Source organism: Danio rerio, chromosome 3, assembly GCF_052040795.2.
Source record: "Danio rerio strain M-AB ecotype USA chromosome 3, GRCz13ab, whole genome shotgun sequence".
Taxonomy (NCBI): domain Eukaryota; kingdom Metazoa; phylum Chordata; class Actinopteri; order Cypriniformes; family Danionidae; genus Danio; species Danio rerio.
Genome location: NC_141023.1, coordinates 55,297,365 through 55,426,984, shown reverse-complemented (window position 1 = coordinate 55,426,984; position 129,620 = coordinate 55,297,365). Strand labels below are relative to the sequence as shown.

General features: G+C 37.0%; 3 protein-coding genes across 5 annotated transcripts; all 3 read right to left on the bottom strand.

Moving 5' to 3' along the window:
• Positions 1-9,370: 9,370 nt before the first annotated feature.
• Positions 9,371-83,801, bottom strand: adgre14 (adhesion G protein-coupled receptor E14). Of its 2 annotated transcripts, XM_087245196.1 has the most exons (18): positions 83,711-83,801; positions 82,716-82,827; positions 55,426-55,474; positions 46,506-46,586; positions 46,205-46,360; positions 44,272-44,424; positions 30,441-30,472; positions 20,838-20,915; positions 20,520-20,709; positions 19,941-20,060; positions 18,059-18,240; positions 17,812-17,976; positions 16,528-16,734; positions 11,081-11,313; positions 10,924-10,990; positions 10,751-10,842; positions 10,510-10,672; positions 9,371-9,622 (listed from the first exon to the last, which is right to left on the bottom strand). In XM_087245196.1, the coding sequence occupies exons 3-18, from the start codon at positions 55,451-55,453 to the stop codon at positions 9,503-9,505; spliced, it is 2,067 nt and encodes a 688-aa protein (XP_087101322.1). In that variant the 5' UTR covers positions 55,454-55,474; positions 82,716-82,827; positions 83,711-83,801; the 3' UTR covers positions 9,371-9,502. The 2 variants fall into 2 exon arrangements, with proteins under 2 accessions (XP_087101322.1, XP_087101323.1); XM_087245197.1 differs by lacking the exons at positions 9,371-9,622; positions 10,510-10,672; positions 10,751-10,842; ... (2 more) ...; positions 82,716-82,827; positions 83,711-83,801 and adding an exon at positions 62,520-62,611 and having other exon boundaries at positions 15,700-16,734; positions 55,426-55,563.
• On the bottom strand, positions 63,402-83,801 carry zgc:165582. 2 transcript variants are annotated; one of them, XM_087241882.1, is made up of 3 exons: positions 83,711-83,801; positions 82,716-82,798; positions 63,402-67,411 (listed from the first exon to the last, which is right to left on the bottom strand). In XM_087241882.1, the coding sequence occupies exons 2-3, from the start codon at positions 82,720-82,722 to the stop codon at positions 66,324-66,326; spliced, it is 1,095 nt and encodes a 364-aa protein (XP_087098008.1). In that variant the 5' UTR covers positions 82,723-82,798; positions 83,711-83,801; the 3' UTR covers positions 63,402-66,323.
• Positions 83,802-85,536: 1,735 nt separating this feature from the next.
• On the bottom strand, positions 85,537-97,558 carry LOC100150142 (4-galactosyl-N-acetylglucosaminide 3-alpha-L-fucosyltransferase 9-like). Its single transcript, XM_087245205.1, has 2 exons — positions 97,464-97,558; positions 85,537-87,226 (listed from the first exon to the last, which is right to left on the bottom strand). The coding sequence occupies exons 1-2, from the start codon at positions 97,468-97,470 to the stop codon at positions 86,145-86,147; spliced, it is 1,089 nt and encodes a 362-aa protein (XP_087101331.1). The 5' UTR covers positions 97,471-97,558; the 3' UTR covers positions 85,537-86,144.
• Positions 97,559-129,620: the final 32,062 nt, after the last annotated feature.

The following is a 129,620-nucleotide window of genomic DNA, read 5'->3' as shown; positions in this document are numbered from 1 at the left end:
CTTCTAAAGGAGGTCAAGTCAAGACAACAACACCTCCTGGGTCAGCTAGTGGAGCATTAGAGGCAGTACCGCTGCTCCCTATACTCAGGTTGCGTAGGGCCTCGTTTCCGAAGGGGTGTACCATCTCTGGTGCTCAAAAAAAAAATCCATCCTTCCTCGTATATTATTATTAACAAAATAATGAATACAAATAAAACAATAATAATATTCTGTCATTCGTTTTCTTTTCAGCTTAGTCCCTTTATTTATCCAACAACCAACTTATCATATATATTTATAACCCTCAATTTTGATTTTATATCATGCAATTGCGAATTTATTCCTCAGAATTGTGAGATGTAAAGTCTAACTTATAATTGTTACTTTATAATTCAGAGTTGTGACTTTTTATCTCAGATTTCTGACGTTATAACTTAAAATCACTCATTAATTCTTAGAAATACAAAAGTCTTAGATTTATACTGACACTGAAAGTATTTTTGTCATAGATTATAGTGCAAAATAAATTCACATTTTGGTTGGAGTTAAGGAGCATTATGAAGAGTGTTTCACTAGCCCACAGCATTGAAAATTAGTCTGAGTTTTTGTATTGTTTTTTTTTTTAAGTTCTTCTGCATCGTATATGCAGGTACAATGCTGAAATATGTCAAAAAAGATGACGAGGTGGCATCATCCAACACTAATCCAGAGTCACCCAGTAGTTGCACAGATGCAGGAACAGAATGTAGCACTGGTGACTGTCCATCTACCAGCTATGCAGGTAAAGGTGCAGTAGCAACAACTGTCTTGTCTACACTCTGGCAGAAGTTCTGTGAACACAGAGAGATCACCAGCGCATAAAGAAGTTGAAACTAATGTGTTGTCCCCTACAAGTGCTCTTTCAGCTGATCCTTCTCTTTGGCCATCTCACCTTACAGGTTTAGATTGTCTTGAAATTGTACAGAGAGGATCATGTAAAGTGGATTCAGATTTTTCTTTCCCAAAAGACAAAGATGGATGAGGATTTAATCATATGCAATTCACCGTGTACTCTCAAATGGAGAAAAGTTTTTAAGAAGCTGGCTCATGTATTCAAAGAACAAAAAGTGTGTTTTTGTTTGCCTGTAAACTCTTCAGTTCAAAAGACACAAATCTGTCAAGGGAGGGTTTCAGTGATTGGTCCAACCTCAGCAAGACTCTCAGGAGTCACGACAATAGCATAGACTACACACAATCCATGCTGAAATGGAGGGAACATGAGAACCACTTAAAAAGTAAGAAGACACTAGATCATAAAGAACTGACTCTTTTAGAGGCAGAGAGGAAAAGATGTGAGATGTCCTCACACGGTTAGTCAGCATCACAATATCTTTGGCATCACGAAATCTTGCTTTTAAGGGCTCTTCAGAACATCATTATGATTCAAACAATGGGAATTTTTCTTAAGGAGGTTGAGCTTCTTGCACTATTTGATCCTGTGATGGAAAGTCATTTGTCAAGAATCAAGGAAAAAGCACATGCACACATTATCTTGGAGAGCAAAACCAAAAATGAACTGATAGAGCTCATAAGCAAAACAATACTGAAGACCATTGTGTTAAATTTTAACCTGGAAAAATACTACTCCAATATTCTTGACTGCATAACAGATGCAAGTCACAAAGAACCAATATCAGTAATATTGCGTTCTCTGATTTTAGAACCAAAACCAGAGATTAATGAATACTTTTTATGCTATATGGATGTCTTGGAAACCACTGCATGGCATCTGTCAAATGTGATATTTGACAGGCTTTGGGAACTTTAGATTCCTTTTGAAAAATGCAGGGGACAGGCCTATGACAATGGTGTTAATATAAAAGGGAAAAGTCAAAGGGTGCAAGCCAAGCTATTAAAGAAAAATCCAAGAGCTTTGTTTATACCTTGCGGAGCACATTCAATGAATCCTATTATAGTAGATGCAGCAAAGGCATCAAAGGGTGCTGTTGGATATTTTTGTTATGTTCAGAAACTGTTCACATATTTTTCAGGATCTACCTGCAATGGAACATCTTGTTAAAGCATGTCAATCTTACATTGATGTCCTGGAGTGACATAAGGTGGGAAAGCAGGTTGCTAAGCATTACAGCTGTCAGATACCAAGTGAAGGAGATCAGAAATGCTCTCATTGAAGTACAGCAAACCATGAATGATCCCGTTGCCAAAAAAGAGGCTCAGGGCCTGGCAGAAGTAGTGGCTTCATTCAGGTTTTTGATATGCATGAATGTATGGTTTGACATTTTAACAAATATTAACCAGGTGAACAAGATGCTGCAGTCTAAATCAATGCAAATGGATTTTGATGTTGATTCTCTTTCAAAATACAGAACGTCTGGATTTGCAGATGCTCAGTCAGTTGCAAAGGAACTCTGTAAGACCCTAAACATAGAACCTGAGCTTAAAGAGAAGTGGCTGAGGAGCACAAAAAGACATTTTGCAGACCATCAATATATATATATATATATATATATATATATATATATATATATATATATATATATATATATATATATATATATATATATTTATTATTATTATTATTTTTTACAACATTTATTACAGCCAAAAAAAAATAAATAAATAAAACTTCATCCAGAAGACATAAAGCATTAGTGGAAAGTACTTTCTCTTAAACTTTACTCAGGAAATATATATTTTTAAAATAATAATAAATAAAAATCACAAGAGGGCTAATCATTTTGCCCTCAACTATACATATGTACATTATGTCTACACCAATAAAAAGCTGACAGACAGCAGATTGATGCGAAGCACAATATGTGTAAAATCTAGCTGTGGCGATAAGTTATGAACTGACTAACCCTGACTAACAACCTCTAGAAGTCTCCAGCAGTTGGTGCAGAAAACAAACTTAAGCAACAGGGATGGACTGCACGCAGTTTGTACATATATTTAAAAAAGGCAATTTTAAATTAAGGCAATTTGCCGATTTCGATAAAACAGTAGTCATACTCATCAGTGACAATTTAAACAGTCTCTCGTTTGTAGCATGTTAGTTAATGTTAATAAATGTTAATGTTAATGATTTTATCTTGAAAGGGCTCCCACATTATACATTTGCAGTATTTATAAAGCGTCCATGCGTTTACGTATTTCGGCCCTGGAGGTTTACATTTATTGTAGCATTTACATAACATACTCATACTCAACATTACATACTCAACATACTCAAAAATTACCTCTATGTGTTTCTTCAAATTAGTTGTAGAATTCTTGAAGGCTGAGATTTCAACTTGTCTGGGCAGACAAAGTTGACACGACATGATGACACAATTGCCGTTCTTTTCCTTAACTTTAAAAAGCTTCTTCAGGTACAGCCAGGGATGCTGAATAACTGTATTTGTGCTGTCGCATGGTAACGCTTCCACAACAGTCTCTCCATCCTCCATGATTGATCTACAAATGTGGCGCTAGCAGGTGTCTTGAGGTCAGTCTGTGCGTGTTTTTTTATGCGCAATTTGATTGGACGGGAATTACAGACTAAGCCCATCACCATAGAGAAATAAAAAAAAAGTTATAACAAAAATAAAGTAGCGATGGCAGGTTGAATAAAAATAGCGCCGTTAATTTACCAATACTGCACTAAAAATGTACTCAATTAAAAGTAAAAGTACAAATTTTTTAAACTATTCATTAAATTACAATAATAAAAAAACTACTCAATTACAGTAATTTGAGTATTTGTAATTTGTTACTTTACACCACTGGCCATACCATCTCCTGCCCAAACTCGATGACCTGGATGACTTTTCAAATAGTGACAACAACTTTAAATTATAACCCAACTGGTCATGCACAATGCACAACTTGTAAATCCAGGAGAACTTGCAGGATTTTATTCCAAGTTACGCATGGTGGCATGAAGACATCCTTGTAATCCTGGATTATGCCACTCGTTACCCCGAAGCAATTTCTCTAAAGAAAGCCATGTCCGCTGCAATCGCAAAAATAATTATTCTTGCTTTTTAGTAGAGTGGGACTCCCGGAGGAAATACTGACCTACCAGGGCACCCCCTTTATGTCCCATCTGATGGCTGACCTCTGCCACCTCCTAAATGTTAAAAAACTGAAAACATCTGTATATCATCCTTAAACTTATGGCCTTGTCAAACAGTTTAACCAAACCTTGAAACAGATGCTCTGCCGAGTGGTATCAGAGGATGGGTGCAACTGGGACATTATGATCTCGTACATGTTGTTCAGAATCAGAGAGGTACCCCAGACTTCCACAGGGTTCACTCCATTTAAACTGTTATTTGGCCGTCAACCCTGCGTCTTGTTAGATGTGGCCCGGCAGGCCTGGGAATTGGAGCCAGCACCCCATTGCTCAGTAACTGAACATGTACGGGACATGAGGGAACAAATAGACAAAGTCATGCCTATTGTCTGAGACCATCTTTGTGGAGTCTTGCGTGCCCAGCAACGATTATATAAGCAGCCCGCCCAACCAAGGGAATTTCAACCTGGTGACCGAGTGATGATTCTTGTAGTCATGGAAGGGTCCGAACACTGAGGTTGAGAAGGTGGGGATGGTAAATTATCGAGTACATCAGCTGGGACGTAGTCGTAAAGAACAGCTCTACCACTTTAATCTAATGAAGTGCTGGATAGCATCCCCTGCCCCTCTGGTGGCCTTTATGGAAGAGAATACACCAGTGGTCCATATAGAATAACAGCTCTTAGCTGCCCAGAAGATGGAGCTCCAAGCCCTAGCTGGTCTGTTCAAGGATATATTCTGTGAAAAACTGGGCCGAACGTCAATCCCCCAACATGACATTATCACTCCACCTGGCACCACAGTCCGGCAAAAGCCCCATCGAGTGCCAGAAATTCGCCAGTTGGCTATCAACGGAGAAATCGAAAAGATGTAGAAGTTGGGCATCATCGAGCCTTCACTTTGCCCGTGGTCCATCCTCGTTTGGATAGACGGCATCAAACATTCCTAAAGAATAATTTTAAGGGCACATAGTTTACCCCTTTTTTATGATTTAATATTAATGTCATGATTCTTCTGAGTGTGTTAATTTAGGTTCAGTTCAACACACAGTTCAGATTTTTTTATTATACAGGTTTAAAAGTGTCATGTTGTGGGCGTTTACACAGTTTGCTGTTTTAGGGGTGTGTTGCTTTACAGTTTCGGCTTCCCGCCCAACGTAACAAGGGGGCGGAGCCAAGAGCTCCTTCCCTATGTTTGCAACAGACAGGCTGACAGACAGAGAGAGAGCTAAGCTAAGCTAAGCTAGGCTGAGCATTCAGCCGTTCATGTACGAGTAGGACACAGACCAAGCAGAGAGTACAAAATCATTTGTGTCTTTGTATAGTCTCGGTGTACAAGTGCTGAGCTTGTACACCAAGGCTAATAACCACACACACTGAATTAATTTTGACTGATGCACCGAATACGGCAGAAACATGAAGTGTCCCGAATTGTCGCGCCACGCATTCCAGAAGTCCAAACACAAGCCTCCACCAGGGCAAACACAACGGCGCAGCCCCAAGTCGCTGACAGAAGCTCCGCCGCGTGCACCCCGACAGAAACCCACACTGCGCCGAGCTGCTGACCCGAAGCTCCGCTGCGTGCACCCCGACAGAAAGCCACGCCGAGCCGCAGACCAGAAGCTCTGCCGCGTGTGCCCCGACAGAAACCCACGCCAAAAATGGCAGACATGCAACAAGAAACTGAGGATATGATTGTGACGTGTGGCTGTCAATCATTATTGGTGGGCGGGGGGACCGCACTCCTACGTAAAGTTGCGGTCGGTCTGAAAACCCCTCTAATTGGTCCACCGTTTTTTTTTGTTGTAAAATTGAAAACAAAGAACTGTGTGTGTTTATATCACCCCAATATGACGGTCTATACACAATACTTCCACACATGTCTGTCCAAACAGCTTGTAAAGTAGATTTTTCACCATATGTCCCCTTTAAAGATGTTGCATAATATTCCGTTATCTTAAGGAAAAGAAACCATTTCAGGAAAAGGAAAAGTGTTTCAAGACATAAGAGCAAGTAATAAAATATAGGCTAACCTATATTGATGCGCCCAGAAGCCATCCAAAATCTATATTAGTTTTAAGAAAAAAAATATCATTTGATAAATGGATTGTTTAAAATTGTAGAATGGCATATCTAAACTGTTCTCTCCAAAGCAAAACAATTACATTAATAATAATAATTAAAAAATACATAGAATATTTAAAATATTAAATATCCTTCTAAACCTTTTTAATTTATTTCAATATTTCATAATTTTATCACATAATATAAAAACATAAACATTTGTTTGAGGCCATATAACATTTTCTTCATGCAATTTTTCCCAATCTGTTTTTAAAGCAAAGCTGCAAGACTGGATTACAGAAAATAAGGCAGTTTCTGATGGTTATACTAACCCAAAAATACTCTGCTTGCACAATTTGATTAATATCCTGGTATCCAAATACCTAATCAATAACATTCAAAATTTCTCTGTTGTTTATTATTTTTAGAAATTATCTAATATATATATATATATATTTTTTTTTTAGATAGGCCTTTGTAAAATCAAAGTTAAAAATGGCTTAAAACGGTTTAATTTATTTGTATTGTATATACGTAAATTGTTATATTTTTTTAATTGTATTGTTTGTTCTATATTGGTATATTTATTTATTGTGATTTTATTATATCTGATATTTGTAGTTCTTTAAATAATTTCAGTAAAGCTTAGACTGTTTTATCTAGATATGACACTGTTGTGTTGAGCCTACAAAAGTGGACACATAATTTGTAAAGTTTTATGTCTTTCTGTTGTATTTATATTATCTCCAAAATAATAGAAAGAAAGAAAGAAACCCTGCCACTCGTGGCATCGACGGAGCTGTGAATCTAGCGCTCTTTCACTTGGTTTCTCACACACAAATACATGCATCTAAACGTGCACAAACACATCATTTAAACTTGACAAAAACTCGACAACTGAAACTTACTGGCTGCTATGTCTCTTTATTGTGGTGTAAAGATTATTATGCATTATTAAAACATCAAGCAGGGCGCAGCAAAGAAACATCACTTATTAAATTAAAACTACCTTATTATTTTATGGAGTACCTTTAAATTTAAAAGGGAAACCTAACCTTTTATTAAACAAAAATACCTTTAATGTGTTTTACGGAATACCTTAAACTGACCAGTAGCTATGTTTCTTTTCCCCCTTTATATTAAATTATTACAAAGATGGAAATTGGGACTTTAGGCTCGCACTGGCCCGACAATGGAAAAGCGGTTGTTCCTTGTGCTACCTGGTGGATATTGTGTGAAGTACAAGTGTTTTTCTTTTTAAATAAAAAGGCAGCCTTTGCTGCTGCAGCACAGTGCGATACTGCGCTTGAAGAAATGTGTGTTCTTAGTAGCCACATCGGTATGTACCAACCAATCTGCAAGACAGAATTTGTCAGCTAACCCACAACCTTCCCAGCACAGGTCATCCTGGTATCAATGCCACACTCTAAATCATTGCTAACAAATACTGGTGGCTTTCTCTATGCTCTGGTGTAATCCAGCATGTAAACAATTCTGAAGTCTGCACCAATTCAGAAGCTTCAAAACAATTAGTGTCGTAGTTACCGGCCTTTTCATTAATCAACGATCATGATTAGACCAGTTTTGGATACCAGAAAATTGACTTTATTCAACATAATAAAGCTGTGAAAGTGCAGAGCAGACCTCAGAGCAATTTGAAGTCTCTCCTGGACATTTCTGATGTATTTTGTGTTCTGTGCACATTTTATAGTTTCTCTGTCCCACCTCTTGGTGTTCTTGTTTCAACTATACTGGCCATCCTTGAAAAGTTTTTACTTTAAAGTCAAGTATATGTTTAGGTGGTCCTGTTATTCTCGGGTCTAAATCCTGCTAGCTCAGGTCTACATAAGCAACTGTTTTCACACCAGAGATGTCACTTCATAGATGCAACTTCTTCTAAGTGTTTACATACATTGTAATGATAGCACATTACTTTATATGTTACTCACTCTCCTGAATGCCACTTACAAATATACTGTAGCTTCTTATTAGCGTATATTCAAAGGGCCCATACATTTAGGGGGGCCCCAGAGACACCCCTTTTCCCCCATATATATATTGGTCAAAATTTTAGGGTCAATAGGATTTGTAAATATTTTAAAATAAGCTTATCCTGGTCACTAAGGCTGCATTTATTTAATCACAAATACAGTAGAAACTGTAAAATCGTAAAATGTTATTGTACTATAAAATAACTGTTCAAAAGTAGTTTAGAACTTAATTTAATCATTTATTCCAGTTATTTTAAAGATGAATTTTTAGCTTCATTCCTCCAGTCTTCAGAGACACAGGATGCATGTTGCATATCTTGTTGTTACCCCCTTATTACCCAACCATTACAGTTTGTTCCCTCACACCTACGCATAGGATCTTTATACTTATACTATACTATAGAAAAGTGTGCTGTTATCTCACTGCACTTACACAGAACTTTGCGGGTTGAAATCCAAAGCGTTACCAAAGTTTCTTCAAAGGCAGCGGTGTGAAAAACACTTTTTTGCACCTTCATCTTACACCTGATTGCAACATACGGCTTATGAAAATGGATTTCATAAGTTTATCGCTTTTACTTTCCTTCAGCTTCTTTGCTCAGGGTTATGAAAACATGCGATGACACACACACACACACACACACACACACACACACACATATATATATATATATTAAATTAAAATGTAACTTTCTTTAGCAATAAAGAACTGAACCTGGATGAAAACGCAGCAATACTATTGGTTATGAAAAGAGACTTTATGCTTTATGTTAGTCACATACTTATTTTTCATGTTGAAATTAAGTAATACTGTTTGCATGTACAATGTAATAGGGCCTGGACAGGGTTTGGGATACTTGCGACAAAGCAGTCATACAAGTTTCATCAATATTAAAAATTTTCTATAATTTTAAAAACTGCTTTAAATTTACAGTAAGAGAAAGAGTTACATATATAGCCACACACACACACACACACACACACACACACACACATATATATATATATATATATATATATATATATATATATATATATATATATATATATATATATATATATGTAGCCAAAGCAAAGTCATTTTCAGTATAATTCTGTTTAAATAATTCTACAATCCAGAACATTTAAAAACTGTTGTTACAGCAAAAAAGGAAAAAAAAGAAAGAAAGTATATATTATAAAAAACACTGTATTTTTTTTTCCATAAGTCAATAGCAAAGTTTGGATTGTGTGATGCTATGTTAAGATATGGGCTATTTTTGATGTTTTTAAGAAAAAAATTTGATTCAATAAGATGATTTGATATCACAACAATGCTTTCTATAAAATCAACAATATATTATATGTGTTAAAAAATGCTATATAGGGAAAGTCATAGCTGTCACGCTTAATATGCAAATAATGATAGAACGTCACTTCATTTGCAGACCGTGAATTGTACTGTCCTCAGTGTTTTCTGAGGACCAGTTGAAGTTCTTGGGTTTTAGTCCAGAGTAAAGAGATGTGAAGAGCTTCCTGTACTCTTGCCTGATCTGGAAAAAAACGAGAGATTATTTAAACCTCTAGCTAAACATACTCATGTTTTATTTTTCAACTGATTACTTTCTGTAGATAAATTTACAAACACGGCAAAATAGCAAAATCCCTGATAGCACATGTACAACATGGAAATGTCTATTTGATGTTTGTTTTTATATCCAGAAGATGTATTGAACAGAGCATTTGCTCATAAGCAAAATGTCTATTTGATGCCCATTTCTTTTTTTTTTTTACATTAAATATATGTTTAGAACGTCTTTAAAAATTGAAATATTCATACTGTCATTGAGTAAATAAATAAGATTATTTAAACCTCTGGCTTAACATATTTATATATTATGGTCACACTTTACAATAAGGTTCATTAGTTAATCTTAATTAATGCATTTACTAACATGATCAAACAATGAACAATGCATTTAACACCGTATTTGTTCATATTAGTTAATGTTAGTTAATGAAAATACAGTAGTTCATTGTTAGTTCATGTTAACTCATGGTGCATTAACTAATGTTAACAAGCATGGACTTGGTTGTTAATAATGCATTAGTAAATGTTCGATTATGATTAATAAATGTGTGTTGTTCATGATTATTTCATTTTAGTAAATGCATTAACCAATGAACCTTATTGTAAAGTGTTACCTATATTATTTATTATTCTGAAAGACTTATCAGAGTACTTGCTCATCTGCAAAAGACATTTTGAATTTTTAATATTTACACAGGAGACCTTTTACAGATGTTTATTAGCCATTTGAGCACAGCAGATATCCAGACCAAATTATCCTTAAAATTCATCTTGCAGACATACTTGTGCTACCTGGCATAGGTTTAATATAATGTGAGAGATAACTCTGTTGTGAGAGTGATTTCTGACCCCTTTATTGAGGACGCAGTAGATGAGGAAGATGAAGGTTCCCTGCTGGGAGTTCAAGATCAGAAATAGGATCTCCAGCACTTTACTGCTATTAGTGAAGAAACCCAGAATCCAGGAGCAACCGAGAACCACAAACTGAGCCAGGGTTTTAAACATTACAATCCTACAGAGGAATCAAGAGTTAATATATATTGTCCACATCATATTAACTATAGAATGATCAAATCATAATGTTTGTTACTTGGTTTGATTCAGCTGTGAAACGTCAGCGTTCAGTTTTTTGAAGGCTGACTTTAAACTGAACCCGATGCTGATGAAGAGTATTACGTTTAACTGCAGAGTAAAACAAAACTGTATTAATCACATTGTTTTCCTTATAAATAAAAGTCATGTTACAAAAATAAAGAGGTTTACAGCTATTATGATGGTAACAGGTCCCAAAAAACTCCAGATGAAGCCTTTATGCATTTGAATCCAGCATCTGTTTGGAGAAGGATGCAGTCAAATGAACACTGAACACAAACATGGATGATGAAGATGTTGGGAATTAAATCAGTCGAAGTAAACTCACTTTTCACTGCCGTAGCCGTTGGGAACCACTGCAGCAGAAATGCTCACCACAACCAGAGCAACTGCATATCCAATCACACACAGCAATTTATTGCGAAGCACATTCTTCATTTGAGAGCTGATCTGGGAGAGGTTCTTTACACAGATAAAGAGCAGCACAGCTTCAATGAACATCCACACAAACCCGGAGAGAAAGAGGAAGTGCAGAAGGCCGGATATCAGCATGCACAACACCTGAAGAACAAGAGAGATGATTTTTATTAAAGTCAGCATGAAATCAAACTTTATAGTGTTTATTTTGCTAGCTCATATTGATATTCATAAGGTGAATAATTAATTCATGCAAGTTAATCCACTGAAAAAACAAAACAAAAAAAAGTTGTTTTGATCTTCAAAGTTTGACCATTTGCTTCTGCATTTGGAGTGTTGGTCCTTCTCTGTTGACATCAAATAGAAGATTTCCATAGCAACTTATTCTCCTATGGGGTATGTTTTCCCCTCTTTTTTTTTATATCAGATACTAATGATTGTAGAAGTATATTTGACAACAGGTTTGTACTGAAATTTGTAGATGACACGGTCATTGTGAGTCTCCTGGTAAATGAGGAGAATCTTTTTTTGCTGTGCAAATTAAAGTCCTAATTTAAATATTCCATAGACCAAAGATATGATAACAGACTTTTGAAAAGCCATTACCAAAATGCCATTACTGTTTTACCTATTATCAATAATTAGAGGGACACTGAACACGTGAATGGCGAGTACAGATATTTGGGTATGGTAATTGATTGTACTGAAGTACATTCTGAAGTTAACAATGAAGACATTTGCAAAGAGATCAAACATCGCTTGTTTTTGTTAAGGAAAATTAACTATTTTCATGTATGCTTGGTGTTGATGAGGAACACATGACATAAGAATAATGGTAACAATGATTTATTATGAAAATAGACAAATAGAATAGAATAAAAACAATACCAATAAAAGGCCCAAACCCAATTCTAATTTTGTACCCCTACCCCTTCCCCTTGGCCCTTAAAACTAAATGTGTAGGGGAAGGACAGCACTACAGCACCTGCTCATGTCATCAAAATCTCTTGCTTCATACGAGATCAGACAATCGCGACTGCTGTAGTTATTCCAGTTGTTTTATTTTTTGGTATTTATCTTCAAAAAATTACTGAAGGCAACGATATCATGTTATTATAAAGATTAAATGTGACAATATAATCATAATACTGTGCATTTAACACAGATGCCATATTCATCTATGTAAACACACCAAAAACAACATTAACATTATAGCAGACACTGTAAAAAGCCCATTCTCAGCCACTTTTCTGACAGGCTATTCGAGTGTCAGAATGCTATGGGTCTGCTATACAGGAGTTTATATCGCACAATTTATCGTTTTTTATTTTAGCGTTTTTTTTTTAAGCATGAAGGTAAAACATGAAAAATACTAATTTGTGGATCTCCTTCTTTCCGGGTGTAACTCCTGCCGTTGTGGCTGGTGTATCCTGTGAAATTTTCTTACCCCCCTTGGTTTTGAGTGTGGTCTTGAAAAATCTTTGTTCGAAGGGCTATAGAGAATCGGGACACCCCTGCCTCTTCACAGAAATGCACAAAACGAGGGGTAAGGGGAAGAGCTAAGGGGTAGAATTGGGATTGGGCCAAAGTTTCAATATAATATGTAGTGCAAAAATACGAGAGTGGTGCAATGAAGCGTAAAAAAAATAGCATCAACCATTTTTAAGTCAGTGCTCAAATGTCCAGTTTTTGGTTAATCATGCTGGGTTACTGCTACTACTCAGCACCTGCACCAGCTGGCCGAGTGTGCTGAGGAAGGCCTGATTGACGCTTGATGTCTGCTCCATGTGTAGACCAGGTAATTCAGCCTCATGTCGTCTTGCCTCACAGGATCCTCCAGCATCATTTCAAATCACTGGTCAAGGCAGTCCTCCATCCTCTCCAGCTATTCCTGATGCCTTTCATTAGATGCCTGTAATTCTGCCAGAGCTGCAGCAACATCCTTTCACCCTTCCTCTTGCCTTCAATGCAAAAAAGACAGGAATGTTGGCTGTTAAAAAAAAAACAGTTTTACCTTTGCAATGTGACTATTAGTGCAGTTATATACGGAAGATTATACGGATAGTTTTTAAGTCTTACCAAATGGTACACAAAGACGTTCATTTTGAGGTGAAGCTGGTTGTAAAGGTGTCGGTGTTGAGGTCCTGGAGGCCGAACTGGAACTCTCAGTCGTACACACGGACAACCTCTCATCAATTCCATCTGTGCTTTTCAGCAGGCTGCAAGGGTCTTCAGCTGAATAGATACATGATCATGTTAATTTCATAATACAGGCACACACACAGCTCTTACAACATAGCGCATGTCTTTGGACTTGTGGGGGAAACCGGAGCCCCCGGAGGAAACCCATGCTTACATGGGAAGAACATGCAAACTCCACACAGAAATGCCAACTGACACAGCCGAGGCTCGAACCAGTGCACTTTTTGCAGTAAGGCAATTGTGCTACCCAATGCGCCACCGTGAGGCCCTAGAAAGTACTTAATAAGTACTTATTGGTTTTAAAGCCTATCCAACGAGGCGGACTACAAATTAGCTTTATAATAATATTACACACAAAATGGGCGATAACTGGCTGGTTAGCAAACAATCAACAGATAATATGCTTGCTCTTAAGTTAAACATAGAAAGTGAATATTCCTAAGAGCTTTTGTTTGATTTATCAACTTACCAGAAGAGTCCATCAAAGACTCCAACAGAGCGGTGGCCGTATCGATGCCGTTGCTTCTCCTCAAACTTGCTGGTCTGTGTCCATAGATTGTATCCAGGGTTTCGAACCACTTCCAGTTATTACGGTTCACACCACTTCTGTGGTTACGACCTTATATTTGATGGTAGACACATAGCAGCTTCTTGCATTCTAAACAAAACTGAACGGCCGTCCGCTGGAACCCTTCGAAAAACATTTTCATTTCTCACCATGCCATCAAGTTCCAATTGCACTCTCTCTTCGCCTATTATGGCCTGGAAGGTTTGCACCTCCCGGGTCGATTGCAGTGCGCAGACATTGTTTGTTCTATTGTTTCTGCTGTGTTTTTAAAAATGGCGATGCTTCCTGTGTTGTTTCTTGTCTTTGTCGCACGCACAAGTGACGAATCTCTGTAACCAATCAGCAATCAGCTGTGCGTGTAGCTCCACCTTTTGGTACCCTTTTCTTGTGCTAGGTACCCTTTCAAAAGGGTGCCAAAAGGTTCGCTTTTAAGTACCCTTTGACAGTTGAAACAGCCACAAATGCGTACTGAGCCAAACCCTACCATTTCGTACCACTCAGTGGAAACGGGCCATTTGTTCCACTTTGCAGACTCATGGGTGTACCGGTCTAGAAAGGAGATGTGTTAAATGCAATGTTGGTGCATTGCTATTTTAAGGAATTGAAAAAGACTGCACCATTGACCAAACAAAGGCTGCTTTAATGTCCAGCACTGAGCGCGTTAGTTATGCACTTATGCAGGTCCAAGCGCTTACACATTGCTTAATACACAGGACGTACAGCAATACACAAATATCTTTACATACGAAAAAAAAAAAAAAAAACTATTATTTTCTACATGGATATAATGCCTATCTATGCCTTCGTCATGCCGGGGGGCTTTTTCCGTTTATTCATGACAATTTGCAATTGTATAATGTTATTATTAGCAGTATTGTTTATTATATGCATATTTATATTTGTTTTGATAAAAACAAGTTTAGATTTGTCCACCTGTCGGGTTTTGGAAACGTCTGCATCACCATAAGGGGCATAAGAATAGGATGTGAGTTTGGATATAACTCGTTTTTTTTTTTACCACACTTTGTTAATATTGTTCATTTATTTGTTTGCTGGAAATTAGAACTGAATTTAGAAATAGTTTTAAAACTAATATTTGCACTTAACAAACAAAATGATGTGGGCTAATGGTAGAGGTGTGAACCTATACTGGTCTCACAGTTCGGTTCGGTTACGATTATCATGCCATCGATTCGGTTCAATTTGATATTTTGGTGCATCACGGTGCATTGACGATGCTTTCCATATATAGTGTTATATTTTAGGGGGGAGGCTATAACATGTTGTCTGTATAAATGTCGAGCGAAAAAAAGAAAGACAGCTGTGAAACATAACCAGCTTTGTCTTTCTGTAGGAAACACACTTTAGATCCTTTTAGGGTAAGAGGTTTTTGAGTTATTGCCGTCTATAACTGAATGTGTGTCAGGAAAATCGAAAACAAAACCAACTGAAGCACGCTCATTTGTGGCACCCCCCTGGATGTACAGTGCCCTTAGCATTTGCCTATGGTGCCTATGCCACAGGCCGGCCCTGAGTTGGCTGAGTGTTGTAAATACCAGCGCTCACCTCCCTCACAACAGAGCGCATATGAGATAAATGACGTCAGTACATTATAACCGGTTATGATTATTACTGAATCGATACCGAATTGTCCGCGTCTGCATCGCAGTGCACCATAGAAACAATTAATTTTGACACCCCTAGCTAATGGATAGGGAGTAAAGAGTAAAAGTAAAGAGAAAGTAAAGAAGCCAAATGGAGGAGGTTCATTCTTTATTCTCACACTGCAGAAGGATTGTTTCACTTTTCACGTTTTCTCGCAGTTTTTCCACTTACAAAGTCTGTCATTTGCGTTTCACTTTTAGCAAATTGCTTATCACCTTGCATACTTGTAAATGGTAAATTAATACTTTATTTTACAAGACAGTATTCTTTATTCCCTAATCATATTCTACACCCTAAAAAATGTTTTAAACTTAAAAAAAGCGAGTAACTTTGTTGTCTTAAAAGTCACAAGTTGACTTTACTTTAAAAAAAGAAAAAAAAAAGAGTACATTTTTTGTAACTTGTAACTTTTATGCTTAACTTAATTTGTATAATTATTCACTCACACATGTAAATAACAAATGCGCCATGGAATGGCGATGCAATTGACTCTTAAAGTGATTGTGAGATGAGACTCTGATTGGTTTAATACATGTTATGCTCAAAACACACCCATAACTCATTAAGAGAACAAGCACAACCCTGTCAGACCATGCGCCAGGCCACAGAGCATATTTTTCTGTCCTTAAAACAGCAAATGTGGATTTGGACATGCCCTTAATGCTTTTGCGCTATGTGCTTTAGATCGTTAAAATATAGCCCAACGACTGCATCCAATAACTTAACCTAACTGTATATGTATCTCCTTAACCATGCCCCTTTAGTTTGCAATGAGGGAAGGATGTGCAAATGAAAGCCCTCCTCCCAATATTTTGTTTCAATTGGAAGTATATCAACACACTGAAATAAAAGTCTCAGCATCTTTTGGTTCACACAGACTTTAAAGTTTCTGCTGAGCTGAAGGGTTTCTTCTTCATTCTCACCTTTTGACGGCGAATGAGGCTAAGGAACTGTTGTGTGAGCAGAAACAGAAGGTGAGCCAACAGCAGACTGATGCAGATGTTGATTCGGGCCACATTATTCACTCCAGGACTCCACTGACAACGAGTAAAGGTCAACAAGGCCAAACTGAAGAACAGCAGCCCCACGATCACACACACCACATTCAGCACATTCAGCAAAGAGTCGCTCTGAGAAAACACGTCAGAGAACACAAGTGCCAAATTCAATTAATTTCAATTCCAAAACCTTATTGTCTATCCTAAATGGGGTTAGAAAATTATCTTAAGGCAAAGACTCACACACAGCAATACATGTACAACAGAAAAATAAAATAAAATATAAAACAACCAAAAAAAAACATTTACAAATGTATTTTTAAAACCCTATTCAAAATCAACAGTGGCGGTTAGAAAAAAAAAAAAAAAACTTATGCTTGGCCTTTTTCATCTAAGTGACTTTATATATTTAACCTGATTGGAGTAACAGAAAGGAACTATGTAGCAGAGTCTTCTGCAATTATGGAGGCTTTTTCAATAGTATTTGGACTTGGATTTGCAAGCTGACACTGCATATCACAGACATGTATTGTCAGAAACAATGCAGAGACGTCACTGTGAGGGGTAGGGTTAGGGGTGGGATTAGGTGTGTGCATTAAAAGCATTGTTTATTAATTCAGCTCAGCTTGCAACTGCACCCAGTCAGCGTCCAGAAACCTCTCGGCTTAAAAAAAAATCTCTACAGTAAGGTATTTGTCTCTCAGCAATTATTTTACTCACTACATTTACAGCTCTTAGAGAGAGAGAGAGAGAGAGAGAGAGAGAGAGAGAGACTGAGAGAGAGAGGAGAGAGAAAGAGCGAGAGAGAGAGAGGAGAAAGAGAAGAGAGAGAGAGTTAAACATGGCTACAATAGTAAGGTTTAATTTAGTTTTTTTTTTTTTGTTCATTTATTTCACAACAAGGGGCAGTGTACATTAATTAACATTCCTCAAGAAAGTAAATGTATCCAAATTAGCCCAAAAGCTATTATTTTTTTATTATTATTATTGGTCTTCTGCTTGCCTAATCTTATAAGCCTATGAACCAATAAAAAGAGAAATTAAAATAAGAACGTAAACGAAATGAGTGATTTGTATGCAACAATCAAAATGTCCTTCTTACTATTAAAACTCCTCAGATTTTTCAACAAACGTAAATGTTGCTGAGCCTTTTTAAAAACCTGTGCTTTTTCAAATCTGTACTGCTCTTCAGCCCTCATGTTCTCATACCTCTGGTGGATGACTGCGGGTTTGCATGATGAGAGCGAATGTGGACAGATGAACACAGGAACACACAGTGAAGCTTCTGTTGGTGTTTAACACAGAACAACCATCTACAATCCACTTGCTGATATTCCAGTAAACACAGGAAAAAGAACCGCTGGGGTCAAACTCCTGAAAGAAGAACCATCAAGAAAATATTATGAGTTAATATTAGATGTTTTCAGATGCTAAGAAACACACTTCTGTCTCTCACTCTGATGTGTCTGAAGGTGAAGTTGACTGGTTTGCTGAGTGCAGTGTTGGTTGTTTTGGGAAGAGTCACTGAGATCACAGAGGACATCATGGTGTTAACTGTATCATTTGTTGCGTTGAAGAAGTCGGCCTTTAGTAGATTCTCCATTGTGTTGTAGCCCAAAAAAATCACAGCAGCTGATCCTGTGGGATAGAATTAGATGCATAAATGCAAACAACAACAACAAAAAAAAGCTGTAAAGCAGGGATGCCCAATCCTGTTCATGGAGATCTATCTTTCAGCAGAGATCAGCTGCAACCTTGATCAAGCACACCTGTCTTTATTTACCAAGTGCTCCTTCAGATCCTACTTAGGCCTTGTCCACACATACATAGGTATTTTTAAAACCACTGTTTCTCAAAGGACTAACCCTCACCCACAAAATGTAAATACCTCGAAATGAAACTATTAAAAAACAAATACTTTGTTATTTACCTACTGCATAAGAGCAAAAAAAAAAAAAAAAAAGACTAAAATAATATAAAACCTATTTACAGGCAATTTTAAGGCCTATATTTTTTCTTATTTAATTCATTCATTTTCTTTTCAGCTTAGTCCCTTTAATAATCTGGGCTCCCCATTGCGCCACCGTGCTGCCTTAGTCAGGTCAGTTTGCTTTTATTTATTTAGCTAAATATAAAAAAACTGGTATTTTTTTTTTATAAAAAATAAGTATAATTTATCTTCAATCTTTGGAAAAAAAGCTACCACACTGTCATGATCACCAGCGATCTAGCCTGTGCAGATCTCTGGAGAACTATATATCTTCACTGAACTGGAGTACAAATATTATTATGCACCTCACAGACAGTTCCTGGTTCCCTCTGATTACTCACACACAGCCTGAACCTCACGATGAATTAATTTCCACACGTGAACTGTGTCCCAAATAGCACAGTATACACTATGTACTTCTGCATTTACACACTCAACAGCATAATATATGAATGTAGTGTCATCCCAAATGAAACATGAGAATTTCAAACCGTTTCCCTGATCGTGTTTGACGGTCGACAGATTAGTAAAATAAATGACCAGACTACCAAATAATAGCTGCCACGCGTATAACCACATTCACCATCGGAAGGCTGTATAATCACTCTTAAAGGAAAATTTTGTTGTCTCAATCCAAAATAAATAAAGTAATTCAACATCAGTGCCCGAAAGCTCGGCCCCTTCTGCTACGTGAGCGAAGTAGTGGCTGTTGAGTGCATGAAGTGTCAGACAGTCCACACCATATCACCGGTTGAATAAATGCGTCATGTAAATATTTGAAGTGCACTTTTTAGAGTTTTCAGTGCGAATAGAGCATAAGATTGCAATTTGGGATGCACCTATACACTTTGCTGAGTCTTGTTTCTTTTTGAACTATCACGTAAGCATTATCCTTGTCTTGTATTCCCATGTTTTTGACCTTTGTTTTGTTTATCCTTCTGGTTGTTTCGCCGCCTGACCTGACCATTTGATTTCCTTTTTGCTCCTGTTTGCCCCTATTTTAACCATTGCCTGTCTGACTAAGCTCTTCAATAAACTGCACGTTGATCCTCACCTCTGTTGTCCCAGACCCTTATGTGACACACACATTCTGGAGCAGTGTTAGGCCAAATGCTTTTCTGTTTGACCACATGAGAAATCATTCAATAATTTTTCTTTGGCTTAGTTCATTATTTATTAGAGGTCCACCAGGGTAAACTCTCTTTATAGAATCCATGTAGATGTGGATATGGCCTTAATTGGTTTAGGTTTGTTTGATCAGGGGTAGAGCAAGATTTCAAGCATCCCTGCTGCATTTGTATTTAATACATATTTATTCACATTTTAATTCATACAGAACTTCACATACGTGTTCCATTGTTGTTATTGGCGATGCCAATGAGATCGATGTCAATAGAGCAATTTCTTGTGTGTAGTCGAGGGATTTCATCTAAAGTGACATGTGGTCCAACCATGAAGACTCGTCCCTCTGATTAAAAACAAACAAGAAGTCATGAGCCACTTTACTATAATTGTGCTTGTCTATTAATAAATAAAAATGTCTATTTTCTATAAATAAGCATTTTACACTATATAGAAAAATAAACTTTCAGATCTCAGAACATCAAAAGACCAATGCTTTACATTGGACATTGAAAAACTGAAGCACTGCGACATTTTTTTAAAGGAAAAATTTATATACTTATCTAATTATAACAATAATAAATATTTTTTAAGAAGTATGAGTCATGTTTTCATTTTCCATGGTTTTTGAGGTTGAATTCATCACTGACCACCTTGACATTTGTCTAATTTGATGTGATAGACAATTATCTAGTTGTTGAAGATTAATTTGAAGTTGTTTATCACCTTCGATCCAACATTGATCAGGAAATAATGTATGACCTCGTACTCATCTTGTAAAATAAATAACAGTGTCTTCACTTACCTACATCAGCAAGAGTAAAACTGACATTGGCACTTGTGTCTGTCTGCTTCACTAATGTAGACATGAGTTCCTCGTTGTTTATCAACACACGGTTTCCATATGAGGTCAGTTCATTTGGGTTGGCTGATGATGATGACATATGAATATTTACTGCAGCATCGAGGACCATACTTAAAAGGCTGGTCACCGTCTAAATTATTAATCAAATAAATAAAGTTACATGTAAATGTCAAGAGAACCAATAAGACAAAGATTTGCAAGTCATTATATAATTGACACATGTTTGATTGTTTTCTTATTTGTCTTCTGAAGACTTACATCTAAAGAAAGCTCTTCATCTTTAATGTTCTCAGTCTGCTCAAGAAGATTTTCAAGACATACTTTAGCAGTATGATTCTGAAATCACAATAGGAAATGCAGAATTTGATGATTTTGATCATGTTTATATATAAAATTAAGGTAATTTAATCATTGGTTAAATAGTGGGCACAATAAGTATTAAAAAACTTCACCATTTTTCTTAGAAAACACATTTCTGAAGGTTCTGTTGAAATGAAATTTACCCTGGATGTTGGCAACAACTAAAGAACCCATAAATGCAAAAAATAAAGCTAAAAACTTAGAGGGAAAATGTGCTTAATGCATTATAAAGCTTAAAGAATTGACAAGAAATCGGTACTCAATATCAGCTGCAAAAATCCTGATCGGAGCATCGATAGCTTTGACCCAACTTGGCTGTCAGAGCAGCAATACTTCCCCTGGCTGTACAAGACTGATCTTGGTAAGTAAGTAAATTCACCCTTAGGAAAAAGAAGTATACTTATACTTTATTTACAAAGTAGTTAAGCCTAAGATACCCAGCAAAGACAAAAGCTGCATACTTTGTGAAAAAAAAGATATAAAAATACCATTAATTTTTAGCTTGTGCAGTTAAAATAATCGTTCAGTTTTTTTTACGGCTTTCATTAAAAGAAACAAATTAACACCATGACTCATTGTGTCGGTGTCAGTCTGAAACGTCCAGGTTACGTACGTAACCCATGTTCCCCGAATAGGGAACGGAGATGTGTATCTGTATTAACAGACTTTAGGAGTGCTTTAGATGACCAATCATTTCTGAAGATATAAAAACGGGTCAATGAAATGCCAATTGAATTGGCGGAGCTTAGCTCCACAGCTGAAACTGATGAGACAATTAGGGCTATATCAATCAGCTGTGTGAGTTAGCGCGTCAGAGTTTTGCCTGCTGAAGACCTGATCGCTCAGCTCCCAGCTGGAGACTCAGGTGCTGTGGCAGTGAAGACACATGTCTCCGTTCCCTATTCGTGGAACGTGGGTTACGTACGTAACCTGGACGTTCCCCTTCATATGGGAACTTTGACGTGTGTCTGTATAAACAGACTTTGGGAGACTGTATGGAAAGCGCCACAGCAACCAAGCCCGTCACGCTCCTGATGTGTAGTTTGCCAAACCAAAGCATGAGCGCACTGACATCACCAAGAGCGCAACCTTCCAACATCCCCTTGGCCCAACATATTACCATTACATGGGAATATTGTTTAATGTTAACCGGAGGTCGTAAGCGTGCTTTTACCTAGCTAATATAGACTAGGGATTTTTGGAAATACGACAGTATGTTGGGAAAGCATCAGTCCCCGCAGGGGGAGGACGCGGCGGAGACCACCTGCTACCCAGAAGGGGAGACCTGATGGTAAGGAGGCATATGGACTAGCCCTAATGAGGGGGAGTGCTACATATGATAAGCTGGTTAGTGGTTAGGGAAGACACAGGACCGCCGAATAAGGGGGATCACACCGTGGTAATAATGCATATGGCATCACCAAGTGGGGATGCACATAGCTGGCACCGATCCTCAATATGCGTGTAGACCAATGGATGTACCAATTGCACACCGAGCCATGCATTCAACACCGCTGCTGAGTCTATGATGGGGACCTCTGAGGAACTCCCTAGGGTTCGCCTGAGAAGGGAAACTTACTGGCAGAGTAGAATAAAGCGCACGCATCTTCGGGTTAGGGAGCATGGCGCAGCAAGCATTTGTGACACCGAGCTTGATCCCCCCCCCCCCCCCCACCCAAATGACTGGGGTTACCCAATAACCGGGAGGAAACTGGCTCCACTCAAAGATTATAGAACCTCGCGAATGTGTTAGGTGTCGCCAAACCCGCAGCTCTGCAGATATCTGTGAGAGGGGCGCCGCGTAATAATGCCCATGAAGAAGTGACACCTCTTGTAGAGTGCGCTCTCACGTTAGGAGGGCGCGGCTTGCCCTGGCATTGATAAGCGCGGGCGATGGTATCAACTAACCAGTGGGCCAACCTCTGTTTTGATACGGCACTTCCCTTCTGCCTACCACCATAACAGATAAAGAGCTGTCCTCTAGCCTGAGAGATGGTGTTAAGTATTGCGGGCGGTAAGTCACCAAAGTCTTCCGCGCTCTGCCTATGGACCACACGTGGAGGTTCCAGAGATCTGGGCATGGGTGCCAGATGGTGCCCTGTCCCTGAGAGAGGAGGTCCTCGCTTATGGGAATCCGCCAAGAAGGGGCCGCGACAAGGAGTGTGAGCTCCGAAACTCAGGTCCGGTTGGGCCAGAGGGGCACAACAAACAAGACCTGCTCCTTGTCCTCCCTGACTTTGCACAAAGTTTGTGCAATTAGGCTCAAGGGGGAAACATTATTTGCGCGTGCCCGATGGCCAGCTGTGAGTCAGTGTATCCGTGTCGAGGAGGGCTTCGGTAAGGGACGGTTAAGCTCGCCCGGAATGTAGATGGCACGCAGCAATTTCAGCTGCTTGTAACTCCAAAGGAGCAGACGGCGAGCAAGTTGAGACATAGGGCGAGAGCGTATACCCCCATACGGTTGATATAGGCCACAGTCACCATGTTGTCCATCCTGACCAGTATGTGTTTCCGCTCCAGCACCGGTAAAAAGCGGCAGAGAGCCAGATACACTGCCAACGCAGTTGATATGTCAATGCAGTTGGGGTCTGAACCACGAACCTGCAGCTCCATGCTCATTGTAAAAGGCCCCCCAGCCCGTGCTGGAGGCATCTGTCGTTTTGACAACATGCCTGGACACTAGCCCTAGGGGCACTCCGGCCCGTAGAAAAACCAGATCCATCCAGGGGCTGGGGGTGCGGAGACACAGCAGAGTGATGCTCACCCGGTGCGTGCCCCTTCACCATGCCCGTCTGGGGACTCGATCGCAAAGCCAACGCCAACGCCAACATAGATTTACAATATATGAATATATGTGCAAACCAATACTTTGGACGGATGCTCTGATTTAAGCGTTTCTGCCTGAGAATTCTGAAAGGCATTTTGTATAAATGACAGTTCAGTCTGAGCAGATTTAGGATTGGCCTTAACCCCCAGCTCTTTTTGGGCACAATGAAATACGGGCTGTAAAACCCGGACCTCATCTCGGCTGGAGGGACCTGTTCGACAGCAATCTCCTCTCGCAAGACATTTACATTTATTCATTTAGCAGAAGCTTTTATCCAAAGGGACTTACAAATGAGGACAAGGAAGCAATTTACACAACTATAAGAGCAACAATGAATAAGTGCTATAGGCAAGTTTCAGGTGTGTAAAGTCTAAGAAGGAAAGCATTAGTATTTTTTTTTAAGTACAGTTAGTGGTATAGCCAGAAAGGCAATTTCAGATTAGGAAGTGAAGTGGAGACTAAATAGTTGAGTTTTTAGTCGTTTCTTGAAAACAGCGAGTGACTCTGCCATTCTGATGCAGTTAGGGAGTTCATTCCACCAACTGGGCAGATTGAATGCGAGAGTTCGGGAAAGTGATTTCTTCTCTCTTTGGGATGGAACCACAAGGCGATGTACATTCACTGAACACAAGTTTCTGGAGGGCACATAAATCTGCAGAAGTGAGACCAGATAAGAAAGAGCAAAGCCAGAGGTCGTTTTGTAGGCAAACATCAGAGCTTTGAAGTTGATGCGAGCAGCAACTGGCAGCCAGTGCAAACAGATGAGCAGCGGAGTGATATGTGCTGTTTTAGGTTCATTAAGCACCACTCGTGCTGCTGCGTTCTGGAGCAGCTGAAGAGGCTTGATAGAGTTAGCTGGAAGCCCCGCTAGTAGAGAGTTGCAGTAATCCAGTCTGGAGAGAACAAGAGCTTAAACAAGGAGGATAGGATTAGATTAGATTCAACTTTATTGTCATTACACATATACAAGTACAATGCAACGAAATGCAGTTTAGGTCTAACCAGCAGTGCAATAGCAGCAAGTGCAGGATACAGAAATAAGTTATAAAGTGCAGTTATAGAAAAACTATGGTGATATTTACAGATGGATGTACTATCAAAATTATATACAGGTTGGATAAGCTATGAGCAGATTTACAATATATGAATATATGTGCAAGTTGCTATTAATAATCAGTAGTGTGCAGATAAATAAACATGATTACAAGTGTATATGTTACAATATATGAATATGAATATATGTACAGGGATAGATAAACATGATTACAAGTGTATATGTTACAATATATGAATATATGTACAGGTTGCTATTATTAATCAGTAGTATGCAGATAAGTAAGTATGCAGTAGTATGCAGATAAGTAAGCATGATTACAAGTGTATATGTAGTGGGTGTGTACATAATTACAAATGTCCATATGCAGTTGGTATGTACAGTTCAATAAGTAAACAGTTCAATGTTGTGCAGTTAATGTGCAAATTTTAAATGTGCAAATGTTAAAACAGTGCAGTTACTGCGAGGAGTTTAAGTTAGAGGAGAGTGGGGGGTGTATTGGGGGGGCAAAAGAGTCAGTGGGGGGCAGAGTTCAGGAGGGAGACAGCTCTGGGGAAAAAGCTGTTCCTCAGTCTGCTGGTTTTTGTCCGGGGGAGCCTGAAGCACCTGCCGGAGGGCAGGAGAGAAAACTATCTGTGAGCGGGGTGAAAGGTGTCCTTCAGAATACTGCATGCTCGGCACAAACAGTGTTTCTTCTGGATGTCCTCTATGGCTGGCAGTGTGGTCCCTGTGATGCGTTGGGCAGTTTTCACCACCCGCTGCAGTGCCTTACGCTTAGCAACAATGCAGCTTCCATACCAGACTGTGACACAGTTTGTCAGGATGTTCTCTATTGTGCAGCGGTAGAAGTTCACCAAGACGGCTGATAAAAGCTGGTTCTTCTTCAGTTGCCTTAAGAAGAATAGGCGCTGGTGAGCCTTCTTGATCAGGCTGGAGGTGTTGGTGGTCCAGGAAAGGTCCTTTAAGATGTGGGTCCCCAGGAACTTAAAGGATGAGACAGGCTCAACGGCTATCCCATTGATGTGGATGGGATCATGTGAGCCTGTTCGTCCCTTTCTGAAGTTCACAATGAGCTCCTTGGTCCTGTTGGTGTTAAGGAGCAGATTATTGTTGGTGCTCAAGTGGCCAGATGCTGTATCTCCTCCCTGTCTCATCATTGTTGCTGATTAGACCAATCACTGTGGTTTCATCTGCAAATTTGATGATGGTGTTGGATCTATTAACAGGCCTACAGTCAACTGTAAAAAGGGAGTAGAGGAAGGGGCTCAGCACTGGTACACCAGTGTTGAGTGTGACGGTGGTGGAGCAGATGTGACCTGATCTAACATTCTGAGGTCTGTTAGTCAGAAAGTCCATAATCCAGTTGCAGAGTGATGTGTCGATATCCAGGTTCCTTAGTTTGATCAGTAACTTGGAGGTTATGACAGTGTTGAATGCTGAGCTGAAGTCCACAAACAGCATTCGTGCATAAGTGTTTTTATTGTCCAGGTGTGTGAGTACAGAGTGCAGTGCTATAGAGACTGCATCATCTGTGCTCCTGTTGCCACGGTAGGCAAACTGATGTGGGTCCAGTGTTGATGGCAGAGAGTCTTTTAGATGTGCCAGGACCAACCGCTCGAAACACTTCATGATGATGGGTGTGAGTGCTACAGGCCGGTAGTCATTCAGGCATGTTGGACTGGAGTGTTTGGGCACTGGCGCAATAGAGGTGGTTTTAAAGCATGTTGGCACAGCTGCTAGGTTGAGCGACAGGTTGGAAATGTCTGTGAATACCCCAGCGAGCTGTTCTGCACATACTTTGAGGACACGCCCAGGAATACCGTCTGGTCCAGCAGCCTTACGCCCATTGATGTTATACAGCTTCTGATGTTATAGAGTGCGAATCTGCATGATTGAGCAGTTCTACAAATGTGGTCAGACAAGTTTAGTTGGTCATCAATCGTTACTCCAAGGCTTTTCACCATTTTGGATGCAGTTATGGTTGCCCCATCCATCTGGATTGAAAAGTTATGGTGTAGAGTCGGGTTGGCAGAAACTACAAGCATTTCCGTTTTTGCGAGGTTAAGCTGAAGATGACTCTTTTATCCAGTGTGAAATGTCAGACAGGCAGGCTGAGAAGCGAGCTGGAACCGAGGGATCATCAGGATAAAAAGAGAGGTATAGCTGGGTATCATCAGCATAGCAGTGGTAGGAGAATCCATGTTTCTGGTTGACTGGTCCTAGAGATGTCATGTATATGGAGAAGAGAAGTAGCCCAAGAACAGAGCCTTGAGGTACCCCAGTGTTTAGATGCTGTAGGTTGGACACCTCTTCCCTCCAAGACACCCTGAATGACCTGTCAGTGAGGTAAGATCTGAACCATTGTATAACAGTGCCCGCAAGCCCAGTGACTCAAGCGTAGATTTCAGGATCTGGTGGTTTACAGTGTCAAAAGCAGCTGACAAATCCAGCAAGATGAGGACTGATGATTTAGAGTCTTCTTTAGCCAGTCTGAGATCCTCCATGACCGAGAGCAGGGCAGTCTCAGTTGAATGGCCTTTTTTAAAGCTAGATTGCTTGTAGTCCATGAGGTTGTTTTGAGTAAGAAAGTCCAGGACTTGATTAAACACTACTTTCTCCAGAATCTTGGCCATGAATGAAAGCAGGGATACCGGTCTGTAGTTTTCAAGTAGCGTTTGGTCCAGGTTGGGTTTCTTTAGCAGTGGGGTTAACCTAGCCTGCTTAAATGAAGTGGGGAATAAACCAGAGTCAAGAGATGTGTTAATTATGTGAGTCAGTGTTGGTATGACTGCAGGAGAGATGGCTTGCAAGAGATGAGAGGGAATGGGATCAAGTGGACAGGTGGTTGCATGGCCAGATAGCACGAGTTTGGACACCTCAGACTCAGAGAGCTGAGAAAAAGAGGTGAGTGTGTGTGGTGTTGGTGGTGTATCTTGCGTGTTTGTTGTAGGTTCGCTCAGACAGAGGCGCTCTCGGGTATCACCCTCGTGAAAAGGACACCCGTGAACTTGGGAGGGCGAATAGTGAACTAAATCGCATAGCCGAGTCAGACCGTCCGTACGAGCCACCGCAACGCGCTGAGCGGCGCTAACCAAGCCAGCAGAGCGCGCACTAATGGCACCATCGGAGTTGATGTGCCAGCGGAGAGGCAGCTCGGGATGGGAGTGCAGAGCAGTGCGTCCCGAGGAAGAGCTGAAAATAAGAGAATTTCTCTTACCTTCCTCCCTGTATCCCGCGGTGAGGCCGGGGGAAGAGAAAGGTGTCCGTTCTGCTGCACTCTGAGGGCCTGAGGCGAGGGGTCCCGGCGATGCGAGCTGAAAGGCGGAGCATCCCAGACTGGCAGTGCTCGGGTTTGCGCATCCAGAGAGAGAGGAAACTGCTCTTTTGGAAATTTGGTTTCCGCTGGCCCGGAGGCCGGCAGCGATGAGTTTAGACTGTGGACTAATGTAATAATCCTCGCCCCCCCACCGAGGAAAGAGCAGGTCCCCTCTTCTCCGAATGGCCCGTCCCAGGAATGCTTCGCGGTCCGTTTACTGGACTTAACGGCGCCCTGGAGCGGTGGTGTCGCAGTCCCGCGGGAGGCTCGCTGTTGCCGCTTGGCCGGTGGGCAGTGAGAGGAGCAGTTTTCCAAACCTGCTGATTGATGACTTCATCCATCGCCTTGGACTGCTCTTTCACCGCGGAGAATTCCTGGGTGAACTCCCCAACGGTATCGCCGAACAGGCCAGCCTGGGATATGGGAGCGTTAAGAAAGCAAGCTTTGTCAACGTCACTTATATCAGCCAAGCAAGGCCAAGGGCGGCATTTCAGGACCACTAATGTGGCCATTGTCTTCCCCAGGGCACGAACAGCCAATTTGGTGGTCATGAGAGCATAATCGGTTGCCGTGCGGAGCTCCTGCAGCAAGCCCGGGGGAGAGCCTCCCTTCTGCATCTTGGCCAGCTTCTCGGCTTGGTAGCGTTGATAGGTGGCCATAGCGTGCAAAGCGGAGGCGGACTGACCCGCAGCAGTGTAGGCTCTGGCCATGAGAGACTCAGATAACCTGCACGCCTTGGAAGGGAATTTGGGCGAATCTCCAGGAGAGGAACGGCTAGCACGCTCCCCCCGGGGAATCGCCTCATATGCCCTGGCCGCTCCATCATAGAGAGAAGTGAGAGCAGGAGCGCACAACGACCGGGCAGAAAAAGGTGCCCTCCATGCCTGCGTGAGCTCTTTGTGTACCTCCGGGAAGGGACGGGGGGTCTAGAAGGCTTCACCTTCACCCCCACGTATCACCCGTCCAAGCGGTCCGGCCGCGGTTCTGGGGGACAAGCCCTCTCCAGCCCCACGGCCGAAGCAGCCCGGGATAACATGGCTAACATGTCCAATTCCAGATCCGTAACCATACTGACAACCCCTGAGGGTGGCAGGGGGTCCGGATCTTCCTTGGAGCATGTCAACCCGCCCTCCGATGTCGAATCGACATCTTTAAAAAGACCCGCTGTATGACCATGTGCTCTCTTAGGGAATTATGCTCTTTCAGTAAACTGCTCTTCCAGATCACCAGCGAAATGCCAAGGGGACGGGAAACCTAGCTCGACCGCTGCTTACACGTCTTCTCCCACGCTGGTGAAGATAAGGCTTTCTTCAATGTTGGAAGTCAGCTCAGCAGAAGGGTTCTTCAGTCTCAGATCGGGTCTAAAGCAACAATTCTGACATGCTAACTCACACAGCCAACCGATATAGCCCTAATTATCTCATCAGTTTCAGCTGTGGAGCTAAGCTCCGCCAATTCAATTGGCATTTCATTGGCCCGTTTTTATATCTTCAGAAATGATTGGTCATCTAAAGCACTTCCAAAGTCTGTTTATACAGACACACTTCAAAGTTCCCATATGAAGGGGAACTGTGTTTTACTAAAATCTGGTTCAATTCTGGTGATGTGGTGGTGCAGTAGGTAGTGCTGGGTCAGTTGGCATTTCTATGTGGAGATTGCATGTTTTCCCGTTGTTTACGTGTTTTTTTTTTTCTAGGTGCTCCGGTTTCCCCCACAAGTCCAAAGACATGGCCTACAGGTGAATTGGGTAAGTTAAAATTGTCCATAGTGTATGTGTGAATGAGTGTATGGGTGTTTCTCAGTGATGGGTTGCGGCTGGAAGGGCATCCGCTACTTAAAACATATGCTGGATAAGTTGGTGGTTCATTCCGCTGTGGTGACGCCAGATTAATAAAGGGACTGAGCCGAAAATAAAATAAATAAATGAATGGTTCAATTCCATGTCAACAGCTTTTTTTACAAATATTATTTCCTTTTAAAAAAAAAAAATAAATAAATAAAAACATGACATGTTTATTTATTTTCCTTAAATAGATATTAAGGAAATGTACAATGTTTTCTGAGCTAAACCTGAATCTAATCCTGTTATAGGGGACTCTGACACAATATTAGGACACTTTAAAATACCATATGACTCTATTATGCTCTATAATAAAAACAGAGAATAATGCAAAAAGAATAAATAGAAAAGCAGAGTCATATTTACCATAATCAAACATGCTTATATTGAATATATTTTGCACAGCCCTTGCACTCCTTTTGATAAGAGGTTATTTCCAGCTTAATTTTAGTAACTCGACTTACCGTGCATCCTTCCTGCAGTGCTCCTTTTAAATCTGCAATTAGAGAAATCAACAAGACAATAACAAAATAAAGCAATATTGACATTAAATAACTGGTCTAAATGTGCCAACCAAAACAATGTCAAAATCTTGAATAAATTTGGCTATAACAACTATTTTCAGCATGAGATTAACATTATATTTTCACTTTATTACCACTGACATTGCTGTCCAATAAATATAAAGAACAAGTCAGAACAAATACAATAGTCATGCAACTTTGGTGCTTGGACCCCTAAAATTGACTACAAAAATGGTGTTAAAAAAAGTAGTTTAGTAAGATTATGATTCAAAGCGTACTTTCACAAACCACCATACCACCCACTAATGGACCATGGTTATTTATATACAAAAACAGGTTTTTGAAGTCTGCAAATACAAATTTTAACGTAATACAATTTTTAAAAGCAGGTATCTGAGAAGATCATCAGACAAACACACACTCCAACATTACAATGAGAAAATCATTCGGTCAGTGTTTCCAGATACACTTGAATGTTTTCAGCCCAAACTGTGCAAATACAAAATGTACAAAAAAAAAATGGCTAAAAACAAGTAGGCACACACACTTGGTTTTAGTTAAATATTTAACATAAAATGGATGTTCAAAACAAATTTTGTTAACCAGCTTAAGCTATTTATTACCACCACAATCAAATTCTAAACCCGCAGAAATATACCTGCAACAAGTCTGGACATAGGAGGACCTGGAGTACTGCAGGAAGCCGGCAGGGCTGGAGGCTTGTGGGGAGCCGGCAGGGCATGTGGGGAGCCGGCAGGGGTGTGGCCGCGCTCCTCGCCTTGCCATGCCCCAGCCCGGCTCCTCGCCCTGCTGACGCCACCCAGACAGCTCGCCCTGCCGGCTCCCCACAAGCCTCTGGCCCTGCCGGCTTCCTGCAGTACTCCAGGTCCTCCTATGTCTCATGATCCAGGGCCACTGCAGCTCCACGCTTCAGGCCCTCTGCAGCTCTATGCTCCAGGCCCTCCGCAGTTCCACGCTCTGGGTCCACTGCAGCTCCACGCTCCAGGCCCTCCGCAGCTCCACTCTCCAGGCCTTCCGCAGCTCCACGCTCCAGGCCCTCCGCAGGTCCACACTCCAGCCCCTCCGCAGCTCCACGCTCCAGGCCCTCCGCAGCTCCACGCTCCAGGCCCTCCGCAGCTTCACGCTCCAGGCCCTCCGCAGCTCCACGCTACAGGCACACCTCAGCTGCATGGTCCTGGCCCTCCATCCCTCCCCCTGTTCCGCCTCTGCTCCACCTCTCGCCTAAACAGAATTTGGAGTGTCTGGAACCCACTCTTTAGAGGGGGGGCTATGTCACGATAACCAGCGATCATTTTCCACTAGATCACTGGTTCTACCTCACAACAAACCCACTCATTTGCAATGCCAAGTCTATGTAAAACCTTATTGTCCAGTGGGGCTCATGTAGTGGCATACATGAATAAAGGGGTTCGGATAGACCACCACGGAAAAATATCATAAGGCATAAATCATCCATAGATGTTAAATGAGCCAAACAAATAAAATCCTCTACATACTCTTCAATTGGCCTTGTCCCCTGACGCAGGCACATGATTTTTATTCCCGCTGGTTCCATGTTATGGCTGAGTTTTCTGTAACGACGGGGAGTGACACTCACAACAAAAGGTAGGATCCAAATATGCAGGTTTAATCGTCGTTAGGCAAGCAAAGGTCAACAGGTACAAACAGATATGTGCAGGCAGTCCAGAATCATAATCAGTACACAAGCAAGAGGTCAAAAAGGTAGGCGGCAGGCAGGGAGAACAAGAATACAAAACTAAGTCGAAAACACAGGAAAACAAGACAGGATTAACGCGTTGTAATGTCATCTAAAAAGCTAACAAGACTCGACAAACTGAAAGGTGAATGAGTGGCTTATGTAGTGAATGCAATTAGTCTCTGATAGTCCACAGGTGTTGCGAGTGTAATCAATCTAGATGAGTGAGCATGGGTGTAGACGAAGTGCATGTCTGAATATGTAGTCCAGGAAAAGGCGGAAGTGTAGTCCATGGTTTGTTGTGAGGTAGAACCAGCGATCTAGTGGAATATGATTCCCAGTGTATGCTGTCCTATTAATGCTTATTGAATTACAATAATAAACAAATTGCACAAAACAAACATTGATGTTTAAAAGTACAATAAAAAAAACACAAATCAAGTGGAAAATATAGCTATTTAGCTTATTGATCGGTTGGTGTCAAAAAATAAAGAGATTTGAGGCTAAATAAACCCTGAAACTGACCAATGTGAGGAGAGTTTGCATGATTTGTTTAAGCTATTTTGGTCCGTTTAGAAATGGCCATGTTAAAAGTGAACTGCACCAAGAACAAAGTGCAACACTGTAATAATTTTAATCCCTATTTCAGAACAAAATAATCAATCTACTGATGTCAAAGCACCCTAAGTGAATGTAAATGGATTAATTCCAGACTCGATTCCACTGACTCCAAAATTAGGAGTTGGAATTAGAGTCGACAAAAAACCCAAAACCAAACATCTCTACTTTGAACTGTGTATTCTCTTCATAAATTTGTCTTTTTCGTGATACCAACATCTTCATCCATTCAAATGATCACTTCGCTGTGGTGTGAAAGCAGGCGCACGCGCGATTAGCCCACTCAATCACGTGAAGCCTCATATGATCACTGGATGTCATGACAACATTGTCACACAGAAAAACTTTGAATATTTTGCCTTCAATTTTATATCAGCCCGCAATATTTTTTTATTTTTTTTACAAAAATGCAACCAACTGAACAGTTGATTTACAAGTGTTATGCATTTATCAATGAAGGAAATCAATTTGAATCTTTTACGCATGGTCTTGCAATACAAAATTGCAATACAGCTCCAGATTGAATACCCTCACGATCCAGACCGGCATCCGGACTTTGAGATTCCCTAGAGTAGGGCCTCTCACACAGGGCTGAAGAACAACAAAGACTGACCAACCTTATACCTGCAACAAGTCTGGACAGGAAGTTACAGTTTGCCAGTTTGCTGTTGTGCACTGAGCGCTCGCAGTTGAAAAATAATCAACTTTTAGCAGAAAAAGTGTGTTTTGTCAGTCATGTTTATTTCATTCTCCAATCAAATGAAAGAAGAGGCGGGGTTTCCATTGAGGTGCCTGCAGTGTTTGTGTTTTCAAGACAACTACGAAGACTTTTGAAGATGGAGAAGACACTTATGGTTGCTGTTTTGAGTTGTTGATATGCTGTGCTGTATGACTCACAAATCTTGACTATCACAATAATATTAAATATTAAAATTATACCAATATTAACAGCAACACTCGCGCACAATTTGCAGCTGATTCAGTTGTTGCCTTCAAAAAGGCAGTGTGGGGCGCCTCGTGTTTTTAGAACGGAAAAGTGCATTCAGTGTGATCGGCTCTTAAGAGGTCTTTTAACATTCAAAATTTGCCACAGGTTTCATGTGAGGTAGGGGTGGGTTAGGGCCGTATAAGAAGTGTTTTTACTGTTATATACATTTAGCCTATATGAAGTGTCCATAAACCACCAAAACTAACATGTGTGTGCATCATACTTCCTTAGCAGCTTCTCATGTACTTTAATTTTAACTCAAAGGAAGCCACAAGACCAATGTGTCTCCACATCACACATTATGTGGGTGTTAGTGTTGTGAAGGCAGAAGTGTGATGGACAAACTAAGCATGATGTGATCCCACAATCTGATGTTTATATCAATATATATATATATATATATATATATATATATATATATATATATATATATATATATATATATATATATATATATATATATATATATATATAAGGCTAGGGAAGGGGGATGGAGGATTTGGGGAGGGGGATTGCACAGACCCCATTTCCTTTAAGTCGCAGGGACCATAAATTGCCAGGGTCCTATGCACTCTGTCCCCCCTTTCCCCCCCACTTGTGATGCCCTTGCTTCTGGTTATGACTGCATGGCATTACTAGGATCTGTTATTCAGAAATTTTGCTGTTCATATCACTGCTGTGATGCTCTCATTTTGGCCTGCTGATCCGATTATAGCTAATCAAATCTCAGCATGTTAAATGGGTGAAAACCCATCATCTTCAACAAAAAAATTCAGTTCAGATTTTCTTGAGATTTCATAAGTGGTTCAATCATTTAGTAAAGTGCATCAACCATAATCAGCCAATAAGTCAGCTTTTAAAAGTTCTTTACAGAGGAAAAAGTTCACTTACATTTTTAAGTGTAAACTGGTTATGAAAAGGTAATTGGAGAAATCAGAAATAGCTATTTATTATTATGTAAAGAGCTTTGCTAATAGGAGTATATAACGTTTATTTAAGATGATGCTTTAGATAAATTAAAACAAAACACCATCATAATTATTAATTATTATTATTAAGAAATGTAGAACCACGATCAAACATTGACAATGGGCAAAATCTTTTTTAATGATCTTTTTAAGTAATTATTATATACACATTACTCGAATGCATTTCTTTTCAAATTTGATGTTTCACATTGGAAGTGACAGTGGTTAAATTACATCTGTTAAGTCTAACATGAAAGAAACTTCCCATATATTGTCAAAAAAAGCCTCTATTAACAGTTTAATCTATTAAGAAAATATTTTGTGACCATCGGTTCAGATTTGTGAGAAATTAAATAATCATAAAATTCTAAAATTAAACTGTGTATATAACTGCATGCATTGCAATCTGTGTCTAAACCACGAGGCCAGAGATTGCATACTTTGTTTTTACCATTTAACAACATATGCAATAACAGCAATAAACAACATAAAATAATAAGTTTGACTAATTAAAACATTTATGTTTCTTTTTCATTACAGTACACATGTCACTTTTGCAAGTCACTTTGGACTTTTATGATAACTTCAAGTACAGTTAAATGTATATTTCGAGTGTAAAAATCACTAGATGAGCAGAAATATGGTGGGATAATTAAGGTAAAAAAACTTAGTTTAAAAGTAAACTACAGGGATAATATAAAGTTTGCTTTAGAAAACATTCAAGTGTACTAGCAGTATAAAAGCTAAGAAACAGATGGTTTACTGGCAGAACACTTTCCTTCATTTAGAACATCATAGTGTCTGCAGAAGCAGTTTTTAGAGGAGACAAGCAGACATCACAGTACATCACTGTGTTTGCCCTGGCTCAGTCCCGCGCGTGTCACCAAGGTACGAAACGTGACACACACATACACGAACATATGTTATGAAAAGGATAGTTTGTTGTACAGTTGGCGGTTCACTTCCGTTATTTGGTACGATTGCATTCACATCAGAAGTGAACCGTACCAGAATTCGAATGAACCGTACCCCAGACCACCTCTTTCAGGTGGACTCAGGTACGGTTCACAGGTGCGTGAGTTCAGGGGACACGTTCACACTAGCTAAACGTACTGTACTATGACATCAAACGGACCCGGGTGCGGACCAAAAGTGCTAGTGTGAAAGCACCCTTAATCAGCCTTTAGCATTTAATCATATTTGATTACTTAAAATTCTCATTCATGCAGACTAACATATCTTTTGTTTAGAGTTTTGCCATTTACTTCATTTACATTTGGTTTGACAATTAAAATATTTGTGCTGACAAAAATCATTTTGACTGAAATATTGTATTTGTATGAAATGTTGAATGACTGGTTTAGTTCAGGGGTGTCAAACGTATGATGAGACCCGCAAACAGGTTTAATCCGGCCCGCGAGATTATTCTGTAAAGTATAAAAATGAGTTCAAATAAAGAAACTACTGTGTCAACTGGATAGCGCAAAAGCAATTGCAAACTGTTAATTTTATCCAATCTAGAAGCCTGAATCAGCATCAGTTTGACAGCCTTCTCAAAGAGAAAGACCACATCTATGCCCTGCCATACCACACTGAGGTGTTCTCTCGAGGAACTGTAACTATTTTACATTTTGTCAGTTTAGTGGCTAATTTGTTCCAAACCCAACTACACCCCTAAACCCAACCATCATTGGTAGTATTATGACACCATGTTCTTTTAAGTTGAAGTTATCATTCTGTGGTGATGCAGCTCACATCACATGTACAGAAGTATTCACAGCCTTTGCCGTGAGGCTCTAAAATGAGCTCAGGTACATTCTGTTTTCAGTGGAAACAGAATGTTTCCACATTCTTGAGATGTTTCAGCAGCTTAATTGGAGTTTGCCTGTAGGTAAATTCAGTTGATTGGACGTGTATTGAAAAGGCATACACCTGTCTATATGAGGCCCCAGGGTTGACAGTGCATCAAAGCACAAACCAAGCATGAAGACAAAGAAATTGTCTGTAGACCTCTGAGTCGGAATTGTCTCGGGGTACAAGGTTGAGGAAGGTTACAGAAAAAAATTATGTTGCTTTGAAGTATCCAATGAGTACAGTGGCCTCCATCATCCTTCAGTGAAAGATGTTTGGAACCACCAGGACACTTCTTAGTGCTGGCCTGCCATATAAGCTGAGTGATGGGGGAGAAGGGCCTTAGTCAGGGAGGTGATCAATAACCCGAGCATTCACTTTGAGCATTCTTCTGTAGAGAGAGGAAAACCTTACAGAAGGACAACCATCTGTGCAGCAATCCACCAATCAGGCCTATATGGTAGGGTGGCTAGACGGAAGCCACTCACTGCCTGGAATTTGGCAAAAGGCATCTGAAGGACTCTAAGACCATGAAAAACTAAATTCTCTGGTCTGATGAGACAGAAATTACACTCTTTGGACTGAATGCAAGGCGTTACGCTTGGACATAACCAGGTACCCATCACCAGGCTAATACTATCTCTACAGTGAAGCATGGTGGTGGCAACATCAGGCTAAGGGGATGTTTTTCAGCAGCAGGAACTGCAACAATGTACAGAGACATCCTGAATGAAAACCTGCTTCAGAGTGCTCTTGACCTCAGACTGGGGTGACGATTCATCTTCCAGCAGGACAATGACCCAAAGCACACTGCCAAAATGTCAATGGAGTGGCTTCACAACAACTTGGAGAATGTCCTTGAGTGGCCCTTCCAGAGCCCAGACCTAATTCCTATTGAATATCTCTGGAGAGATCTGAAAATGGCTGTACACCATTGCTTTCCATCCAACCTGATAGAGCTTGAGAGGTACTGCAAAGAGAAATGGGCAAACATTCCCAAAGACAGGTGTGCCAAGCTGGAGGCATCATATTCAAAAAGGCGTGAGGCTGTAACTGCTGCCTAAGGTGCATCAACAAAATATTGAGCAAAGGAAATTTTGGAATAATGCTGTAACAATTTTTTTTTTTTAAAAAGTGAAGCACTATGAATACTTTCCAGATACACGGGTGAAGAATGTAAAGGTGAAGAATCCCCAAATGCAGTTGGACAGAGATCGCATGACTCAGCAATTAACTTTGCTCTGAACAGAGGCTCAAGGCTAACTAGACAGCGGCATTCTGCTCCGATCGCAACAGAGATAAGAATATTGATTGTTGGAGACTTAATAATCAAAAATTTTAGGAGCAGAGATAACATGACATACTGCTTTTCTCATGCTACAGTTTCTGATATAAATAAAGAACTTGAGAACATATTATGGAAACATAAGACTGCAAAACGGATTATCATCCATGTGGGGAAGAATGATATTCGAAAGGAACAGTCAGAACTGCTCAAGAAAGATTTCTGTGAGCTTTTAGAAACAGTTGAAAGATTGAAAATTCAGCCGTTCATCAGTGGACCACTCCCTGCAAGAGGGACAAATATGTTTTCAAGGCTCCTTGGTCTAAATGCATGGCTGCAGAAAACATGTAACATGAAAAGACTAAACACTGAGCTCAACACAGGCAGATTGTGATGCATCAGAACAGCATCGAGTCTCAGCAGTCTCAGGACTCATGGATGATCCCCAGGAAAACAGCCAGGTAAACATATCTCAGCAGCCAGAAACCCCAGACCCACAGCCTCTGTCACCGGACACGTTCTCATTGTCACCTTGCTCGCCTCTCTTGGATTTTTCAAAAAAGATGGAGGAACTGGTGTGTGCTGGAATTAAACTCTCACACTCCATTGCTGCTAGCCCCCAGTTAGCAACCAAAAATCAGCAAGCCTCACGCCCATCTCTAAGCCCACCTCGCCCTACACCTAGGAGAGGCCTCAAAAAGGTCCCAAAAAACACCTCATCTTTAGCTGGTTAACTTAAAAACTGCCATTGATGTGTCTTGGGTGCCTGCTTAGATAACAGTGTCTTTATCAGATGTTTACAGATCTCTACGCAGATATGTGTCTTATCACGTGACAGAAAACCAAAGACTCTTTCAGACCGTATAGCAAATCATTCAAATCTGGTGTCTTTTAGTCAATGATTTTATCAACACAAATTGCCTTGATTTTATGCTTTTAAATGAAACTTGGCTGGATGACAGTTGTAGCGCAGCTGTTCTGAATGAAACAGCTCCTTTAAACTTTGACTTTTTACATTTACATTTTTACATTTAGTCATTTAGCAGACGCTTTTATCCAAAGCGACTTACAAATGAGGACAAGGAAGCAATTTACACAACTAAGAGCAACAATGAATAAGTGCTATAGGCAAGTTTCAGGTCTGTAAAGTCTAAGAAGGAAAGTATTAGTAGTATTAGTTTTTTTTTTTTTTTTGGGTACAGTTAGTGTGATATTCAGAGAGGCAATTGCAGATTAGAAAGTGAAGTGGAGACTTTTTGAGCGTTTGCAGAGTTAATAGAAGAGGTGGAGGCATCGCTGCCCTGTTTAAAGATGTATATGAGTGTAAACAAGTGTCATTTGGTGACTATTTGTCTTTTGAATATCTGAGTATAGCACTGAAAGGTGCTCCACGCATCTTACTGATCATTATCTACAGACCTCCAAAATATTCTCCAGGTTTTATTGATGATTTCACAGAACTGTTATCAATAGTAACCTCTCAATTTGATTATATTAGTATTGCTGGGGATTTTAATATTCACATTGATAATCCAGAAGTCAATGCTGTAAAATAACTGATGACTGTTTTTAACACTTTTGATCTGACTCAGCATGTTCAAGGACCCACACACAATCGTGGACACACTCTTGATCTACCTATAACTAAGGGTTTACACATTTCATCAACTGTTGCTAAGGATGTTGCACTATCTGATCATTTCTGTATTTTCTTTGATATATTGATCACTCCAGCTATTAAAGACAGATCTGTCTCTGTCAGAAAGAGATGCATAAATGAGAACACCAGTGAGCAGTTTATGAAGGCCATCTCGCTAGCACCAAGTATATCTGCAGATTCTGTTGATTCTCTTCTTGATTTGTTTAATTCTAAAATTGAGAATGTCTTAAATGACATTGCTCCGGTTAAAGTTAGAAAGAGAACTGGCAAAGAGAGAGTCCCTTGGAGAAACTCAAGAGCAGTCCAAATGAAGAAAAGACAATGCAGGAAAGCTGAGCGAATGTGGAGAAAGACGAAACTAGTAATCCATTATAATATCTATAAAGACAGTCTTTATGCTTTTAATGTGGAACTAAAAACTGCTAGACAGGCTTTCCTTTTAAATCTTATAAACAACAATGTAAGTAATGCTTGCACACTCTTTGCAACAGTAGAGAGACTCACAATCCCCCCCAGTCGGATTCCCAGTGAGCTCCCCTCTGAAAGTAAATGTAATAAGTTTGCTCATTTCTTTACTGATAAGATCAATAATATCAGAAAGGCAATCAGCTCATCCAATCAGCCAAGTTGTGTTGATGTCAAACAAGCTCAACCACAACTTAAGAAATCAGACATTATGTCTGATTTCATGGCAATTAACGGTAAAATCTTAGAAGAGATCGTGCAAATTATAAAAACATCAACCTGCAGTCTTGACACGCTCCCCACATCATTCTTTAAAACGGTGTTTACCTGTTTTGAAATGGATCTCCTAAAATTGGTAAATGCTTCACTTCTCTCAGGGATTTTTCCAAACTTAAAACTGCAGTTGTTAAACCCCTCTTGAAGAAGAACAACCTGGATAACACCCTATTGAGCAATTACAGACCAATCTCAAATCTCCTTTTCATTGGCAAAATTATTGAAAAAGTTGTTTTCAACCAGGTCAACAAGTTCTTAAACTTCAGGGGGTGTTTAGACAATTTTCAATCTGGTTTCAGAGCACATCACAGTACAGAGAGCGCTCTTATAAAGATAATTAATGATATACGTCTAAATAACAGTGCTGGTATTGCTCGATCTCAGTGCTGCATTTGACACTGTCGATCACAGCATACTTCTGGATAGCCTGGAAAACTGGGTTGGGCTGTCTGGCACGGTCCTCAAATGGTTCAGATCTTACCTTGAAGGGAGAGGTTACTATGTCTGTAAAGGTGATCATAGGTCTAGGTGGACACCCATGACATGTGGAGTCCCACAAGGTTCGATTCTGGCACCTCTCCTGTTCAACCTTTACATGCTCCCCCTGAGCCAAATAATGAGAAAGAACCAAATCTCCTACCACAGCTATGCTGATGACACTCAGATCTACCTAGCCTTAATGCCTAATAACTACAGCCCCATTGACACCCTCTGCCAATGCATTAATAAAATTAACAATTGGATGTGACAACATTTTCTTCAGTTAAACAAAGAGAAAACTGAAGTCATTGCATTCGGGAACAGAAATGAGGTTCTCAAGGTGAATGCGTACCTTGGCTCTAAAGGTCAAACGACAAAAAATAAGGTCAAGAATCTTGGTGTGACTCTGGAGTCAGATCTGAGTTTCAACAGTCATGCCAAAGCAGTTAGTAAATCAGCATACTATCATCTCAAAACATAGCAAGAATCAGATGCTTTGTTTCCAGTAAAGACTTAAAGAAACTTGTTCATGCTTTTATCAGCAGCAGGGTGGATTACTGTAACGGCCTCCTCACTGGCCTTCCCAAAAAGACAGTCAGACACTTGCAGCTCATCCAGAATGCTGCGGCCAGGATTCTGACCAGAAGCAGGAAATCAGAGCACATCACACCTGTCCTCAGGTCTTTACACTGGCTGCCAGTTACATTCAGAATAGATTTTAAAGTATTATTGCTGGTCTATAAATCACTAAATGGCCAAGGACCTAAATACATCACAGATATGCTCACTAAATACAAACCCAACAGATCACTCAGATCTTTAGGATCATATAAACTAGAAATTCCAAGGGTTCAGTCAAAGCAGGGTAAATCAGCCTTCAGCCATTACGCTCCTCGCTGCTGGAATCAGCTTCCAGAAATGATCAGATGTGCTCCAACATTAGGCACATTCAAATCAAGACTGAAAACACATCTGTTTAGCTGTGCCTTTACTGAATGAGCACTGTGCTGCGTCCGACAGATCGCACTATTATGTTTTTCGTTTTCTTTTTTATTCTTTTATAACCTATTTTAACTCATTTTAATTTGTTTTTATCTGTTTTTAATCATTTTTATAGTCTGCATTTTATGTTCCTAAACTTGTCTTTTTTATTCCTGTTTATGTAAAGCACTTTGAATTGCCAATGTGTATGAAATGTGCTATACAAATAAACTTGCCTTGCCTTACAACTAATTTTTTAGTTTTCCCCCACACATTCATTGATTCATATAAAATGTATTGATCAAAATTTCTTGACATTTACACTAAATACTATACATCCCATAGTTTGTGTAAAATTAACCGTTTGTGACGAGCGTCCCAAAGGATCATCAGCGTCGCCCAGGAAACAAAGGAGAAACACCTGCATGCCATCAACTCAGACTGATTGGCCCCAGCTGCAGACCATCAGCCAGCTTGCATTTAAACTGCAGCAACACAGCAGAACAGGGAGAAGTCTCTCCATGAGAACAAGCACTAACTCGCTCACTCTCTCTCTATTTTCCCAGAAAGCAGCTGAGAACCTGCTGGAATCACAGAGGCACTTCACTAATCCACTGTCACACTGGGAAAGGAGCACAAAGAGCACACAAGCCACCAACCTGAATTCACCACTGGGAAAACCTCTTGTAAATAAACCACCCTCCGGGGCATTTATATGAGCTCTCACTTGTCGTGTGATTCTTCTCCCTGTGACACTGTTGTTAGTATTAGTAGTTTTTATTATTATTATTAGTAGTAGTAGTAGTAGTTCTTCTACAGTGGTGGAAAGAGTACTGAAAAATCATACTCCAGTAAAAGTACCATTACTTGCCTAAAAATGTAGTGCAAGTAGAGTAAAAGTATCTGTTGTGAATATTACTCTAAGTATGAGTAAAAAGTAGCCCTTTTAAAAGTACTCATGAGTAGTGTTTATTACGCTGTGAAAAGCTGATTCATTTACATGTATTTGTGGATGTGTGTAAACGTAACATTCTGTAATGCATGTATTTATTGCCCAGCAGGCACATAGGACGTTAATATTAAGTTAGATTTAGGTTATTTTGATGTCCAATAACAACGTTAAATGACGTAGTTATTTGGTCGATTTTAGGTTGTGTTAGTAAGTGACCAATATCCAACTTCAAGCCAACATCTTAAACCAACATCATATTGATGTCAAAGACTGATATTTATTCATCAGGTATGGCAACCAAAATCCAACATCTGATAGACGTCATAGTGGTAACGTTCACACAACTTCAAGTTGTGGCATCATTAGACGTTGATATTTGGTTGGTTTTCGGTTGGACATTGACGTTGGTCTGACATTGAGTTCTGACGTCAACCCGATTTTCCTTTCAATTTAATTCACCTTTATTTGTATAGTGCTTTTACAATGAAAAGTGTGTCAAAGCAGCTTTACATAGAAGATCATAGTAAATACCAAACAAAATGCAACGTCCCCACGACATTGGGTTCAACGTCAATCTGACGTCATGTTGATGTCTTGTACTTGTTGGGTGTTTAAGGCCATTTCAGTCCCCATACATAAACATCTGTCATCTTCTCATCAGTCACATGCATCTAAACAGTCTCTGGGTCAATGGGTGTAAAGATTTTGGACATCGTCTTAGACCCTTTTAATGCTTCTAGACAGTTTGCTGCATTTATAAATCGCCCATGTCTTGAGGTAATTCATTTGAGGCAATTTACCTTCTATGTGCGATTTAATTGGGCGGGAATTACAGGACTGATTTTTCTAATCCCCATAGACAGGAAAAAAAAAAAGTAGTGGAGTAAAAGTATCGATACTGCACTAAAAATGTACTCAAGTGAGAGTAAAAGTACACATTTTTTAAACTACTCAGTAAATTACAATTCATGAGAAAAAGTAGCTAATTACAGTAATTTGAGTATTTGTAATTAGTTACTTTACGCCACTGTTCTTCTACCACAACTACTACTACTATTAAGCATAATAATGTTTCTTGTAATTTTGGTGCTTGGTCCACAAAACTACCACAAAAGTTAATTTAAAGAAATTTGAAACATTACTGAGATTACATGTCAAAGTGTACTTTCACAATTTACAAAATAAGAAATCTTAAGCAGTTTAAGAGCTTTTGTAAAATAATTTAATAAGATTAGTGCACTTTTACAAAGTACACAATGTGTCACACGATTAAAATCTATTACCTATCAGCAAACCATTATGTTCACTTGTAGTAAATGAAAATGTAGTTATAAACAAGTTCCACTTAAACTTAAACTACAAATAAAATGTTTTAATTTTTAATGGCAGAATCTTTATTTTGCACGTTGGATGTGTTAATTTTGTTCTACAGTATCAAACACAATTTCATAGTGCACTAACTGCATGAAGTATAAAAACTTGAATTTAATCATGTACTAAAAAAGGCCAACAAAAATATGAGTTTCTTACCATCACACTGAACTCCTTGTCCTACAAAAAATGTCTGCTTTCCATTGTTGGGAGTGTAGCCAGTTCTACATATGCAGGCATAACCTCCTTCATTATTGACACATTCTGCATTTGGACCACAATTAATGCTGGTATTCAAACATTCATTGAAGTCTGAAATGAGATGAAAAGAGATTCAGATGCTGTTTCTGAAAAACAGCTGTCACATGAAATACACCTGACAATTATTACATATGTTTGTTTAAAATTGCTAGTCATGTTGAAAAACATGCAACATCAATTACAAAAAAGTTAGAACATTTTGTAAAATGCAATAAAATCAAGAATATGTCATTTGCTGTTTTTCTTTAACCTTTATTTATTCGACAGATGTACAAAAGGTTTCCAGTTTCGAGTAAATTGTATTTTGTAAACATGGACATTTTTCACCAGACTGTTAAGGCAGGTTTAACGGTCATCGTAATCTTAAATCCATGAATGTTTTTAATATTTAGATTTTTTTTAAGTATAAACATATTTGCGCATTTATATCATCTTTGCATTAAATCACACACACACAAAAATAATAATTAGAGCATATGTGAGGTGTTTCTTATGTGTGAGTTGTTTTTTATGTTTCTTATGTATGTAAAACTATGGGATTTGACACTATTCTCTACTCTGGCTGCAGTCACCAGTCTCACACTATTTTTATTTTTATTTTTTTCTGATTGGGAGTCTGATTGGGAAGTATTGGGAACACCATCGCAGAGTTTTTCTTTTATTATTTCAGGAAATAGAATTGTAAGAAATATATATTTGTTGTATTCTCCCATTCACTATGCTTTAAGTTTACCTAACTATGACGAATTCTGCTGCTGAGAAACCCGGAAATGTGGAAAGGGTGTATTAACACAATTTTATTTTGATGGCTGCAACATGCTCCAAAACAGTTGGGACAGAGGGATCCCTAACAAAGTTTTTTAAAGTCTAATATTATTTTACTTATTTTAAACAATACAAAAAAAAGTATGGGGGGTGGGGGGGTGCTATATAGTTGATTTAATCCATGTATGGAATGTGTGCAGTCCCGATAATCACAAAATCACATTCTTGAATTTTGTGCAGTAAAAGTGTTTCCATCGTAGTTTATGTGCATCTTTTCCTATTGAATAAAAAGTTTATCCTACTCAGTTATGCGCATATGTTTTTCAAAATGTATGCGCATCATGACATTTCCATTATCAGTTTTTTTTTTATGCGCATATGCAAAATGTGCATAAAAATAGGTGGATGTAAACATAGCTTTTGTTTTCCTCCACATATTCATTGATGTCTAAAATGAGACAAAATGAGTTTCTGCTGCTGATTATGTGAAATATTTGTAAAGTGATGACAGATAATTATCCTGAAATAATTAAGGTTTTCCTATTATTTTGTATAATTTTACATTATTTTGAAACAGCTGAATAAATGATTCAGTGATTCTCATAACAGTTGGTTGTCACCAACGCAATGCAAATTTAACTGCAACTAAAATCTCCAGCACTAATGCACAGACTGACAGTACTGAGGAGAGTTTTGTGCTGTGAATTTATTAAAAAAAAGTTTAATAAACATATTAAATTCAATAGACATTAAGAGTCCAGCAACTGCTCGTAGTTTAAAAAGGGGTCTTGGTTTGATTCCCGTCCCAATATAAAGCCATGAATCAATAACTTACCAAAACATTGAACTCCTAGTCCTACTAAAATATATATAGTTTCTACTTCTGGAAAAGAAGCCAGATTTACATGGGCAATAAAAACCTCCTCTAGTATTCACACATTATGCATTGAAGCCACAATCAGTGTTTTCATCTACACATTCATTGATGTATCAAATGAGAATAACAGATTCAGATGCTGTTTCTGCTTCTGGTTATGCGAAATGTAGCATGTCAAGCTTTCTTTACCTTTGCACTGAATCCCATCTGCTCGTGTGAAATTAACAGTTGGTTTAGTACCCTCTGGTATGAACCCTGTGTGACACTGACAGTAATAGCTGCCAACAGTGTTGTAACAGTTTGAATTTTCTCCACAAATGAGTTCTTGCTCACACTCATCTTCATCTACCGAAATGACAAAAATTGTGAATAATCATTATATCAGCAAGTGCATGTTGCTCAAAGTAGAGAGTTGTTGTCAAAAGAGTAATGATGAACATTTTCTTATATATTATCTTCTTTATTTTCTTTATATTTTCTTTAGTCATACCTACACACTTTCCTCTTTGTTTTTTATAACCATCTGAGCAGTCTTGCATGATGCTGTGCTCTATTAGTGCAAACAGGAGACCTGTAAGCACAAATAAATGAAACCCACATGAATACAGAGAGAAGATGCAAACTTCACACAGAAATGTTTCCTGGTCCAGCCGGAACCAGCAACCAACAAAGATAACATGCTAACCACTGACACTGTGCCGCCCATTTTCGCAAGTAAGGCCCATACATTCGCAAGTAAGCAGAGATGAAGGGTTGCATTTCAATTTTTGTTTAAATGAAATGTTCAATCCAATTAAACAACAGAACTTCCACAATTACCACAACTTTCTCCATTTGAAAAAGTTCTTAATACTTAAGGAGCATGTAGGTCCGTGTATCATCCGTTCTTTTGATTATTCCTCTTATTACGGAAAACGAAACATCAGAAAAACGATTAATATTTCGTTTTTCTGTTTATTCTGTAGGCAGAAAAAACGGAAACTCATCTGTTATTCTGCTTATTAACTTAAAACGAAATATTAAAACAAACACAAAACCAAAACGAAATAATGAGTCAAAAAATGGTGTACTTATTTGTTTATTCGTTTGATCAAAAAATTTAACACAGTGTGGCCGTGCATCATTTATTTTCTGGTTTTAAACGGAATAAAGGAAAGGAAGAAAACGGCAGTTTTTCGGTTTTTCTTTTGCTAACAAAAAAACGAGATTTTGGCTGGATTTTCGTTTTTTGATTTAGGGTAGGAAAACGAATAAATGAGTTTAAAGTTCATTATACACATGTAGGCGGCGCTGAAACGCCAACTTTCCTCTCATTGGTCAACCAAATCTGAGCTTGTGACGTCGCCCTCAAAATAAAAGCCCTGCACGCAGGCTTTTTATTATTATTATTTAATTATAAATAAACGAAGTTTATATTCTATCATTTGAACCACACACAGTTAGCACGTTTACACTCATTGCGTATGTATAAATTAAATAAAAACGTAAATTAGTAGTATTATTAAACATTAGCTATTCAAATAAATTCATAGTTCGGTGCCAAACTTGCTGCTGTGCACCTGATGCTGAGCAAAGATAGCCATTTCTGATGCGCTGTAGGCCTAAATAATAGTAATAACTAATAATAATAATAATAAAATTATTATTATAATTATTTACTTAGTTTTTTAATAGTTGTAAGGACTAGAATAAAAAAACGGCCCATCATGGGGCTATAACAAATGGTACCATTTCTATTAAATTTTTCTTACATTTTTTTAAACCTATTTTAATTATATGCTATTGGCTATTTTAATTATTTATTTGATAATTAATATTATTTTATTGCACAGCAAAGCCTACCTATCTTATTATTATTTTTTGTTATTATTTTGTTGTGGTTGCTGTTGTTATTGTAGCAGGGGCATAGCCACGGTTGTGCCAGCATGTGCTGTGGTGCCACCCAAATTGTCATCTTGCATAGCCTATATAAGCGCCGGCATAGGCTTAGCCTATTCGGCGCTCAAGCGGGCGCATGAAACTTGCGCTGGCAAGAGTAATGATTATGAATGTGTTGGGGGAAAAGAAAACGTGTAAACTATTGTAGCTACGTGTAACTAGTGCAGCATTATTCTCAGTCAGTGTTGGCTTAACATTTTAAGATAACCAACGCTGCATATAAGGGTTTCTATTGTTTAATTTTCAGCTCATTGCTGTGACGCGCCATATTTCACGGAGGCTGCAGAAAGTGCATCTTGCTTATTTTCTCTATTTTACAAAAGCACAACTTTAATGTTAATGTAAGTGTACATATATTTCCATTCCATGGATATAGGCTTATACAGCCTAGGTAATATAAGTGGAGCATTTCTTGGCGAATTAATTATGATTTACCTTGTTTAGTAACTAATTGTCATAAATACATTTAAAGAATATGTTAACACGTTCAACTATTCTGGCTTATTTATTGCACCAAAAGTAATTTAAAGGAATTTGCCTGTAAACGTTTAAACTGCGTGATGAAAAGTGATGCAAAAAGCTTATTTAGGTCAGTAGGCCTATAATGCAATACAACGTATGTAAAATTATGACTTAAAATGACCTAAAATGACCTAAATTGCGTAAAAACTTAAATAATATTAATAAAATTGGCAGATGTGTGTCGTGAAAAATGTAAGAGTCAGGTGTATGTGGCTTTCAATTTGCGCATGCATGGTGCTTTTAAAGTTTCGGAAAATTACTCATAAAAAGACAAGGACATAAATGCTTTTTACAAGTCGCAAATCGATAGGCTATACGCGCAGGTATCGTGATCACCACTTATTCATCAGGTGGCTTTGACCACTTCTAAATCCCCTCTGATGAGCATTACTCAGTGTCCTGCAAAAGCCAAAATCATGACAGTTCACCACATCCAGTCATGCAGTCAATACAGAGGCGCCGGCTTGCGTTGAATAGCCTATATTCGATGATTGCACCTGATTAGCCCGCTCCGTCTCCCATGCAGTAATTTGAATCAGTAATAACGAAAACAATACCTTAAAAACAAAAAGAAGCAGGCTTTAAGATCTTCAAGATTTTATTGCAACGCCAAAGTGCGCCCGTCTTATTATTATTATTTTATATGTTGTTGTTGCTGTTAGTAGCATTGGGCCTATCTGGTATTTCATTTTGTGGTATATATATATATATATATATATATATATATATATATATATATATATATATATATATATATATATATATATATATATATATATAAGGTGAGCCAAGGTGATATAAGGTGAGCCGCAATATATTTCTCGCGTATTCTTCACTCAACAAGACTTTCGAGAAATTCTAAAACGCTGGATTAATGAATAAATTTTTAAAGGAACTAAATAAAGACATACTTATTTGACAATAAATAATGGCTTGTAGTTCAGACTAACTGACGAGCTAGCTGTCTGTGCGTTGCGCTAATAACTTGACATTGGCTCTTCTCGGTGCTGCTAACTGTTTGCATTTTATTTTATGGTTTTACTATTGCATTAAATAATAAAAAAGGGAAGTGCATTAGCGCACTACAGGCCTATGGCGAATTAAGTTTTCTTTAATCTAATTCTTCCTAAATTGTAGAAAATCTTTAAAACGACAGGACTTTAATCAAAACTTTTCCATTCGAAGACTTACATTTATTAACAGCTTAGTCCTTATAAACGATCATTTTTTAAAATACAGAATTTACGGATCTATTTAAAATAGCCAGGCCTTAGATCAATGCGCAAAAATGCATGATCAGATTCAGAGCGAAGCGTTTATATAACTATATATTTTTATATAAGCCATAAATAAATAAAAAATACATTTAGAGTAATGGAACATAATATGTAAAAAATCTAAACTAAGCTACAGGCTAAAGGCGCCTATTCAGAGCTTTACTGCGCGTCCATCAAAGAACAGTAAGAGGACACAATCTCAATAAAAACTTGTTGCTTATTCACATTGGGATATAAACAAATCTAGCATGCATCTCCATTCTCAAAGAGTTTCTCTTTCACAGACCGAGTTATAATTTCTCGGTCTTACATAGAGTCTGTAAAGGCTGTTCTGGCTCATTCAAATTAAAGATTACTATTTAAGATTAAGATTAAAGATTATAATTGATTAAAGGTGAAACTGACTGGCGCAAAGGAAGATTTCATCATTTACAGTGAATAAAGTTTGGCTATAGCTACTACAGTCTATGAAACTGTGAATATTTTACTTTAATTTTTTTAAATAATTTTATTTAACATACTGGGTTTTGGTGCTGCAGCCTATAGCGGATCTTATTTTGAAGCACCTTAAATGTTATTCTTCCTGTTTATTTTTATTGTATTAATTATACCAAACAAAATTCCTTTCAAAAAGATTTTCCAACAAAAATAGGCCATGGATTGTATATTGTTCACACAAGTCCTACACAACTGCGGATGGATGATTTGTTTCTCTGTGAAAAATAAGGATTTCACTAACTCAGTGTTTAATAAGTAACAGGCCAAAATGTTACTTACATTGTGTCAAACTGGAAGGACAATTTACAAATATATCAAATACAAAGGCTGTGGTTATTTTACCGCATGAAGGACAACTAGGCCTACATTTAAGAAAATAACTTCATATTAAAAAGAAAAAGTACAACAACAGATCCAAGGATTGTCTTTGGATAATGTAAATAAGCATCAAGTTTTGTTTGAAAATTATGTAGTCTGACTCTGTTCTTTAGAGGCACGCGCCAACAGACAAGGCGCCTTCATTTATCTGCAGCCTATAATAGTTTATATTTTTATAGTTTATATAAAATATATAGTTTATAAACTAAAAAAATATTATAGTTATATAAATGCTTCGATCTGCTCATGCAAGGATCGTAATCACACATTTGTCTTATTCTTCAGTAGAGAACTATGAATTTATTTTTATGGCAAATGTCTAATAATTTACGTTTTTAGAAATAGCCTAATTTATAGATACGCAATGAATGTAAGCCTGCTAACTGTGTGTGGTTCAAATAGATAGAATGTGTTAACTTAGTTTATATAATTGCATAATAATAATAATAATAATAATAATAATAATAATTAAAAGCCTACGTGCAGGTAAATGGGTGCATTATGAATTTGCCAAGAAATGCTCCACTTTACCACTGTAAAATAATGCCCCCCACTTACGCAATACTACAACCTGGGCTGTATAGGCCTATATTCATGGAATGGAAATATGTGTACACTCACATTAAAATTAAAGTTGTGCTTTTAATAAAATAGAGAAAATAAGCAAGACGCGCTTTCTGCAGCCTCTGTGAAATATGGCGCGTCACAGCAATGAGCTGAAAATTAAACAAAATCCTTGAAATGTATGCAGCATTGGTAATCTTGATTTTTTTTCAGCCAACACTGACTGAGAATAATGCTTCACTATTTTATTAACAAATTAATTTAAACGTTTTCTTTTCCCCCAAAACATTCATAATCGCTGTTCTTGCTAGCGCAAGTTTTATGCGCCCGCTGGAGCGCGGAATAGACTAAGCCTTCTGGCCCCCCTAAATTTGGACGCGCATTTTTGTCAAAATGCCTCTGAGAAGCGAGATCAGCCATCCGTGGCAGACAGCGGAGATTGCACGCGCTCGGTGTCGCGTGCGCTCGGTCTCTCTTCTTTGGTGCGCTCTCGGTGTTGCGCCCACTCGCTTTCTCCTTTTTTGCACACTCGCGCTCTGTTTCCCGCATTCGTCAGAATCGTGAAAACTATCATAATGTCCACTTTTGATTGTATTAAAATTTTGTTTTTAATAGCGATTTAAAGCATTTAATATAGGAAGTCCTCGGCTATATTATTATTAATCAGACGATGAGTGTACATAGTTTTTTACGTTAGGAAATGCAGTCTTAAATGTACATACAGTCTCTAAGTCCCGGAGAACAGATTAATGAAACACATTGATCAATGTAGTTTTCAGTCACGCTCATGTAAACGTCATATTAAACTCATTTAGTTTTGCCTTCATTCATTTGTGTTCTCAGTCGTGACATAACCTAACGCACGAATCTTCAACACATTTACAGCACGCTTTTAACATTATAGTTTAACTAACTAAGTTCTAATAACTAGCCTACTTTTTTATCTTTCCCATAGTCATGGTTAGTGTATAAGATTTAGTTATTTTGCAGACAAATCCCTTTTAGTCCCCTCTACAGTCTTTGATTCAGATTCAGATGTAATTTAGGACTTATGTTATGGTAACTTTAGGAGAGTTGGAAGTCAAGTTATTGTATAACTGGTTTGTGGTGTAGACAATTAAACAAATACACAGTAAATAAGCAAGCTAATAATACTGATTTTAAAAATGTTTTTTATTGTTATTAAAAACTGCTTTTATTCAATACAAACTGTAAGAAATAAGACTCACTATGACTTCAGAAGAAATATTTTTGTTTTATAGTGTGAAAATCTCCTTGGTTTGTTAAAGATCACTCGGAAAACATTATTTTATATAAATGGGAGGGCAAAAAATGACTTCAAGTGCATCTGTTAAAGTTTACAGATGTAAAAATGTGCCTTGATGTACTTGAATGTTAGAAAAGTGTTATACTACAATACAAAGATACTTGTCAAATAAATTAACATGGCAGATTATTTTAAGTTATTTAATTATCTTGATTATTGAGACTGCAGAGTGATGCTTGAAAAAAATGACAGAATAATTGTTGAAGCAGTTTTTGATGTATGTTAAAGTGTGCACCCTAATAGTGCAAGTGGCCCCTGCCCGGACCCACCAGTGGTCTAGAACCGCCACTGCCTAGTACATGCAAACCAGGTGCTGCTCGGAAATGGCTATCTTTGCTCAGCATCAGGTGCACAGCAGCAAGTTTGGCTCCGAACTATGAATTTATTTTAATGGCAAATGTTTAATAATACTACTAATTTATGTTTTTATTTAATTTATACATACGCAATGAGTGTAAACCTGCTAACTGTGTGTGGTTCAAATGATAGAATATAAACTTCGTTTATTTATAATTAAATAATAATAATAAAAAGCCTGGGTGCAGGGCTTTTATTTTGAGGGCGACATCACAAGCTCAGATTTGGTTGACCAATGAGAGGAAAGTTGGCGTTTCAGCGCCGCCTACATTTGTATAATGAACTTTAAACTCATTTATTTGTTTTCCTACCCTAAATCAAAAAACGAAAATCCAGCCAAAATCTCGTTTTTTTGTTAGCAAAAGAAAAAACGAAAAACTGCCGTTTTCTTCCTTTCCTTTATTCAGTTTAAAACCAGAAAATAAAAGATGCACGGCCACGCTGTGTTAAATTTTTTGATCAAACGAATAAACAAATAAGTACACCATTTTTTGACTCATTATTTCGTTTTGGTTTTGTGTTTGTTTTAATATTTCGTTTTAAGTTAATAAGCAGAATAACAGATGAGTTTCCATTTTTTCTGCCTACAGAATAAACAGAAAAACAAAATATTCATCGTTTTTCTGATGTTTCGTTTTCCGTAATAAAAGGAATAATCAAAAGAACGGATGATACAAGGACCCATGTAACACTCAAAATGTCAATTCTGAAAGTTTCTTTTGTTTTGAAGCTCTTTATATACTAACGCATAGCTTAAGTCGCAATTATTAGCCATTCTGTAAAATTTTTAATTATTTTATTTTTCCTCAAGTTTTGTTAAACAGAGATTTTTTTTTTCACAATACATTTCTAAACATACTTTAATAAATTCCTAATAACTCATTTTGTCTGTGCCATGATGACAACACATAATATTTAACTACATATTTTCAAGATACAGTATTTAACTTAAAGTGAAATCGTAAGGCTTAACTGGGTTAATTAGCTAGGTAAGTTAGGTTAATTAGGTTTATTCAATAGACAATTGGGAAACATATCGCTTAAGAGGGCTAATAATATTGATCTTAAAGTGGTTTAAAAAATAAAAACTGATTTTATTCCATAAAACAAACAAAAACATTTATAATATTACAATAATAAATAATATTAATATTCATTTTACTTATAATAATACCATTATTTGGAACTACTGTGAAAATGTCCTTGCTCCATTAAACATCATTTGAGAAATATTTGAAAAAGAATAAATATTTCACAGGAGGGCTAATAATTTACCCCTTAACTGTATATGCTAATATAAATTATGAAGTCATTAGAAATGTTAAATTTGAACATATATTTTCATATATGTTAACTGGCATTTAATACATACACATGTTCACACCATGATCACCATATGGGTTGAAGTAAAAAGACAATGATGAAAATTAGTTCAGCACACTTCCAAAGGCTGCAGCAATCATGATTGCCTTAAGCTAAGGACACATAAACACAAACTTGTGATAAAAATGAAAAAGTGAATTTGATAACTTTAAATGTACCCAGAGCTGTGTGTTGTTTGCTTATATGGGAAGGTTATGGAGCATCATTCAGCTGCACTCTGAGATTCATATACAATGCATTATCACCAAAACAGTGGAAACAACATAACAGAGACAAAACATATTTTGCGAAACATGTTTTACAGTTTACTATTCATCATAAAAGAAGAACAGGTATAATATACCCTTATTATCCTGTGTTGCATAAGCAACTTATGCCTCATGGATCAGATTAATATCATATCTGACTTTTAGTTGCTCGGCTAAAAGCAGCCGCTTAATGTCTTGGGTTGAAATTTGCCACCAAAATGACCATGAGATATTCAACATAGTTGCTGATTTGACACTCTATAAAAGAAATGATCAGCGCTATCACACACCAGTTCATAATATTTTGATGTAGTGTAACTTTTAGCGTTATCTCACTTGTACAATTTAGTACAATTTGCTCATCCCACTGACAGTTTGGTTTAGAGGTTAGATTTAGTGCCATGACTCCTTTTAAAAATCGTACATTTTCTTACAACTGAACTTTTATGAATTTGTATAAATTAGCCACTAAACGGACAAAGTGTAAAATAGTAACATTTCCTTCATTTTAGAAGTAAACTCCTCCATGTAATATATATATATATATATATATATATATATATATATATATATATATATATATATATATATATATATATATATATATATATATACCACCATATATATATATACCACCATATATATATATATATATATATATATATATATATATATATATATATATATATATATATATATGTACCACCATATATATATGTATATAATAACTATAGTACATATATTGTCCAAACTGCATGAATTGCTCATTTTAGTGAACGCTAAAATGCTGCCTGCGCAACCAAAACATTGAGCCAAGCTCAAGATCACCTGAATTTTGTTTCCAACCTACTATACTTAGTCTAGTACTTTCAAAAAATTTCTACAAACATCTGTTCATTGATAAAAAGTGAGACTTACCCAGACTCAGCAGGTAGATGTGCATCATGCTCAGAGAGTGGAAACAGAGCTGCAGATGAAGAAAAATGAACAGCTTATACAGACTGTCTGCCTGTCTCTCTGATTCTGCAGGAGTTTGTCAGTGCAATCCAGCCCCCACTTTAAATGTCATGAATAATGTAAGAGAGAAAAAAAAAAAAAAACAGGTTTCATGGTGGCATGGAGTGTAGCAGTAAAGACTTTGAGGTGTACTTAAAATATTAAATGTACACTTTTACCCTAATTTAGCACACTAATATTTATGTACAGGCCTTTTTTTATTACTTAAATGCAAATTGTCAGCTGTCAATTTTTATTTCATATTTAAACAATTTATATATCTGTGCAACAGAAAGAAGTACACAACGTGTATTGAAATCATATTTGCCACTTTATAAGGTACACCTTTTCAAACTTTTCAGCACATCACACACCCGCTTGTAGGTGGAGTGGAAACAGAGTGATGAAGTCAACTATGATATGGGGATGGTAAAAAGGGCCAGTGGGAAAATGTGACCAGGAATACTGAGGACACACCCCTACTATTTTTAAAGGATATCCTGAACCTCAGTCTGAAACTCTGTAATAATGCCTCATTCAAAAGACAAGCTCAAACAAGTCAAGTGTAATCAAATGATGCGCATAATTATATAAATAATTAAGTCTACTTAACCTAACAGGGTTTACTCACTTATTTTAAAGTAACTAAATGCTTTTAGTGTGGTAAAAATGTCTTGTTAACTGCATCTGAAGTCTGCTTTCATCAAGACATTGCACAATGTCTCAAAACTCACCTCATTCTAGAATGTGACAGTGAGTTCCTTAGACGCTAATGGATTCCATAGTCAGCAGATCTCAATAGAGCATCTTTCTATTGTCAACAGACCAATTTTAGAGGAACGTCTCCAGCACATTATTAAACCTGATCTGAAGGCAAGGTGTACCTAATAAAGTGACAGTTGTTGTGTGTATACAGTATGTGTGTGTCTGTAGCTCTGTTCTACATAATGATTCATCATGTTAGGAAACATATATGCACTTGAGAACCCTTGACTTCATGCATACTCTTTTAAATAGTTTGCAATGCATCATGCTCCTGTTCATCTGAACTTACATTTCCTGTGTTTCTTCCTGTTTGGTTGTTGCAGTTTACTGTATCTCTTTGCTTTTCTTTGAAACACTCCCTGACCCATAAGGCTAGTTATTTATATATTTTTTTTTACCACAATATGTTTTCAGAAATTTAAGAAACATGTTAAGTGGACATATTTGTTTATCTGAAAAAAAATGCTAAAGTCAGTTATTCTCCTTTGAAAATGTGCGTTCATGTCAGAATGCCTGTCTTTGTTTTGGTCTCTATAACCTGCCTACTGCCAGTTTAGCCAATCCTATTTCAGCACTCTGGGTTGCCTTGGTGGAAAACAGCTAATTTCATTTGTCATGCGGTTGAGACTGAAAACGCAACCTTTGCAAGACAACAGCAGCTTCTGAAATGAGATGCACATTCGCAGTTAAATCCAAATTAGGTTGGTTATTGATTAGCAAATTTTTTAAATATTATAAGCGTAAACATTAGTTGAGCAGGTTACATTGTGGCCCCATTTCAGAAAGGAGGTTAAGTGAAAACTCTGAGTATGTTAACCTTGAAATGAGAGAAACTCTGGGTTTTCCATTTCAAAAATGGCAGGGTAAGTCAAGTCTGTTTCTGAAAGAGAGGTAACTTTAACTCAGAGTCAGTTACTGTGGTAACTTACTCTGTGAACCTAACCTGGTCAGGAGCAGGTTTTAACCTAGGTATGAAAATAGGCATAAAAACATTTGTGGAAAACTCATTCATTCATTTTATGGCTTCTTATGGCTTCAAACGCCACCACTAGTTCCTTGTCATCTATTAAAAAAGAAAAGATTCATGCAGCTTCTTCTATCGAAGTTAATTCAGTTTTTACTGTTGATATTTGGCCCCAGTTAATCAGGAAGTGACGATTTTGTTCTCTTTGATTGGTTGGATGGAAACGCTGCTTTAAATCACACGTCTTTTATGCAATATTTCAGTTTTGCACATACATTTAATTAGCATTTTTGGATGTAAACATTGCCTACATTTCAGTCGCAAGAACAACAAAGTAACGAGAAAGGCTTGTCCTTTTTTAATGAATAATTAGCTTAAAGTCTCTGACCTTTGACAGGACATGTACTCTAACTAGATTAATAGAATTATTAATCGTTCTAAAAACTATTTTTTAGTACTGCTTACATTCTAAATCTCATATCAACCTCGACCATTTGATCAACAATAAATGCAGACACAAGTGCACTTATAAATCTATTAAAAACTCAGCTATTACTGTTAAGTACTGTTATCTTAAATAGATCAATGTGTAAAAGTGGAAGCCTTAAATTAAACATCTCCGCTGAATGTTAAGTTGAGGTTATATGCAGTCTTGTTTTGTCAAATTTGTTTAAGAAACTATGCAGCATCCTGTTATGTAATTTAATGCAATTACATTTGAAATAGCTTTCAAATTATGGCCAATTCCCCACTTTTTCAAGAGAAAAGTCAATAAATGTCACACATTTTATTACTTTTTTAATATACCTAAATATTTAAACACTTTAAATGTAAACTCGTGCATTAACTTGCAAAGCTATGCTTTCCCATTCTAACTGTCTCTGCTTCACTGTTGCAGTGGTGTTACTTTTTAAATATTTGCTCATATTAGCTATAACTTTGCATGAGCACATCAAGTTCAACTGGACAAAGAAATGCTCATCTGTTTTTTTTTTTCAGATGTTGCCATGGTCACTCGTAATATCTGAGCTCCATTGATAATGCCTTTTTATAGTCGCGGCGTATGTCCTCTCTGAGTTGGTCTACTCATATTGATTGACCTAACTCAGATCGGCTGTTCTGAAAACATGGGTCTAAAGTGACCCGTCTAAGGTTAATTTACTATATCTATTTTATAGCTTGTGCATAAAGGGTTAATCTCTTTTAATCTCTCAGTAAAGCAGCTCAGAATTCAAGTTCAAACTCAGAGTAGGTTGAACCTCTTTACTGAAACAGGTCCTGTAACACCATATCCTGACAACACGAGACTGAACCCGATTCTAGCAACAAGCAATTTGACTGTCTGCACCAGAAGCAACACGACAGAAACTTAAATACAGTCATTCAGATGCACAGAACAGTGCACTTACTGCACTTCATTGAAATCATAATCTAATTATTCTAACTTTATACCTTAACTTAAAATATACTTAAACTTTATTAAAAGTACATGATAAGTGTCTGGTACAGTATTTGTTATTAGTGTTGTTAATTTTTTTACAGTAAATATTATTTTATTATTTCATAAACTGTTATATCTGCTGCTTTCAATATGGCAAGAAATATCACGTAAAATGGCATTTAAACTTACATTGGTAGCATTTAATACTAAAGAAGCACAATCAGTACCTGGGGTGACAACAGTCTCAGAGCAATTCATAACTTTTTGATTTAGTGGCTAATTCGTATGAATTCGTACGATCTAATTCGTTCAATTTAGTACAATTTGCTCATCACCCAATGACTGTTGGCTTTAGGGGTAGGGTTAGGTGCCACACCTCCTTTTTAAAATCGTACAATTTCGTACGACTGAACTTGTACGAATTCAAATGAATTAGCTGCTAAACTGCCAAAACGTAAAATCATTTTCTCGTGAGATCAGGCTGGAGGTGACTGTTGTCAAGTACAGTACTTTATGCTGTTGTTCAGCCAAAAGAAATAGAAATATCAGGTGACAGTTTGAACAAAAACTCCTTCAACATAGAAAATATTCCTACCTACACCTATTATATTTGATTTTGTTTTGATTTTGAATACCTAGTACAACAACAATTGGCTGTCAATCTTACATACTACACTTAAAACTAAAACATGTTCAGTTCATGTTCATTTGGGATAACTGCTTTTGTTATCAGATATTCAACCCAGATTTTAACCCTGAACCTGCATTTACTCATCTTATTCTTATTCTATCATATTCTAAGTCTTATCTATTGTCATAAGCCAGTCCTACATCAAATTCAAGTGCCTATAATGTTCTTGTCCTCCAGGTAAATGTTTAAGTTAAAGGGCTCTATTTTAACAATCTAGGCGCAAAGTCTGAAGCGCTAGGGCGCAAAAGCATTAAGGGCGTATTGAATCTACTTTTGCTTCACACTCTGCGCTGCAGTGCACGGTCTAACAGGACTATACTTATATTCTCTTAATGAGTTATGGGTGTGTTTTGAGATTAAACCAATCAGAGTCTCATCTCCCATAACCTTAGAACTGCAAGAGTCAGTTGCGTCACATCATGGCACATTTGCTGTTTATATGGCGGACTTTATGGGCTCTATTTTGACGGTCCATGCACAAAACGGAAAGCGCAGGGCGCAAACGCATTCAGGGCGTGTCATAATCTATACTTGCTAATTTAAGGACGGGAAAATCCGCTTTGCGCCGTGGCACATGGTCTAAAAGTGTTGAGTTTATTTTCTTAATGAGTTAGAGTTGTGTTTTGAGAATAAACTAATGAGTCTCATCTCCCATTCCATTTAAGAGCCAGTTGTGTCACACTGGCACGTGCACACATAGGGCTCAACCTGTGCAGTGCACATGCCCTTTTTAGTCTTGGATAGAAAGTGCCCTTCCAAAATGATCAAAAGTGCCCCCACGACGCGACACACCCTCTGTCCCGCCCTTCAGTAGGCGCACGACAACACTAATCTTGAGTACGCGCGATCAACCCCCCTCCCCCGCTTTACAGTGCGTGCGCGACAACACCGAACCCAGGGTGAGGATAATGCAGGTGAGGATAATGTAAGGATAATGAACGAGCCTTCTCTAATCTGCCTTTCACTTTCTCTCTTTCGTGGATAAGGAAACGTGTTGTACGCACAGATATCCATTAGCCTACATAATTAATTTCATTTGTTAAGCACAAATTTGTTTCAAAACTTATTTTATTTATTTCTAAATTCAGTTCTAATTTCCAGCAAATTAATAAATGAGCAATAATAACAAAGTGTGCTAAAAAAAAATATCCTAATACACATGCTGACCCCATATGATCCAAAACCAGACAAGTGGACAAATCTAAGCTTGTTTTTAATAAAGCAAACATAAACATGCATATAATAAATTTTACTGTTAATAATAACATTATACTAAAGCAAATTGTCCTGAATAAACTAAAAAAGTCTACCGAGATGAAAAAGGCATAGAGGCAGTGTTTTTTATATTTATGTAGAAAATAAAATATTTTTTTGTATTTTATTTCTTTAATTATTTTTAATTTGTAAAAATATTTGAGTATTGCTGTACATCCTGCGTGTGTAAGCAATGTGTAAGCAAGGCGCACAACTAATGTGCTCTTCACTGGACTTTAGACCTGCTTTCAGCTGGTAAATTGCTCAGTCTAATTAGCTTCTTAAAATAGCATTGCGCCAACAATGCGCCCTAACACACCTCTTTTTTAGATCAAAATACCCTTGAGTCCACAAAGTAGCACAACTGCATTTGCAATTAAAAAAAAAACATAGTGGAAAACAGGAAAATTAAGGTTGCATTAGTCTGAAAATAGCAACACATCGTGGAAGCACGACTTGCACCTTATTGTGTCGGGTGTATGATAGGGCCCAAAATGTTTGAAGTTTTCTGTCCTCAGCAAGATGAATGAAATCATTCACATCAATAGCACAAACACTGCTAATTTTGTGAGCAATAGCAGTGATGCACAAGCAGAATTCATTTGGCAAAATTAACACAGTTAATGTCAATGTATGTTTGTGTATTTGTGCTGTTTACTCATAACAAAATATTTAATGTTTTCATTCAGGTTATTGACCTTTTATATATTATCTGTGGAGGAAAGAAAACTTTAATAATTAACTCTTAAAAGTATTATTTGAAATTTAATAATTCCTTAACAATTCACACAAAAAGGCCTATCTCTCATTTCTCTGTTCAAGTGGTTGGGTATATTTATATCAGAAGGTGTCTAACAGGCAAGTAGCTAATTAACATGTAGAACTTCACCAAAAAAAAAAAAAAAAAAGCAATCTAAAGTAAGATAAGGTAAAAAGAAGCAAAAACATTCTTATAATCTCACGTATATGACAACATCGCCCCCTTGAGGCATTAAACTGTCAGTAAAAGTAGATGTTTTACAACGCCTCTGCTTTGACAATATTTCCAGACCACTTTTCATTCATTGCCTTGCTGTAAGCACAACCACTATCCACCTAGATCCTGTAGTTTGCTTGCATTGACTGATATGTTTATGTCTGAGAATTATATGTAGCAAGGTCTTGATCTTAATGTACACTCCTGAAAATAAACTATCATTATTGGCATCAATGGTACCACGAAGAACCCTTAACATCAATGAAAACGTTTCATTAAAAAGGTCTGTACAGTGGGGAAAAGTGTTCTTTCATTTATTAAATTGTTTTGCACACTATAAAAAAGTCCTCCCTTTCTCTTTATGTTATTTGGGCCATATATAACCCCAGACCTAACCCTGTGTATCTCAGCTTGCATATGCAAGTCTGCATCCAGATACTACTGTTTTTTCCTGGTACTTTTGTTTTCACAATCTTTAGTCTTCCATTCAAATATATTTACAACAAACTGATCATTACAAAAATATCCAATTACGAACAAACATTTATATATAAAAAAATAATTTAAAAAAGACAGCGTTAGATCCCATGCTGGGCCTATGTTTTGTTTAATTTGTGATTTGCAGGTAGTCTGGTTGGTGATTTGTGGATAGGGTGTATCCTTTTTGAGATGTAGGAATTGGTCTGGAGGACTTGCTGCCTTGTTCTTAAGAGTTTAGTTTATCCCTCACACCATTACACCACCTGAACTAGCCTGAACTGTTGATATAAAGCAGGATGGATCCATGCTTTCATGTTGGTGAGGCCAAATTCTGACCCTACTATCCAAATATTGCGACAGAAATCAAGACTCATCAGACCAGGCAACGTTTTTCCAATATTCTGTGTAGCCTGTGCGAATTGTACCCTCAGTTTCCTATTCTTACCTGACAGGAGTGGCACCCATTGTGGTCTTCTGCTGCTGTAGACCATCCGTCTAAAGCTTGGACATGTTGTGCGTTCAGAGAAGCTCTTCTGCACACCTCGGTTGTAGCAAGTGGTTATTTGAGTTACTGTTGCCTTTCTATCAGCTCAAACTAGTCTGGTCATTCTCCTCTGACCTCTGGCATCGACAAGGCACTATTTTCTCTTTTTCTGATCATTCTCTGTAAATCCTAGAGATGGGCATGCCTGAAAATCCCATAGATCAGCTGTTTCTAAAATACTCAGACCAACCTGTCTGGCACCAACAACCATGCCACATGCAAAGTCACTTAAATCACCTTTCTTCCCCATTGTGGTGCTCGGTTTGAACTGCAGCAGATCATCTTGACATACATATATATACGATTTCTTTACTATCAACCCAGTCCATTAATTCTCATAACAATTTTAAGCTGGTTGTAAAAGATTAATCAAATAAAACTTGAACTGCAGCAGATCATCTTGACCATAACTACATGGCTAAATGCATTGAGTTGCTGCCATGTGATTGGCTGATTTAAAATTTGCATTAAGCAGTTGGACAGGTGTACCTAATAAAGTGGCCAGTATACATATATACCATTTCTTTACTATCGACCCAGTCCATTGATTCTCGTAACAATTTTGAGCCAGCTGTAAAAGACTAATCAAATAACACTTCCACCACTACTTGCATGTCTGTTTATGGGAGTACTTATCACAAAGTACACACCTTTATCATATTTGCTTAGACTTTGCAAACTCAGAAGATAGTCAATGCAAAAAAAGAGAAGTGTTTTAGCGGAATGAAAAAAATTCAAAAAGAGGTACAGTATCTGACATTACATAAACCCAAGGACCCGGTATGGTGAACAAAAACCAGGAGTCAGAGATCCATTTATTTCAAGAAAATGTTAATAAAGTTTTGTCAGCAGAAGCCAGCTTCAGCGCTCACAATGAGTTCATAGAGTCTCATAACAGTAACGATTTACTCTAACAGAAGGTCGCTCATTACAAGGTTGCTATGCCCTAGAAAATTTCAGGCTGGATGAAACAGATGACCATATACAATCTACACCTACTGCCATAGGATTTACAGTCATATCTATGATGATTATTTATTTAACAAGTGAATAAACGTCAGACATAAGACCAACCCCTATGAGAAGCTTTAAAATAATAAAATTACAAATGACAAAAGAATTAAATACATTTCTAACATGAAGTAATATCAGCATTGCTGCTACCATGCTACCAACATATCAACAGTTGAGGTCCCAATGACCTCTTGACTTGGCCTTGTAACAAAAAACAAAAAACAAAAAAAAAACAAAAAAACACTTGGCAAACAGAAAGAGGAATCGACACACATTAAATTACAGGTTTACTCTGAAGAGAGACAACCCAATGGTCAACAAATAAACCATGAAATTAAACACTTATTCAAAAGTTTATCAATGATCATCAAACATCGGAAATGATATATGCTAATATACATAAGAGCGGCCATTGATCCTGCTACCTCTCATTCTCATCACATTTTTGTCACATCACATTGATGGGATTCAATCATTTTAAGAGTTTTCTCAATGATGAATAATTTCCAGTGCACTGATACATATGCTACCTTAAAATCTTTTGCTTGTGCTTTGTAGGCTAAATTGAGTTGATCGATAATACATCTGTGTTCTTGGTAAAGAACTTGCAGCAGTTTCAACAATCATTGGCACTGTTTTGGAATTGCACTCGTGTACAGACAATACATTTTCCCTCCAAGGCTGAGCTACAGTTCATCACTGGAACAGAACAAACTTAACTAAACTAAACTGAAAATAAGCAGCAACAAAACATTAAACACAGGAACTCATGAAAATCATGTCATTAAATTATTTCTCAAAGGGATAGTTTACCTAAAATATGTTTCACTATTTACTCAACCCCAAGTGGTTACAAAACTTAAAATAAGATATTACACAAAATAAGATATTCTACATAAAGACGAAAACCTGAAGGCATTGACTTCCAAAGTAGGACAAACAAGTGGTACAAAAGACAATGATTACAGGTTTTTAATCTTCTTTAGTGAAAGATCTGTGTGGTGTGGAAAATTAATTTTTAATTTTACTAATACACTGATTATTATAAAACCTCTATTTCTTACTATAAACTAATGGTCTCAAACTCATATTCTGGAGGGCCACAGCTCTGCAGTTTAGTTCTAACCACCTCCAACTCACACCTGCTTAAGCCTGGCTTATACTCTTCGCGTTCGCTAGTTCACTTGAGTGCGCATGGCGAATGTGACATCATTGCTGTGTTTGCGGAGGTTCACTTTGGGTGCACGCGGCATGATTTAAGCTGGCGGAGTGCACGATTTTTTTTGAGACTCCAGCGAAGTTCTAACGGCATCACATTTGATTTGAGTTGATTATGAAGTACTTTAAAGAGATTTAGTCTGAAACCATACGACTGTACAGACATCTTTATGTCTGCAACCAATTGAATAATTACAAAACTAAAATGAAGTAATAAATTAATTATTTGTTAACTGGGAAGGAATATTTAAACCTATCGGTTTACAATATACTGATGCCCTGTTTTTAGGCTTTATTAGTGATAATAGTCAGGAATGTTGACCATTATTGCCTTTTTAGCATAAGTAGAGAACAAAAACTAGCCAGACAGTAATGTGTCAATTGTGAAGCGTGCTAAAGTATTTTTTATAAAGTGTACTTTTTTGCTTTTATTCTTGCCAAAATAAAAATCCACATGCAAAGGTATAAATGCAAAATTTTGGTATCATTTAAAAGAAAACCCTTTGAATTTTCATAAAACACTATTAAAAGTGTTTAAAATAACTGTATATGTTGTCTGTGTTATAATAAACACCAAAAAATATGGCACTTTTTTGTTTTTGGAATAAATTTTGAAAGTGTACCTTTTAGGTTCTGTGTAGTCTAGCGTGCTGTAATTAAGTTTGGACCACGTCAGACATATAAAAGGATTACTTATGCACATAATTGCTGTACAAAAGCAAAAAGAAATAAGGTTTGAAACTAGCAAAGTTTGAGTAAATAAAAGCATTTGAAATTTTGAGTGAACTGTTCCTTTAAGGCCAATTTATACTTCTATGTTGAGTGCAGGTGGTTGACATGTAGCCTTTACACAGTCACATAACCTTCGTCATTCAACCATGCGCACCTCTCAAAAATGTAATTACACATCACAATGACAAGACCTATGATTGGCTGGCTTAGTACAGTTGTGAAAAATGTGGGCGGGGTGGGCTTGAAAGTTTAATAAGTGACAACTTAAACTCTCACTGCTGACACTTTCGTCCCTGAATGAGGCAAGTTTTTTTTCCCTACTTTTTACAGAAGCAATAAACACAAATGCACCGTAAACCCAACCACCGGAAAGTAAACTTGACACGATAGAAATCCCACTGCCAAATGCTGCATTTCAGAAGTCTGACCACTGAATTATAAATTCTCAAAACAGCATCAGCTTCGTTTACGGAATGTGCAGTGGGATACAGCAATCATTCCATGCTGAAGTATAAATTGGGCTTTAGATGTCAGTTATCACAAAAAATAATAATGGAAGCAAAAAGAGGATTGCAAATCTACTCCCTTTAGTGGTGATAATTATGGGATTTGCTTAGATGTATCAGCATCTAATCCCTATCTTGGCAATTAATGAATTATCATTTCACAGAAAGTACATCAGTGCATTGACCAGGCAGTCAACCGTTTTAAGAGCTGCCTCAATTGCAAAACCCATCCCATTTAGGTCCCATCATTGATGGCATCCCAGTACCAATTGTTAAGGTTTCTAAACACCTGGTAGTCTTTTTTTGTTCTTATATACTGACAGGCACGGCACGCATGCTCTTCAGGATAGCTAACAAGTTTAATTTCAAAGTGTTTTCTCCACTGAAAATACTTTTTGTATTCGTCGACATTCTTGTCCAGTGACAGCAGGTGTTCAGCCAGTTTCTGAGGGCTGGAAAAATCCTTCACGTGGATGAAAGCATCTTTCGGCACAAATCTCTCATATATGTATCTTGGAGCCCCAAGAGCCACCGGCACTGATCCAAGGGTGAGAGGATTGAACAGCTTTTCTGTGATGTAGTCGTAGTGAAGGTTTGTGTTCTCAAATGAAAGATAGAACTTACATCTAGTTAATGTTTCCTTGTATTGCGTGTCACTTAATTGTTTCCCAAAATGTCTCCCAAGGGCATAAATGTCGATGTGCTTTTTTAGCTCATTAAAATAAGCTACCCGTTCATGCCTCTCATTCCAGTTGCTCACTATCCAGCAAACTAATTTGTCTTTCTTGTCCAGAACTTGTGGGAAAATCTTATCCTCAGTATCTTCACTTTTAATAATAAATTGTTCACGAAGCACAATATCAGCATCCCGTCTGTAATTCAACGTCACATTAAACAGGTTGTTCAGACCGTCGAGTCGTCTTGTGTTTTCTGGGGACTCAAAGTGCATCCATATCCATTTCTGGAAGAAGGGTCGTGGCTTTGTGGGTAAATTTGACAGGTCATTTTTAATGTCTCTGTGATTTATCAGTACTCCATGAGCATCATCGTAAAGCTCTCGATCTACAGTCAAGTGACAGCCATCTATATTAAATTTTGCACTGCAAGAATTTAAATCAAATTTTTTTCCAAATGGCCAAATCCATATGAGCAGGATAGTGCTGTTTTCCAGAGGCTTCTCTTTCAAAGTTGTACAAGTCGTGGTGTATGACAATGTGTTATAATCAGTGCTCAAGTATCCAGAATATACTAAAAATATGTTCAATCCAACAGAGATAAAAAGAAACAAATAAATAGGATTAAATGCTGCTGTGGGCTCTTGATCTGTGGAGAGAGAGAAAAAGAAAGAGAGCAATTCAATATTAAATCATTGTCCTTGAGAAATGGTTCAATCACATTTCCAATGTACTGACATGTACTCGTGGTGAATTTGTTCAGTATATTCTAGAACAAAACTGACACTGCCAACTAGACATGAACAAGACCTGGCTATCAACTTAAAAAAAAATGCTGGGGTGTGTGTGCACAAGGATTGATAGTCAAACAATCCTTGTGTCACCTATAATCAGAAAACTAAATCAACAGTAAAAAACTTTACACAGAGAATACAAACAGCAGGAAAACAAAAATAACAGGAAAAAATGGAAACACTGGAAAAACACCCAGGTGGGTAGGGGAGAAGCGGATGAGACAGAAGTAGCTCTGGCAGACAACCAAAGTTGAGAGGATGAGAGTTGGATCAAGGATCCTGATAGCAAAACAACAACAACACTGATTTGATGTCAGATTTTTACACTCATTTCAAAGATGCTAAATAGACACAAACAGACTTAAATTTAAGATGTACAAACCTCGGTTAAATAACTTATTTAACTGTATTAACATAAGAAACGACAAATTAAATTTGATCAAAACTAAAATATTACACTTTACAAAAAATACAATTGCACCACTATTGTTATGCCACAGTCTAAAAGGGTTTTATGTAAAATACCTACTGCATTTCTTTCAAATATTGTTCGCTCCTTTCTCACATATGTGTCAGTGAGCACTTATTTACTGAAATAATCCATTTACTTCAGGGGTGTGACATACATACAGTTGAAGTCTGAATTATTAGCCCCCCTTTGATTTATTTATTTATTTATTTTTTTTTTTTTTAATTATGTTTAACAGAGCGAGGTAATTTTCACAGCATGTCTGAAAACATTTTTTTCTTCTGGAAAAAGTCTTGTTTGTTTTATTTTGGCAAGAATAAAAGTAATAAAAAAATGTAAGCAATTTTAAAGTCATAAATTATTAGCCTCTTTAAGCTATATTTGTTTTCCATTGTCTACAGAACAAGCCATTGATATACAATAACTTGCCTAATAACCATAACCTGCCTTGTTAACTTAATTAACCTAGTAAAGCCTTTAAATGTCCCTTTAGGCTGTATAGAAGTGTCTTGAAAAATCTAGTTAATTATTATTTACTGTCATTATGGTGAAGATAAAAAAAAAAAATCAGTTACTAAAGATGAGTTATTAAAACTATCATGTTTAGAAATGTGCTGAAACAAATCTTCTCTCCCTTAAACAAAAATTTTGAAAAAATAAACAGGGGGGCTAATAATTCTGACTTCAACTGTAGATGCTGACTAGACAGCATGATTATTGGACAGCTGTGCCTTAGGTTGGCCACGCTAAAAAGGGCAGTTTTATCATATTGCTATTGCCTGTTAAACTAGTCTCACAACTCCCACCAATATCCATGAACTATTGAAACCTCCTTATGGATTCGGAGTTCAACCTTCCAATCCATCCCAGCATGGATCAACGTTGGTCCTTTTTCTCATTACAGGGCTCGAAATTAACTTTTTTACTTGGTAGCACCGGTGCTCCCAACTTCAAATATTTAGGAGCACCAAAAAATTTTTAGGAGCACCAGAAAAAATTTAGGAGCACCCACCAAAAATGAATGAGCACCGCTGCAAATTGTTTTTTAAGGGATTTATTGTATTTTAAAACAACATTAATAGGACTGACAAAAACCAGAAACAACTATCTAACTAATGCTGCAAAGACATTGATATTTGTGTGCAATAATTCAAAAATGAATGTCTAATAATTAGGCTATAGAATATTAATGATGATGAAAATGACAATAATAGTAACAATGAATTCCATTTCTCATTATGATGCTGCCTTGAATGTGCATGAATGTATGTTATCTGCTATAAAATGTCAGTTACTTTATGAAAAATAAATGTATAGTTTGCATCAAACAAAAATGAAGCATTGCAGTAAGAAAAATTTATTTTGTGCTGCTGTTTTTATATGCATGTCAATTTAATAAATAATATTTCTGCAACAAAACAAACAAAAGATTATAATAAATCATTCAATTCAATGTAAAAGCAGCAAAGCAGTCATCAGTAAATATATAAAAAAATAATATACACCTCAAACAAGAATAGACAAAAGAAAGTAAATAAAGTCTCACTTCTATCACTCTTTAAAAGTTTTGGTTTCAGTTTGTGTCAATTTAAATGTTCAGTCTGAGATGATCTTCATGTTTCTGTGTTAGTGGAAAATCAGGCGAGTCAGCCGACCCAATTCATGTGCAGGCAGAGCAGGATTCTTGCGTTGACCACCGGCCCAATACCGGTCTTTGTTATGAGCCGCAGTTTCAGTGTAAACTTAGTAAAGGCGAGCTCCTTTGGCGATGATATGTACAGTATTAGATTTGACTTTTAGCGGACATTTGCGCTGAACACGCAGTGAATGCAACGCATGGGGATTCGGGCGCCTTCTCCAAGAAGCGCATACTCGATTGATCTCAGCTGGCGGATCATTATTCACCTCGTGACGTGTCATGATCGCTTTCATCTGTGCCTCAACTTTAGGTGGGGTTTGCAAACCTGTGTGCTTTAAGTTTTTACTCTTCAGCCGTTTGCATTTCCCGTGGTCATAAAAGCTCCTTCCCTGTCATCTGACAGCGGAATATCTTGAGTGATTGACAGCTAATATGAACCAATATAGCGGCAGGGAAGAGCGATTCAGCACGTTTTAGAAAAAACCAAAACAGGTCGCACTACAACCATTATCTGCAGTCGCACTAATGCGCCCAAATATATTATGAGGTCGCATAGATTAATTTTCGGCCGCATATGCCCTTTCGAGCCCTGCATTACTTAATGTATATGATTATTTGAATCTGTATTTAATCTCAAATGATTTTGACTAATGAATAAAGTTAACACGTTGTTTAATATAAAATAAGAATATTCAGAGCATTTGCCTGTCTCTTTGTAATTCTATTTTCAGGAGCCACCAAACCAGGCCAGAGGTCATGGAGACCTTGAATGGAACTGAAGGGCTTGATGATTGAAAACAACTGTTTATATATTTCTATTGCTAAGTGTTAATACTGTATAAAAGGATTTTGATATTATTAATATTATGTGTTAAATTCTGTTTGAAGTGTTTTTTATTCAATATATACTTTGTGTAGTAAGAATATAGTTGCTTGAATGTAGAATATAACGATTTAACCAGTTTTGATAAAGACTACTGAGAGTAACAAACAGATTGTACTTGTAGAATGTGTGTGCATTCTATTCGATTGTGTATCCTTTCACAGGTCTGGGGCCAGCTCTAAAAAGACTAATGGATGTCTTATGTTTATATGCTTGAGATTTTGAGATATTGTTCAGAATTGTACATACGCACCTACATGGAAAATTTCCCAGTTTATATGTTTTTTAATCAATATGTACAGTATGATGCAGTTAATGATGTTATGTGAGAGTATAATTAATGTTGATTTATGATTGTAAGCAGAGCGGCTTAGGAACTCATTGCGAGTGTTGAAGCTAGCTTCTGCTAATGAAAGTGCAAACTCTCTTCAGTAAACTGGCTCTTCTTCATCTGATGGACTAGTCCTTCTTTGGGTTATAATCACATTCTCTCTAGTTGCACCACCCCCAAACATGAGCATTGTGATGGCTGAGCCTTTCCCTGCTGTTATGTGAAAGGCTGTAGCTGTGTTCAGAAACAAGCAGTAAGCGCCAAAACTACAAAGGTGAATTTGTGTGAAGGTGTGTGACACACGCAAGTGAGGATGGCGGCAGCAAAAAAAAAAAAAAAAAAGGTGGACATAAGGAGCTTTTTTCAACGAAAAGTGTAAGTCACATAAACTCAAGTTCCCTACTGAATAAGTCCATCATGATAATGCCGTTAATACTTGTGTTTTCCCCCACTTTTATTTTATAGTAATTAATATGCCCTGAATCTAAACTTACCGCAGAATAAACAGCTAAATTTAAAAGTAAAAATTACCTCTGTGAACTCTCCTAATCTCTCAGGGTAGCATGACCAATTTCAGTTGAAACAATTTGTCAGAAAAATACTGGCTGAGCTCCATCTTTTATTACCTATAAATAAGACAAAAGTCTGCAGCCGAAGCACATCTTGTTTATCTCATTTCAAATCAGTTGTGTTGGTGTATAGAGCCAAAAATGTTAGAATTGTGTTGATGTCCAAATATTTATGGGCATAAATATATATATATATATATATATATATATATATATATATATATATATATATATATATATATATATATATATATATATATATATATATATATATATATATATATATATACACACAATAAAACAACAATATTTACAAAAGTATGTTTAGGTCAACTGGTTTCTACAAATAATTCTATTGTACTTATAATAATTCTGATGTTGAATTATGTTTGAGATATAGGCCTATGCTTGCAATCTGTCATTGACAACATTTTTAGACCTTTAAATTCACTGGTAAAATTAGCATTACATAGAGTAGTTTTACCGACACTGTAAATATGTATTTACATGCACAACTGTGTGTTCACTATGAAAGAAAAAACATATTAAATGCTTGTTGCAATCATAACTCTAAAACGCGATATGATTATTAAAATGATGTGCACGCTTTCGGTTTCATTTTCACTGCTAAGTGCTGTTCATACTTCTCGAGCGGCTCTCAAATGATAACTCTGTGCCACAAACTGAATATTATTTACAACTTTATTACCTGCTACTCACAGCCCATGCAGGTTCTGTTCGCTAAAAAGTAAATGCGCGCCCACTCACTCTGTGAAAACAGCTCATGGTCAGCAGCTCACGTCACTTGTGATTTCCTGACCGTTAATACATCATAGTATGAAGACAAAAACTAAATTTTTAGGTGAATTATACCTTATAAATACAGTATGTGCACATATAAAGAGTCATGACTCTTTCAGCATCATTTGAAGGTGTCCATTTCGCTGAACAATGTTTGTAAAACTATGAAAAGACTCGTGCAGCCGCCTTTGCTTCTCTCCTGAACTTGAAAATATGATTGGCAGAATCGTAGAAATGCTGGATTAAGATCGTCTAGGGGTCGAATCGAGATCGCAATCTTTTTTCGATTAATTGTGCAGCTCTTCTTTGTGCATTTACGAAGCATGTTTCTCACTGGTGAATGGACTTGACAAACCACCAGTAGAAACACTATTCTCTCACTTTCTCCGTCTCTCTCTCTCTCTCTCTCTCTCTCTCTCTCTCTCTCAAAAAAAAAGAAACACTCCTCCTCCTTACTCTAGCACTTACTTCTGTGAGCACTAACAGCTGCTTTGTATAATTAGCACTTCTTGTGTGTATTGCCTCTTCTTTTTGAATTGCTAAACGCCTCTATGTCACTTTGGACAAATGTGTCTTCTAAATGACTGAATGTATGCAAATAAACAACATATCATGTTGCAGCATGATAATGCACAGCCACATGCTTTCTTTACCACAAAATATCTAAATTTCCTGTGTGTGACTGAAACCTGGATGTCTGTTAGTGAGTCAAGCTCATTTTCAGAAGTTTTACCGCTAGACAGTACATTTTTAAATTCTCCGAGGTCTACTGGACATGGTGGTAGAATTGCGACATTTTTAAAACGCAATTTAATTGTCTGCAGTTGTCTTCATATGCCTATTCAATTTTGAACTGTGTTTTTAAGTTGAACGGTATTGATCCTGTGCTTTGTGCACTGGTATATTGGCCTCCAAAATATAACAAAAAAACTTTATAAAGGATTTTTCTGACATTTTGGCTGAAGTTTTGCCAAAATATGATTATTTTTATGGTTATTAATTGTTGGGGATTTATATATACATGTTTGCTGTGCTCTCAAACCTATGGTTGAAGATTTTTTAAACCTTATTGAGTCTTTTAATTTAGTACAGTTTGTAACCAGCCCTACACATGAGCATGGGCACACACTAGATCTGGTATTAACATGTGGTCTACCTGTGTGTAATATCAAGATATGTGATGCAATTCTCTCTGATCACATGCCTGTATTGTTTGAGATCTGTTTTCCTTGGGATCCTAAATCTAGTGTCCCCTCTTGCTACTGTTTTACAATAAGTCCTGAAACTACTGTACTGTTTAGCGATGCTTTTAAAAACACTGAGAGCTGCTCAACATCCCTTCACTGCCCTAATCCTGAGGAGTTCATTTTAATGTTTAACTCCACTTGTAAAAACATATTGGATACTGTTGCTCCATTTAGGACTATACAGTCCAAATCTAAAGTTGAACCTTGGTTTAATGAGGTCACTCGTGCTGTAATGCCGCCTTTCCACTACTCACGACATTTGAACACGACTGTCGGAAAATGCTCCCTTGTGGCAGCCGCACAGTATTTTCAGTGTTGTCGTGCACCATGGGGGAGAAACTGATTGACACAATGTCTGAAATAAAGGAGTGCAAAAGCAAGAGCCTTTGTTCTCTGTGCGTTTACATGGTTTAATGAATGAATGAATACTAGAAACTCATAGACCGCAAAAATATTGGAGGGAATGTGGAGACAACATTAAAATATATATTTTTATTTCTTTCTTACTTACATTTATGAACAGAAAAGTTTTTTTTTTTTATATATATAGACTTTTTAGTTTCAAAAAATAACCAAATAAACTCCTATTTCTCATCTCGCGCGCACGGATCTGCTTGGACAAAACTGGAATAAATCATATCCGGTCGGCAGGTCGCATACGGTTTAGTCGCAGGAGTTCAAATATTTCAACGGATCCGCAGCTCAATTCGGATTCAAATTTTCCGCATACAGAGATAATCGGTACTCCACGCAGCTCTCGGACTGTTCTCCATTGGAAATGAATGACTTCCGGTCTGTCGCTTGTCGTTTGTCTTGTGCAGTGAAAAGGCGGCTTAGGACAGGAGTGCAGGCGAGCTGAGAGACGTTGAAAAAAAGACAGATTGCAGATATCTTTGGATATTTTAAAACAAAGTCTAAATAAGTACCAGAACACAGTTAGAAATTAAAAGTCTAAGTATTTTTCTGATGTTATTTTTAACAATTCACATAAGCCTTGTGTGCTTTTACAAACTATTAATGCTGCTTTGAATCCTCTGCAACCAATGCATTAAGAGTTTTCTCTTGATATGTTTGTAGAGTTTTTAAATAATATTGTTGATAAAATTGTCACAGTGAGGTCACATATTTTACTTCCCTCAGTCGATCCATCTACCAATATTATCTGCTCTGCTGTTTTCAAGCAGTTTGAGCCTGTTTCTCTTTCTTGTTTAAGAGATGTTATTGTCTAAATGAAACCATCTACTTGTGGTACTGATGCACATTTTTTAAAGAGTGTTTTTTAATCAATTGGTCCTTCAATTCAGATAATTATATATAGCAGTCTCACTACTGGTTTTGTAACACACAGTTTTAAACATGCAGTAGCTGAACCATTGATCAAAAAGGCAAATTTGAACAGTTCAGTTCTTGCCAATTTTAGACCCATATCAAAACTCCCATTTCTTTCTAAAGTTTTAGAGAAGGTTGAATTTATGCAACTGCAATCATAGACCTACATGGGTTTCAAGAAGGGTTCCAGTCTGGTTTTAAATCTTGCCATAGCACATAAACAGCACTTGTAAAAGTTTTTGATGACTTGTTGCTAGCCACTGATACAGAAGATCATTCTGTTTTTTTGCTGTTAGATCTTATAGCTGCTTTTGATACATTAGACCATAACATATTAGTTTCTCGTTTAAAACGTTGTGCTGGTATTAGGGGTATTGCCTTGGAATAGTTTCGGTCATAGTTATCTGACAAAAGCTTCTCTGTTCGCCTAGGGGAGTTTATGTCCTCGTCAGCACCTTTTTCATGTGGAGTACTGCAAGTTTTTATTCTTGGACCTATTCTGTTTTCCTTATATTTGCTTCCGTTAGGGTCTATTTCTATAAAGTATGGCATTTTGTTTAATTTTTATGCAGATGGTGCACAGCTTTGTTTGCCCTTAAAATGGAAAAATGCTGGGTCCATAATGTCATTGTTGGACTGTCTTAAGGACATTAGATCTTGATCGGCACTAAATGTTTTAATGTGCAATAAAGAAAAGACAGAATTGGTGGGATCCCGGGAACTTAAGATTGTCTGGATCTTGGTGTGTTAAACCCTTTAGTGAAACCTAATGTAAAAAACCTGGGTGTTACTCTGGATAGTGACTTAAAACTGAATAAACAAACTAATTCTGTAATTAAAGCTAGTTTTTTTCCAGTTGAGGCAATTATGCATTTTTTGCCTCTTTACGAATTTGAAAGGGTTATACATGTTTTTATCTCGACTCGGCTAGATTATTGTAACGCCCTATGTGTGGGAATCAGCCATCCCTCCATTACTCGTCTGCAGATGGTGCAGAATGCTGCTGCTCTTTTACTGACGGGGACACGCTAACTGGAGCACATGACACCCATACTGACTTCTCTTCATTGGCTTTCTGAACAGTTTAGGATACATTTTAAGATTCTAGTTTTGGTGTTTAAATGCCTAAATGGACTAGCACCAAGATACTTGTCCTCATTAATCCAATTGTACACTCCATCAAGGGCACTTAAATGGGCTGATCAGCTACTTTTGGCTGTTCCACACACAAGATTAAAAACCAGGGGGGATCTTGCCATTGCAGTGGTGGCCCCCAAACTCTGGAATAATTTGCCTCTCCATGTATGGCAGGTCGCAACCTTTTCTGTTTTAAAATCTAATCTGAAAACCCATTTTTACCCTTTTAATATCATATGCGAGTATTATGTCTGTTGTATTTGTCCTTTGTTATAGTATGTTCATATAACACTTTGGTAAGCACTTGTTATTTTTAAAATGCGCTGGAAGCTAAAACAATCTTCTTGTGTGACCAGCATACTTGGACATGTGACCCGATGAGCATATTTGGGATGCTCTGGATCCCTAAAATATGACAGCATTTTCCCGTTTCAGTCCCAAACAACAATCTGATCGACTCCAAGAGGCAAATGATAGTCACATAAGAATCTGACTGGTTTTCTGACCCTCAAAAATGGGAGTAAAAACAAAAGTGTTGCATTTATATTTTTGAGTGTATAATGAAAATGTATAATTGCATGTCTGTATTGTATTGTGGATTTTTCCAAGGCATGTATAATTTAAGTCACCATTAAAAAGTTATAGGTACAGTTATAAGTTTGTTTTAGATTTGGCTGTTGCCCCAGCTGTTGTCATATGCTACGTTAAGTAAGCTTGAACTTCGGAACACAGCAACATGTGAAACTTTTCACATGAGCTTTTTTTTTTTGGTCTAGGATATATGAAGGAAAGCCAATTGGGTATAAAGTTCAGTGTGACAGCAGTTTTATTGGTGAAAATGTCTTTGTAGAATTCAGGCAGAAATTGCAGGTTTAGTATCTGACACAATATATGATCAATTATAAATCAATTTAATACAACATACATACTGTACAATTTAGTAAAAACTGTGAGAGTAGTTTTGCAGATACCAATGATTACCAGAATAAGGATGATACATTTAGAAGCTGTCAGAGAATTACCCAATAGCTGTATCATTAACTGAGTAATAAATGATTTACGTGGTTCAGCGGCATCTGTTTAATTTAGATCAAAGATGTTAAAACATGGTCCTGAACCACCACTGTACAGCAGACTTTATCTCCAACTTTTCTGGAAGTTGCCCAGTAAACATAACGATAAGCTGGTTTAAGTGTGTTTAATTTGCGTAGGAGCGTACACCTTAAGTAAAATATGCAGGACAGTTGCTTTCCAGACTAGAAAGCTCTGATTTAGAGGGGTATGTGATATAATGCTACTCATGTTGTCTGAACTTTATGGTTAAATTGAACCCTTTTGTGCCCATATTTCTCTAACTGGTTTCATGCAGTCTTGTTAATAGTGTCTTACAGTGTATTGTATGCACCATTCAATGTAACGTTTGAATAGAGGGAGAACATTTGACATTTAAACTTTAAAAGACATCAACAACAGATCGATTTTTATTCATAAACACATTTATTATGCTAAAAAGTGGAAGACCACACTGCAGGCAAACGTTGCCTGAATCAGATTTTTTTTTGCCCACATGTGACTCAGATCTGTTTTGGTCTTGACAGTGTAAACCGCCAAAACCGAATGGAATCTGATGTTTTAAATTCAGATTTGTGCCACTTTCATATGTGGAATTAAATCTGATACAGATCTGATGTTTTCCAGCGCAACCACAATGTGAACGGTTATGTAGGATTTCATGTGACTTTTACATCATGTACTATGATTACATGCCTCATCATAGAGTGGAGGAACTAGAAGGCCAATCAGCTGCTAGCATAAAACTAATTCCCTCGATAAAATCCTCATAGGATTTCCCCACAGATTTTTCGAAGATTGCAAGTATTAAGCTCTGTGTTCAAATACTGTTCATTACATTTACACGTTTTGTCCAACAGGATAATCTTTACACGATATTATAACTTTTACCACTTTTGGATCTTAAATGCAAACGCCTTTTGGATCTTAAATACAAACGAAATAACTAAAAAGCTAACAGTAGGCCATAAACGGACGACAGTGCCTTCAAGGTGCTCGCCTGTGACGTCAGCACCACCCTGCTACAGACAGGGTTGTTTTAATCTTATTTTCAGAAATTTGGTTCATGACAAAGACTTTCTCTCTCGATTTGGTAAATTATAATATACACTATATAAACAAACATGTAAAAATAATATATTGTTTCAGTATTATTGCAGGTATTAAACATGCATCGTTATTACACGTTTTGAATAGTTTTCCCGTGGGAAATACATTTGATTTCCTTTACAGTTGTTGGATGTTGTTTTATAAATGTGCCTGATATTATTATCATATGACATATCTAAATAAGTGTTTCGCCCATGTGCATATAGCCCGCTTACCTAAGTGAGAACCTAGCTATGGCAGTCCATTACAAATCCCAAATTCTTTTTCAAAGACGACAGAAATGAGGGATACATCTATTACAATCATGCCAATCCCATCATGGATAATGAACAACATTCAAAATTCTTTTTTTGTCAGAAAGTACATCGAAAAACAGCCCATACAGTCACTTATGCTATAAGTTTTAAGGTGAGTGTAAAAGAGTTTTGGGAATTAGTGTAAATATTGCAGTTATGACATAGTTAAATGAAGAAAAAGATGCAGAAAATCATTAGATGTACAGTGGAAGTCAGAACTATTAGCCTCCCTTTGATTTTTTCCTTTTTTTTATATATATATATTTCCCTAATTATGTTTAAAAGAGCAATTACATTTTCACAGTATGTCTGATAATATTTTTTTCTTCTGGAAAAAGTCTTATTTGTTTTTTTCCGGCTGGAATAAAAGCAGTTTTTAATTTTTTAAAAGCCATTTTAAGGACAAAATTTTATAGCCTCTTTATGCTATATATTTTTTCCAATAGTCTACAGAACAAACCATCGTTATGCAATAACTGGCCTAATTACCCTAACCTGCATAGTTACCCTAATTAACCTAGTTAAGCTTTTAAATGTCACTTTAAGCTGTATATCTACTAAAATATTACGTATTGTTATCATGGCAAAGATAAAATAAATCAGTTATTAGAGACAACTTATTAAAACTATTATGTTTAGAAATGTGCTGAAAAAATCTTCACTTTCTTAAACAGAAATTTGAAAAAAATAAAAATAAACAAACAGGGGTGCTAATAATTCTGACTTGAACTGTATGTTAGTAAAAAAGAATCATGTTAAAATGTCAGTGTATAGTTATATATTTGGACAATGTATTCAAACATTTGGTTTCATGAGAGCAGGAAAGAAACAAGCTGTACTATGTAAAGCTGTATCTTCATAAAAAAAGCTCTATTAAAATAAATGATCAACAAATGAATCTTGATGTCTGCTAGTGTAGGCATTATATACAAACAACATAAATGCCCAAATGGAAAAATACTACAAACTGTAAAATACTTGACCAAATAGTAAATGAATCCAAATGCCTGACGCAAGCTGTAAATTTAAAGTGGGCTGTGTTCCAAACAGATCAGCTCGATGACATACAGTATAATGCCTTCAACATATCCTCTAGTCTTATTTAGTAACTTGATAGCAACCATGTTTTTAAAGAAGCGTAACCAATTTAAAAAAATCAAGAGTGAGATGTAACTGATGTGTTTTATGTCATAGAATAAAACATGAAAGTATCTTGAGTTTGTGTTAACTACAAACCTTATTAAAGCAATTTAACTGAAATCTCATCGAATAACATCCGGAAACTGCTAAAATGCTACCTCACTTCCCAGTTTCTGCATACAAACTGACAAATCGTAATAGTTCCTCCACTCTATTCTGTGCTGCAAACATCATCTACTCCTCGGCAGCATAAAATGGCACACAGGGCAATTACTTTACCACAGAAAGTTGGTTGTTCATTTTGAAAAAATAAAATAAAATAAATTAAGGCAAAATTGGTGCTTGTTAACCAATCTGGTTAAGGATTGGACATGGGTTGATCACAAAGCTGAAGAGTGTTGGGGGTGTTGCGGAAATACATGAAATACACCACATCATATTAAGTATAATCTGACAACGTGCTTACTTCATGCACAAAACACATTGTGTGCATAATTAGACATTTGTGCTGTCCGTAATTGTATGTAATTTTGCGCATGCGGGTCAGTTTAGGACCATTTACACTGCAAATCTGATATTAGCCACATTTATAACAATGTGAACAGCTATGCAACAAAATCAGATCTAAGAAAATATCAGATTTGAGCACTAAGCCTTGCAGTGTGAACGTAGACATAATCTCATATATACAGCAAATAAGAAAAGACAAAGAATATTTGTCTTAAAGTGGTGAAAACACACATTAGTTGCCACAAAAGACTACTGTTCATCACAAAGATAAATGAAAACAGTTGTTTAAATAGAATTGAGATTCTGAGAGATTAATTGTGTTGTATTTCTTGCTTCAAGCTATGTCCACACGTGTACAGGTATTTTTGTAAATTAAAAAAACTAAATAAATAATAATTTTCAGTATATATCAAAATAACCTATAAAGTGCTTTCAAGAGCACGCCAAAGCAACCGAAGACAGTATACTCCATTCTCAATATACTGCAAGTCATGTTGGCCACATCAGAAACCACAAAAAGGGTGTGTAGCACTGCATTCTGACAGCTCTAATCCAAAATTAAGTGGAATTACTGTCAATGTATCACTATACATGTTACAAGCTCTGTTAGCACCGGTATTAGCAGAAGTATTTTGGTTATGTCAAATATTATGCAGATGACCATGTTGTAAGCAACTTTGTTTATTGCGCAAAATCTAATGATGGTGCAGACAACCAAAAACTCTGGTTTGGCTGGCTTAACAACAACACAGACCCTGGCACTTTTAAAAATCTTCACCCAAACCAAATATTTAATTTCAGTGACCAGACATTGCATTTTTGTGTTGACAAACAGTCAAAACAAGTAAAAAAATACTTTATTTTGCGGTGTATCATATTGTATATAATAAAGTAAAGATATCCATTAAAGAGTTATTTAAAAAAAAAAAAACTATCTTTATTAACCTATTAGCACAGTATTTTCATTTTTTTATTGATTATTTTATTTACTGACTGATTTAAAATCTTACAAGTTAAAAAAAAAAAACTATAGCTCTCTAAAAAATGTTTTGTTTGGATGAACCTAGAATGCTTCATAATTATATAAATATATATTAATATAAAGTTTATTAAACATGTAATGATTTTTAGTGAAATGATAAATGCCTTTGTTTGGGAGGGTTTCCATTTTGCATCCTAGAACTAGGGCCAGGAATCTGAAAACTTCATGAAACAGGAAGGATGTCAATATTTTTTTTTTCTCTTAAAATCTTTTATTTTTTGGTTGTTTGCCAGCATGTCAGAAAGAAATAAAACACGGATAGAGTGTAAAACTATGCTTATCGGCCACTTTATTGGGTACACCAGTCCAACTGCTCGTTAATGGAACTTCTAATCAGCCAATCACATGGCAGCAACTCAATACATTTAGGCATGTACACATGGTCAAGTTGATCTGCTGCAGTTCAAACCGAGCACCAGAATGCAGGAAAAAAAGGTGATTTAAGTGATTTTGAATGTGGCATGGTTGTTGGTGCCAGACATTTGGTCTAAGTATTTCAGAAACTGCTGATCTACTGGGATTTTCACACAAAACCATCTTTTAGAAAAAGAAAAAATATCCAGTGATCAGCAGTTCTGTAGGCGCAAATGCCTTGTTGATGCCAAAGGTCAGAGGAGAATGGCCGTACTGGTTTCAGCTGATAGAAATGCAACAGTAACTCGAATAACCACTCGTTACAGAGGTATGCAGAAGAGCATCTCTGAATGCACAACACATCAGACCTTGAGGTTGATAGGCTACAGCAGGAGACCCCAATGGGTGTCGCTCATGTCAGCTAAGAACAGCGAACTGAGGCTACAATTCAGACAGACTCATCAAAAAGGGACAATAGAAAATTGCAAATTGGTCTGATGAGTCTCAAGACAGAAGGTGTCTGCGACAGATGGTAGGGTCAGAATTTAGTGTCAACAACATGAAAGCATAGGTCCATCCTGTATCCATTCCTTGTATCAACGATTCAGGCTAGTAGTGGTGGTGTAATGGCGTGGGGGATATTTTCTTGGCACACTTTGGGCCCATTAGTACCAATTGAGCATCGTGTCAATGCCACAGCCTGAATATTGTTTCTGACCATGTCCATCTCTTTATGACCACAGTTTACCCATCTTCTGATGCCTACTTCCAGCAGGACAACACGTTATGTCATAAAGCGTGAATCATCTCAGACTGGTTTTCTGAACATGACAATGAGTTCTTTGTACTCAAATGGCCCCCACAGTCACCAGACCTCACTCTAATAAAGCACCTTTGGGATATGGTGAAACGGGAGATTCGCATCATGGATGTGCAGCCAACAAATCTGCAGCAACTGCATGATACTATCATGTTAATATGGACTAAAATCTCTGAGGAATATTTCCAGTACCTTGTTGAATCTATGCCATAAAGGATTAAGGCAGTTCTGAAGGGAAAAGGAGGTCCAACCCAGTACTAGTAAGGTGTATCTAATAAAGTGGCCGGGGAGTGTGTCCATTACTTGTAAAAGAAAAATGGCAATTATAGTTGCCAGTGGGCTTAAATATGTTAATCTTCAAAGCAATAACATTTCAACAATGTTACATTTAAAGAACAAAAAAAAACTTACTTGGCATGGTTCTGCTGGTGTTTGCAGTTTACTTGGACTGTAGTTTATTGATGTAAGTTAGCTGAGTTCACAGTGGTGTTTCGCTTAGGAGGCAGGAATCAGAACCAAGACCCTTTGATTAAAATCAAGTAAAGGGATCAGCACAATAAACATTACAGTCAAAACACAAGGTAGTGATTGGCATAATGTTCTTCACATTTGCATATAGTTAAACAGACATATGAAACAGAGCAGTGTCTTAAAACCGGAAAGTCATCCTCACCTGGGGGGAAAGCAATCCACAAAAGAATCTGACATATGGCAGTAATCTTACATGCAAATGGCACGAATAATAAAGTCAACCTTTTTGGATTGCACACATATAAAACGTATGTCAGCAACATGTATTTCGTAATATTGTATTTCGTAATATTGTACTACATCAAACAAGCTAAATCAATTCCAAAAACATACTCGCAAAAAATCCACTGTGAAGTGATATCTTCATACAGTGTAGCTAAGTGTATGGTCTCAAACAATAAACAGTAAATAGGCTACATAAAGAAATAAAGAAATAGCAACAATACCCATCAATAGTAGTAAATATTAATTATGTTCATTAGAAACCCTGCAGTTCTTAATAATAATTTTATTTATTTTATTATTACTAATAGCGTTAATCGTTTACGACACGAACGTTTACGACACACAACGCGCTCACACAGAGGTCTAATCCGTTATCTCAACCGGGTTTTCTGCGTCATTACTGTACATCCTGATCTATCGGCGGTGTAAAAATTACAGAATGACTATTAACAATAAACGATGTACAGTAAATACTGCTCAAATATTAACATGCAACGCAGCATAAAAAAAAAGTCATAAGTTAACTAAACCCAAGTATGGTAAACATGGTAAACGACTGTCCTCTGTTTTTCATCACTGATAATCATTGCCACTATGTGAAACTTAGCATATATTCAACGAGACACTCATAGAAATGCGGAAATACTCACATTTTGTTCAGTCCGTATGCTGAGGTTTTTCAATTTTCAGTAGACACTTCAGACGCTTCTGAAACTGAAAGTGAGTGACGCATACACTGCTAGCGATCTGATTGGTTGTACTTTTTTTGTTGTTCCGTTGGAAAACGCATGTAGGGCCACTGGAGAGAGTGTGTGTGTGTGTGTGTGTGTGTGAGAGAGAGAGAGAGAGAGAGAGAGAGAGAGAGAGAGAGAGAGAGCTCTATTCTTGAATAGACACCGCTGTGCCTGAAAAATAGCTCCATAATTACCATTATTATTACCATAATATTCATTTTTTAAATAATCGATGACAGACTTTTCAGTATACACAATAGCCTGCTGAAAGTGTTTAAACATTGACATCTTATAAAAGGAAAGAAAAAAAAAAAATAAAACAAAACAGGGCATCACACACAAATATTAGATTATAAGACACATAGTTATTCTGGCTATTTGATAAAATAATAATAATAATAATAATAATAATAATAATAATAATAATCAAAATAAACTTTAGGGTTGTGTAAAAGTGTCCAAAGTTGGGGTTTATGGAGCTAGATTTGTTTCTTTATTATTCAATCAAAATTATTTAATTTTAAGAAAAAAATGAGTTCAAAGTAATTAAAAAATAAAAGATTGCAAAAAAAAAAAAAACATTTAATTATAAAAATGACAGAACAGAAAGCAAAATGAATGAGCACACAATGAAAATCTGGTGGTTACTGCATAAAATTGCAATAGTTTATTTTTAGAAGTGCAATTACTATTATTATTATTTTTAATCAATTAGGCCTATGTTTTTTTATTAAATATATAAATATTGTTTTATTTGAAATCTTTTTTATGAAAATGTAGCTTATTTTGGTCAAAAACTTTATATGTTTATTTGATAAAGACACAAAATTAACCCTGGTATACATGGGTTTAAAAATGTTTAACTCGCAAGCAAAGATTCTAGATGTCTAGATTCAAAGATTCAAATCTAACTTCATAGGGGTTTAATTCTCCATTTAGATAAGATAGTAAGTTTACCTAATATTAAAAACAATTCAGTAATAAATATGGTATTTCTAACGTTAAATCTAAGACCAGGGTACAATCAATTTAACTCCTAAACTTTGTGATATTTCAAAACAAATCAAAAATAAACTGCAACATTGAAAAATGCACATGTATTCTTTTACACAATTATACCAATGGAGCACTTGTAATTTATATGAAAAAGTTTTAATGCTTAATGTTTAATGTTTTAATGACAGAATATATTCTGTGAGGAGTTTTAAAAGACATTGGTTTGATTTGTAACATTTTGCCAAATATAAGAACCCTCCGAAAATGTTGCCACTCAAATGAAGGAAACATATAAGCCCAAACAAATTTAAACGGAGGTGGAAAGATAATAACAAAAAGAGATTTAATCAACTGGTTACTGGAGTTATCATTGTATCATTACTTATCATCAAGTCAGTTTTATGTAAAATAGATGTTTTGGAACTTTACATTTGTGATCTCTGAATAAAAAAAAAGTTTTAGCAGAGATGAAATTCATAAAATTATTGAAGTAAAAAAATTACATTTAAAGTAAATACACAGTTTATAATTCTCAAAAACTGTTCATACGACTTATTATTTATTATTAAAATAATAATTATAATAATAATAAATAATAATATTATTTATTATTAAAATAATAAATATTTCAACTTAAATATTTAAATTTAAAAGTTAGGCTAGATGGAATAGTGCTACTTACTTATTGCTTGTTGTTAAACTAAATAATAATCTACATTATAGATGCTGTAAAAGGTCCCTTATGAAATTGAAAATAGTCACATCAATCTTTCACCAGGAGATTTCAGTGGACAACTCTTCCGTGCATAAAACCCAGTCATAAAGCAAAACAATCTACATAAGCTTTGTGACTAAAATACTTTTAAAAAACAACATTACCTGTCTAAAAGAAATACATCAGCCATGGTGTTGTCCTTGCACCATGCACGCATGGTTAGATGGCAGATCTGCATGAGCTGCTGCAGATGTACAAATGCCCAATTGTTGACAGAAAGTTTAGGCTACTTATCAGAATGTTGGGAATTGTCAGCTTGAAAAATTTTTAATTTGATAGATATTTTTTGTTTTGTTTTATTCCTCAACCAGAATATAAAAATACATGTAGATCATTTACTTTAATCATTACTTTTGGAATGTAAAGAGACTTTCAACCAACAAAACAAAAAATGTTTCTAAAGACAATCAACTACACCTTTAAATATTTGCAAACATATTATGGTATATGATTTAGAAGAGTCAAAAACATATAACTTTAAGAATTTTTGTAAACTTTTACAAAATGGTGCTGGCCAGATGTGTTATCTAATATTTTGACAAAAGCCAAACAATATACACATAAAAACATCCCTGACATTTAGATTCCATCATTGATGGCATCCCAGTACCATTTGCTAAGGTTTCCAAAAGCCTGGTAGTCTTTTTTTGCTCTTATATACTGACAGGCACGGCACGCATGCTCTTCAGGATAGTCAACAAGTTTAATTTCAAAGTGTTTCCTCCACTGAAAATACTTTTTGTATTCGTCAACATTCTTGTCCAGTGACAGCAGGTGTTCAGCCAGTTTCTGAGGGCTGGAGAAATCCTTCACGTGGATGAAAGAATCTTTAGGCACAAATCTCTCATATATGTATCTTGGAGCCCCAAGAGCCACCGGCACTGATCCAAAGGTGAGAGGATTGAACAGCTTTTCTGTGATGTAGTCGTAGTGAACGTTTGTGTTTTCAAATGACAGATAGAACTTGCATCTAGTTAGGGTTTCCTTGTATTGTGTATTATTTACTTTGCTCCCAAAATGTCTCCCAAGGGCATAAATGTCAATGTGTTTTTTTAGCTCATTAAAATAAGCTACTCGTTCAAGCTTCTCATTCCAGTGGCTCACTATCCAGCAAACTAATTTGTCTTTCTTGTCCAGAACTTGTGGGAAAATCTTATCCTCAGTGTCTTCATTTTTAAGAATAAATTGTTCACGAAGCCCAATATCAGCATCCCGTCTGTAATTCAGCGTCACATTAAAAAGGTTATCCAGACCGTCGAGTCGTCTTGTGTTTTCTGGGGACTCAAAGTGCATCCATATCCATTTCTGGAAGAAGGGTCGTGGCTTTGTGGGTAAATTTGACAGGTCATTTTTAATGTTTCTGTGATTTATCAGTACTCCATGAGCATCATCGTAAAGCTCTCGATCTAGAGTCAAGTGACAGCCATCAATATTAAATTTTGCACTGCAAGAATTTAGACCTAATTGTCTTCCAGATGGCCAAAACCATATGAGCAGGATAGTGCTGTTTTCCAGAGGCTTCTCTTTCAAAGTTGTACAAGTCGTGATATATGCCAATGTGTTATAATCAAGGGTCAGGTATCCAGAATATACTAAAAATATGTTGAAACCAACAGAGATAATAAGAACAAAATATACAGGATAAAATATAGTTTTCTGACCTGTGGAGGGAAAGAGAGAGAAAATCAATATTACTTTATTGTCCCCAAAAAGGATAAAGCACATTTCCTTATGTTCTGACAAGCAGTGTTGGCCATGCTGATTTTAAAAATTAATTAGTTTTCATTACTAGTTAGTTCTCGGTTAGTATCTGAGTTCTATCATTTTAGAAGTTACTAATTCCCAGCGAAAGTTGTATTGATTCTTAAGAAAAAAACAATCATATATATATATATATATATATATATATATATATATATATATATATATATATATATATATATATATATATATGGGAAAAAAAACTTTATATTGAATGAATGAACATACATGTATACTATTTTATTGTTGCTGTTAGAGAAAGTGAGAAACTCCTTTGCATTGCAATTTTGGTAAGTATTATTATTTCTATATTGGAACAATAAAACAGATGGTTTTTCAAATGCATTGGACAAATAAGATTACTTAATCAAAATTATTTACAACATAGAAATGTATGTAGGGATGGATGTATGGATCTTTAATGTTACCACAGTTTAAACATTTATTTTATTTACTGTTAATTTATTACATTATTAACATTCTAAAGGTACAATCTAGTTTGAGGTTGAGCAGCCTTTTAGGAACTAGTTATTAATAATTAACCCTCTGGGGTTGGAAAACATGCAGGCACATTTTAATTAATTTGTTTATTGATGATCATGAAAATTTATGGTCATACAGGTGATAGTAAAACATATTTTAAAAATGCAAAGGGTCTATTTTTAATTTATATTAGCATTTAATAATTACTAACAAAACAATGATGTAAAATATCAAACAGGATGAATGCTTTCTCTATTCTGTCGACATGAATGAGAAACATGCAAGAAAATCAAGGTTTGAATCTCCATAAATATTTGCCTCAATTACATGAGAAAAACATCTGCATGCTTGGAATGTCTCCTTTTAAATGAGTTTACTCATTTTTTTTATACAAATGTTTACTGATTTTATAACCTTGTCTGTCCTAATTATCAGTAATGATATCTCACCTACTGAAATGCACATCAAATTATGATAAAATTGTTTAATTTATTATTTTTAATACAATTATTATATTATTAAAAAAAATAATACAAAACAGCTAAGATTTTTTAGAATCATTGTTTTACTGTAGTCTTTTGTATCTCGTGATCATCAGAAATCATTCTAATATGCTGAATTATTGCTCAAGAAACACCTAATTATTACAACAGTGTTAAAATCACATGATAAACGCTCTGGTTACTAACATAACTCTTGTTCCCCGAGGAGGGGAACAAAAATACTATAAGTGGATTTAATCCACATATGGGGGATTTGGTTCAGAAAGCCAATTGTCTGAAAGAGTATGTAAACGGGCCAATGAAATGCCAAATGAATTGGCAGCGTCAGCTTGCGCACCTGATGCTTGTTGCAATCAATTTAGCATAAAAGCAAGAAGACACAAACCTTTTTAATCTGAAGAGACTGATACCTACAGCTAAGTAACAATCATTATGGCAATGCAATATAGCATATCCGGTCCCCGAGGGGTTACGTTAGTAACCAGAGTGTTTCCCTTCGGATAGGGAACTTCAATGCTATAAGTGGATTTAATCCATGTATGGGGAAATGTCTGAAAAACGCCATAATGACTGGACCTTATCTTCGCCTCCGATGAGAGGATAGCCAGGCATAGCGTGAGCACTCCTGCATCATAGAGAGGTGTGGTCTTCTAATGTGATCCCTGGCCCTTACTTATCCCACTTCAAAAAAGATTTACGGATTTAGATATATTTTTCGGGAGCCGCAAGCGTCTATATAATTCTAGGAATTTAATACGACAGTACGTTGGAAAAGCATGCAATCCCGATAGGGAGGACGCTGCAGAGACCACCTGCTACCCAATGGGGAGATATGATGGCAGAATATATGGACTAACCCTGAGAAGGGGGAGTACACATACCTGTATAATAAGATGGTTAGCGGAGAGGGAAGACACGGGTTCGCCTGTGAGGGGGGATTGCACTGTGGCTGAATAAGCATATGCGATTGCCTAGTGGGGATTACGCATAGCGGGCACCTATACCCAAAATGCGGGCTGACCAGAGGGCAGACCTACAACGTAGTGGGCAAGCGAGTGACTCCTCCGCTGAGTCAGTGCTGGGGGCCTCGGAGGAATCTGCAAGGCTCACCTAAGAGGGGAACTTTACTAACAGAGTGAATTAGCGCACGTATCCCCGTGTTAGGGAGAATGGCGCAGCAAGCGTGTTTTAACACCTTAGCGAGTTGTTTCCTCAATCAACAAGGGTTACCTAATACCCTTGAGGAAACCAGCTCCACTCACAGATTGTAAAACCTTGCCAATGTACTAGGTGTCACCCAGCCCGCAGCTCTACAGATGTCAGATGTCAGATGTCACGGCTCGCCCTGGCTCTGGTAAGCGAGGGAGATGGCATCCACTATCCAGTGGGTCCTCTGTTTCGATAGGGCACTTCCCTGCTGAAAAAAATCTTAAAGATACTGAGTTGAGGTTCGAAGGGATCTGACGCAGGCTAGTGAGAACGAGGGCGAGATCCCAAGAGGGCATGAGTGGGGGGCGGGATGAATTAATTCGCCTAGCACTTCTGAGGAACCGGATGATGAGGTTATGCCTTTCCACGGTGATGACAACTACCACATCTTGATGAGTGGAGATGGCAGCCAAGTAACCTTGAGTGTGGAGGGTGACAGCCTGCTCTCCAGCTTATCTTGGAGGAAAGAAAGCACAACGCAGATCTGGCAAGTTCAGTGAAAAAAAAAAAATCAGTGAATAGACTCCACTTCAGGGCGTAGGCGCGCTCGAGGAGGGGGCTCTAGCCTGAGTGATGGTATTAATCACCACAGTCGGTAGGTTACCTAAGTCTTCTTCTCGTCTAAGGTCCACTCGTGGAGGTTCCAAATATCGAGGCGAGGGTGCCAGATCTCTCACTGTCCCTGAGAGAGTAGGTCCTCTCTCAAAGGAATGTGCCAGGGGAGGGCTGCCATTCAGGAGAGCTCTGACATCCAGGTCCGGTTGACTCCGGAAGAGCAGACGGTGGGCGAGCTGAGACATGCGTCAAAAGCGAATACCCCCCATGCAGTTGATATATGCCACCGCCTCCGTGCTGTCCGTCCTGACCAGCCAGTGCTGTTGCTCCAGCACCGGAAAAAAAAAAAAAAACGGTGGAGAGCGAGGAACACTGCCAACAACTCGAGGCGATTGATATTTCAACGCAACTGGGTTCCTTTCCACAGGCCCACAGCTGCATGCCCGCAACACACAGCCCCCCCAGCCCATGCTGGAAGCATCTGTTGAAACAACAACATGACTGGACGCCTGTCCTAGAGGCACTCCAGCCTGTGGAAAAGAGGGGTCGTTCCAAGGGCTGATTGAACGGCAACACAGCACAGTAACAGTGACTTGGTATGTGCCCGCGTGCCATGCTCATCTGGGGACTCGATTGTGAAGCCAGTGCTGTAGTGGTCTTATATGGAGTAATCCGATAGGCGTGACAACGGCTGCGGATGCCATATGCCCCAGGAGCCTCTGAAATAATTTCAGTGGGACCACTATTTTGCGGTCAAACTCTCTCAGACAGTTCAGCATTAGCTGAGCGCGCTCTCTGGAGAGGCGCGCTGTCATGGTGAATGAGTCCAGCTCCAGCCCAAGAAAAGAGATCCTCTGCACGGGGGCGAGTTTGCTCTTTTCTCGGTTGACCTGAAGCCCCAATGGGTGTAGGTGCCAGAGCACCTCTCTGTGCATAATCAACTGCAGAGACAGAGAGAGCTCGAAGGGGAGGACTTTGTATTGCCAAGCTCGACTTTGCAAACCTTTGCAAAAGTGGGTGTGCTGATCCGGGAAGCGTGAGGGTCACGAGCACTCTCACCTCGCACCCAAGCTCCCTCCCAGCGCCTGTGAGCCACTGACGAAATGCACACCTGAAGCATAGCGTCCCAGGCTGGCAGAGTTTGGGCTGCCACATCCGGGGAAGTGGAAAAGTGCTCTTTCATTGATGTTTGTGTGGCAGTGAAAAGTACCATTGGAAATGGGGCCCGGCTCTCCAGCGGGGAAAGAGCAAATTCCATCTTTTCCGGATGACCTGTCTCAGGTACGCTTCGCGGTACATTACTGGACTTAACGGCACACTAGGTAGGAGGGCTACCTGCTTTCGAGGTGCTTGACACGCTCGCTTCACCGGAGGTGCTGGTGGGGGCAGGGCAGCTCTCGTAGGCAGGCACCTTCCGCGAGGAGCAGCAGATGTGGATGGCTCGGCGGGTGGAGCGGGCTTGTGGTCCTGCCGATAGATGACATTACATCAGACTGCTCTCTCACCGCCTTGAATTCCTGGGTGATCACCGAACAGGCAAGCCTGGGATATGGGGAAGTCAAGAAAGCAGACTTTTTTGACACATATATTATATATGCCAGGTTTAGCCAGAGGTGGTGCTCGAGGACCACTAATGTGGACATCGTCCTCCCCAATGCACAAGCAGTGTACTTAGTGGTCCGAAGAGCATACTCGGTTGCGATGCAGAGGTCGCAAAGCAAGCTTGGATCGGACCCACCCTCGTGCAGCTGGGCCAGCGCCTGCGCTTGGTAGCGCTGGTAGGTGGCCATAGTGTGCAAGGCAGAAGAAGCCTGGCCTGCAGCTTTGTAAGCTCTGGCTCCGAGGGAGGCAGATAACCTGAAGGCTTTGGATGGGAGACGAGGCAGACCCTGCCAAGAAGAGGCGCCACGCAGACAAAGATTGACCGCAATGCTGCCCTTGACCTGAGGAATCGACTCATACACCCTGGCTGCTCCAACATCAAGAGTGGTGAGGGCGGAGGGAAATGCAGAACGGGCAGAAAAAGGTGCCCTCCAAGACTGCGCAAGTGTGCAACTCCGGAAAGAAGGGGACGAGAGCCTTCAAAGGCTTGGCCCTCTTGTCCTTTACATAGCACCCATCTAGTCGGTCCGGCTGCAGAGCTGGGGGATAACCATCTCAACCCCACGGCTGAAGCAGCCCGAGAAACCATGGCTAACATGTCCGTTTCAGGATCCATTTTGACAGCGCTCAACTGCCTGGAGGGGGCATGCGGGTCTGGATCCTCATTGGACAATGAACAGCCTCCCATGCAGCAGTGGACGTCTGGTCCCCAGTGTCATCGATTGTAAGGGCTACCATCTGGTTAGATGGATCACTTTCTTCGCTCGAAGCTTGGATGAAGCGCTTGGAGGAGCGGGAGGTCCGCGGCCCCGGAGGCGAAGGATAATCTCTAACTGGAACCCTTAGACCTGCCCGAGTGCCCGCTGCAGTGCAGGGGACAGCTGGGGTGGTTCGCCCTTTTGCAAGGGCTAGCTGCGATCTTAACTGCGCAACAGACATGGCATCGCAATGAAGACATGAACTGCCCGTGAGTGCTGCATTAACATGCAGGACCCCCAGACATGCAACGCAGTGCTCGTACCCATCATCCAGGGACAGGAGGCCATTGCGTCCAGAAATGCACGGTCGGAGCTCCATCCTAAAAAGGACGTGCTGCACGACTGTGTTGCTCTTTTTGTGAAATTTGCAACTTTATACGCACCGCTCTGGAGGACCAGACCCAAAGAACGCCAGGCAAGAGAGAAGCCCAGCTATCTGTCTTCTTGCTTTTGCTGTGCCTTTATGCTGCCAATTCACTTGGCATTTCAATGGCCCGTTTACATACTCTGTCAGACCATTGGCTTTCTGAACGAAATCCCCATACGTGGATAAATCCACTTATAGGATCCGAAGTGTAACTGCCATTCCAAAGGAAATAATATATGTATGTATTATTTTATCTTTGCAATGATGACAGTAAATAATATTTTACTAGATATTTTTCAAGACACTTTTATACAGCAGGGCCGGCCCGTGGCATAGGCAGTATAGGCAAATGCTAAGGGGCAGTACGTCCAGGGGGGTGCCAGAAATGGGGGAAGAAAAAAAAAAGTAACTTCCACTATACTTAAAACTAGTTGGTATGACTTTAGAAAAGAATAAACCCACATTAATTTAACTGCATAGTGCATAGCTTTCTAAGTAGTAGTAGTATTATAATAATAAAACCTACTCGCCTAAGACACCCCCCTCCGAATAATTAGACTGTACCTGCTACGGTGTTCATTTTTTTTTTGATGGTTCAACATGCCTAATATGTCAAAACGTCCCAAACTGTCTAGTGCGCAGGGGAGGCAAAAAAAGAAAAGAAGATGAGGAAAAACGTGACAAAGACAGAGGTAATGTTACGACAAAGATGATTATTTTACTGTATCCGTGATCGATAACGCCATTAATTAGCTTGACACATACTTGTCAACTCCGCGGTTTTCCCCACTATCATCACGTTTAAGTATTTCCCCGTGGTTGCCCCGTATGTTTAAACTTTCTATGAATAGTGAAAGTACCGTCAAAACAGAGCCGATCTCTAATGTGATATAATTGCAAGAGCTGTTCAAGAGAATTGTGCTTTCGCTTTAGTTTGGCTTGAAAGTACATTAAAATGTACTTAAAATGTCTGAATTCACTTTTTTCCCGTTAAAGCTGTGAGTCGATCGACGCAACCCCTTAATCAGTGTATGCTTGAAGTCTGACTACTGGACGTGCTCTGTATGATAAACTGTTCCGCTTCTGTACACGCAATTTAAAGAGGAGCGAAAGTTTGGCATTCTTTGGGGATTTAGGTGCGTTTAAACAGACACATACATTTAATAATATGTAAACATGTTTGTTCTGCTTGTATTATTTTAAACCCAACATTTTTTTTTCTTAAATGAGCACAAACAGTTACTAAACTAATGCTTTCATTAGCCTATAGATCTATGCATTTTTACAGTGACACCTCTGTTATCAAAAAACAAAATGAGAGATTGCTGCTCTTCACTAAATAACTGTAGTAATGCTAATCAATATTTAAATACAGTAAAAAGTGAATGGGATTTTGTAACTTGATTTATTTTCTGTATAGGCCATTGATTTTAAAAGGCAACATATTTAATGTTATTGATAATATTTTCTAATGTTTGCTATGTCTTCTTTTTAAAGCTAATTGATGTCCCAAATTTTTACATCCCAGTGTTGACTGGTATGGCATAATATGGTTTGCTAATCAATAAATAGCTAGCTCTATCTGTTAGTTTTAACGTCAGCTTATGTTATGGAAGGGCATGTTATGGAAAATAGTAACTGTAATGTAACTACTCCCATCATTCCTTTCTCAGGCAAATGTGTAAATATTAGATCTTTTCAGCAGCATTAGGCGTTATAACGTTAATTGCATTGGCATGGTTATCTGATGTTTTCCCAGCTTGTAGTAGTCAATCAAAATGCTCTTGATTTTAACCATAGTCGTAAGCTTTTGTTGTGTTACAGTTCATAGTGTATAAAGTGCATTTATCAAAAACTTTACATCAGTGTTAAAGTGCACATCATTGTTTTTAGAGCATAGCTTAGCATTACCACATGGTATATTATGCTGCAATTTACTAACTTTTTTGCATTCTGCTAACTAGCATTTCACTGTAATGACAATAAAATTTTAATTGTTACTTATATGAATTACTAATATAATTTTATATCAGAAAAAGTACATAGTGTATTATAAGGTAGTCTACATACTTATTTTATTTTTGAAATCACGTGTTTATTACTAGACAGGTGTCGCACTCTCCTCTTCTGTCTTCAGATGCGCTGCTGAGGTTTCTCAGTCCCATCGGTGCAAATCCTTCTTTCTAGGTATTTTAAATGTGCAATTGCTTAATTTAAATAAAAGAATGTCCAAGACAAAGCAATTTAGTTTTTTATATATATATATGAATGTACTGCGATGCGACGGGGCGCCACCTGAAATCTTGCCTAGGGCGCCAAATTGCTTGGGGCCGGGCCTGCTATACAGCTTAAAGTGACATTTAAAGGCTTCACTGGGTTAATTAAGTTAATTAGGCAGGGTAATTAGACAAGTTATCGTATACCTATGGTTTGTTCTGTAGACCATCAAAACAATATTTATTTATTTGAGTTTTCCATCATTTAACATGGTTGATCTCAACAATGTTGTTCAACCTGCAAACTTCAACCTGAAACTTGTTTCGTGGGAACTTTACTTTATCTTTCACATCTTTGCTCCCTCACACGAACAGAGCTTAATCTAAAAGGAAATCATCTTGAACTTCCTTTATTGCTTTTGTACTTCACAGAAATGTCATAAAGGTACACATGACTTTTTTTGGAAAAAAAGTTCATTTCTTTAAGTGCCCTAGTTGTAAAGAGTTGAGTTTTAACACTTTTTGAATTCATTCGGCCATTCTCCAGCTCTGGTGGGAGCATGTTTAGCTTAGCTTAGCATACATTTTGGAATTGGATTAGACTATTAGCATTTTGATGGTTTTGACAATTTTCCTATTTAAAGCTAGATTCTTTCATGTACTAAGAGTCATGTACTAAGACCAATGGCAGAATGAGAGTATAGTTCCAAATCGACCTAAAATACAGTGTAACTATACAGAAGAGTCAAACAGGAAAATTAGTGAAATAACATGATCAACAACATCAAGATTTCTGTAACATATGATTAAATAAATGATGTCGCTCCTTAAACACTGCAGGGTCATTAACAACCTTAACAAAAAAATAAAAAATAAATAAACAAATTAAATATACTAAAGCGCCCTATTGGTAAGTCTTTGGTAAACAACTACATGATGACCATAAACTCTGTCAAGGCTTCACTCTGTATTCTATCAGTTTGGGATACCACAGCCAAAGATCATTTCAGTCAATTCCATTCAGACATACTGTAAATATTTCTTTGCTTTGTTAAACATTATTTGAAAAAATATTTAAAAAAGAAAAAGAATTTCAAAAAGGGGGCTAAAAATTTTGACTTCAACTGTATATACACACACACACACACACACACACACACACACACACAAACACACACGAGTACCAGTGTGATATTGCTCTATATCGGCACTGGTGGGAGGCATGCGTTGCCTTAGTGCCCCCACCAGTGCCGATATACAGCCATATTGCACTGTTATCGCACTGATATATATATATATATATATATATATATATATATATATATATATATATATATATATGCAGCTGCTATACCTGCTCTAACTGAATTCCATGTAACAAGGAAGTGAAGAAAAGTCATTTCTAGGGTTGAGAGATTTGAATACAGGGCAAATGCATTTTTATAAGGTGAAGTGCACAGATACATCACTTGCTATGTTTCCTTTCAAAAATGCAAATGAACTTTATGCGCAAAACTGGTATATCACATAAAAGTTGTGCAAATAAAGCAGCGTTTGCATCCAACAAACCGAACAAAATCGTCACTTCCTGATTAACTGGAGCCAAATATCCGTTAAAAACTGAATTTGCTGCAGTAGAAGAAGCTGCTTCAATCTTTTCTTCATCTAATAAATGACAAGGCAATCCTGACACGCAGTGAACGCGCAGTGTCATTTGAAGATATTAGGCGCAAAGCACAGACACTCTTGATTGTGAAGGTCATCAATAATATAATAACACTAATATTTAAAAAGTAAGGCGTTTTAGAATGACCTAAACAACAGTTCAGATATTTTATAATGTGCTCAGCCTGCTTTCACTTTATCTGTGTAATAAAGGTCTGCTGTGTGGATGTTACTCACATTTGAGCATCCATGCATATACACAACTTCTATTCAACAATTACAAATACTAAAAACATGCACTAACACACACACACACACACACACACACACACACACACACACACAAAATATAGACAACGCAGTAGGAGTAGGGGCAAAACCTTTTTGTTTCAAGTTCAAATATAAAGCTTGTTTATTTTCAGTTCTGTCTTTAAGAAGCTTTACAAGATATAAACATGTTTCCCCAAAACAAAAGACGACCAACATAATTTATTAATATAAATTAATAATGAAATGGCTTATCAACATATGCAGTTTTGTTATAACTTTGATAATAACCAGAAAATATCAGTGAGAAAGGATGGCATTTTAAGTATATGTGGATAAATATGCTTTCAGGAAGTAACACAATAGCTGAATAATGTACAACATGATTTATAAATGATCCGTCAAGCTCAGCTGGATTTACTTTAACTGAAAGTATTAGCAGATTTAAATTTTTACATTTAAGTTTAAATTAAAAACAAGCATAAGAAAGTAAAATCAGTATGCAAACTTACTTGACATGGTCGTGGTTGGAATATAACTCAGTCCAGTAAAGATTATTGAAACAATGAGGAACAAAAGATTTAGCCTTTTCTGAAAAAGAGAAAATGCTGCTTATATGTGTTTTATGGGTGGTTCTTAAACCACAGGGTGGTTTAAAAAAAAAAAAAAAAAACTGTACAATAATACAACCTGATATCTACATAACATTTTAAGAGAGCAATAAGCTATTTCTAATAAGTGTGGCAGCACTATGATTTCATTAAATTATAAAAATAGTTGAAATCATACAAATAAAATGTAGCAAAACATAAATAACTATGAGTTTTTAGATCTGATAAGATATAACCGGTTTGTAGGATAAAGCAACATCATGGGCTGTTTATGTGTAACTAAAATAACAGGAAAGGAATGGGCAAACCACAAACGAAATGAAACCAAAAACATTCAGGTAACAACTTGCCAAGCTTGATCTTACTTAAATAATAATAATATTAATAATAATAATAATAATAATAATAATAATAATAATAATAATTATAAAAATAAACATTATATAAAAGTAATATGTATAGAAAATGGCAATGTAAACAGTATTCGTCCATTTCTGGTTTCAGTCAAACATGTTTGGAAAAACATGAGGGTCAATAAAAGATTTAAGATTTGAAGTTTGATGTTTCCCAAAAGTTCTCTATTTTTTAGAAAAGACTCTGCAGTTTGTGTCCATGATTTCATGTGTTACGTACTAGTGCAAGTCTATTTGTCTTTATTTTTTTAAATTGTATTTATTTATTATTTATTTATAGTTTTTCCCCTGGAGTGAAACTTGGAAATCCTTTTAAAGCTGGACTGAAACTGCAATTGGACCTCTTTAAACTGTAACAAAAATAAATACATTTCTATTGTAGCTGTCCTCACTTGCTCAGCAAAAAAAATAAATAAATAAATAAATATAAATAAAATAAAATAAATAAAAATAAATAAATAAATAAATAAATGGTTGCTTATCTTGTGCACAAGATTGAACACAGACAACAATTGTTTATATGTGCTATATATGGAGAATGTTTTTGTTTAAAGGGCACCAATTTTACCACTCTTACAAGATGTAAGAAAAGTCTTTGGTGTCTCCAGAATGTGTCTGTAAAGTTTCAGCTCAAAATACCCATCAGATAATATATTATAGCCTCCAGAATCTGAGTACTGAATAGCTGTTTTTGTAACCTGTGGCTTTAAATGCATATGAGCTGCTTCTCCATGCCCACCAATCCCTTATGTCAGATAAACAGCAGTTAGTGATAAAGACAAAACACAGCTCATTGGCAAAAATATCAAGTTTATTTTATGTATTTGTGGTGGAGTTTATTCAAGCCTTTCTGAAATGATGAGTCACACACAAACCTCATTTGCAGCACACACACACACACACACACATACGGCCATATTGATTGTAGCAGTTAAAAATTACATAGCGGCCTTTATTACAAACATGCTCTGTTTAAACGTTTTAAAATTACAAAACTTGAAAATAAAAATCTGAGAGAGTTGAAGGAGATATTTCAATGCCAGTTTTTTGCAAAACAATGTTCTGTGGACATGTGTATACGTGATATTATAAAACATGTTATTTGTCAGTCAATTCGATGGGAGGGAAAAACCACATTTCTACATCACGTTGTGTTGGGCCTCATAATCAAAGGCATTTAGTCTTATTTTAACATCAATAAATAAAAAAAAAAAAAAAAAAATTTGTTGGGTTTATAACACTCCAATATGACAGTGAACACACTATACCTACACACTATACCTACACACTGAACTAGGTATTGCACTCCTGGATCAAAACAAACACAGGCGCAGGTTGCCAGATTGAGGACAGGAGCGAGTGATTTAAGTCGTGTTCTAAATAAAAGCAATGGCACCCAAATAAATATTTTCATATTAAAAGAAGTTTTCGTTCTAACCAACACCTTGAATTGTTATATCAGACACAGATTCTATTTCTCACAGGTAAACAACAGAAAACTAGGACGATGATTCCCTCAGGTACACCTCATGTGCTTTATCCAGTGCTAAATACTAATAATGTGAGTTTGGATGCATTTTACATTACATTTTTTACCATATACGGAATAAGCAGCAGCAGCAGATACAGTAGTTCACCTCAGATCATGAAATAAAAATAAACTGTTTGGAATTGAACTAATTGTTTACGTTCATAATATTTATACCCTCTGCTAATTAACAACCTAATGTGAAACTAAATCTGCATCTTATTTCAGAATCTCCTACTGTCCGCCGGAGGTCACATATTGGTCACGCACGCATGCTTTCAGAGCCTTTCTGAATGAATGAATGAATGAATGAATGAATGAATGAATGAATGAATGAATGAATGAATGAATGAATAAGGCAACCCAGTGTGCTGAAATATAATTGGCTAAACTGGCAAAATTACCAAAACAAGGACAGCATTCAGGCATGGAAAACACATTTTCAGGAATAATTAAGTTCAGCATTGTTTTTTAGATAAATATGTTCACTTGGCATTGTTCTTAAATATCGGCCAACATGGTATTATGGTATTTTTATGCTTTAGATAAGTCAAAATACAGCACATTTACAAATCAGCAATAAAATTTATTAAAACATATTCACAAGGAATTGTGTTTTTATTATTTTACTATTTATTTATTGGTAACATTGTGACTGTTCAGTATGACTATTTAGACAATAGCTAGTTTGCATCAACTTATTTGTATGCACAATTTGGGCTATCGCATAAAAACCATGCTTAATGGAAATGCCAAGAAATACTTAGGGCCCTATCATACATCCAACGCAATGTGGCGCAAGGTGCAACGCAATAATTATTTGCTAGTTTCAGCTTGGCGCAAGAGCCGTTTTGACGTTTTGCACCATGCTGTGTAAATAGCAAATGTATTTGCGCTCATTTGTGCGCCCATAAGTAAAATGTTATCATTATTAGCAGTATTATTTATTATATGCATATGTATATTTGCTTTATTAAAAACAAGCTTAGATATTCCTGTCAGGTTTTAGACCATATGGGGCACAGCATGTGTATTTGGATATAACTGTTTTTTGACTACACTTCATAATTATTGTTCAATTATTCGTAGGCTGGAAATAAGAACTGATTTTAGAAATAGTTTTGAAACAAATCTTTGCACTTAACAAATGAAATTATTATTTATAGGCTAATTGATGTCTGTGCCTACAAGGTTTCCCTATTCATGAAAGTGAAAGTAGATAATGATGAGGCCTTATCTCTCATTCTCGTGCTGCAGATACTCTGTTTAACTGTTTTCTTGCTAGTGAAATGCTCAGTTTTTCCACTTACAAATTCTGTCGTGTAAATAGCAAATGCGATATGGTGCAATGCAACAGGCTCTTAAAGGGAATGGAAGATGAGACTCTGTTCATTTTATTCTCAAAACACATTCATAACTCATTAAGAAAGTAAGCTCAACCCTTTTTGAACATGCGCCACTACGCAAAGCGGATTTTTCCATCCTTAAATTAGCAAAAGTGGATTACGACATGCCCTAATTGCTTTTCCGCTTTGCACTTTGCACATGGATCGTCAAAAAGGGCTCTTAAAGATAAAATGTGCATAAACTACGATGGAAACACATTCACCAAATAAAAATGCCTATCAATAAAGATGCCATCAAAAAGTCATGTGGTTTTTTTAAACAGATCTTATGATAACAAAATGGTACAGTGACAGGTATATTTGGGTGAATAAAGAGGAGACCTAATGTAATATATGAAAATGAAGTTATGGCTATTTGCCTGTCATCTAAGAAATTTCTTGAGGGTCTAAGCTACAGCATGTTCATTGCATTTCATCATTGCCTTCTGAGGTGCAAATAGTTTATTACTGTATGTGAGAAAAAAAACAGCTTACAGTCATCTGCTACCCCAACGTTCATTTTTTCTTTATGACGCCACTGTATCAGGAAATTATGATTTCTCTTAAGTTGGAAATAATGCTTTATTTGCAAATGACTTAAGTAGTATTCCAGTTTTGTACATGTTTCATTGCTTCTTTGGATGGAAACAAGTACTATGCTTTATTCTAATCATTATTCTTATATACTTCAGACTAATCTCTGCCGGCAACCCTCACAATAGACCTTATACAAGGTTACTTTATATATTTTCATTATTTTCAGTGAAATGTCATATCATCCTATACTTGCTTCATTTAAGAAATGCCTTGTTCAAAATCAATGATCCACACTGCCTCACTGAGACACCATTTAATTTAAGTCACAAACAGACACAAAACACTACCTCGATTTTCATTTTACTGCACCACATCTTTAATATTCAATCATTTATTTTAACAGTGTTTTCTTTGGATAGGCATGCAGTGCTTTGTGCTTAGCCGCTTCTACTTACTGCGCTTAAATTTACATCTCCTTTTATCTAATTTTACAGTTGAACAACTAAATGAATGCATAGGTCTATTGTACTAACTCAATTCTAGTTATAATCCAAGCAATACAACATATTTTATTTATTTATATTTTATCTATATATCTAAAAAGCTTAAAGAGATTTTACTGGAGGAGCTTGATTAACTGGTTCATAGAATCTACAAGATAATGGAAAATGTGTATGATATGAGTCAAAAGTTTCCCATGGACATGTTGTAATACTTTCCTTTCTTTTGAATGAATCATGACAGCAGACATAAATTAAATATTCTGAGCTACAGTCGTGTGAAAAGGTGTTTGCCCCTAACTGATTTTCTTTTTTTTTTCTAGCAAGTTTGTCACACTTTAATGCTTCATATTTTTAACAGGTTTAAATATTAGTCAGTGATAATTCAAGTAAACACATCATGCAGGTTTTAAATAAAGGTTTGTATTTTTAAGGGAAAAACTAAATCCAAAACTGCATAGCCCTGTGTGAAAAACTGTTTACCCCACTGTTTACATAGTTTAACTCTTGGTTTATCCCACCTGTTCAATTTCTCTAGCAACATCCATGCCTGATTACTGCCATACTTGTTTACAATCAAAAAATCACTTAGATAGTACCTGCTAGAGAAAATTAAGAGAAAAGAGAAAAAAAAAGAGAAATAAAAGAATTGAGATCTACCTGGAAAGGGTTATGAAACCGTTTCTAAAGTTTTGGAACTGCAGTGAACCACAGTGAGAGCTGTTATCTATTAATGGCAAAACATGGAACAGTGGAGAACCTCCTTATGAATCCCTGTCTGATTAAAATTATCCCAAGAGTGCAGTGAAAACTCATCCAAGAGGTCACAAAAGACCCCACAACATTTAAAGAATTGCCGGGCTTATTTCCTTCAGTTAAGGTGAGTGTTCATGATTGCACCATACGAAAGAGACTTGGCAAAAAAGGTTTGCATGGGAGATTCCCAAGACATTAACTACTGCTGAGCAAAGAGAACAAAGGCTCATATCAGTTTTGCCAGAAAACATCTTGATGATCTCCAAGACTTTTGGGAAAATACTCTGTGGACTGATGAGACAAAAGATAAACTTTTTGTCCCATTATATGTGGCATAAAAGTAACACCGCATTTTAGAAAAGAACATCATACCAACAGTACAATTTAGTGGTGGTAGTGTAATGGTTTGAGTCTGTTCTGTTGCTTCAGGATCTGAAAGACTTTCTGTCATAAATGGAACCGTGAATTCTGTGGTGTACCAAAAATCCTAAAGGAGAAAGTCCGTCCATCTGTTAGTGACCTCAAGCTGAAGTGAACTTGGAGTTTTGCAGCTGAAGAATACCAAAATGAAAACTTTGGAGTGGGTAAGTCAAATTCCTCCTATGTGGCTGAATTATATAAATTCTACAAAGATGAGCCAGCCATAATTCTGCCACAGTGCTGTAACAGACTTATTGCAAGTTATTGATTTGCAGATTGCAGTTGTTGCTGCTACAGGTAGCCCAACCAGCTATTAGGTTTAGGGGCCAAACATTTTCACACATGGCTATGTGGTTTTATTTATTTGTTTACATTACAATGTAACATACAGTCTGGAGGTATAACTCCGAATTGATCCCTAAAAGGTGTCTGGGTTCCTTTCTGAGTGAGTTTAGGACCCTGGCTCCAGCAAGTCTAGGTGAGGATCCTTGGGTGACAACTTCATTATAAGAAGACATTTCGCTGACCGTCCCAGCTCTGAATTTATTGGTCTATTCATTGGCCAATAAATAAATTGATAAGAATATACATACATATATACACAAATTTAAATAGTATATCATAGCTGCTTTTATTAAATAACTACAATATTTTGTAAAGTAGGACAATTTTTTTTTTTTTTTTTGCAATCCTACAAGATTATTCCTATATCTTGAGGTGGTGGTTATTTAAGACTGAGACTAGTGTTCAAGAGCCAGATGGGTTGAGGGGGAGGGAAGTGTTTGGTTGTGGGATGTGGGGATTGCGGGGCCCTAGGCACCACCTTGTGTAGTCTGTGTATAGGGCAGAACGATACCGCTTGGGTCAAAACAGGAACAAAAAGTAACAAATGGGGTAATCTATAAGATTAATCCAACTAACAGGTGAAGGTCAAAGCAAAGAGCAAAGAATCATAAAACAAGAAACAGTCCAAACATTAAAGCAGACAAGAAAAACACAAACACTAGAAACATCCATGACTCAATACAATACAATGCCAGCTTCACTTGAAGATTATAAAATCTTTAATGTGTTAAGGGTCACTCAACCTGCAGCTCTACAGATGTCTGTTAGAGAAGCACAGTGTCCTAAAGGCCAGGAGGAGGTGACACCTCTAGTGAAGTGTGCTCTCACCCCTAGGGGACACGGTTTACCATAAGTAAAGTACATGGCATCCAGAGTCCACATGTACTCTTGCCACAGCCCTACTGCCAGCAGCAGAGCCACCATTTACTTCTGCCACAGCACCAGTGCCAGCACCCGAGCGCACATTCACTCCATCAGAAGATCTCCCAATGAGAGATCCATGTGGCCAGTAACACAGAAAAGAAATGTACAGACATTGAGGAGAGCCATAAGGTGATCTGCAATAGTTACTGGAAAATGGAATACGCAGAAAGGTGTGCATTCATATTCCATGCCAGCAACCAACATCAAACATTTGCGCAAACAGAAAAATGAGTTGGCATAGCAGGTCTTTTGTTTACAGGTTAAAAAATAAAGACCAGGGGCCTCATGTATGAAGACTTGCGTGGAAATCATACTAAAACATTGGGTACGCACAAAGCTGTAAATGTGCGTACACAGAAAAAAACTCAGATTTATGAAACACTGCATACGCCGAATCTCACGCATATTCTTTTGTACATCTGAATAAACGTGAAACTGAGCGCAACATGCACGAGCACAAAACCCCTCCCTGCCTACTCCCCCGTATGAATATGCAAATGACTCTACTTTGGCAAAACCCAACGAAAAAGCAATGGCAAAAGCAAGCAAAAAGAGAAACTTTAAACAGAATGTGAATTGTAGGTGCTCCTTTCGGAGGTAGACCGTAGAAAAGCGCTGTTATTTGCAAGTTTGTTCTCTGGAATTAACAACAAACGAAAAAAATAGAGGGGGAGAGTTTAGCTGATGCGGTTAACACAGTTGGGTCTGAACATCGCACTGAGTGAATTAGAAAAGAAATATTGTGATTTATAGGTGTAAAATGTTCCTGTATCTTTAACAGTCTCAGTGGCGCGCTCGTAAGATGCATGTCAACATGTTTTGACACGTTCGAGCATGAACTCGGTTCAAATCCAGCGTCTGATAAACTCTTTCTTCTTTTTTCCCCTGCTACATATCAGATTTTGCCAACTATTTATCACAAGAAAGAAAAGTAGGAATCATTAATAAGTTTGTGCATCATATTTCATTTGCACATTTATTGAATGGAAATGTTTCTGATTCAAGTATGCAAATTCATCTTCAGATAGTGTCTTTATAGCAATGTGCGTGCAGTATATAGCTCAGATTACATTGGGAAAACAGGCGACCGCTGCAAATTGCGCTTTAATGTTTAGCTGGTCAACTGTATGGTATAGAAACCTTATATACCTGCTAGATGAACCCGTCTCATACAGCTGCCATTGCAAGGCTCAGACACTTTGTAGAGAGCAATTTAACACAACTACCTCTAGGAGTCGCCAATGGAAAAAAACAGACACTCACAAAAAATGTGCGTACGCCAACTAAGAAACTGCCGTGGAGCTGCGCACATTCCCACGTTCAGTTCATCGTTAGTAAATCCAAACGTGAGCGATTCTGAGCATGAAACCTGGCTTACACAAAGTTTTTGTGCGTTCGCAGCGTTGATACATGAGGCCCCAGGTCCCACAGCAGGTCTGTGGCTGCTTTGGGCCATCACCCAGCGAACAAAAGCCTGGTCCTCTCTGTGATGGGAAAGCACATAGAAAATGAGGTAATCCCAAGTGACCAAAGATGAAGAAATACACCAGCCAACAAGCTGAACATGCAGACTGTCCATGATCACATTGAATCTTTTGATCCATCAGTTAGCCACTTTCAAAGGGAGCTTGCCCCACATCACTGATACCTTCCTAGCCACATTAACATCAAGCTCATGTAGATATGCAGAATATTTCGAAAATAGTAACAGCTGCTTCTATGAAAGCTACAACAAAGCTGTAAGCAAAAAGACAACTATATTCACAAAAATTGTTGTGGCGTTCCACTAGCCCTTTGTCTTTGTAGGTAAGGAATAAAAAACACACAATCTCTGTGGTCTGGCATGAGGGCACAGCTGAACAAAATGCAGCAGAGATCACCTCAGCCTATGTTACTGCACTAAAGAAAGAGAGGGATATGCGCCACAACATCTTCTGGGTGGATAACTGTTCTACTTAAAAAAAATAAATAAATAGAATTGGTGTCTTCTAATGGCGATGCAGTGACGCAGTAGGTAGTGCTATCGCTTAACAGCAAGAAGTTCGATTGGGTCGCTGGTTCAAGCCTCGGCTCAGTTGGCATTTGTGTGTGGAGTTTGCATGTTCTCCCTGCATTCATGTGGATTTCCTCTCAGTGCTCCGGTTTCCCCCACAGTCCAAAAACATGCGGTACAGGTGAATTGAGCTAAATTGTACTTAGTGTATGAGTGTGTGTGGATGTTTCCCAGAGATGGGTTGCGGCTGGAAGGGCATCCGCTGCGCAAAAACTTGCTAGATAAGTTGCCGGTTCATTCCGTTGTGGCGACCCAAGATTAATAAAGGGACTAAGCCGACAAGAAAATGAATGAATGAATAAATGAATGGTGTCTTCTGTCCTCCCTGTATCACCATTGTTAATGGTGATACCACCTCCATGGAGGATGTGACTCTTAAATACTTTGAGAAGGGAAAAATTTCCATGAGAGCTGACTGTTTTCACCATTGTGTTGAGCAGGATATCATCCTGAAGGAGTAGTGTATGAATTTAACATCATATGTCCATAAATGCCTCCAAACAGGAAGGCTTTCTGATGTTCACTGCCAGTGAGCAAATCTGTTGAGGAGCAGAAGTGAGAACACCATAAAACACGATTCCAAGTTTACTTGTACTTTCTATAACTTGTTACACCTTTGCAATATTAATTAAAAATATTTTGTTCTTTACTCATTAGTTTTCTCATGCTTATCTTGTATTTATTCATAATATTCAGTTTCTGCTATCAACTTGTTAAACTGCTCACAAATTAAAAATACTCTTTACATTAGTGTCACATGTCTAATTTATTAATAATCCCATTTGTCAATCATCTAAAACAAATAGTGTGATTAATAAACACTATGGGTGTTTCTATGTTGTTTGTAAATGTTGATCAGATATATAGATCATGTCAAAGTTTCTGCTTTTTGCCTTGGCATGACTTCATACAAAGGCAATACAAAGCATTTCAATACAAAGGCAGAGGACCGCAACTTCCAAATAGGAGTCAAAGGTCAAGTTTGAGCTTTAAGATTTTTTTTTTCTATATGTAGATACATTTTGTCACTAACACATGTAATTGCCAATTTTCTTATGTGTTTCTAAACTAATTTGTCTGGGAAACAACAAAATCTTTGAAGTGATTTTTCTCAAGTCAATACTAGCGAGTTAAGGTCTTTTGCCTTTGTAGGGCAGCACGCTCCAAGCCCTTTGCAGCTCTGCTTTTAAGTGTGAGGTGTTACAATGCGCTCAATAACTTTGGCTAAAATTGGAAGATTTGAGATGCGATGGAAGTTATAGAGATTGTCCAGATTGGTATTGATCTTTGTTGGAATGGGTGTAATTTTGTGAGCAGCTGGACCAGCACTCAAGTTTAAAGACTCATTAACAATACTCAAAACATTGTTGCCAATATAATTAAAACAAGCTTTAAATAGGTATGCTGAAACAGGACCAACTATGGAGGTGGAATCCTTCATATGTGAAACCTATTTACCCAGAAAAATTAAATCCATCATAGAAATTTTTGGAGAGGTTCTTGAGACATCTATATTGATCTGAAAGTGGGTTTCACAAGGGCAGAAGTCATATTGATACCACTTCAAACTTTCTCTATTTTGGAACTGAAAAAATAAAATAATCTATCACAAGAATTAACAGTAATGGGTATGTTGAAAAAAAAAAAAACATTTCCTTTCAGCATTTTGTTAATTACATGACACAATTGCCTGGGGTTGTTTTGATTACTTGCAATTATTTGAGAGAAGTACAAAGTTGACGGATGTCAACTCTGCTTTATATTCAATCAAGCGGTCCTTCCATGCCAGGTAATGTACATTCAGACTCCAATTATGACAAACTGCCCTCTTACAGCAGGGCACATTGATCAGCCAAAGGGAAGAGTGAAAATAGACCCCAGATCAAGATTTCATAGGTGGACATTTCTCCAAAGCAGAGAGGAGGGCGACGTTAAAAACAAACAGTTTTTCCTCAAAAGAGTGAACTGGAAAGAGACACCTTGCAGAGAACTTAAGTGCAGAGAAATCCTGAGGATCAACTTTTTCCATTTGCAATAATTCATGTATTGTTTTAATTGCATTTTTGTAAATGACAGGTCCATATTGAAAAGGATGGCCAAATGATCAGATAACCATGGGCCTACAGAGGTAGGCAATGATCAGGATGAACTATTGGTAATCACTAGATCCATGGTGTGACCTTTATTATGGGTAGAAAGTCCACTAGTTGTTTCAAATCAAAACTCTCTAACAAAGATAAAACTAAAAGTTCTTTGTTATTCCAGAGTGTTTTTGGTCAAAGTAAATAAAAATGCTAAAGTCCCCAAAGAGGTCCACAGTGTCCCCATTGATTTTTCAGCTTGGTAAATATTACTTCATGTGCAAACATCTGCTTGATATGGGGACCCAGAAGCGACGTGGTGGTGAGGGAAAAAAATAAAATAAAAAAAAACTGGGTGGAATTTTGCATTCCCTTACCAAGGTGTTTTGCGCTATATCACAAAGTTGTTTTGCATTGCTTTACAAACACTTCCTGTTCACTTTATATTTTAAAATCAAGGTAATTTATATGTACAGTCAACCGTGGAACAGAGTATGAATGCAATTAATTTCATTGTTGTTGTCCATAATGGATACTGTACGTCTTGCAGTTGAGACTTCCTTCACTATTTAGCATTTTAGAGTAAATGCATTAGGAAATTAATACATTAGGAAAGTGATAACCTAAAAAATTAAATTCTTTAAAGATTCTATTAAAAATGTAAGCAAGCATGATCCTAGAGTATTATATTATATTATATTATATTATATTATATTATATTATATTATATTATATTATATTATATTATATTATATTATCAATAATAGTCTCTCAAACCAAAAAGTTCTTAAAATAATTGGATTAAACAAAATTAGTTATTTTTAAATATATAAAAAAATAAACATCTCAAGAAAAAAAAAATACCATTATACTCTAGGAACAAATTTTTAATTTTCGGAAAGAAAACAACAACAACAACAACAACAACAATTTTAAATTTATAGAATAAAGTTATGTTTCAAAAAGTAAAGTTAAATTTACAGTGTTTAAGATTAATTTAATTCATGACTTTTTTTTAATTATCAGGGTTTTTATAAGTGTTCAAATATGCAATTGGCAGATTACAGCTGCAGCTTTATTCTAGTGCAGTTCCATACAGAATTTTGATGCCAATTTTATAATAATAATAATAATTATTATTATTATAATTATAATTATTATTATTATTATTACTATTATTATTATTATTACTATTATTATTATTATTATTATTATTATTATTATTATTATTATTATTAGCCTAGTCTTTTCTCCCATAGGCGACTGAATCAGAAGTTCTAAAACAACTGCGGAAATAGGCGCACTTCTGCATTTTAGAATAAGGTCAATAGACTTTAGTTTACAGTGCGTACAGCAAAAAGTCCAGATGAGGAACTTTGTATTACCATAGAAGCTTTGAATTTGAATTTTGAATTATATATGTTTTGAATATATATATATATATATATATATATATATATATATATATATATATATATATATATATATATATATATATATATATATATATATATATAGTTTAAATATCCTATTTATATATATAGTTTAAATATCCTATTGCTTGTAATTTTTTTTTCCAATTTGTCATAGGATGAGGTTATTACTTTTATTTAATATTTTTATTGAAAAATTTTGTCTTTTTAGAATGAATTTTGTTTGGTATAATTTGTTTATTTCAATTTTAATACTTTTTTTTTTTTTTTTGTCAAACCGAAAATAAAAATAAAAGTTAAATGTTCGCATGAGGGCTAATGTCTTTGTTAACTGTATGACCAAAATTAAGACAAAAAATGTTTTGCTGCTATTGACAAAATCATCCATCGTGCCAGTATATGTTTCACTTTGATTATAGTTTAATCAAGTTGTTTTACCATAATGAGCCAGAGGTTTTTCAAATGTAATTTTTTTTTTACCACTGAAATCACACGTCCATGATTTAACTTTGTGAACTCAGAAAAATGCTTGAAGAAAGGCACACTATAGACATTTTTACAGGAGACTGAACACAATTCATTTGTATAATATAATATAATATAATATAATATAATATAATATAATATAATATAATATAATATAATATAATATAATATAATATAATATAATACTCTGGGATCATGCTTGCTTATATTTTTAATAAAATGTTTAACAAGTTTTTTTTTTTTAGGTTGTAACTTTCCTATAATTGATTCACTTTGAAACGCTCCATAGTAAAGGAGGTCTCAACTACTGCAAGCTGTATCCATTATGCACATCATTAATAAAATACATTGCTCTGGGTTCACGCTTGACTGTACATACAAACTTCCATTTTCTAAAATTAAAAAGTGAACAGGAAATGTTTGTGGAACAACAGCTTTGTGAGAGGAAGGATATAACTGCGATAACCAAAAACATCTTTGCGAATGAATGCAAATCAGGAGGCAATTTTTTTTCCTCACAGATATTTATTTTCTTCATCACCAAGTCCCTTCCAGGTCTCTGTAGTTTGCCTCTTGTGATAATAAAATGTTTATTTTCCATATTTTTATTCAAACTGATTTGAAGCAAAGCCGATGTTTTCAGAAAATAAGCATCTGTAAATGAAAGCTATTCTGTGATAGAAAGAAAAAAAGACACTAGAACGAAATTACTTTTAAATTAAAATTATATCCTTACAAGAATGTACATATTGGTAAGGAGAACAAAATTGGGAAAACGAACATTTTTTTAATTAATATGAAATAAAACAAAGAAAATGGGACAGGAAAGAGCTTAACCAGATAACAAACAAATGGGGCAGCATTTTGGCTCCAGACTGGAAAAATCACTGGAGTAAAGTTAACATTAAATCACTTGGTAAAAATGATTGCACCACTCTTGCCCTTGGAAAGATAAATAAACAGGAAAGGGACAATAGGAAGAAATGAATTATGTAACAAAAAAATATACAACATTAAGTACATGTATATGCAAACGTTTAATAATATTATTAAATATGGCCACATGTATGTACACAGATACTATTAAGGATATCATTCAGTCTCTGTATGTGTATGTTTGCACCCATTTTAAAGGATTATTTGATTTGCCTTGTTTCATTTCCAACTGTGCTGATGAAGCTTTACATAACAGAACATATTTACATTTAATGCACAATAACTTAATTTAGGTAACAGTTAACCTAAATTTAGGACTGTCTTGGCATGTAAATGAAGAGATGTGACTTTCACCATAGCTTTTTTGTAAATGTTTGAACCATACACATTACAATATAAACATTTTTAATTAATATGTTGTGAATTTGAGTGCATACGTTTTTTCTAAACATCTATCTATTACATTAAATCTGTACTCACTGTTTTTTTTCAGATTGTCATGTCTGTGCTGTTTGTTATGACCGATAAGAAAATGGCAAAGTATATCAGCTCATATGGTGACCAACAAGATGTCATGTCCTTCTGTCAACAAACAGCGGCCTTTTCTGATAAAAGAGTCCCTAATAAAGAATTTAAGAGATAAAACTGAATCAAGGAAACTTGAGTTGGGTCAAAGTCATTTAAAGCATTGCAAGGTTTGGGGATGTGTCTTCCCTAAGAAAAAGAATGTAAAGACAAGATAGAAAAAGAAATTTCCAGTAAGAACCAACAGGAGAGTTGGAATTGGATGGCTTCACAATACTTGTATTTAATACCGGCATGTGAGAGAGGTTTTCTTACAGATGAAGAATCTTTATCTGATGAGGATAAAGAGCAATGGAATGAACATTCATTTCTAAAGTATTGATTAGATAGTGATGCAGAGAGATCTGCTGCACCATTGCCATTGTATGGATGTAAAAGTGACTTTTATCAAACAAGCACACACTTTAATTTAATCAAAATAATAAGATAGTCAGTGTTTTGTGTCATTTAAAAAATACAGTAAGACAAGAGCTGTTCATTCATTCAATTTCTTTTCGGCTCAGTCCCTTTATTAAACCAGGGTCGCCACAGCGGAATAAACCGCCAACTAATCCAACAGGCTTTTTACGCAGCGGATGCTCTTCCAGGTGCAACCCAACTCTGGGACACATCCACACACACTCATTCACACTCATACACTACGGACAATTTAGCCTACCCAATTCACCTGTACCACGTGTCTTAGGAAACCCACGCAAACGCAGGGAGAACATACAAACTCCACACAGAAACGCCAACTGAACCAGCCGAGGCTCGAACCAGCGACCTTCTTGCTGTGAGGCGACAGCACTACCTACTGCGCCACTGCGTTATCCATAGGAGCTGATCATTATTCAATTTAGAATTAAATGTTGGTAATTTAATGTTGCCTTAATGTTTTTATAACAATCCATTTAAATCAGAGTTGCCCAAACTAGGGCCTGCGCGTCAAAGTTGGCCCATGGTAATCTTTGATTTAGCCAACCAAATCTGTCAATGATGAGGAAGAGGTTGTCATTTCAAGTTTAACATAACCTTGTGTTTGTTTAATTGTTGAGACTGAAAAAAAGCTAATTGAAATTAAATGTTTCAGTTAAATGCTGTGAACAAGATTTTTTTGTACATGCAAAAAAGGTACATACTGTCACTCGAAGGACAGAGGACAATGCACAAGACAATGGCGAGCAAATCAAGGTGTGTACGGCTGGACTAGTGTATTAAGAAGTGATCTCCATCATGTTAAATGATCTTGTTTGCGTTTTTACTGTAAGAAGTTCATTCTACAATGTACAAAACTGTAAAGTTATTCATATAAATGATAAGTCATTTTTTTATCTTTATTTATTAAAATAATAAATTAGGAAATCTAGCTTTAAGGTAATAATTGGTATTCTTAACTTTGGCCCACCACCCTTAATCAATTTTGGTTTTTGGCCCTTCTTGAGATGTTTGGGCACCCCTGATTTAAATTGTGCTTTTCAGTTGTTTTTATTTTGTTAACTTTAATGTTGAACCAAATTACTGAAATAGAATTTTTAAATTATACAATGTCTGTTTTTGTTAGTGTTGCTCGCTAAATATACTTGGTGGTACTATTTGGATAAACCCCGGGTCATGGGGTGTTCCGAGTCTAAGATCATCAGACACCCTCACTTGGGATACTTGGTGTCCAAGTGGTATGCTACACCATGGATCTCCCTTCTTGATCCAAAGCCACCTTGAAACTTTTTCGGCAGCTTCTATGATGTTCTAGGTTGTAATGTAATGTGTATTTATATAGCACATATATCATGTATGGCCATACACTGAAAGCACTATACAATCCAGAGAGGGGGGTGGGGTGGGGGGTTGTTTGTGATAGGTGGTCCTCTTTACACCACCAGTGTACAGCATCCACTTGAATGATGCGAAAGCAGCCACAGGACAACGGCACCACTGTGCTCACCACACACCAGCTATTGACCTTATTCTAAAATGCGGAAGTGCGCCTATTTTCGCGATTGTCTTAGAACTTCCGATTCAGTCGCCTATGGGAGAAATGACTAGGAATATTAAACGGCAGAAAACGGTCAAACTACTTGCTCTACAAACAAATGTTTGCATGACTATACAGACAAAATAGAATAATATAATAAAAAAATATCAAATTGCAACATCAAGCAGCGTAATGAGCAGTTATTAACGTCAAAAAATGAATGGAAGTGAATGAGACCGGAAGTCTCAAACCAAAAAGATTCAAATGCCGGCGCCCACTCGTCGGCGGAGAATAAGGTGAATAGATGGAGTGGTAAGACAGCGATAGAACCAATTTGGTGGATAGGGATGATTGGGAGGCAGGCCATTTTGGAAAGGGCCGATGGAAGGAATTTGGCCTGGACACCAGGGTTACCCTACTCTTTACGAGAAGTGGCATGGGATTTTTAATGATCACAGAGAGTCAGGACTTCTGTTTAACATCTCATACAAAAGTTGCTTTCTTTTCTTGCTCTACTGCCAAAGGGACAAAGGCCTTACTCACAGTATGTACAGTTGCCTTGAACCGGGCCAAAGCACACTTGTCCCCCCTTCCGTCTCCCCCGACGGCATGCACTAACATTACATTTGGGCCTGGATACGCTTACATCATCGGTGATGCGCTGTTCAGTAAGCGCTTTCGCTCAGCACAGTGGAGAATTTTTACTGTTATATCATTTAAGTCATTTGAGATGCAGTGACATGCAGTCAATTATTTCGCCGAACAGATCAGCCACTTTTGATGCTCATAAACAATCATAAAGTCCTCGTGCTGCAGGAATTAGGAGGTTTGCTGAAGGTGCAGCTCTCGTGCAGTGAGGGGTTTGTGTCTTTAATAATCTACGACAGTTTGCGTTCATTGAACAGTAAGAATGATTAATAAATCCATATCAAACAGTCCCTTAAAAGTCACGTCTCACTTTCAGTTTTGGGCTTAGGCACGTTTTGCACTCACACAAAAGCGTACCGTGCCAAAGCCCAATTGAACCACGTTCAAGCACACCTCTTCCAACCAGGCCAGGGCCGGCCAAGTGAACTGTGCCTGGGCCCGATTCAGAGCACTCAAACGATACGGGAAACGGGCCTGGGTATGGTTCGGATATTATAGAGTAAGTAAGCCCTAAGTGCACGATGTAAGGACTGGCCAACAAAGCCCCTGAATCCCACCCACCTCAATAGGCTCACAGCATGCCCTCCATACATCCCCTTACAATTTTCTGTAAACTCCAAATATTTGGCCTTCTTGCACTCACGTGCCTATTCCCAGGGAACAGTGAGCTCCAGAACAACAACTTGTTCAGAAGAGTCAGATGTTAAGACCAGATCTGGTCATAAAAATGTCATAATAATAATGCACTCTGTATATTTCAATTTCTGTCTCCCCAGGTCCTCGTGAAGATGCCAGTCTGGAGCAGATAAGCAGATCAGATGACATTTAGTATATGCAGCCTCTGATACTTCCCCTCTCCCAGGGCTTTTTATACAGCAGCACAAGATGTGCTCCAAGGAACTTATTTCCACCCACATTAGACTTTCTGGGGAATTAACCAGTCACCAACTGTGAAGATTGCTGGACTTGGCAGGAGATCAAACATTGAATGGATCAGAAGCCTATAGTAAGCCTAGCTGGCTTTGACCTCCACAGTTTTGCCCAGTTGATCTTGCGACTGGGCTGCATGGTTCCAATTTTTTCAGGCTCTTTGTTAATGCATGGTATTTTTTTTACTGCAATGTTACTCTTTTACCTCTACCTGGACCTCTTCTTTTTATTAATTGGCTTCTCTCTTTCTCCCACATGCCTTGTTGTAGAGGAGTTTGTTCTAACGCTACCCAGCCCAGCCACATGAGTTTACTGGACTACTTTTGTGTCTCAGAGTACAATCGAAAATCTTACCAAGACTCTTAAGGGCACTTCTTTGATCCACCCTGGAACATTATATATTGTCAGTGCTTTTCTTACCTGCTTGTGTGGAATGTATTCAGATGCATGGCACTGTTCCTTTCTACACTGTGATGTCTATGTTGGAATTCATCTAGAGGTACTTTGCCAGGTGGTTTGCAACTATCTTAAAAAAGACCTTGTCTTTTACGCTAAGCAAGGAGAGGGTCTGGAACATGAAGAACTGGTCAACTGCATTTTACTCCTTGGGTATCTAGACACATTTTGTAAATCTCCACTGTTTTGGTACATTTCTTCTTCGCCATACCACTTTGATGATTCTCTAGCCTGACCAAGAGCCTAAGGTAGTGCTTGTACACTTTGTACACCTGTCCAAGCTGCTTTGATTATGCTTCTGACCTCTGCCAGAGTGGGATCCTTGGTGTTTAAGAGCACTGAGTAGTCACTTCAAGCAGTGTGGTATACTGGTTCTGTGTGGTTTTCCACTTGTTTCTTGCTTGTGCAACCCATCTTGGTCTGGTGAATTTTCAGAGCTCCCATCTTCTTCCATATTCAACCACAACAACAGGTTGATCACATTGTTGAAAATCATTTGCTTAGGTTCCCATACAAATAAATCTATCCTTTTGGGGTGCTCATTCTCCCCCTTCTCGGGCATCCCTGTGGGTATCTTTCAGAAAGGTTTTCTGTAGCTTTGTGTAGGTGCTCCATCATGAAGGCTGAAGTTCAGGGTGCTAACACTCACTGTCGTCTCTCTGTGCTGTTTACTGTCTCTCCAGTTGTCACCACACTATTTGTTGGTGTCACCCAGCTTTTCCTGGTGCTTAGTGGCCAAGTCAGACATACAGCTTGCCTAATACACCACGTGATGCTGCTTGGACAGATTATGATTTAGAATCATTAAATGTTTGGTTAATTTCATAAAATTGAAGTACATCCATTTAAAGTGGTCAGGTTTGTTTTCTTTAATAATTATGCTTTAACATATTTATTGCAGCCAATGACATACATGCATTGTAATGTTTTATATCCATTTGTTTTTCTATGAAACTAATTTGTGAAAAATGTTTGTACATATATATTTATATATTTTTGTTTGGTTCAATGGGAAAGTAGTTTTACCTCCTAAGTTGTGTGGTTCTTCTCTCCAAAACAACTGCAGGGACCACAGAGACTGTTTTCTCTACTTTTGGCTTACATTTATCGGTACCCATGTAGTTGCCCAGAAACTGCAGCTGATTTCAGATTAAATCAACAAGATTCACAATGGCAGAGTACCTTTTTCATTGAGACAATGCTTTTTCAAGCAATATCCTTTTCAAGTGTCTTTCATTAATACTTTGTTTCAAAACCGTACCTTGAATTAAGCATTGACCTTAGGTATTTTATACTTAAGTCCAAGTTCAAAATAAAGTTCTATGAAGCAATCCATTCTAAGTGGGAAGTGTTTGTTTAAATATGAAGTGTTTGTAGTGAGACAACACATACATCTTTGCGAGGGATTGCAAAATGTATGTGAGGGATGACAAACATCTTTAAAAAGTAACACAAAATGCAAACATCTTTGCAAGGAAATCAAACAACTTTTTTTTTAAGGGAAGGCAAACATTTTTTACAAGGGACCCAAAACATTTGCATGCAACTGCAAAGTTTCTTTCGAGAACGCAAAACACAGTACTTTTTGTGGTGTAAAAATGGTTTCATACTGTTGCTGTCTGAATAAAAATTGACCCAAAGGTATAATTGTTATACCTTAAATGTGTATCGCCTTCACGGAAGTATGAAAATAGAAAATGATAATTTTTTTCTAATGTTGGTGTCAGTTTAAAAAAAAAAAAAGTATTACCAAACTTCAAGATAAAAAAGATTTTTTTTTCTGCTTTTAAAATAGTGCTTGGGTCATTTTTTACTCTTATGTCAACAGGATGAATAATCTCACACATTAACGACTGTCAATTTATGCTAAATGGATAAAAGTAATGACAGTAACAGAACTGACAATTTTAGCTAAAATGTCCACTTGCTAGCATAAATGCTAAGTACACATAGCACTAATGAAAACAGGATTTAAATATTTTTAAATTGTCCAGTGTGTGATCAATGAAATATTGTTGGAATTTAAAAATTGTGGTAACAGTATGGGCAGTTTACAAAAATACTTTATGTGTAAGATCCTTTTAATAAAAAATATATTTTTATTTACACACCTTTCAGTGTTCAACATCTTGTCAGAAAAATGACATCATTATTTGCTTTTTATATAGTTGTGGGATGTAATTCCACCAGTTTAAAGGCAAAGTATGGTATAGTAAAAGAATTGACAATATTTATGGACATATTTTTTGTTAGAAGAAAGTTATTATTATGTTTAAGTTTAACGTTGTAGATTTAGATTTAGATTATTTATTTGTTTTATCTATGAACAATATGAACAATTAAAACAAATTATATTGCCAAAGGAAAAGTAAATTAAAATATTTTGACTACACAATAATAGAAAAAAAATACACTGAGTAATTCAGACATCAAGAAATCATGATTTTTGCAAATAATAAAAAAAGGTTTTACAGAAATATTGTATTGGTATGCCATGTACCATCTGGTGATCTTTAAAAAAAAAAATTATAGAAAAAAATAAAAAGTTAAAAAAAGTCACTTTAGAAATCAACTGTACCTACGTTAGAAGACATACACGCATTCACTGTTACATAAAGAACAGGACAATGTGAATCTAATGTTTGGCTTTTGATGTGCTTCTCTAAAAAAGAAGTTGTCAGTTGATGAATAAAGTGCCAATTCATCAGTTTAAGTAAATGTCAGTTACATGACTTTTGCAGTGTAATGTGAAATTGCTTAATAAAGTAGCCATAAAGTCCATTTTAAATAGGATGCAAATTACAATTTTGTTCATTTTTGGGTCTCGCATTTTTTTCGCAAGCTAACATTGAATTTGGTGATTAAACTTTTAGTTTAGTAATTTCATTTCCCTGATTTGTCATTGTCTTTATCAAACGAGAAAAAGAATATAATGTCGACAAATGATTTTCTCAGTTTACTATTATGTGTGCTGTTTCGTCTGTACAGAAAAGCATGATGTAAACATTACTCAGCCAATCACGGAGGGTTGACAAGACGCAAGGTAATTAAATAAAAGAGTTTATATTTCCACGTTAAAATGTTCATCTTCTTACAGTACTGTTATTTGGGTTCTGCTTTTATATTGCTTTACTTGTTATTTCCTCACGAGGGCGCTGTATGACCCTTCAAAATTCTGCATCTTCCATCCTCTTATTGAAAACAACTCCAGAATCTGTGCTTATGATCAGACATTTAACTTAAAGTCAAGTGAAGTCAGTGCAAGTCAATTAACAGATGCAAAATTAATCAGAAATAGTTCACACCAAAATAAAATTCTGTCATTATGCCATTCACATTTAGTCAGAATGTAATTTAAGATATCTGCTCTCTGTTCCCCCATACACAACATGTAAAGTCCAAAAGTAAAAAACAAAAACAAGAACATAATCAAAACAATATATGTTTCATCAGTGGCTCTGTCATAAATTTATAATGGGAATACATTTTGTTATTTAAAAATATCAAATTCTATTTAGCATCAGCTCTCGATAGCCTAGACCACTAAAAAGATAATATGAACCCAGTGAAGACTTTGAGGACAGCACAAACTCTGGATCAATACACAAACTTATGTTCTTAATTAATGTAATGATCAGATCACGTCATTACAAAATGTGTATTATACATATAGATACACTCAAATGACTTTCGGCTTGTATAAACTAATGTAAAATGAGTTAAAACAACACAATTCTCATTTTTTTAGGGGACAACTTGATTGTTTTATGTTCAATTGACTCACATTTGTAAAAACAATTAAATTAACTTGCTTTTTGTTAGGACAACATGAAGGACTTGTCACGTTAGAATTATAAGGTACTATCTGACATATTTGTCAAAATTGATTTATTCACATAATAAATGACAACTTATTTACATAATGTGATGTTTTTTTGTATAAGTTGTTTACATTCTAAGACTTTTTATTTAAAAAAAAAAAAAGGTTTTATCTACAAAGTCAAACTCTAGCTTGTCTCTAAGGTTCTTTCTGTGAGCTAATCAGCATTTCGAATGCACGCACGAGGACCAAATCAGCATCATCTTTCTTTGTCATTTCGCCAGACTGCTCGGTTGACAGTGGGCAAGACCAGAAAGAAACACAAAATCAGCTAAATAATACAGCACCACACAAAATTGGGAAGAAACCTGGAAATGAAAAGATGTGTATAAATGTGAAGCTTAAGAAGCATTTTTTGACATTGAGATTAAATGTTACATTTTACATTGTTGGAAAAAACAGTTATTAAATTTATTATATAATTAATATAATAAACATAATATGTTTTTATTTTATATTTTTATGTATTTAAAGTCAAGCATTTATTCAGTGTTTATTAAACTTTGCTAAACAACTCATTTGCTCATTATCTGTTTTCGTTTAGTCTTTAAATTCGATATTAAAACTTGACGGGCAAATACTTAATTAATGAGGCATGTAATTCAATAAATATAATTCAATAATTCATATAAAGCATATAATTAAATAAATATTATCATATTATTACATACAATTAACATCTGCACTAGACAAAATATTTAGCACAGCCATGTATGTTTAATTTGAACAAGAAAAAATATTTATCCTAAAATGCAAGTAAATTTTACACACTGCAAAAAATACTTTTCTTACTTATTTTTGGTTTTCTTTCTAGTCCAAATATCTACAAATTCTTATATCTAGAAGAATGTTCCAGGCAAGCTAATCATATTGTCTTGTTTTAGGAAAAATATGCCAATAATAAGTGAGTTTATTTTTTTCTTAAAACAAGCAAAATAATCTGCCGATAGGGTAAACAAAATAATGTTGCTTTTTAAGATAACTTTGCTTACTCCATTGGAAGATTATTTAGATTGTTTTAGTGTAAAACTCACTTTGTTTTGGCATAATAATTCTTAAAACAAGAAATTATGTTTTGCTTAAGACAATTCTTCTTGATTTAAGAAAAAAAATATTTATTATTATTGCTATTATTATTATTATATTGCTACAACACCATTTTTTAAAATTACATTAATAAGCAGACGGGTTGTATTCCTTGAAATCTATTGCTTTAATTAATGATCTGCCAATGACTTTTTATGACCAGAAATTTCTATCATTTGCCCTGTTTTTTTTTTTTTTTTACCCCAATTTGCAAATTTAATTTATTTTGATAATTTACATTCAGAGTATATTTAGGGTCTCTGTCATGTTAATGTATAAAAGAGAACTCGCATATTGTTTGCTATATGTAATCCAAAAACTTTAAAGCTCAATATCTCAAAATTATTAAGAACGCAGATAGAACCTTATAATTCCAAGTCGGCAGTTTTTACAGCATAAAGCTGCTTCAACAAAGTGCACTTTTATATTTAACTGTACAGATTAACTCTATGCTTGGCAACTCTAAAGTCCACCAACAGGGCCGGCCCTGTACATTTGGGGGCCCTAAGCAGAATAAGTTTGGGGCCCTACCTTGCTCTAAATAGTAGAGTATTGCCATTGCAAACCAGCCCCTATCACTAAGACAACACCTTGCCTTTTTTTTCTCTTTTTGATTTTAAATGCTATAACATGCACCTATTGTAAAGCAGCGTTGAAATATAGTTATTCTGAAACGTGCTACATTGAAAAAGTGAAAGTTTTAAGCCTTTACAATAGTTAAGCTATAATAAAGTAATATAAATTGCGTTTGTTTTCTTGCTTAACTAGGTTAATTAGGTTAACTAGGCAGGTTAGGGTAATTAGGCAAGTTATTGTATAACAGTGGTTTGTTCTGTAGACTATCTGAAAAATAGAGCCGAAATAAAACAAATAAGACTTTTTCCAGAAGAAAAAAAAAACATTATCAGACATACTGTTAAAAAACTTTTTTTTGCTCTGTTAAAAATCATTTGGGAAATATTTAAAAAAAAATAATAAAAAAAATAATAAAGGGGGTCCAATAATTCTGACTACGAACAAGTGTTACTTTAATTTTATATATATATATATATATATATATATATATATATATATATATATATATATATATATATATATATATATATATATATATATATATATATATATATATATATATATATATATTTCACATAACCAGGGATCACTCTCCAGGGATCACTGGTTCTCACAACAAACCATGGACTACACTTCCGCCTTTTCCTGGACTACATATTCATACATGCACTTCTCCCAGACACCCATGCTCGCACATCTAGCCTGATTACATCCTCACCAGCTGAACCTTGTTAGAGACTGATTAGACACAAACCACTCATTCACTCACCCAGGTTGCCGAGTCTTGTTAGCTGTTTCAATTGCATTACAACGCGTTACTCCTTGCCTTGTTTTCCCGTGTTTAGACCTCAGCCTTGTTCATCCGTGTTCTCCTGTTTAGCCGCCTGCCCTTCGACCTGTTGCCTGTTTATATGACTACAATTCTGGATTTGCCTACACATACCAGTTTGTACCTGTATGACCACTGCTTGCCTGATGCTAAATAAACCTGCATATTGGATCTTACCTCCTGTTGTCTCTGTCACTCCACCCCGTATATATATATATATATATATATATATATATATATATATATATATATATATATATATATATATATATATATATATATATATTTATTATTATTATTATTATTATTATTATTTTAATTCCGCTGCATATGCAGTCTTATTGTCAGATGTGGAAATCAATTCTGTGCACAAACTCTCACATTGCATTATGCATTTTTAGCTGCTGAGTGTTCATGGGTTGTACACTCATTATTGCAATGTATTGTAGAATTAAGTTGTACTTCTGAATGCGCACTATGATTTGGTGACCACCAGCAATTATTTAAGCCTATAGGGTTGATTTTGCAGATACAGTTGGTTTGCTGTTGTCAGCTGATGGACTGTCATTGGTGTGCTATTTTTCTTCTGCTGCTGCTGCTGTTGTAGCTCATCTACTTCAAGATTTGACATATGTCTTCAGAGATGACCTTCTGCGAACCCTCTGGTTTAACGAGTGGTTATTTTAGTTACTGTTGTCTTTGTTTTTTCTTTTTGATTTTCAGAAGAATAAAATCTCTCTAACATATTGTGATTCTGCAGCAAATGGTCTTGATCACATCAATACACTTCAATGTTAAAGTTGTTGCCATTTCTTTAGTCCATTAGACATTTGCAAAAGCAAACAGTTAACAGAGTTGCATCAGTGCATCACTGTCAATGAATTGTACCTGGCTTTTTTTCTTTAACATCACCATATCTCTGCTCCTATCATTTGAAATTTGAAAGTCTATACATGACACTTTAACAGAGGCCAGAAATGCTGTAGATGGAGCACAGACACACCAGGAGAGAGAGAAAAAATGTGTTTTCTTAAAAGGAACCCAGAAAATCTTGTATGGCTTAATATAATTTGGTCAGTAACAAAATTTCTTCCAAATACTTTGTTTGGCAATGATAGTGTTCCAAAGTATTCTGTAAGTCTTCAAGAAGTTTTCATTCACTGTTGTGGGTATTTTGGCAAACCGGGATCATTGTGGAAACGTAGCCCCGCGGACGTTTCTGCGGACCGCGATTTACGTCCCGGGAGGTACGTATTTGATCGGTTTTTTTTTTCGCGGATCCGCGAGAGGCTGCTGTGCGCCTCTTGAGAGCGCGCGCCGTTCGCCCCCGCGCTGTTCTCGCGCAAAAAGCCGCCAGATCGGCCGACTCGGCCGCCCTCCTCTTCCTCCTCCTCCCCCTCCTTCCCTAAACCCAAGCGATGGTTCGCAAAAGCCGTCCAGAAAAAAAAAAAAGCAAAAGCCCTCGTCTTCGATTTCGACCGCGTTTTTGGATTCCGCCGCGTTCTTGCCCTTATTTTTCGGATTCTGTTTTTCGTGTTATCTGATTTCCGAAACCTGCTGTTCCCCGGACTCGATCCGGGTCGTCGTCCCCGTGGCCGGCTCCTTCTCCTCCTCCTCCGGGGCCTCCGCTCCGCTGACGCAACGCTGTGAGCAAAGCAGACAAACTGGTTGCATCGGGAAAGCCCTGCACTCGGAGGCGAGCTGTCGGCTGCCGAGCGCGAAGAGGAGGGGCGGAGCGGCGCCACACCGCCCCGCAGCGTTTGCTCGAAAAAAACTAAACGCGGCCTTACGTACCTCCGGCCACGTAAATCGCGGTCTCCAGAAACGTCCGTGGTGCTACGTTTCCAGAATGAGCTTGGGTTGTATTTTGGGGCTGTCGATGGGCAACATGGATTTTCAATGAAGTTGAGATCTGGTGACTGGCTAGGCCACTTCAAGACGTCAAAATGCTTTTTACGAAGCCACCCCTGCAGTGCCTGGACCATGTGTTTGGGATCATTGTCATACTGAAAAACCCAGCAACATTTCATCTTCAATGCCATTGCTGATGGAAGGAGGTTTTCTTACAAAATCTCATGATAGATGGCCCCGTTTATTCTTTCATTTACACCGATCTGTCATCCTGGTCACTTTGCAGAAAAACAGCTCCAAAGCAAAATGTTTCCACCCCCTTGCTTCATAGTAGGTATGGTGTTCTTCGGATGCAACATGGCATTTTTTCTTCTCCAAACAAGTTGAGCTTTTACCAAAAAGTTCAATTTTGGTTTGATTTGACCATATGACATTCTCCCAATTTTCTTCTGGATCATCCAAATGCTCTCTAGCAAACTTTAGACGCACCTTGACATGTACTTGTTTAAGCAGGGGGATACGTCCGACACTGCAGGATATAAATCCCTGGCAGCGCAAAGTGTTACTGATGGTAGCCTTTGTTACTTTGGTCCCAGCTCTATGCAGGTCATTCTTTAGATGTGGTTTTGGGATTTTTGCTCACAGTTCCGGTGATCATTTTGACCCCACAGGTGAGATCTTGCATGGAGGACCAGATCCAGGGAGATTATCAGTGAGGTTGTGTGTATTCCATTTTCTAATAATTGCTCCTACAGTTGATTTCTTCACACCAAACTGCTTACCTATTGCAGATTCAGTCTTTCCAGCCTGGTGCAAGTCTACAGTTTTGTTTCTGGTGTGCTCTTTGACTTTGGCCATAGTGGAGTTTGAAGTGTGACTGTTTGAGGTTGAAGACAGGTGTCTTTTACTGATAACAAATTCAGATGCCAGTTATACAGGTAACAAGTGGAAGACAGAGGAGCCTCCTAAAGAAGAAGGTATAAGCCTGTGAGACCGAGAAGTCTTGCACTCCTACACTGTGATTTTCAGATTTTTTTTCTTATTTTTTTTTTCTGTTTCTCATAGTTGAGGTATACCTATGTATACGATGAAATCACAGGTCTCTCATCTTTTTAAGTGAGTGAACTTGCACAATTGGTGGCTGACTAAATACTTTTTAGCAGTTTAGTATAGCAGTAACAGTATAGCAGTGCAATGGCAAAACCAGTGCAGTATAACATACTTATCACATGCTGTACTGTAAAAAAAATATAGAGAAAAAAAATAAACTGTCCCCAAAATTGCCAGTACATATTTTAATTTAGTAGATAAACAAATGTTCTTAATTAACATTTATTGTTGGATTGGTTTACTGATTATTTTGTTGCCAAATCGGTGTGTTTTATATATACAGTGCATCGGGTACAATTTTACACATCACTTTTCATACATCTACAGTAGCCTTATTCCAATATTGATTACATTTGCTATTTTTCCTCAAACATTCTATAAACAATACCTCATTCTGACAAAGAAAGGTGCTTGCTTGAAAGCTTTGCAAATTTATTAAAAATACATGACATTAAAAAGCAGGCAAGTATTCTTTGCCATGATAATCAAAATGACGTTTCCACTGATTATCCTTAAGATGTTTATAAAACTTGACTGTAGACCCTCTGTGGTAAATTCAATTGATTAGACATCATTTGAAACTCCACACTTGAGGATCCACAGTTAAAGGAACATTCCACATTTTAAAAATAGTTTTGACAAGGGTTTCGCCATTTTGAATCTATTTAGCTGATCTCTGGGTCATATCAGCCTAAAAAAAGCAGCTTTTCATTTTCTGTTGCCCTTAGTGCATGATGTAACTGTAGATGTGTCAAGTTTAAAATAGGAAAACTATTGCTCATTTTAGTTATAGTTCTAATCCAATTCAATGATCGTAATGAGGTCAAATAAAAGTGCTGATTGGATTCAAAAATGCTAAAACTCAACTGTTTAACTCTAAGTGACTTGTAAAAAAAGCCTATTTTCAAAAAAAAGTGGAGTGTTCAGTTTATGTCACAGCACAAACCAAGCAATGAAGTCCAAAGAATTGTCTACAGACGTCAGGGACATCTTTGTATTGAGGCACAAATCTAGGGAAGAATAAGCACAGTGGCCTAGATTATCAGTAAATTGAAGACGTTTGGACTGTTTTTCCCTTGATTGCTCAGTTAATTTCTTCTAAATTCAACTATTGAGGAAAAAGGGCCTTATTCGGGAATGCGACCAAGAACATAGTGGCCACTCGCAAAGAGTTCAAGTGTTTCTCTGAAGATATGGAAACTCCAAGACAGCTTGCCTATAGTATGACAATGGGAACCTGAATGACAATTGTGATAGTGGCAGTGTCTTGATGTGGGAACGTCTTTCAGTGGCAACTGTGAGACTAGTTGAGATAATGGAAAAGATGAATGCAGCAATGTACAGAGTATAAAAAACCTGTTTTATAGCTCTCTGGACCTCTAACTGGGATTCGACAGTGCAACTCTAAGCACACAGCAAAGATAACAAAGTGGCTAAAGCATAACTTTGTGAATGTACTTGAGTGGCCAGCCAGAGTGCAGACCTGAACCCAATTGAGCACTGGTGGAAAGAACTAAAAATAGCTCTCCACCGATGCTCCCCATCCAACCTCCAACCTGATAAAGCTTGGGAGGAACTGCTAAGAGGGATAGGAAAAACTGCCCAAAAACAGGAGTTTCAACACTCCCCACTCTTCACTTACATCCGCAACAACTGCCCACCTGCTGTTTACTTTTGTCCTCTACAACCTCTCTCTAAACCCACTCTTAACTTTCGTCCAGGACACCATCCACCAGAAACCTCTTCTCTCACCCCCGCACTTCACTTTCATCCGCGACACCTCTGCCTTCTCTGGTAACATGCTGGATCGTTGCAATACATGACTAAGTCTCACTGAGTACATATGATACTTATGTACAGACCTGCCAACACTTTTTTCCCGCTAGTTTCCTGTATTTTAAACCCATCTCCTATTTTGTATAAGCATATACCAATAAAACATATGCCAGGGTAATTGGCGTTTCATTTTACTGTGGTGATCCCTGATAAAGCAGGGAATAAACTTAAGGAACGTGAGACACTGAGAAACATAAACAGAGCTACCAAAATATACATCACCACTAGTCTCTAGACTGGCCTGCAATATATTAATTATTGATATAATGCATTAAAATATATATGCATTATTAAGGTACAATATTAATAATGCAACATATTACCAGCCAATGAACATAGAGTGTGGGTCAATTCCAATTATAGGGCCATAGACATAATAACTTAAACAAGTGGAAGCACCTTTTCTGAACCTGTTACACGCAAGAGATTCCCACATCTCAAATACATTCAATAAAGTGACTGGCACAAAATGGTAAACAGCACACAGAATAGGTGATACACATTTATACAGTGTAAATTAGTTTTTTTAAACCGGTGCATGAGATCTGATAATTTATTCATGTTATTCACACCACCATAAAAATGCTTTCTGATATAGTCCAAAGACATGATATTACAGAGCTGAATAAACAAGCTGACAAATAAACAAAATGCTTATGCCTATTTTTAGAAAGGGGCTATTGCCTATTTTTAGAAAGCTCCTTAATATGCCCCGGCCCTGTCATCAAATATGGCTGCAGGTTCCAACACACTTCACTGGATCTTTAAAGTATCATTAATAAGTGGATAGCGGTTTTTAGCTTGCACTTCAGTGACTGTCCTTAGGCATTCAGAGGAATGTTTGTGTGCAAGTGAGATATTACGACTGGTTGGAGAACATTGTGGTGGGCTTTTTCATTATTTTTAATACTTAATATCATTATTTTTTTTTTTTTTCAAATTTACTACCTTGACACATACCCCTGAGAATAATGGGATCCAATGTGTAAAGCATAGAGAAGTGGCACATTGTTTTAATCATGTAGAGAATGTAGTGACTCAGAGAGCCCTATCATACACTGGTGCAATGTGGTGCAAGGTGCGACACAATTGTTATTTGCCAGTTTCAGCTTGACGCAAGAGTCATTTTGACGTTTTCCGCCACGCTGTTTAAATAGCAAATGCATTTGCGCTCATATGTGTGCCCATAGGCGTTCTGGTCTAAAAAAAAAAGGCGTTCTGAGGTGCATTGCTGGCTCATTGCTATTTTGAGAAACTATAATAGATTTTTCAACAGACCAAAACAAAGCCGGTCTAAAGTCCAACGCAGAGCGTGTTAGTTATGCCCCTCGCTTACAGACTGCTTAATACACACAAGATGTAGAGCAAAACGCAAATATCTTCACAAATAAAAAAATAATTAAATATTAAGGACATATATAGGATATAAGGATATATAGAATATAAATATAAAGGATTAAAATATTACAAAACATATAATTTTCCAGCCTACATAAAATTAAAAATGCCTTCATGCCTTCTTCATCTCAAGAGGCTTTTTCAGTTCATTCATAACAATTTGCTTTTGTATAATGTTATCATTATTAGCAGTATTATTTATTATATCCATATTTATATTTGTTTTATTAAAAACAAACTTAGCCCACCTGTCAGGTTTCAGACCATATGGGGCACAGCATGTGTATTTGAATATAACTCAGGTTTTTGGGCACCCTTCATTATTGTTGATCCTTGATTTGTTTGGTGGAAATTATAAATGAATTTAGAAATAGTTTTGAAACAAATCTTTGCGCTTAACAAACAAAATAAATTATTTATAGGCTAATTGATGTCTGTGATGTCTGTTTCCCTATCCATGAGAGCGAAAGTAAAAGTAGATTATGAGATGCCTTATCTCTCATTCTCGAGCTTCAGCTTCTCTATTTATCTGTTTTCTTGCTAGTGAAATGCTCAGTTTTTCCACTTACACTTAATTTACATCATGTAAATAGCAAATGCACTTTTGGCGCGACACAACTGGATCTTAAAGGGAATGGGAGATGAGACTCTAATTGGTTTATTCTCAAAACACACCTATAACTCATTAAGAAAATTATTTCAACCATTTTAGACCATGCGCCATGGCGCAAAGTGGATTTTTCCATCCTTAAAATAGCAAAAGTGGATTCTGACACGATCTGATAGCTCTGATAGCGTTTGCGCCCTGCGCTTTGCACTTTCAAAATCAAAATAGAGCCCAGAAAGTGTTTACGCTTCAGACAGTCGCATATATGATTTATATTTGTTGACACATATTAATAGGCAAAATCTTTATTTTTTTTTTTATTAGTTCTGCATAAAAATTCTTAATTGGTTCCCATTTGACTCAGTACTGTATGTAAATGGGACCTAAGAAAATGTTGCTGATGTTCCAAGTGTCACTAGCTGACAGAGTAAATTTATATTTTCATTTACCCCATCACTGTTGTGGAGTATTTTTAATGTAACAATTTCACAAAGCTAAAGAGGCCATTTTGTTTG

What these genes read in the sequence shown, in the direction of transcription:
- adgre14 (XM_087245196.1), bottom strand. Translation starts at nt 55,453, where the DNA reads ATGATGCACATCTACCTGCTGAGTCTGG. An exon ending in CATCTACCTGCTGAGTCTGG is followed by an intron (nt 46,587 to 55,425) that starts GTAAGTCTCACT and finishes TTGTGCTTACAG; the next exon opens with GTCTCCTGTTTGCACTAATA. An exon ending in TCACAGCTGAATCAAACCAA is followed by an intron (nt 10,673 to 10,750) that starts GTAACAAACATT and finishes ATTCCTCTGTAG; the next exon opens with GATTGTAATGTTTAAAACCC.